A 124,378-nucleotide genomic window follows, 5' to 3' on the forward strand; every position below is an offset into this window, starting at 1 on the left:
TTGGGGGTGATGAGCAATGTTTGAGTTTTTTCCCTTCCATTATTTTCTATGGTCTATAATTTAAGAATATCTTAACTTTTTCATCAATATGAAAGTCATACATATTCATCCTAGCAAATTAAGACTCTGGCTCTTGGGATTTAGGCATTTCATGGTGTGGGGAGGATTAGATACATTTATTAAAAACCCAGGCTGAAAAATGAAGGTCTTGTCCATCTGGAGATCTTATATTTATTTGAAAACCAAGTTCTGTGAAAGAGCACACTAAATAGTCATATATCTTCTCTTCAACCAAAGACTTGGAGACAAGGTTCTTCAGGTCAGCGCAGAGGCAACAATACATGCATTGAATAGCAGTTCTCAGCACGAATTTCCTCATAAGCATTTCCAATATGAGCCTGAACAATCTTCTTCAGATAAGCAAATGAGATCCTGGGAAAGGGAAGAGAGAACAGTAGTAGCTAGGGTCATTCTTAATTTCAAGACATTATTTTTTTCCTCTTTTACTACTAACTGTTGAAATCTAAAACTAGGCCCCAACCATGCCTCTGCAGTCCTACTATACCAGTTTGTGCCAAGACAGACTATGGTTTCCAAACTCCTAATGGACTGAATATTTTACCCTTTTGAAAACTAACAAGATTCCACTTTCTAGCTATAAACCTCTAAGCCATTCTGTGGTTAACTGCCTTGAAAGCTGTAATCAAGCGTTTTCTATAAGGTACTGCCAAAGGCTTGAAGGGAGCTAATGTAAGTCACCTCAATTCTCCTACAGACTGAGTGATTGTGATAGCCTACACTGTCTTGTGCTGGTTGGGTAAAGCCAAAGAAACCATCAAGGCTGAAAGATAATTTTCAAAAGTAAGTTTAGAAAACAGGAAGGTTAGTATAAATCTCCCTATATCTTAGGTCCAAATTAATAGTCTTCCTGAGGTATAAATATATTTTCCTACTAATGGCAGGTTTTGCCTTAATATTTATCTGAGATTTCTGCAAAGCTTTCCTTAATTGCTAGTCAGTATCTAACACGCAGCATGCTAGATTTGCAACCAGAACTTTAAATATAACAAATGACAATGTCCTAATTTTTTTTTTTTTTTTTGAGACGGAGTTTTGCTCTTGTTACCCAGGCTGGAGTGCAATGGCGCGATCTTGGCTCACCACAACCTCCGCCTCCTGGGCTCAGGCAATTCTCCTGCCTCAGCCTCCTGAGTAGCTGGGATTACAGGCACGTGCCACCATGCCCAGCTAATTTTTTGTATTTTTAGTAGAGACGGGGTTTCACCATGTTGACCAGGTTGGTCTCGATCTCTCGACCTTGTGATCCACCCGCCTCGGCCTCCCAAAGTGCTGGGATTACAGGCTTGAGCCACCGCGCCCGGCAATTTTCTTTAACAAGTAAAATGAATTGGCTGTGCGTGGTGGCTTACGCTTGTAATCCCAGCACTTTGGAAGGCTGAGGCGGGTGGATCACCTGAGGTCGGGAGTTCAAGACCAACCTGACCAACATGGAGAAACCTGTCTCTACTAAAATGCAAAATTAGCTGGGCATGGTAGCACATGCTTGTAATCCCAGAGAATCACTTGAACCCGGGAGGCAGAGGTTGCAAATGAGCAGAGATTGCACTATTGCACGCCAGGCTGGGCAACAAGAGTGAAATTCTGTCTAAAGAAAAAAAAAATAGAATGAATTAATAGTTGTCTGAACAAGTGTTTGTGCTTGGGTGGAATTAGGATACATTGATTATGTCTCACAATGTCTTCAAATATGTGATGAACACTCAAAAGAAAATGGGGAAACGAAGAATGCCAATTTCATGAAATTATATTACTCCAATCTTTCCCATCTAAAGACTCCCTTTCAACACTGTTAAGATGCTGATATAGTAAATAATCTTTTTCAAATGGACACAGCCTTGTGGTTAGTCTAACTAACTTCAAAGTCCCTATAAACACCATGTCTTATACACAGTAGAGATTCAATAGGACCATAGAATAAATGAACGTTAAAGCTTCTAGTGCCAAAAATATTGCCAAAGGAGACGGGGAGACAGAAAGATCAGTGAGAAGCCTGTATTTGTGCTACTCACAAGTGTTACCTATGGGCCAGTGTCGGTCCACAGCTATAACTGATCGACAACAAGGAGCTTACATCAGAATGTAAATCAACTCTATCACTAAGCAAACTGTAGTTCAGCTGACATTTTGGGGAAGACTTTCTTGACGAAAGAAGCATTGAGCAGATTGACATTCTGAGGTAAGCTTCCTATCTCCTTATGGACCTATAAAAACAGTCTACAGACCAGCCACTTCGAATAATATTAGTAGAGTGCTAAGAGTATAGAGTCGAAAAGGAAAGAAAAAGGAATTTGTGGTTATATATGTGGAAAAAGATTGAATGAGGAGGAAGTTTTAATACTGTTTAGGCAAATAAGGATTAAAGACAAAAGGAAAGAAAAAAGTGAGATGATGTCCTTGCAAAAAACATTTGTGAAGTACTGACAAAGAAGTTTCCCTTCATAATTTTGTTGCACACACACCTCTGGTCCTTAATCATCAATATACTCAAATGGTTCTGGGGGTTCTGGCTCTTGTTCCTCCTCCTCGATTTTTGGGCCATGTGCTGCCACAGGTTCCACCAGCTCCTCAATGTCTTCACTAGTATCCTTCAGAATGATGATGCCTCCAATAGAGAGCTAAAAACACACAGAGAGACGTGCAGAAGCATAAGCTCCACTCAAATTTCAAGCGTGCTCCACAAACTAGAGTACATATTTGTTAAACAGTACTTTAAAACTACTTAAATGATTTGGAAGTGGAAAACTAGAGAATTCTACTGGGATAAAGACAACTGATCTATAAGAAGTATTTGCGGCCGGGCGTGGTGGCTCAAGCCTGTAATCCCAGCACTTTGGGAGGCCGAGGCAGGTGGATCACGAGGTCGAGAGATTGAGACCATCCTGGTCAACATGGTGAAACCCCGTCTCTACTAAAAATACAAAAAATTAGCTGGGCATGGTGGCGCGTGCCTGTAATCCCAGCTACTCAGGAGGCTGAGGCAGGAGAATTGCCTGAACCCAGGAGGCGGAGGTTGCGGTGAGCCGAGATCGCGCCATTGCACTCCAGCCTGGGTAACAAGAGTGAAACTCCGTCTCAAAAAAAAAAAAAAAAAAAAGAAGAAGAAGAAAGAAGTATTTGCTAACTGAATCCAGTGGCTCTAGATGGTCTAACATGTGATGCTGTTCTACTTAGATGATGCATCCCAGTTTAAGAATAGTTATTTCCCAGCCATGGCCTTGACTACCAGCCTCAATTTCACTGCAGGGAGAATGTTTACTTCCCAATTACAGTATCCTAATTCCTTCCTACTCAAGATGTGGTCCTGGACGGGTAGCATCATTATCACCTGGAGCTTGTCAAAAATGCAGAAAAGCTGGCCCCACCCTGGATCTGCAGAATCTGCATTCTAACAAGATCCTAGTCAATCTGTATGCAAACTAAAGTTTGAGAAACGCTCCAGTCTGATGTTTACTGTATTATTTGTGAGATAATAATCACTCTGAACACAAGAAAGTGTATAAATTAAATGCCAATTATTCTCCAGCAATTTCAGAATGGAGAGAATAACACAAATATCCCAGATACCTGAGGGTTCTTCACTTTAATCTATAAATCCATGTGATACAAGCCAATGAAAAAATATATGGGAAACAAAGGGGAAGTACACTGCTGCAGCAATTCTATTAAGCCCTCTCACAAACATATTACAGAAGGTAAATTCAAACACTAAACTATTCACCCCTCTCTGGTGTGCTAATCTTATTCTATTTGCTTGCCTGTGTCAAAGGAAATGGAAAGCTGCTCTATGTAATTAAATCAGTCAACAGTGGCAGGGCACATCTGGAAAAAGCATATTTCTACCAAAGCACATTACTGGGAAGGAAAAGAAGCATGAGTACATCAGTCAAATGATTCACATATGTATAAGCATCCCTGCAGTTCAACCTAATCCGATTTTTACTCATCAGAATTCTGCCCTGCCATGCTATAAAACTGGTGTGCCTTCATGAACTCCAAACTATTTCCCTTCTGCCAACATACACATATCTATACATTTTTCTACAATCCTTTCCCTTAAAAAGTTTGCTTTCCTTGAAGAGGATACATTTTATAAATGGACCCTGCCTTTACTGCCAATACTCCAAGAATGGAGTATAGGGCCACTGTCCTAATCCTCCATAGCCCGAATGTTTACTTGAACCTAATGGACCAAATGGAGATGAATCTCCTACCAAGCAGAAGAAAATACCCATGTTCACAAGAGGACTTTCTATGTTTTGGAAACATGTGGCTCCAGGTTATGCTATTTCATGCTTAAATGGAATGAGATAATCCAACTTAATCAAAGGAGGCCTCACTGTTACAAAAACAACAAAAAACCCCAAAACCAATAATACAACTCAAATCCTGCAATATAATCAACACATGGAAAGGGATGTTTATAGCTATACATGATCTAGGTTTGTTAATGCTTTATATGTTGGTGAGAAAGTTCATACCCTCTATGCATAAGACACATGATTTTCTGTTCTCTGGGGAGGCTAATTACAACTGTAGATACAGGCAATAAAACACTTCCTCCTGCCAAGTGCTCTACCCTTGCTTCATGGTGGACAGGAAACAGGGTAGGAATGTTACTTGTTTCCAAAACTACAGCTGTCTCTTTCAACCGCAGTGTCTGAGGAAGGGTCCTATGACCTTGCCACTGAGGGTAGGGGACTGAGTCACTGGGCACCCCTTTCTTCACTGCACATAAACAGAGGCAGTGTTTTTTTTCTTAAAATGAGATATATTAACATAAAATTCAGTCTCTTAAAGTACACACTTTATATAAGACTACATTCACAAACTTGTGCAGCTATTATTACTTCTGCTATCTATTTCAAAAATGTCTGTAACGACCTAAAGAAACCGTGCACCCATTAGCAGCCACTCTCCATTCTCCCCTTCCCCTGTTCTTGGTAACCACCAAACTAACTTTCGTCTCTATAGAGTTGCCTTTTCTGAATGTTTCACATAAAGGGACCACATGCAGTCTTTTGTGTCTGGCTTCTTTTACTTAATGTTTTCAAGGTTCATATACACTGTAGCATATATCAGTAAGTCTTTCCTTTTAATGATCAAATAATATTCCATTATTATTTCACATTATTCATTCATCAGTTGATAAGACATTTAAGTTGTTTCTGTTTCACGGCTATTATACGAATCATGCCGATATGTGCGTTAGTGTGTAAAATTTTGTGTAAAGTTTTCATTTCTCTTAGGTATGGAATGGAATTGCTGGGTCATATAAGACTACATTTAACTTTTTGAGCAACTACCAAACTCTTTTTTTCTACTGTGGCTATAAGTTTACTTTCCCACTAGTACTCTATAAGGGTTCCAATTTCTGCATATTCTTGTCAATGATTATTATTATGTATCTTTTTGATTATAGCCATCCTGGTGGGTAGATGTGGTATCTTCTTATGGTTTTGTGTTTCTTCTTAAATTAAAGGGATTAGGTTATGCTATGATGCCCAGGCTGGTGTCCGGTGGCTGCTCACAGGCACAATCATATTGCACTATAGCTTCTAGCTACTGGGCTCAAGCAATCCTCCTGCCTCAGTCTCCTGTATAGCTGGGACAATAAGTGGGCACCACTGCACCTGCTATGGTTTTGATTTGCATTTTCCTAACGAATAATGATGTTGAGCATCTTTTCATGTACTTATTTTGTCCATTTGTACATCTTTTTTTTTTGAGAAATGTCTATTTATTCAAATCATTTGCCTGTTTTAAAATTAGGTTATTCGTCTTTTTATTGTTGAGTTGGAGGAGCTCTTTATGTGTTCTAGATATAACTGTCTTATCAGATAAATGATCTAAAGATATTTTCTCCAGGCCGGGTGCGGTGGCTCACGCCTGTAATCCCAGCACTTTGGGAGGCTGAGGCGGGTGGATCATGAGGTCAAGAGATCGAGACCATCCTGGTCAACATAGTGAAACCCCGTCTCTACTAAAAATACAAAAAATTAGCTGGGCATGATGGCGCATGCCTGTAATCCCAGCTACTCAGGAGGCTGAGGCAGGAGAATCGCCTGAACCCAGGAGGCGGAGGTTGTGGTGAGCCAAGACCGCACCATTGCACTCCAGCCTGGGTAACAAGAGCGAAACTCCGTCTCAAAAAAAAAAAAAAAAAAAAAAAAAAAAAATATATATATATATATATATATTTTTTTTTTTTTCTTTTCTTTTTTCTCCTATTCTGTGGGTTGTCTTTTTACCTTCTTGATAGTGTACTTACAACACAGAATCTTTTCCTTGCTGCTTTTGCTTTAGGTATCATATATTAGAAAACATTGCTTAGTCCAAGGTTATGAAAATTTACACATATGCTTTCTTCTACGAGTAATAGTTTTTGCTCTTATATTTAAGCCTTTGATTCATTTTCAGTTAATTTTGCATACGACATGAGGTAGGGATCCACCTTCATTCTTTTGCAGGTGGAGATACAATAGTCCCAGCACTATTCCTTGAAAAGGCTACTTACTCTTCATTGAATGGTCTTAGTGACACTGTAAAAAATAAATTGACCATAGGTGTATGGGCTTATTTCTGGACTTTCAATATAATTTCATTGATCTATATATTTATCCTTATGTCAATACTACACAGTCTTAATTACTGTACCTTTGTATTAACTTTTAAGTGTGATTCTTCCAATTTTGCTTTTTATTTTACAGTTGTCTGGCTATTCTGGGTCCCTTGCATTTCCATACTAATTTTAGGATCAGCTTGTCCATTTCTCCAAAAAAGGTAGCAGAGATTAGGATATACTGAATCTATAGATTGAACTGGGGAGCACTGCCATCTGAAAATATTAAGTCTTCTAATTCACGAATATGACTTACTGGTCGCTAGTTTTCTTATACTGTGGTGTCTTTGTCTGGTTTTACTATCAGGGCAATACAGGCCTTAAGAGAATGAGTTGGGAGTGTTTCCATCTCTTATTATTATTATTATTATTATTTTTTGGGACGGAGTTTCGCTCTTGTTACCCAGGCTGGAGTGCAATGGCGCGATCTCGGCTCACCGCAACCTCCGCCTCCTGGGTTCAAGCAATTCTCCTGCCTCAGCCTCCTGAGTGGCTGGGATTACGGGCACGTGCCACCATGCCCAGCTAATTTTTTTTTGTATTTTTAGTAGAGACGGGGTTTCACCATGTTGACCAGGATGGTCTCGATCTCTCGACCTCATGATCCACCCACCTCGGCCTCCCAAAGTGCTGGGATTACAGGCTTGAGCCACCGCGCCCGGCTTTCCATCTCTTATTTTTTAGTATAGTTTGTGAAGGATTAGTGCTCATTTTTTCTTTCAATGTTTGGATAGAATATACCAGCAAAGCAATCTGCCCTTGAGTTTTTCTTTGTAGAAGGCTTTCCAATTATTATTATTTTTTGAGACAGAGTCTTGATCTGTCACCCAGGCTGGAGTGCAGTGGCATGATCTCAGCTCACTGCAACCTCCACCTTCCAGGTTCAAGTGATTCTCCTGCCTTAGCCTCCTGAGTTGCTGGGATTACAGGTGCACGCCACCATGCCTGGGTAACTTTTGTATTTTTAGTCAAGATGGGGTTTTACTATGTTGGTCAGGTTGGTCTTGAACTCCTGACCTTGTGATCCGCTTGCCTTGGCCTCCCAAAGTGCTGGGATTACAGGTGTGACCACTGCCCCTGGCAGGATTTCCAATTATTATTATTATTATTATTATTTTTTTTTTTTTGAGATGGAGTTTCGCTCTTGTTACCCAGGCTGGAGTGCAATGGCGCGATCTTGGCTCATCGCAACCTCCGCCTCCTGGGCTCAGGCAATTCTCCTGCCTCAGCCTCCTGAGTAGCTGGGATTACAGGCATGCGCCACCACGCCCAGCTAGTTTTTTGTATTTTTAGTAGAGACGGGGTTTCACCACGTTGACCAGGATGGTCTCGATCTCTCGACCTCGTGATCCACCCGCCTCGGCCTCCCAAAGTGCTGGGATTACAGGCTTGAGCCACCGCGCCTGGCAGGATTTCCAATTATTAATGCAATTTCCTTATGCAGGTCGATTTGGATTTTCTTTCTTCTTGAGTCAGTTTTGGTAGTTTATGTCTTTCTAGGAATTTGTTCATTTCATGTTATCTAATTCATTGGCATAAAATTGCTCATAGTAGTCCCTTATAATTTTTTTTCTTCTGTAACATTGGTAGTAATGTTTGTTCCCTTTTTCTTTCCTGATTTCTTTTTTTGTTGTTGTTGTTGTTTGTTTTGAGACAGGGTCTCATGAGCTCTGTTGCTCATCCTGGAGTTCAGTGGTGAGATCTCGGCTCACTGCAACCTTGGCCTCCTGGGCTCAAGCAATCCTCCCACCTTAGGCTCCCAAGTGGCTGGGACTACAGGCATGTACCACCATGTTTGGCTAATTTTTAAATTTTTTGTAGTGATGAGGACTCACTATATTGCCCAACCTGGTCTTGAACTTCTGGGCTCAAGTGATCCTCCTGCCTTGCCTCCTAAAGTGTTTAGATTACAGGTGTGAGCCGCCATGCTCGGGGCCTCTTTGATTTTATTGAGTCTTCTTTTTCTCTTGATCAATCTAGCTAAAGGTTCATCAATTACGTTAATCTGTGGAAAGAAACGACTTTTGGTTTTGTTAATTTTCTCTATTTTATTTCTATTTCATTACTTTCTGCTCTAATACTTGTCACTTCCTTCCTTCTGCTTGATTTTAGTTTAGTTTGTACTTCTTTTTGCTAGTTTCTTAAAGTAGATGAGTAGGTTATTAATTGAGATCTTATTTTTTAAGACAGGCATTTACAGCTATACATTTTCCCTGTAAGCACTACTTTCACTGAATCCTGTTAAGTATTGGCCATTTTCCTTTTAATTTCTCTCCAAGTATTTTCTAGTTTTCCATGTGTTTTTCTTTGATTTATTGCTTGTTTAGAAGTACATTGTTTGATTTACACGTATCTATGATTTTCTCAAATATCCTTTTGTTATTGATTTCTATTTTCATTCAACTGTGGGCAGAGAACATATTTTGTATTATTTCAACCCTTTTAAATTTATTGACACTTGATTTATGGCCTAAGATGTGGTCTATCCTGGAGAATGCTCTATATGTACTTGAGAAGAATGTGTACTCGGCTGTTGTTGGATAGACTGTTTTATAGATGTATTAGGTCTTCTGGCTTATAATGTTATTTAAATCTTCTGCCTAGTTGTTCCACCTGTTATTCGAAGTGGGGGTCTGGGCATGGTGGCTCATGCCTGTAATCCCAGCACTTTGGGAAGCTGAGTAGATCACCTGAGGTCAGGAGTTCAAAACCAGCCTGGCCAACATGGTGGGACCCCATCTCTACTAAAAATACAAAAATTCGCTGAGCGTGGTGGTGCACACTTGTAATCCTGGTTACTCAGGAGACTGAGGCAGAAGGATCGCTTGAACCCAGGAGGCAGAGGTTGCAGTGAGCCAAGATCATGCCACTGCACTCTAGCCTAGGCAACACAGCGAGACTCTTTAATGCTGACATGTCTATTTCTCATTTCAGTTCTATCAGGTTTTTTTTTTTTGAGACAGAGTCTCACTTTGTCACCCAGGCTGGAGTGCTATGGTACGATCTTGGCTCACTGCAACCTACACCTTCTGGATTCAAGTGATTCTCCTGTCTCAGCCTCTCAAGTAGGTGGGACTACAGGCACATGCCACCATGCCTGGCTAATTTTTGCATTTTTAGTAGAGATGGAGTTTCACCATGTTGGCCAGGCTGGTCTCAAACTCCTGACCTCAGGTGATCCACCTGCCTCGGCCTGCCAAAGCGCTGGGATTACAGGTGTGAGCCACTGGGCCCAGAAAATTCTATCCATTTTTGCTTTATGTATTTTGGGACTCTGCTATTAAGTACATAAGTTTATAATAGTTTTATTCTCCTGACTGATCAACCCTTATGTTTTCTCTTTGTATCTGGCAACATTTCTGTCTACCGTCTATTTTGTCTAATATTTTGTCTAGAGCTAACAGTTCTAGCTCTCTTTTGGTTAGTTTACATGAAATATCTTTTCCCATCCTTTGCTTTCTATTTGTGTTTCTGAATTTAACCATGTCTAATCTAGAGAGCACAAAGTTTGATCATTCAAAAAAATCAATTTGGTTTCAGATGCATATGCTAAAAAAAATCAGTCTGGCTAATCTTTGCCTTTTAAGTGGAGTATTTAACCCATTTACATTTTATGTAATTACTGATGAGGTATGATCTATGCCTGCCATTTTGCTATTTATTTTCTGTTTTACATCTCCCTGCCATCCACTCCTTTTTTAGACATGGGGTTTAGCTATGTTGCTCAGGATGGCTTCATGCAATTCTCCTGCCTCAACTTTCTGAGTAGTCTATGTCTTGCATCTTTTTGGTCTGTTATTATATCATTGCTGGCTTCCTTGGTATTAAATATATATTTTCTGGTGTATTACTTTAATTCCCTTGTTTCTTTTATTTGTTTTTTATTTTTTTGAGTTACTTTCTTAGCATATGCCTTCAGATTACAATTAACATTTTAAGAACTTACTTTGACTAATACCAATTTAATTTCAATCATATACAAGAACTATGCTCCTAGATAGCTGTGTTCCCCCACTCTTTTGTGCTGTTGTGATAATACTAATTATATCCTTATACATTATGTGCACATCATTATCAATTTGTAATTATTATTTTATGCAGATGTCTTTTAAATAAGATACAAAAAAAGGTACATCCATCATGTAATGGTAAGCACTCTGGACTCTGACAAAAAGTTACAAAATCTTATTGTATAAAAAACACATGTATACTATCTTTTATATTTACTTAGATAGTTGCACTCATCAGTACTCTATTTTTTTCATGCAGATTCAAATTACTGTCTAGAGTCCTTTCATTTCAGCCTGAAGAGTATCCTTTAAGAAAAGTCTGCTAACAATGAACTGTTGTTTTTATCTAGGAATATCTTAATTTCTTCTTTATTTTTGAAGAATAGTTTTACTAGATATAGACTTTGTGGTTGAGATTCTTTTACTTTCAGCACTTTAAACATGTCATAAAACTGCTTTCTGGCCTCCATGGCTCCTGACAAAAAAGAAATCACCAGTTGATCTTACTGAGGATATTTTGTACTTGATGGGTTGCTTCTCTCTTGCTACTTTCAAGATTTCTTCTTTATTTTCAACAGATTGATTGTAATATGTCTAGGTGTAGATCTCTTGAGTTTATCCTTCATGAAATTCATTGAGCTTCCTGAATGTGCAGATTAATGTTTTTCATCAAAATTGGGATGTCTGGCTATTAGTTCTTCAAATAATCTTCTGTCCTTTTTGGACTCCAAATTATGCATATGTTAGTATGCTTTATAATGTTCCACAGGTCTCTGAAGCTCTCTGTTCATTCCACTTCATTGCTTTTGGTCATTCTTCAGGTGAATAATCTCAATTAATTTATCTTCAAGTTTGCTCATTCTTTCTTCTGCCTCCTCAAACATGCCATAGAGCATCTAGTGAATTTTTTATTTTAGTTATAATACTTTTCAACTACAGAATTTCTATTTATTCCTCATGATTTATATCTCTTTATGGATATTCATTATTTAATGAATCACCATTCTTACGCTCTCTTTTAGTTCTTTGAACATATTTAAAATAGTTTATTTATTCTGCCTATAACTCCAGTATTTAGGCTTCCTGAAGGACAGTTTCTACTCACTGCCATTACTGGACCATACTTTGTTTCTTTACATGTCTCACAAATTTTTGTTAAAAACTAGACATTTAAAATAGGCTGGGCGTGGTGACTCTCACCTGTAATCCCAGCACATTGGGAGGCCCAGGCAGGTGTATCACTTGAAGACAGGTATCTGAGACCAGCCTGGCTAACATGGTGAAACCCCATCTTTACTAAAAATACAAAAATTAGCCAAGTATGGTGGCACAAGCCTATAATCCCAGCTACTCGGGAGGCTGAGGCATGAGAATTGTTTGAACCTGGGAGGTGGAGGTTGCAGTCAGCTGAGATTGTGCCACATAGTGTGACCCTGTCTGAAAACAAAAAACAAAAGCCACAATGTGCCAGGTGCTGAGACTCATGCCTGTAATCTCAGTACTTTAGGACGCGGATAAGGGTGGATCATCTGCGGTCAAGAGTTCGAGACCAGCCTGGCCAACATGGTGAAACACTGTCTCTACTAAAAATACAAAAAGCTGAGGCATGAGAATTGCTTGAACCCAGGAGGCAGAGGTTGCAGTGAGCTGAGATTGTGCCAATGCACTCTAGCCTGGGTGACAAAGTGAGACTTTCTTAAAAATAAAAAATAAGGCCGGGCACGGTGGCTCAAGCCTGTAATCCCAGCACTTTGGGAGGCCGAGGCGAGTGGATCACGAAGTCGAGAGATCGAGACCATCCTGGTCAACATGGTGAAACCCCGTCTCTACTAAAAATACAAAAATTAGCTGGGCATGGTGGCGCGTGCCTGTAATCCCAGCTACTCAGGAGGCTGAGGCAGGAGAATTGCCTGAGCCCAGGAGGTGGAGGTTGCGGTGAGCCGAGATCGCGCCATTGCACTCCAGCCTGGGTAACAAGAGCGAAACTCTGTCTCAAAAAAAAAAAAAAAAAATGAACTATTTTTATAAAGTTACGTATTTCCCTGATTTGCATGGCCCTAAAGTCAATGCTCAATTAACTTAGTAGTCAGCTAACAACTGGACAGGAATTTCCTTAAACACCTTGGAACACAAAGTCTCCCACTCTTTGAAGGGGTGTGTGTGTGTGTGTGTGTGTGTGAGAGAGAGAGAGAGAGAGAGAGAGAGACATACACACAGACAGTGTGAGAGAGAGAGAGAGTGTGTGTGTGTGTGTGTGTGTGTGTATGTGTGTGTAGGGCTATACTTTCAACAGCCAGCCAGGCAGTTGAAAATTCTTCTGGATTCCTCATTCTTCCTTGCACAGATATAGGTAGTCTTAATTCATAGATGGATCAACTATTATAGCTATCTCGGACTTAATTTGAACAAAGGCTGAGCAATCATTCAGTTTCCTACTGTGGTGTACCAGTGTGCTCTCATGGCCTTATGGTATTGAGCATATGCCCCACTGTCTTAGGTCATAATTGTCAAAAACACTAGTTATTTCACGTGCTAGAGTATGCACTAGTTGTGTCCTAATACATTTGCTGTTTTGGATTCCCATGCTACTGGCAAGAGAAGTTTATAGCCATAGTGAGAATACGTCCTCTGTAAAACGCCACTGAGTTGAACCAGGTTGCAGATCAGGCAGTGACCGCATTAAATGGACTAATGATTCTGTCCATTCATTTAACACTACAGAGCAACTACTAAAGATCAGGCAATGCTACAGATTAGCATTTACCATTGTTTTAGGTGCTTTACATGTAACAACCTATTTAATCTTCAAAACATCAATAGGAGGTAAGTAACATTAGCATATCAATTTTATAGATGAGGAAACTGAAAAACAAAGGTTAAATGACCCGTTTTAGTCACACAGCTAACAGGGGAAATAAAAACCCAGTTATGCCAAATTCCAGCTCTAAACCACTACATTCACTATCTTACATCCCTTGCCTTTGTCTCCTCTAGCTGATAATCTAGTCAGGTAAAACCTTGGCTCACAATTATAGGTAGAAATTGCCTTTGATCCACCATCAGGTTGATAAGAATAAGTTTACTTTTGTATAAGGTTAAGGATCTAGAAATCTAATCTCTTAACATTTTAGACAGATCTAGCATCCGAATGTCTTGGATGGGTTTACAGATGGTTCCCTTGTTTTCTAGATATAAAAACCTGGAAGATAAAGGCAGTATCATGCTCATATTTCTGATAAACATTTGTTTCTAACAGGAAACACTGTCTTGGAATAAGTTAAATTAAGATACTTTTCTAACTAAAATGCAATGCATTTATGACAACAGTGTAATTACTGTAATAATCATATAGAGCAGGCCTAAGTCTTGTTCTCAGTGATTGTGTATTAACTTGTTCAATCAGTGCCACATTTCTGAGTTAGGGATGGTAATCTCTATTTTATACTAAAGAAAATCGAGGCAGAGAGAGATTTGGTACCTGGCCCAAGGCCACTTAGCCTGAGCGGTAGACTCAAGATTCAAATCCTGTATGCTTGGCTGTAGAGTACTACATTCCTAATCACAATGCTGTCTTAGGAACTCTTACGTCGTTTGTCTGTGGTAGAGGAGGGGAGTTTGTAGGGTTACACAGAAAAAGAAAAAAATTCTTCCACATCTATATGAAATGGAAAAGAACATTCTCTCTTTTGCTTAATAATTTCTTAGAACTAGTGATTTTGCTCCAATGCTTTGGAGATTTACCATTCTCTATCAATATTCTATTGTCATTTGGATTAATATTCTACTGGTACAATAGCTAAGAGTCACTGGTAACTTACTGGTTTGAAAGGCTGGTATCTACAGGTCTCTGGCATGGTTAGGACCTTGAGCTGGGCAGGCATAACTCGGGCTGGGTTATCCAGTAACTGGAAGTTTGGCTCAGGTTCTTTTTTCTTCTCTTTTTCTTCCTTTTTCTCTGCCTCATCCTACAAAATAAAATTTTATAAAAGCTCAATAGAAGTTCATTTTTGTATCACAGAACTGAGTAACATCTGAAAAGTTTACTGAGCAGCTATAAGGTACAAAAGGTAGTGGTAGGTAGTAATGGAAGTACAACTAAAGTGCTATCAGACTCCGAAGAGGGAAAAATAACTCTGCTTAGGAATGGGAATGATAACTGACTCAGTTTTAAAGGCTAAGAAGGTTTTTCTATAGCAGAGATCAGAAAAAGAAGGTCTACCTAAAGAACATGATAATCCCTTTCATGGAAAGGGCCTTTCTTTCTCTTACCCTCATGATCTCATCTGTGAAAATCCTATTTTGCCCTTCAAAACCTATTTTAGTTGTCATTTCCTCCAGGAACTTTTTCCTAATTTGTATCCTTCTATTCCTTCCACAAATGGATATGATTTCTAGAGTCTCTTTCAAGTACAATTGTATGATTCTAAATGCTGAGAACAGGATGATTATTTGAAGGAAGCTAAGAGCAAGGTAGAATAATATTCAACTAAGGAATAATCTCGACCATGACAACAGAGATACTTCAATCCATCTGACCACCAAATCATACCTACCACTTCCATTTTCTCCTCCTCCTTTTTTTCCTTTTCTTTTTCCTTCTTTTTAGCCTTGGCAGTTATAGATAACACAGCAGTAGAAACCTAGGGAAAACAAACAGGATAAACTGTTATAATCCCTTACTGACATACAAACATGCAAGCCCTGGAGAACTCAGTCCTATAACACTATTCCATTTCCTAGCAGTAAGTATTACAAAGAAAAAATAATTAGAGAATAAACGGGAAAACTTAGCAGGACATTTATTAAAATAATTTACTACTCTTGTCATCAGGTGAATCTTTAGTTTTTGGAGGCTTGTGTCCAATACAACTCTTTTCTTTTTTTGATCTGTAGCCTACCCTGGATATGAATTTGCTATCATGTACTTCTTATTGAGATTTGGGTGCTAGAGCCTTTTCTGCTTTACTGGGAAAGCAATGGAAAACAACAATTTCCTTTAGCGCTGGTTGTAGAGATATTCTCACTGGACTACATTCTTAAAATGCTAATATACAGTGGGTGAGTGGTTAGCCTATAAGCATCCTCCTTCATGGGTCTCACTGAAAACAAAGGTGAAAAGCTGGGTAATACTTGTATCAGACCCAAAGGAGGGTCTGAAACACAACTGATGAAACAAGATGCTGTCAAAGATATTCCTTAGCTGCCACCCTCAAATTTGGTTAATTATCCTTACTTATACAAAAAATTTACAGCAAATAATCGACAACTGGCCAATATGAAAATTATGTGAGAAAGAGCCATTTTCCTATATATATAAGGTATCAAAAATGTAGAATTTTGCTGAGTAAAACTTTACAGGCAAGTACAACTCTTTAATGTGTTATTCTTTAATACTTGAGTGTCCTCACACACAGTTGGTAGGAGTATAAAGTGATTATGTCCATTTTGAAAGGCAAATTAGTTGATAAATATGAACATAATGTGCATTACTTTTGATCAAGTAACCTCACATCCAGGATTCTAATCTACAGATACACTTACACAGCGCATAAATACATGTGCATAAAGACTTTCAATTCCAAGCTCACTTGTGTAGGGGTGACAAATGAGAAATAACCTTAAATGAGTATCAAAGAAGAAACTGGTAAAACAAACAGTACTACACACAGTAAAGGCACTGTTTTACAGCTCTGGGAAAAAATGAGATCTGTATACACTGAGATTTTAAAAATAAAAAAATATATATATAGTTAAAGTGAAAACAACAAGATGCAGAAAAGTATGTAGAGAATAATTCTATTTGTGGCATAAAAAATATTGACATGTGCAGAGAAAATCGTCAGAGGGATTCAGAAGTTGTAACTCCTGTGACATGAGACTTGGATGACCAAGAGACAAAAAGGACTTTTACTTCATATTCTTGTGTAATGAAGACTTCTTATGCTAACATTTGACACTTTTAAAACATAAAACATATTTAAAGACAAAGTAAAATACTCAGTGTCCCCTATATATAAGTACAAATGCAGCTAAAAGGAACAAAGAACTTACCTTTTCCTTTTCTTTTTCTTTCGGTACTTCCAGAGGGGCAGGATATGCAAATGTGGATGGTTTACAGTTTGATTTATACTGAACTTTCGGCATCTGAAGAAATTCCATTAAAATAACATTGGCTTTAAGTATTCTGTGCTCTCCACAAGCATACAGATACAAAAGGAGACCAACAGTTTTAATGCAGGCTATATGTTCAACTATGTTATTATTCTTCTCTGAAAGGCATGTCTTCTTTTACTGATTCAGTTTTTATATTCTACAGAATTACCTGCAGTTCTCTATACTTTTCCTAACCTCTGTGCCTTTGAATGGGCATCCCTTTATATCATCTTTATAAACAAACCAATCTGCTTCAATGGGTAATGGTGTGAGCATAAGATCAACTGTTCACTCCTTTATAATAAAGCATTCAATGGTCTATCCTGCACACAAACTGCCATGTTCCTTCTTTGTACCATACTAGTAACTTACACTAGCCTGTATACAGTTTCCACACCATATATAATCATGCCTTATAAGAGTCTAACATGAGCCTAAGAGAAAGTCAGTTTTATATTAACTAGTGAGCAGTTTCAAAGTACTTTGGTCTGAATTTTTCTCTTTCCTTTTTTTTTTTTTCCCTTTTGAGACAGAGTGTCACTCTGTTGCCCAGATTGGAGAGCAGTGGTGCAATCTCGGCTCCCTGCAACCTCTGCTTCTTGGGTTCAAGTGATTCTCCTGCCTCAGTATCTCAAGTAGCTGGGACTACAAGTGTGCACAAACCACACCCGGCCTGAATTTTTCTCTATTTAGCCAATTTGCATTGATGGAGAATGATAATAAACACCATAAGGACAAGGAACCTTATCTTCTCCATTCCATTTTCATTACAAAGTGTAAAAACAGCAATCATAAAATTGTTTGGCAGAGAATAAAATAGGTTATACAGGATGTTTAATTACAATCTTAAAAGTTAGGGATTAGGAAACCAAAGGATTTTTGTTCTGACAATAAAGCTGCTCAATATTTACAAATGTGAGCAGTTTTAATACCGAAACACTTAACAAAGGATAACTGGCTATACAGCTATACCGAAAAATCAATACAAAGAAATACTCTATTTTTACCAGTCAGTATTAAGCCTAAAAATTTTCTACTCTGAAAATTTAGTGGAACATTTAAACAGTGATGACCAGATGTAAGAGTTATTTAAAGGTCAAAAAGCCTTTTGACTTTTAAAAAAGAAGAAGAAGAAGAAGAAGATGAATCATCAAGTCACAGGACTAAGACCTAAGCACAAACCCCATTAAAAAAATATGACTACAAATGTGATGACAGGGCATGCAGTGCCTTAAATTTTTGACTTAAGTGAGCAATTTCATTTCATCAGAATCCCTAGCTCCTCCCTGTTGGTCTTGATTTCTGCTTCTACCAAAGAGTCATCCTCCTATTTTGCTTCTTCCCTTTAGTAATAATTCTTTTTTTTTTTTTTTTTTGAGATGGGGTTTCGCTCTTGTTACCCAGGCTGGAGTGCAATGGCGCGATCTCGGCTCACCGCAACCTCCGCCTCCTGGGTTCAGGCAATTCTCCTGCCTCAGCCTCCTGAGTAGCTGGGATTACAGGCACGCGCCACAATGCCCAGCTAATTTTTTGTATTTTTAGTAGAGACAGGGTTTCACCATGTTGACCAGGATGGTCTCAATCTCTTGACCTCGTGATCCACCCGCCTCGGCCTCCCAAAGTGCTGGGATTACAGGCTTGAGCCACCGCGCCCGGCCAGTAATAATTCTTTCTTCCATCAACCACTCTAGTAACAGAGAACTCTGAAAAACTAAATCTGAAAGATTTACTTTAGGTTTGCATTCTTCCTTGCTCAAATTACTGCAATAGCATTGTAATGACTTTCCATTGATACCAGAAAGATTTTTCTAAATGGAAATCTCAAGTTCATTTATCATTTGAAAACTTTCAACAGCTCCCAGCCTTTAGTATTAAATAAAATTAATCAGAGTGGAATATAGTCTCTTCATATCTTTATATTTAGCCCCCTCTCTCACCATTCCTTCTCAACTAATTTACTTGAGGTTACACAGCTAGTAAGGAGATATGATTTTCAAAACTTTCAATGACACACTCCACTCAAAAAAGTGATGATTCATTTTAAAGGGAAAATGTTATTGATGAGATGTTAACTCATTTTTAAAATTTCATGGAAATCCTTGCAAGTGAATGGTAAATACGAATTAAGATATAGTGAACAGGAAATACTACAAAGTTGAGGTCTCACAGACATACCTTTAAGTCCTTGTTAAGGCCAATGACACAGGTAGGGGTATAAGCCAATGACAGGAAGTGTGAAAGAGGAAACCAGAACCAGAACTGGGTAAATACAAGGACGCCAACCACAGAAGGCATATGAGTGTGCCCAGTCCTGGACTGTAAGGAGATTGTGACATTATGACCACCTGTAGAAAAAGAGAGAAACCATGAACAATAGTATTGTCCGATTATTACAGTAGGACAATAATAAAGATATCTTTTTTTTTTTTTTTTTTTGAGATGAAGTTTTGCTCTTGTTGCCCATGCTGGAGTGCAATGGCACCATCTTGGCTCATTGCAACCTCCCCTTCTTGGGTTCAAGCAATTCTCCTGCCTCAACCTCCCAAGTAGCTGGGATTACAGGCACCCGCCACCATGCCCAGCTAATTTCTGTATTTTTAGTAGAGATGGGGGTTTTACCATTTTGGTCAGGCTGGTCTCAAACTCTTGACCTTCAGGTGATCCACCCACCTCAGTCTCCCAGCGCTAGGATTATAGGCATGAGCCACCACACCTGGCCACCCTTTCTTTTATTTTTTCTTCTTTTTTTAAAGGTGACAGAGTAAAACACTATACTCAAGTGCAGCAGCATGATCATGACTCACTGCAGCCTCAACTTCCTGACCTCATGGGATCTTCCTGCTTTGGCCTCCTGAGTAGCTGGGACTACAAGTGTGTGCCACCACACCTGGCTAACTCTTAAATTTTTTGTAGAGATGGGGGTCTCACTATGTTGCCCAGGCTAGTCTCAAATTCCCAGCCTCACATGATCCTCTTGCCTCAGCCTCCCAAAGTGTTGGGATTACAGGCGTGTGAGCCAGCACACCCAGGCAATAGTAAATTTGTAAGTGCTGCAGTAGGGAAGCATCTGGTGATGATTCTAAAAGTACAGTTCATATGTGCAGTCTAATATGCAGTTCTTGGAATTATCCAGGCTCGCCAAATTTGTAAGTGCTGTAATTTTAACTGGATTCAGCACACATCTAGACTTACTTTCTCTATAGGAAGGCATTTTTTAAAAACTATACCTGAAGGGTATCAAAACTACGATGCTAAATTAAATATTAATCTATATTATATATTGGGTTTTCATGTGCTAATAAAAAGCAAAGTTTTAGAATATACTTTTTGCAAACAACAGCAGAGGCAAGCATAGATACTGTTTGCTTAGTTTACTCTTTCTGCTTCAATCATATGTCTGAATGCAGACAAATACATATTTATAATATACTCACACATTTATAAAAATTTATATAAAACTGGCGGGGCGTAGTGGCTCATGCCTGTAATCCAAGCACTCTGGAGGCCAAGGCGGGTGGATCACCTGAGGTTGGGAGTTCAAGACCAGCCTGACCAACATGGTGAAACCCCGTCTTAAAAAAAAAAAAAAAGGCCGGGCGCGGTGGCTCAAGCCTGTAACCAGCACTTTGGGAGGCCGAGGTGGGTGGATCACGAGGTCAAGAGATCGAGACCATTCTGGTCAACATGGTGAAATCCCGTCTCTACTAAAAATACAAAAAATTAGCTGGGCATGGTGGCGTGTGCCCGTAATCCCAGCTACTCAGGAGGCTGAGGCAGGAGAATTGCCTGAACCCAGGAGGTGGAGGTTGCAGTGAGCCGAGATCGCGCCATTGTACTCCAGCCTGGGTAACAAGAGTGAAACTCCATCTCAAAAAAAAAAAAAAAAAAAAAAAAAAAATATATATATATATATATATAAATTAAAAAAAATAAAAAATTTCCATAAAACAGTAAATATGTTCTGACTCTTGGTTTTTTATGTGCTAAGCAGCATAAAAATTGTTAGACTTTTGAGAAATATCCTTTACAAATTATGAAGATTAATATGCAGCTATATAAAAATCTAAGAAAGCACTGAGCATTACCCTGCGAATATTAAACCACTTAAGTTGGTTGGAGGAGCTCTGACATTAACTAGCCTTGTAACCACAGACAAAACACTTTATTTCTAAGAGTCTTTTTTTCCCATTGGCAAAATGAGGGGGTTGAATTTCAGCACTTGAACTAGCACTACCACTTACAAAAGAAAACTTTTTTAACTTCTAACCTTTGACTCAATTGAAGGTTTCCTAAGGAGACACAATATGTAAAAGAATAAAATCAGAGCTGCTTCTGCTTAATCAGGAGTTTGGACTGCTGGGAGAATATATGGCCTGGAACCAGGGGTCCCCAAATCCCGGGGCTACAGACTGGTAACTGTCCATGGCCTGTTAGGAACCAGGCCGCTCCACAGGAGGTGAGCAGCAGGCAAGTGGGCATTACCACCTGAACTCCGCCTCCTGTCACATCAGCAGTGGCATTAGATTCTCATGGGAGTGTGAACCTTACTGTGAACTTTGCATGTGAGGAATCAATGCTGAACGCTCCTTATAAGAATCTAATGCCTGATGATCTGAGGTGGAAAAGTTTCATCCTGAAACCACCCCTCCCGACTTGTGAAAAAAATTGTCTTCCACGAAACCTGTCCCTGGTGTCAAAAAAGTTGAGGACTCACTCAGGAGGCTGAGGCAGGAGAATTGCCTGAACCCAGGAGGCGGAGGTTGCGGTGAGTCGAGATCGCGCCATTGCACTCCAGCCTGGGTAACAAGAGCGAAACTCCGTCTCAAAAAAAAAAAAAAAAAAAAAAGTTGAGGACTGCTGCCCTAGACTATTCCTCTACAGAGTGCAGAGAAAGTTTGAAAGCCAGTGAACTAGAGCTAAGATCCAAGCCATCAGTTGGAGAGCTGGATCTTTACTGAGCCCTTGTAAGGCTGAGATTCTAGGAGGCTATGAGGGATTACAAACTCAAATGCCTTTAGGAATGAGTCAAGTAAACAAATGAGGAATAAGCAGGCTGGGAGCAGTGGGGATTGAAGCAAACTGGAAAGTACATATCCTTATTTAAAGGGAGCTTGTTACCAGGGGTGTAGGTCCAGGGTTACTAGGTCATTTTGTTTTTAAAATTGAAGCAAACTGAAAAGTTACATGTCCTGTTTAAAGGGAACATCTTAATAGACTGTAGGTCCAGGGTCACTAGGTCATTTTGTTTTTAAAAGACTCTGGATTTTGTCCAAAATCTTGCAAATTTTGTTAGGCAGGCAAAACAAAATACATCATTGTCAGACTGGCACATGTGTTAGATGGTAACAATGTTAGTGCTGGATCACAGAACTCTGAAATGCAAATATCTTCATTTACATAACATATCCTATAAAAACAGGGCTTGTCTATGCCTAATCGGGGTCTTAATTTGAATTCCAGTGCTGGATTCCTGTTGCTCACATTTCTTTTCTCTTGATCCAGTATTTCACATTTTGCTTCACATTTTACATGGAGTCAAGAACCAAACACTGACTTGACTTTACTAAACCAAACAGCATTTTAATTTTTCTAAGAATCAGGGTTTTACTGTTAAACCAAATAACCTAGATTTTCTTAATACTTCACTATAGGTATTTAAAATTTTGATCTAAAAAAAGGCCAGATATACTTTAATTTTGTTTTCCCAATACAAATAAATTATACACATTTATTGTCTACTTATACTCTTCCCTGTGCTAACCCCCATTCACTGCATGCTTACTATATACTGAGGATTGAAAACAACATACGAGAAAAGATCGTAAGGAGGCTCCAGTCTCACAAAGGAGACAGATAATTAGGTAATTAAAATAAGACATGAAAATATTATGGTAACTATAAACTGGGTGCTATGGGAACACTAACCTGGGATGGGGGCTGGGAAGGGGAGAAGACAGGAAAAGGATGCCTAGCTAATGTGCTATTTGTCTAACTTGGAAGCTGAATTTCCTTTTAGTTCAATGAAATCTATATTCTTCGGACTTAGAAACTAAATAAGCCTTTTGTTCTAACGTTCTGAGATTTAATAAACAAGGTAGAGTTTATCATATTGATAATTTGCAGTTTAACAAATTTCAATCATCTTCTTTATCTTCAGCTTTTCTCCCCGAAGAGACTGAATCACTGAGTTCTCAAAAACTTTATTCCTTCCCTTGAAGTTGCCCTCTCTAGATTTTTTCTACTATCACTAATTTTCTTTTTTCTTTTTGAGACGGAGTCTCATTCTGTCACCCGGGATGCAGTGCAGTAGCGCAATTTTGGCTCACTGCAACCTCCACCTCTCAGGTTCAAGCAATTCTTGGGCCTCAGCCTCCCGAGTAGCTGGGAATACAGGCATGCGCCACCATGCCTGGCTAAATTTTGTATTTTTAGTAGCGATGGGGTCTCACCATTTTGACCACGCTGGTCTCAAACTCCTGACCTCAAATGATCCACCTGCCTCGGCCTTCCAAAGTGCTGGGATTACAGGTGTGAGCCACCAAGCCCGGCCTACTACTACTAATTTTACTGATAGGAGATCAAGATTACAAATTTTTTGAATACAGTTGCCCCACAGTGTTGTATGAGGATAGAATATTAAAGAGTGAAAAAGGACATGAGATTAATTTTATGCTCACAACTGAACACTACAGTACGGAACTTTTATGCAATAAATGTTTAAAGCAAAAATTGTTATAAATAAAGAGAAATGGAAAGAAGTGCCAAAACTTGATTGGTCCACAAGACACACAGAAAGTAAAAACAAACAAACAAACAAAAACTCCAAATAAAAAAAGAAAAAAAAAGACAAACAGAGACTAAAAGAGGAAAGAAGGAGAACACAGTGAGATGACTTGTAGTAAACATGGCAGAGAAGAGGTGAAACAGAATTATCCTCCCCAATTCTTTTTCTCTTACTATATAATTTCGTTTTTATATTTTTAATTAAATTTTTTTTCTTTTTTTTTGTGTTGCTCCTTGCAGAGAGGGCTTTCCTAAAGGTGTGTGCCCAGAGCAGTCTCCTCCATTCTTAACAAGTAACCCTAATGTAGTAAAAACCAGCAAAAAACTGTCGTAGTGCTGAACAAACAAGTGAAGAGGTGCAGTGTAAAATCATAAACTTTAAAAAGTGGCAGCTAAAAGAAGAAAAAAAGATTACAGAGCAGTAAAATGTTATTCCTAAATCTTGTTTTAAATACCACCAAAGAAGTAATCTGAAAAGGATATATACTGTATGATTAAACTAAAAGTGTGGAGACGGTTTAATTAGGATGAGTAGTAAGTTCAGGAGATCTACAGTACAGCATGACTACAGTTAATAATAATGTACTGTATATTTGAAAAATGTTTAAAGATATCTTAAATTTTCTCACAACAAAAAAATGATAAGCATGTAAGGTAACGGCTATGTTAATTAGCTTGCTTTAACCATTTTACTATATGTATCAAAGCATCATGTACACTGTATATACAATTTCTATTTGTCAACCCTACCTTAATAAAATAGATAAAAACAAATTTTTAAAAAAGAAAAAGAATGAACAAAGGAATATCACTACAGATTCCACAGACATTGGAAAAATAAGAAGATATTATGAAAAACTTTCAATACATTTGAAACTTTATTTATTAAAACAAAACTACGGTTATAGTAAAAAGGTCAGGGGCTTGTGGGGGAGGGCAAGGAGGGATGAACAGGTTAAGCACAGGGAATTTTTAGGGTAGTGAAACTATTCTGTATGATACTGTTATGGCAGATATCTGGCATTAAACATTTGTCAAAGCTTATAAAATGTACAATACAAAGAGTGAACTCTAACGTAAACTAAGGACTTTAGTTAGTAATAATGTGTCAATATTGGCTCATCAATTGTAAGCAAATATACCACACTAACACAAGATGCCAATAACAGGAGAAATGGGAGGGGCAAAGGGGACATACGGAAACTCTGCATATCTTGCTCATTTTTTTTCTGTAAATCTAAAAATTTTTAAAAGTCCAATTAAAAAAATTACTGATAAAAATCCAGTCAATTAAGTGTCTAGACTTAGTAGAGATAACCTAAGAATTAAAAAGCTGCAATAAAAGAAATGGTGGTGAGCAATGAATCCATTTAAATATGAAACTAAGACCATACAGTTGTGAGAATTATGATTTCTGAAGACAATGTAAACATCACAAATCATTGACAACATAAACATAATACTAAAATATTGGAAGGTAGTGAAGAATGAGAAGGGAGAAACTATGGATGTTCACATATGCAGCTTGTAAATGGTAGGGAATCAGTACCATATAGAATTGAAATGGTTTATTTTACCTAAAATATTTATAGAATATTTTCCTTATCTATAAATAGTTACAAGGAAGTACTTTTTAAATTAAAAAGAAAGAGAAAAGTAAACTATGCCTCAACACTAAAACTTTAAGCAGAAAAATCTCAACTTCTTAGAAAATGAAAACCAACCAAACAAAAAACCCTATTAGACAAATAGGTTAAAGAGAGGAACTTTACCTCAAAATTTAGAAAAGAACACCAAAGTTATAAAACAGCAAATAATAAAGATCAAAAATAATTTACAAAAAAAGAACAGAATAAGTACATAAACAGAGAAATTACTGGCAAATCTAATAAAGAAAAAAGATTAATCAAATTAGGAAGGAAATGTGGATTATTTTTTTAAAAAGAAAGAGGCCATATGAGGGAGAGTATCGAAAACTATAAAAGACTCTGAAAACTTTGGTATGATTAAAACACTCATAGCAAGTAGAAAACCCAAAAAGATAAATAAAAATTTACGACAGTTATCAAAAATGGCAGCTTCTTTTCCTGATCTCCTTCATTACAAATATACATACATTCCTAGTTGACTGAGGAAACAATGACTGCAACAAATAAGGCAGTGTTTTCCTTAGAATACAAATGACTAATAAAAGTGAAAAAAAAAATTCTCCCTTATTAATAGGACTGCTATAAAAATCCTGAGATGTTATTCCTCACCTTTCAAGTGAGCAAAAATAAAAAGGATTATATTCCACCTGAATAGGGCACCTTAAGAAAAAGAATCACATAGTTGAACAATGAAGCATGTATATGCTCTTCTCTTATCCTATTGAGAGGTCACCAGTAATGTTGAGGAATATACCAAATGAACTCCAAGTCTAAGAAACTAAAGCATACCACTCTATCTTTTGAAACAGACTATGGTGTTATGGTGAAGACTGAGAATTCTGGAGCCAGATGGCACAGTGTGGTATGTATGCATTGTTTAGGTAATATCTTATTTCATAAGTGATTTAGCGCCCAGAATTTGTTTAAAATATGTTTTCTTCAAAAATGTTTCAATGTCAACTTGTTTAAAATGCATGTAATACTAAGAAAACTAAAGGAAAAATAAATTGGCTGGGCACAGTGGTTCACATCTATAATCCCAGTACTTTGGAAGGTCGAGGTGGGAAGACTGCTCCAGTCCAGAGTTCAAGACAAGCCTGGGCAACATAGTGAGAGGCTTAGTGAGATCCTATCTCTACAAAAATTTATACAATTAGGTGGGTGTGGTGACATCTACCTGTAATCTCAGTTACTTGGGAGGCTGAGGCAAGAGATTGTTTGAGCCTGGGAGGTTAGAGTAAACTACCCTTCACCATGTCTGTGCCACTGCACTCCGGCCAGGGTGACAGAGTGAGGCACTGTCTTAAATTAAAAAGCAAAACAAAACAAAAAAACCAACCAACAGTAACTTTACTTAGTGATAGGCATTATTCTAATTGCTTTGCATGTATTTTAATTTTTTTTTGTTTTTGAGGCAGAGTCTCACTCCATCACCCAGGTTGCAGTGCAGTGGAACAATCTCAGTTCACTGCAACCTTGCCTCCTGGGTTCAAATGATTCTCCTGCCTTAGCCTCCTGAGTAGCTGGGATGAGAGGCACATACCACCATGCCCGGCTAACTTTTTTCGATTTTTAGTAGAGATGGGGTTTCACCATGTTGGCCAGGCTAGTCCTGAACTCAGGAGTTCTGGTCCTCACTTGATCCTCAGGTGATCCACCTGCCTTGGCCTCCCAAGTATTGGGATTACAGGGGTGAGCCACTGCGCTGGGTGGCTTTGCATGTCTTTTAAATCTTCCCAACACTACGAGGTAGACTTACAAGAGTGGAAAATCACTTCGCAAGGTCACACAGCTTACACTGCAAAGGGACTAGAATTCAAATCGTAACAGTCTGTACTCTTTCTTTTTTGGAGAAGGAGTTTCACTCTTGTCCCCCAGGCTGTAGTGCAGTGGGTGTGATCTTGGTTCACTGCAACTTCCATCTCCTGGGTTCAAGCAATTCTCCTGCCTCAGCCTCCTGAGTAGCTGGAATTACAGGCATCTGTCACCATGCCCAGCTAATTTGGGTATTTGTAGTAGAGAAAGGGTTTCACCATGTTGGCCAGGCTGGTCTCAAACTCCTGACCTTAAGTGATCCACCTGGCTAGGTCTTCCAAAGTGCTGGAATTACGGGCATGAGCCACTGCGCCTGGCCAACAGCCTGTATTCTTAAATGTACATGATCTCTATGAACTGCAGGCTCCAAATTTTCTCCAGGAATAATTTGCCTCAGATTCAATTTCCATTATGTCATACAGGTAGAGCAGATAGTTACTTTATTAGATTTAGTTTAAATAAATATATCTTGAAGACTTAAAACATTTACCTGCATCTAGTATGCCCTGGGCCAGAATAGCGCCAAACTTGGCCATGACATCATCGTGCTTATCATTGATGACTTTGGAATACAGCTGTCTGAACTGATTCACCTGAAGAAGCAAGAGAAAGACTTTACATTTGTGGTACCATTTTAGAACAGGGAATATATTGTTCCAATGATAATGAGACTTAGTTCTGAGTTTCATAAAGCTCAAGAGAGAGATAAGGACCAGACTTGAAGGCAGAGCAGTTCCGTGGTTGAAATCATGGTGTTATGATTTTTTTTAGTGTGGGAGCACCAGCTCTGTCTTCAATCCTCATTCCACATTGTATGTTTTAAGGTCAAAGGAATGTTGAATGTGATTTCATACATTACCACTGTTAGTCAGCAGGCCTAAAGAGTCCAAGCAAACACTAAGGCTTTCATTGCACTTTGAGTTATAGCTATTCTGTTCACCACCAACCTTGCAGGTTTCCTAAAAAGCAGAGTATATCAGTTCCACCTTAAAGTAAACTACCCTTCACCAAAGCTGTGTGAGGTATATTTTGGATTAAGTATATTCACGTAAAGATTTTCTGGGGACTTGTCAGAATCTCTACTCTTACCAAAAGGAGCATATCAAAATGGAAAATCTCACTTAGGGTGGGATTACTGATAATTCTTTTTTTTTTTTAAATTGACACGGAGTTTCACTTTGTTGCACCGGCTGGAGTGCAGTGGCTTGATCTTGGCTCACTGCAACCTGTGCAGCCCGGGTTCAAGCGATTCTCTTGCCTCAGCCTCCCGAGAAGCTGAGACTACAGGCGTCCGCCACCATATACGGCTAATTTTTGTATTTTTAGTAGAGATGGAATTTCACCATGTTGGCCAGGCTGGTCTCAAATTCCTGACCTCAAGTGATCTGCCCGCCTCTGCCTCCCAAAGTGCTGGGATTACAGGCGTGAGCCACCACACCTGGCCACTGGTAATTCTTTATCCTTTCTGCATTTTCTAAAATTAGTATGTATTACTTTTATGATTAGAAAATATATTTATAAAATATATTCTGTATGAATAAAGAGAGTGATTCCTTTAAATCTGTTTGGGTGACAATAAGTAAACTACTTTATGCTTCTTCTATGTCTTACACTTCTCTGTTTTCCCAACAGTGCTTTTCAAATGGTAGGCACCCAGGAAGAAGTCGGCTTGTTCAAGAAGCACATAATCATGGAGCTCCCCAAATCTGCCAAAAGCAGAAAATATCAAATTTGAGTTTCCTAATATAATGACTTTATCTGCATTACATATTCTTTCAGAATCTTTTACCCCTTTTCATTTGTATTGGTCTGGGAGGCCACAATGTGATATAGTGGCAGAATAATAGAATTATACAACCCTGGCTTATTAGCTGTTTGGGTAAGTTACTACCTTTTATGAGCCTCAGTATCATCATCTCTACAGAGATGTTAGCACCTACCTTACATGGCTATTAAAGGATTATATGAGGTCACATTTATGTAGTGTAATGTATAAGGGTCATCTCACAGTTCAAAAAGCATGACTGTCTCACCATACAGGGGAAGAATCCTACCAATTCCTCCTATTATCTCTGCAATCTAAATGCTACTAACAAAATAATATTCCTTGAACATGGTTCTCATTTTTTATTCACAGGCAGCAATAGAATATAGTGGGGAAACAAGGAACAAACTCTGCCACTACCTAGCACACAACCACTAAAGTCACTTACTTCTCTAGGATTTATCTCTTTAACTATAAAACCTAGCATAATTAAATCATCACTAAATTCCCCTCTACTTTAAAAAATTCTCATGTGGCCGGGTGTGGTGGCTCATGCCTGTAATCCCAGCACTTTGGGAGGTTAAGGTGGGACGATCTCCTAAGGCCAGGAGTTCAGGAGTTTGAGACCAGCCTGCCCAACATGGTGAAACCCTGTCTCTACTAAAAATACAAAAAATTAGCTGTCATGGTGGCAGGCACCTGTAATCCCAGCTACTTGGGAGGCTGAGGCAGGAGAATCACTTGAGCCCAGCAAGCGGAGGTTGCAGTGAGCCGAGATCGCGCCACTGCACTCCTGCCTGGGCAATAAGAGTGAAACTCCGTCTCAAAAAAAAAAAAAAAAAAAAAAAATCTCCCGTTTGACACTTTTATTCTGGTTCGACAGATCAAGTTCCTTTGATTCTGAACATGTTTTAGATCAACACTTACATTACCTCATATAGGATGGAAATTTTACGTGGTAAAGGTTCAATTTTATCAGCATTAATTTGCTTATGGTAGTTTTTGTGGCCTTTTTCATTACCACTGACACTGTAAGACTGCAAGTCCCTATCTTAAGACAACAGTATGGTAATAGAGATAGACTACTACTCACAAATATGTTATGCTATAAAATATCATATATACCGTGATTTATTTTAGAACTGTAGGAGCTTAATTCTATTTCCAAAGAGGGTACTTGTCAATGATGGGAGAAGCTTTCCTGTACCAGGCCTCAGACCAAATAATATTGCTAATAGGAGCTCCAGATTCTATACTTACAATGCAATATTTTGATGTGGTTTTATATATGATACCTAATATTTACATGTTCAAGTAACTGTTAATGGTGAATTTTTTTGTTTGTTTGTTTGTTTGTTTTTTAGAGACAGGGTCTTTTGACATTGTTCAGTCTGGCCTCCTAGACACAAGCGATCCTCCTGCCTCAGCCACTGTGCCCATCTTAATGGTGGATTTCATTTAACAAGAAAAACAAAAGATATATTAATAAAGAGCAGAGTTGGGTTCTTAGAGCAAAATAGTTCCAAGGACCTAAAAAAGAACATTACCCTTGTTAAATGTGAACCTTTGATCCAGGGATATGTACATGTTCCTGGGTTTATGTTGTGAGCATGAGACAGCAAGAGCTAGCTACTGAGAGAAGCAAAGCAAAGATGTACTGGAGATACTTCAACTAAGAGGGCAATGTGTGGAGCTACGTGTTAGGGATGTGACATATATTAATGGTTACATAAAACATTTCCTTTGGAAATTTCCATTGTGAATTTCACAAAATATCTGAGAAATTTCTCTTCTGAATTCCTTTGAAAGGGGTTTATAATTCTTGATGAAATTCACATTTGATCTTTGTTTTTGAGCCATTCCCACTTTATTTCATGGACTGGTTTTGCAACCTTGCAACTAAGACTCTCTGTAGCCTTGAGAAGCTACTCTTCTTCAGAGTTTCTCAACAAATTTTTCTTTTTGACAACACGCTGTATACCATCCCCAAAATGTCAATTTTGTCTTGTTGGCAATTATCAGATAAAGGAAAGATGATATAAACTGTAGTCTATGAAATTTTTTACCACTTGCTTAATAACAGAAAACAATGAAATTAAGAATTCTTGCCGGGCGCGGTGGCTCAAGCCTGTAATCCCAGCACTTTGGGAGGCCGAGGCGGGTGGATCACGAGGTCAAGAGATCAAGACCATCCTGGTCAACATGGTGAAACCCCGTCTCTACTAAAAATACAAAAAAATTAGCTGGGCATGGTGGCACGTGCCTGTAATCCCAGCTACTCAGGAGGCTGAGGCAGGAGAATTGCCTGAACCCAGGAGGCGGAGGTTGCGGTGAGCCGAGATCGCGCCATTGCACTCCAGCCTGGGTAACAAGAGCAAAACTCCGTCTCAAAAAAAAAAAAAAAAAGAATTCTTATGCTGAGTAACAACTTTGCTATAAAGAGTAGTGTTTCCTGTTTTGAGTTTCATACTGTCAATTTTGCTTTTTTAGTCAGTGGTATATACATTTACATTTATCTACCCAGTTTATATTAATGGCAAAGGCTACTAGCTGTGACTTCATTTTGACATTTTAATCAGTGTCTAAGATTCTGATATAACCGGAAGATGGGAGTGTGCCCCATGTATTTGTACTAGCTAAGACTTGGTTCAACAACAGTTCCTGCAACGATTATCCAACTCCTGAAGGACTCTGCTGTTTTTGGAACACAGATTATAATTGTAAAATCAATGAAATCCTACAGCAGAGGATGGGAAGACAGAACATTTGTCTTGCTGATAATACAATTAACATGAAAGTAACATTATGAGATCAAAGTGAATAAATATGTATGTATTACTGTTAGAAGAGGTGCATTCCATGCCCTAAATTTGTTTCTTTAATGATACTACTCAGTTGGATAACCTCTAAATGTTCAGTTGAAGATCAAAAGCAGAAATAAGAGATATAAATATGATAGCTGTTGTATTTAAAAACAAAAAGAAATGTGGTATGTTTGGAAAGATGTTTTCTTCTAGAAGATGTAATATATTAAGTAACATGTTATAAAAACAGGATGAGAAGTCAGATTCTATCTTTGTAATAATACAGTTTTTAAAGTCCTGAAAACAATTCTGAGATAGAAAAAGCAGCACTAAATAAATGAAGCAAAAATGATAGCAAATGTTTAGAACTTGAAATTTATTAACAAAGCTTCATAAAATTAGAATGAATAATCAATGAGTTCTGGAAATGTTTCTTTTCTCTACCTCAAGTCTACTTTCCTGAAAATAAGGGTGGTGTTCTATATTTGCTCGGTGAGGCAGAAGACAGAATGCCAAGTTTTTTCTGTTGTCAATTTTTTGCCTACTTCCCATATGTGAGCAGAATTAATACATGGATACCGAAGTCCCTAGCTTTAAGAATTATAAGATCTGAAACTGTTGTGTAATCTATACATGTCTATTTAGTATATCAAGTGTGCTAATTTTGGTACATGTATTAAAAGTAAGGTACATGCATTTTTTTAGTAGAATGAGAAGTTTTGGATGAAGTGACAAGACACATTAGATATCAAACACTAACAACCTGAGGATTGAGAGATTATCATGAGAGATTTTTATTTTATTTTTTGAGACAGGGTCTTGCTCTGTCACCCTATGGCTCAATACAACCTCGGCCTCCTGGGCTTAAGTGATCCTCCCACCTCAGTCTCCCAAATAGCTGGGACCACAGGTGCAAGCCACCATGCCTAGCTAATTCCTTTTTAATTCTCTGTAGCAATGGGGCCTCTCTATGTTGCCCAGGCTAGTCTTGAACTCCTGGCTCAAGTGATCCACCCACCTCAGCCTCCCAAAGTACTGGCATTACAGGAATGAACCACCGTGCTTGGCTCATGAGTGAATTTTAAAACAGGTGTCTGAAATCTATTATGGAGTCACCCACAGGGTGGGTATGGATTGTGGAGGATATATCAAGAGGATCTCTGGGGCAAGCTGGGTTGTGAGTCTTTCCCCCTCACTCCAAGTTTACAGAAAGGGGCTTCAGAGGGTCCACTTGGCGTGCACAATATGATCAGGAGCTGCTGTATACTGAGGCACTAGCTATCAGCTGAGGTATTAGAACTGACAGCCTATTATATTCCTATCCAGAAGCGCTAAATGTGCCAAGGGTGTTTCTGAGGGGCAGATGTGGGTCAAGTAGAAAAAAAAGCTGCCTTGGAGCCATTTGAAACTCCACCCAAAAAGCCTGCCCAGGAGGGCAATGACATTCCTAAAGAGAATATGGATGTACTCATTTCTAAACTAAGATTGTATGTACGATACAAAGGGACTGCAGACTTTTTTTTTATTACCTTAAAAAGATCAAAAAAGTCATGGACTGGTTAATTTTGCATCCTGTATTATCAGAGGAAAAAGTTATCCCACTGAATACATTTTAAAAGGACAGTGAAAGGCCAAAAAAGTTGATTTTAACAACCCAAGAGTTCTAATTTTTCAAGTACAGTTATACACTTAATTAACAAAGGGACCATTAAGTCTGTAAAAAATACATTTAAAGTGCATTACATATTAAAAGTTTCCCCATTCCCTTATACTCCAAATGCTCTTTACTTTTACTTTCTGTGACTTCAGTGTTCACCATATGTGAAGTAAAATAATGTCCTGAAAAGAAGGTAAGTTACTTAAGAAAGGGCCAAACCATCTCTCTTCCAGGGAATTCCTTTGTTTGCTCACCTTTGGACAAGTGATTTCAGTCTGCTGGATCATGATGAGAGCTGAAGCTATAAGTGCCCCTTGCCTCACGTAGTTCACAGGGTCATTTGTCATTGGTTCTAGCAAATTAATGGCTTCCTGAAAGAATTAAAAAAAAAAAAAAAAAAAAAACGCACACACACACCTTTTAAATAAAGTTGATATGGCTGAATTTTCATTTTATAGTCATATGCCACATAACAACATTCTGGGCAATGACAGACTGCACATATAACGGTAGTCCCATAAGATTATAAGGGAGTTGAAAAATTCCTATTGCCTAAGTGACTTCTTGATGATGTTGGCCCTGTGCAGGCCTAGTCTAAGTGCGTGTCTTAGTTTTTAACAAGAAAGTTTTAAAAATAAAAATAAATCATTTTGAAAACAGAAAAAAAAACTTACCAAATATAAAGAAAAAATATTTTTGTACAGCTGTACAACAGGTTTGTGTTTTAAACTAAGTGTTATTACAAGAGTCAAAAAATTAAAAATAATTAAAAACATAAAAAAGGTAAGCTAAGATCAATTATTGAAGAAAGTATTTACACATTTAGTAGCTGAAGCGTACAGTGTTTTTAACAGTGACAACAGTGTCCTTGGCCCTCATTCACTCAACACTCACTCACTGACTCACCCTGAGCAAGTTCTAGTCTTGTAAGTTCCATTCACATTTAAGTGCCCTATATAGTTGTATGATTTTTATCTTTTATACTGCATTTTTACTGTACCTTTTCTATGTTTAGATATACCAATAGCACACTGTGTTATAACTGCCTGGTATTCAGTATAGTAACTTGATGTACAGGTTTGTATCCTGGAAGCAACAGACCATCACCATCTATGTTTGTGTAAGTATACCCTATGATGTTTGTACAATTACGAAAATTGCCGAATGAAGCATTTCTCAGGACATATCTCTGTTCTTAAATGATGCACGACTACAGCTACTGTCACTCTAAGTCAGTATTTTCATCCAACAGCATAGTAAGAAATTAATTAACAACTACGTAAATGTAATAGTTTAGAACTGGTTATGCTTTACGTAAATTTCAGTATAACTGAGGGTAAGTGAAAAGGAAGCTTTAGAATCTGAGAGCTCCTGTCTTGAGGTGAGAGGTCATAAAAAATTAAGAGAAAATGGGGATTAACATTTGATAAGCACCTATTACTTTTCAGATACAGTACTAGGTATTTTACATATTATTCGATATAACTCTCTTACTCCTAAAACAAAAAAACAGCACAAAACAATCTTTATAAACAAAGAAACTGAGAGTTACAAAGGTTAAACAACTTGTTCAAAGTCAAGTAAGTACTGATAGCAAACCCAGGCCAGTCTGAATCCAAAATTTGTATTATAATTCAACCTCAATCAGGCTGGGCATGGTGGCTCATGCCTGTGATCCCAGCACTTTGGGAGGCCAAGCTGGGCAGATTAATTGAGGCCAGGAGTTTGAGAACAGCCTGGCCAACACAGTAAAACCCCATCTCTACTAAAAATAAAAAAAATCAGCTGTGTGTGGTGGTGCATGCCTGTAATGCCAGCACTTTGGGCGGCAGGCAGATTATCTGAGGTCAGGAGTTCATGACTAGCCTGGCCAACATGGTGAAATCCTGTTTGTACTAAAAATACCATAAAAATTAGCCAGGCTTGGTGGTGAGTGCCTGTAGTCCCAGCTACTTGGGAGGCTGAGGCGGTAGAATTGTTTGAACCCAGGAGATGGAAGTTGCAGTGAGCTGGGATCATGCCATTATACTCCAGCCTTGGCAACAAGAGCAAAACTCCACCTCAAAACAAAAACAAAAACAAAAATAAAAACAAAAAAAACCCTCTTACAAATGTTAGGGTAAGATTGGGTGCAATGGCTCACGCCTGTAATCCCAACACTCTGAGAGGCAAGGTGGGAGGATCGCTCGATTGCTTCATCCCCAGGAGTTCAAGATCAGCCTGGGCAACATAGTTGACCCTGTCTCTAACATAAGAAAGAAAAAAGAAAAATAGTAATAAACAAATATTACAGTAAGGTAATATCTCAGATGATTTTATAAGACCTAATTAAAAAAATTAAATCAAGACAAAAACCCCCAAAACTTTCCAAACAAAAGATTTTACTAGCAGGCCGGGTGCAGTGGCTCATGCCTGTAATCCCAGCACTTTGGAAGGCTGAGGTGGGCGGATCACCTGACATTGGGAGTTCGAGACCAGCCTGACCAACATGGAGAAACCCTGTCTCTACTAAAAATACAAAATTAGCTAGGTGTGGTAACGCATGCCTGTAATGCCAGCTTCTCAAGAAGCTGAGGCAGGAGGATCACTTGAACCCACGAGGTGGAGGTTGCAGTGAGCCGAGATTGTGCCATTGCACTCCAGCCTGAGCAACATGAGCAAAACTCCATCTCAAAAAAAAAAAAAAAAAAAAAAAAAAAAGATTTTATTAGCATCTAACTAGTAGAATAGCAAAACAAATGAAATAATAGACTAGAATTGATTTCATGATCGCACTTCCTAAGACCACAAGCGATGAGATTTTCCAAAATATTTATGAAGTGTAAGCCACCGCACCCGATCTTTTTATTTTTTTGAGATGGCTCACTGCAACCTCCACCTCCTGGGTTCAGGCAATTCTCCTGCCTCAGTCTCCTGAGTAGTTGGTATTATAGGCAAGTGCCACCGTGCCCAGCTAATTTTTCTATTTTTAGAAGAGACAGAGTTTTGCCATGTTGCCCAGGCTTGTCTCAACTGAGCCACTGTGCCTGGCCAAAAATAGCTATTTTTATTCCCAGCCTCAATAATGTTTTATGTGATTAGAAAAACTTACACAATACCAATATTCTTTATTGGAAAAAAAGTCAAGCAAATTAATTTTTTTTTTTAGATTCCTGGAATCAATCCATAAACTTAGAACTATGTTTTGTTTTGAGTTTGAACAGATGATAAAAAGTAACTCCTTTCTCTGATGAAAAGGCACTGGGAGTATAGCTATGCTCTCAGTTTTTTTTTTTAATGGCATTTCACTCTTGTTGCCCACTCTGGAGTGCAGTGGTGTGATAAGTGCTAGAATTAAAGGCGTGAGCCGCCCTGCCTGGCCATGGCACTGGGAGCATAGCCATGCTCTCAGTCTTATGCACACACACTGTTAAAAAGTTCACTTCTGGGATGTGGCCAAGATTTGTGCATATGTGCTATGAGAGGCAAAGTGTCATGAATATGTTATTGCTGTGAATTATGAATACTTGTTATTTAAACAATAGCACATTTCTTTATGAATCTCATGATGAATTATGTTTTCTAATCATCATCTTGCCTTATTCAGTTCTTTTTTTGTAACATTTTAGGGCTTAACAAATACCAGGTTACCTATTAAGGTTAGATATGAGAAAATAGGTAAATAGCACATCAGATTTGCTTAAAACAGAAATGTTATCAAATCAGCTGATTTTCAGGGCTTCAGAAGAGAAACTTGTTTTTCAGAATACTAATTATACAAATTAAACATATAAAATAATCATATAAAATAACCGAAATAGTTCTTTAACAACAACAATAACAAAAACTACTTTCTTTTCTTTTTTTTTTTTTTGAGACGGAGTTTCGCTCTTGTTACCCAGGCTGGAGTGCAATGGCGCGATCTTGGCTCACCGCAACCTCCGCCTCCTGGGTTCAGGCCAATTCTCCTGCCTCAGCCTCCTGAGTAGGTGGGATTACAGGTAGACTTTTTGTATTTTTAGTAGAGACGGGGTTTCACCATGTTGACCAGGATGGTCTTGATCTCTTGACCTCGTGATCTACCCGCCTCGGCCTCCCAAAGTGCTGGGATTACAGGCTTGAGCCACCGCGCCCGGCCCTACTTTATTTTCTTTATGTTTTGTTCTTCTTTTTATTCTTTTAAAGAAATCAATGGGTCAGGTGCAGTGGCTCATGCCAGTAATCTCAGCACTTTGGGAGGCTGAGGCAGGAGGATCGCTTGATCCCAAGGGTTTGGGACCAGCCTGGGCAACATAGCGAGACCCCTTTCCTTCTCTATGAAAAATAAAAATTAGCCGGGCGCGGTGGCTCAAGCCTGTAATCCCAGCACTTTGGGAGGCCAAGGCGGGTGGATCACGAGGTCGAGAGATCAAGACCATCCTGGTCAACATGGTGAAACCCCGTCTCTACCAAAAATACAAAAAATTAGCTGGGCATGGTGGCGCGTGCCTGTAATCCCAGCTACTCAGGAGGCTGAGGCATGAGAATTGCCTGAACCCAGGAGGCGGAGGTTGCGGTGAGCCGAGATCGTGCCATGGCACTCCAGCCTGGGTAACAAGAGCGAAACTCCGTCTCAAAAAAAAAAATAAATAAATAAATAAAAAAAAATTAGCCGAGTGTGTTGGCATATGCCTGTAGTCCCAGCTACTCAGTGGGCTGAGGTCAGAGCATCACTTGAGCCCAGAAGTTCGAGGCTGCAGTGGGCAGTGTTCCTGCCACTGCATTTTGGCCCAAGCAACAGAGCAAGACTCAAGCAAACCAAAAAAAGAAAAAAAAAAAAAAAAAAGACCAGGAGCAGTGGCTCATGCCTGTAATCCCAATGCTTTGGGAGGCTGAGGCAAGGGGATCACCTGAGGTCAGCGGTTCAAGACCAGCCTGGCCAACATGGTGAGACTTCACCACTGCACTCCAGCCTGGGTGACAGAGCGAAACTCCACCTCAAAAACAACCACCACCACCCCCCGCCCCAAAATCAATGATTTAAAAAAAAAAATTCAAAAGCATTGTTTCAGCTATAGCTATCCATGTAATGTGATGATTTATTCTTAAGCAGCTTTGGGCAATCCAGCATTGCAGAATGAGGGAGTACTGGGAAGCTCTGTATGGCAAGTTCAGTCTTACAGATCATACTGCACTTGTATTTTTATAGTTGTTACATAAACTCTTCGGGGAGGAAAAACAGTCTGGCGCCAAAAAAGAACTGACCCCATTGGCTTTGGGCTTTACCTTGTTTCCTGTACCAGCACAGCAGATCCCCAAGGCCATTGCAGCTCCATAGCGCACATGAGGGTTGTAACTCTCTGACAACAAAGAGACAACACTTGGGCACTGTTCAGGGGTCCTGATAAAAACAGGAAGTGAAGCCAGTGTTATAGGTAACATATTTTAAGTTAAGACAGAAGAGTTTTAACCAAGTTATTGTTTTTGACAAAGTTATAGGAAACAATAAGCACTTAAAACATAAATTGCAGAATTAAAAATCTTTCACAGAGTTCTAATTACTGACAGAAGAAATCTGATCTTCAATATTCAGAGAATACATGTACAGAAAAAGGACTCCTTTCTGAGTATAAGTGAGTCCTCAACCACAGGTCTGGATTCCAGGTATTCTCTGGTGCCTCCTCCATAGCAGGGGACAGCCATGTGAGGGGCAGCACACTGCTCTACATCTATTTTTCTATTTCTCGGTCACTTTGCATTTTTTTTCCAGAAGACAAAAGTCATTTATAGAGACTCCTGGATATTTCCTAAGTTACACGAAAGATTTAAATCCCCCAGTGGGGGGGATTTAAAAAGATTTTTTTTTTGCAGCCATAAAGAATGAAATCATGTTTTTCTGCAGCAACATGGATGCAGTAGGAGGCCATTATTCTAAGTGAATTAAGGCAGGAACAGAAAACCAAATACTGTATGTTCTCACTTGTAAGTGAGAGCTAAACACTAGGTATTCATGGACATAAAGAAGGCAACAAAAAACACTGGGAACTGGAGGGAGGAGGAAAGGGTGCCTGGATTGAAAAACTATTGGGTACTATGCTTAATACTTGGGTGACAGTATCAATTGTCCCACAAACTCGAGCATTATACCATATGCCCATGTAACAAACCATTACATGTATCCCCTGAATCTAAGATAAAAGTTGAAATTAAAAAAGGAAGAAAAAAGAAACTAGGCTCTTTGCTAGACTTCGAAGCTGCATATACAGTTCTAGATTTTTCACTGTCATCAAGCATTTACTGAGACAAAACCAACACACATAGAATGTGTATTAAAGGTTGGTGTGGTGGCTCACGTCTGTAATCCTAGCACTTTGGGAGGCCGAGGTAGGGCAGATCACTTGAGGTCAGAAGTTCAAGACCAGCGGGCCAACCTGGTAAAACCCCCTCTCTGCTAAAAATACAAAAATTAGCTGGGCGTGGTGGTGCATGCCTGTAATCTCAGCTACTCAGGAGGCTGAGGCACGAGAATCACTTGAACCCCGGAGGCGGAGGTTGCAGTGAGCTGACATCGCACCACTGCACTCCAGTCTAAGTGACAGAGCAAAACTCCATCTCAAAAAAAAAAAAAAAAAAAAAAATGTATTAATATGGCGAAGTGGCATAAACTACCTACCAAATACCAAATAAATGCTAAGGACAAAAATTACCACAGAAAGAGGTAACAGTGGTCAGAAGACAAATTCATAGAGAATGCAGACATCAAGTGAGTTTGAATGTATTGGAAGAACTGGACAAATGATGAAGAAGAATATAGGCATTAGGGTAAAGAAAGCAAGTCCACAAAGGTCTAGAGATTGGAATTCACCAGGCTTGTCTAATTTGAATACAATCAGTGTCTCTGTAACACATGTAATAGAAAATAAAAGTGGAAAGGCAATTAAGATCAAAATGATAGTGTCTTGACTGTCAGGTTTAGCAATTTCCGTTTTATTTTGCTATAGATAAATGGAATGATGATTTAGAAAGATTAAGGAGATACCTGCGAACAAGACAGGTTAAAAGCATGAAGGGTGAAAACCCAGCAAAAAGTGATTTCGGTAATTCAAACCAATAAAATAAAATTCATACTCTATTGGCTCAAGGATAATCCTGCCTGCAGCAGAATTTATTTGGCCTACGTACTTAAAAAAAAAAAACCTCAAAATAAGTTATTAGCATTTAAGATGGGAATATTTCACATTAAAACCCAAATTTCCAACTTCTCCAGATAGGCTGTTTCAAGACCTTCACAGTCCCTAGGGCCTAGGCACTGAGTTCAGAGGTCCTATTAAAAATACTAAAGTGAACTGAAATCCCGCACTAAATATGACTTATATATAACTGTATAGAAGTTGATTTGCATTTAATTAGTTGACATTTTAGGTTTTTCAGATTAAAACATTTATTTATTAAAAGGCATTTTAAAAAAGGCTATCCTGTTATGAATGAAAGCAGTTATTACCACAAACCAATTCAAATCTATAATTCTATGTTGGAAGTATCCTTTAGTCTCAAACTCCAGAAAGTTGTAAATTCAAATTTCAAATGGAATAGAATGAAGTTTATGAAAATTGTATCTCTTAAAGTGAAATTTTGCAGAAGGGAAGGTTAGATTATTTTTCCCTGCAATAGAGTCCATCACTCTTTCTTGAAAATGTTCTCAGTTTGCCTAAATTTCCTTATATGAATAATTTGGAAAAAATACTAATCGTCACTAGTATTATTAGAAACAATATGGAAAAACAGTATAGTGTTGTTAAAAAAGCAATGTACTAGAAAACAGAAGATCTGGGTTCTAGTTCTAGTTTTGCTGATTTGTTAGTTATGTGACATTAGGCAAATTACTTAGGTTTTTTCCTTTATAATTAGAGAGAGATTTTTCTTCACTATTTTTCAGGAATAACAAAAACCAGATGAGCAGATAACTGAAAATACAGAAATAACATACATGCTATCAGTTAATATATACTGAGAAAAATAACAATAAGTTATATAAGAGGAAACTATGAAGTCTAAAACTCATATTCTAATTCCTGTTCTGTCTCTAAATAGTTGGGACAATTTAGACAATGTTCAATTAACCAAACATTCCAGGATCCTTTACTCATCTGAAAAGAGGAAGAATGGGACTAGAAGTTCTGTAAGTCTGTTCCAACTTTACAATTAGACAGCATTTAAAAATGAACCAATGATCATAGGTCTAAATCAATGCCCATTATTATAGGACAACTTTTCTTCAATGAGTAACATTCCAATGAAATAAAAATAAAATTTATAGTGATATTAAATATGGTGATAAAGAGGTTTTTGAAGTTAATCTCAATTTGTAGTTGAAACTACCAACACTTAACTTTTACTTTCACTCCTATGAGGCTAAGAACTTGAAGCTCTTTCCATAATTTGACACCCAAATTGTCTAACAAACTCACTGAAATGTTTTGTCACCTAATTAATTACCAATAAAACCACTCTAGACTGCACAAAGGCTGAGACTATATTTTTCTAGCTACCATGGCTTATTAGCACAGTGCCAAGTACTATAGGTAAAATAATTTTTATTACTTAATAAGAGACAAAGAGAGTTAAACTAAATTTATATTTAGAGACTTAGACAAGTATATTCTACTAAGTTCAAGGCCTAATGGTTAAGCACTAGAAAATATACCAAGCCCTTTTCTGTTCTACTTTTTCTTTCTCCCTTAAATTTAAAATTCAGCAAGATAATCAAAACAAGGGAAAATTGACGTACCTGTGAGTATTACTTTCTGAAGCTAACTGAATCTTGAATGGGCATGATTCTGAGAGCAAAGGGATAAATGTTGTGGGCAAAGGAACGAATACTGGAATGCTAGAAACAAGCTTGAGGAAAAGTAGGTAGAAGAGCCATACTGATTTTGTGTAGAGGAATAACAAAGATGATACTAGAAATAAAAAATCAGGACTACTAGCGTAATAACCACTTAGGGGCATGGCAGGAATCAGAGCTTTCTGAAGAGCCTGCTCTATCTTTCTTAAGACCTGGTGGCTGGGTCTAGTCAGTCATATTTATTGAGTGCTTACTATACATGACACAGTGGGTTTAGACAATAACAAACATTTAGAAAAACTGGGTCTTGGTTTAGATTCCCTCAAGACTTAGTTATGTGACTATCTGCCAATTGTCTGATACAGTGGTTTTAAATCTTTTTTGGATCAGAGTCTCCTTCCTCCTGCCCTCTGAACACAAAGATAACACGTAATTTTGGGAGTCAAACCTTTAAATGTAAAATGAGGGAATACATTCCAAGGCTTTAAAATCTAGTTTATATAATTATCATGTAAAGAAAATGAAAAAACAACTTTGTTGCTCTTTAGTATTACTACACTTGTGGTTCATCATAAGGTATATGATAATAGGCAACAGTAAGTAAACACACTGCTTTAATTATAAGTACGTAATTCAGTTTTTAATGAAAAACAAAAAAGGAGCTGTAATTTTCTGCTTTAAAAAATGAAACACACACCAATTAAGGTAACTACATTATAATTTGTTGTTGCAATAAAATTTCTTGGCTTGTAGCTAACAGTCATCTTGCCAGTATTACTATTTGTTCAAACCTTTCACAGAGCAGAAACCGAGCAAGGGCATATGCATAAGTCACTGCCATATCACTGGACCATAAACTGCACATACGAATTCCTTTCTTTCAACACACTGGCTTTTAAGTACTGTTTCTTTATTGAATCTTCTGTGCAACCTCAACATTAAATCATTAATAAATTAAAATGTTTTCAAGACTGTGGTGTCTTTCTTTCCCCCCTCTAATCCATGTTTACTAAAGCAGGAAAAACACAGTAATATACATAGATAGGCAGAAAAACTATTCTAAACGGGGCTATCATAGAGGGAACTCCCCTCCCCTCCCAGGGAACTACCTGAAAGTAGTCCTCCAATACCATAAATTATGCAATCAAATCTTTCACATTTAGGCACATCAAGGAGGTCAGTATATTCAATGCAATGGACAAACTGTGCCCCGTGAAAACTACCTTTTTGACTACGTGCCCATAATGCTAGGTAAGTATTCAGAAGGAATTTTTGAGGCTATAAGCCTCAAGATAGTCCCTTAGTAGAACTATGAATTTATAATTTTCCTTAGTAAGTACCATGGTGTTAGAGGATTAACTCAATACACATGAATTAAGAATTTATCTGTCCCTGTTGCTTGAGTCCAGGAGTTTGAAACCAGCCTGGCTAACACAGTGAAACCCCGTGTCTATAAAAACTAGCCAAGTGTGGTTGCACGCATCTGTGGTCTTAGCAGCTGAGGAGGCTGAAGTGGGCTTGAGTCCAGAAGGTGGAGGTTGCAGTGAGCTATGATCACGCCACTGCATTCCAGCCTGGGCGACAGAGTGAGACACTGTCTCAAAAAAAGAATGTATCTGTCCCTGTTTAATTCCCTTATACTCTCTAACAACAGATTTCAAATAATCTGAGTAGTAACCTGAAATTCTAAGTGCCTACTGGATATCTTTTCCAAATATACCACAAACACCTGAATCAACATATAAAAACATACAGAGGATGGATGCAGTGGCTCATGCCTGTAATCCCAGCACTTCGGGAGGCCGAGGCGGGTGCATCATGAGGTTAAGAGATCAAAATCATACTGGCCGACATGGTGAAACCCTGTCTCTATTAAAAAAAAAAAAAATAGCTGAGTGTGATGGTGCATGCCTGTAGTCCCAGCTACTTGGGAGGCTGAGGCAGGAGAATCACTTGAACCCAGGAGGCAGAGGTTGCAGTGAGCTGAGATTGTGCCACTGCACTTCAGCCTGGTGACAAAGCGAAGAAACAAACAAACAAACAAACCCCACAAAGAAAGGAATAAAAAAAGGGTATCCCTCTTGAAGTTGCTTCTTTTCCCACCATGATCATTCATTGACATATCTAGAAAACTCATACCTTTAATAATTCTATTCCCTCACTCTTCACATATAATCTGACATCAAGTCAACAGAAACCCTTAAATCTTATTTCTGTTTCCAATTGCCTTATTTCAGTCCCTGATCATCTCTCACGGGAAAAATAAAATGATTCCTTACATGACCTCTTTTCTTGTCCTCTCTTCAATTTGTTGTGGTAGAGAGAACAAAGGCTTAGTATCAGAAAGACCTGGATTCCAATTCTAGTTTTGCAATTTATTAGCAGGGTGACAATCACTAAATTTCTCTGAGCCTTAATTGCCTTATCCATAAAACAGTATCTGTTCCTCCTGTATGTTGGGGAGAGTTGGTAGAGTTGTAGAGTAAAATACTAAACTATCATTACTGAAATCTAGATGTATAACCAGAAATTGGTTTTGGATCAGAACCAGAAATCTGGATACTAATACTTGATGTCAAGGGTTTATTATATAAAATAAGCTGAATATTAAACCTAGAAAGCTGGTTTTATTTTATTTTATTTTATTTATTTATTTTTTTTTGAGACAGAGTTTCGCTCTTGTTACCCAGGCTGGAGTGCAATGGCGCGATCTCGGTTCACCGCAACCTCCGCCTCCTGGGCTCAGGCAATTCTCCTGCCTCAGCCTCCTGAGTAGCTGGGATTACAGGCATGCGCCACCACGTCCAGCTAGTTTTTTGTATTTTTGGTAGAGACGGGGTTTCACCATGTGGACCAGGATGGTCTCGATCTCTCGACCTCGTGATCCACCCGCCTCGGCCTCCCAAAGTGCTGGGATTACAGGCTTGAGCCACCGCGCCCGGCGAAAGCTGGTTTTATTTAGGGTTCAGACCTCCAGAATTTCCTCATCAACTGTTAGGGAACTAAAGGCATGCAGAATACTTATCAACTTGCCCCATGGCTGCAAGGGCAGAATATTCCAGGGAAAACTGACTCACAGGAAAGAGCTTATCTTAAAATCTGTCTTAACATTTCATTTATTTTGTGGTATTTTACTTGTTATAAAAAATATTATACTTAAGAGTAAATAAAAGATATCATATATACCATTCTTAAACCAACCACAAAACTCAAGTTCTTTTCTTTAGTAGAAAAGTCTTCCGAAAGAGGACAGAAATTAGACTTAAGTTTTGTTTCCTAAAAGGTACTAACAACTTCATGTGGTTTAGAAGAAATTTGCCTGAGAACATAAATACCAAGAGCCTAATGCAGAACTTTACCTAATTGATTGCAATAAAGACTGAAATAGACTGTGAAGGCTATAAACTCTAAAGCATATAAAAAACCTGACAGTGTTTCAATCCAACAACAGTTCCAACTCTGACACATTCTTTAGAAAAAACAAGTGTTAAGACAAGGAATGATTCTTTATTAAATTAGTTTAGACATTCAATCTTTTCAAGAGTACAGTAAAACCATAATATTCTTATATGTTTACTTTAATGTTTCAGCAGGCAACTCTAAAAGGACAAAAAAACTTTCTAAGTAATGATTGGAATGCAAACATTCACTGAAAGCAAAACTCCTGCACATTAATCTTTATATAATACACAGAGAGATATATGATATAAACTTTTAAAGGAACAGTTAATAAATAAATAATTCTATCACCATTTTGTAACGTATAATGAACTAACAGATTGCAGCATGATTATCAACGACCGGTAACATCATGAAAATGGAAACAATTGTGTGTACTGCCAGCTCCCCTCTAAAAAAAAATCTGAATGTGATCAAGCTTCTAGAGTCAATTATCAATTTACAGGAAATATGAAGGACCAAACAACACATTAAACTACACATAAAGATGCAATCAGCAAAATTCATACCATGGGAAACAAAACAGAAGTAACAACCTGTTTCTTCAACAAATAAACTGTAAGGAGAAAGAAAAGAAAGAAAAAGAAGGCAAGGCAAGAGATGGACAGAGAACCTACAGGTTAAAAGAAAATATATTAAGTCTTTAATAACAGTCCATTAGTCTTTCTTTCAGTTGTTTACAATAATTCTGACACTCCCTAAATCTTTCTTCAGTATAAACATTTACCTCCTAGATAACATCATGAAATAATCCCTCCAGTTTGTTGTAACACCTTGAATCAGCATTTATAATAAAGTATTTAAATGACTAATCCTTGATCAGCAATAAAGCTTATTTCTATGTCTCCATAAACATATACAGAAAAATTGGCCAAGCAAGGTGGTTCACATCTATAATCCCAGTACTTAGGGAGGTCGAGGCAGGAGGACTGCTTGAGCCCTGGAGTTCAAGACCAGCCTGGGCACCATCAAGAAACCCCCTTTCTACAAAAAATAAAAAAAAAAAATTAGCCGGGGATGGAGGTGCATGCCTGTAGTCCCAGCTACTCAGGAGGATCACTTGAGCCCAGGAGGTTGAGGCTGCAGTGAGCTGAGATCATACCACTGTACTACAGCCTGGGTGACAGAGTGATGCCCTGGCTCAAAAAACAAAATAAAACAAAACAAAGTATTTAGAAAAATAAATGTTGAGAAATGGTCAATTCACAGGAAAAACAGTGTATTTTATTTTAGTAAAGGGCAGTAGAGAGAAAATAAATTGATACCTGGTAAACCACTTTATTAGCATAGAATGTGTTACCTATAACTTGCTTAGCTCTTTCACATGTTTTGATATGTTATTTAAAAGTGTATCTCCTCAGACAATTATAAATTTGCCAGCTGCATGGGTACTCAACAACAGAGCTACACATGTTGTGGAACTTTGAGCAACTTTTCTTGTTCTCCTTTATTTTATCCTTTGGCTAGTTTATAAAACTTGTAATAATAATTTTAAAAAGTGCCATTACAGGTAAAAAACAAAAAAGTAGGAGGAAGATATTATGCTTTGTTGAATTTTGTGGCACAAAACATTTTCAGGGAAAAAACTGTGAAATAAAAGAATTTTCTTTCCCAAACATACGTTTGTTCCACGTAACTCCACATTCTAAGCTACTGCTATCTGTAGCTTTTAACTGTATCGGTTTAGCATATACTGAACATTTACTACATACAAAGTACCACAAGGAAAAGCAAAAAACAAAACCACACATATAGTGCCAAAAACATTACAAATTTAGTGAAAGAAAACTTATTTTTTATTATCTTCCTAGACTTCAGAAAACTAAAAATTAGTATAGTTTTAGGCAAGCTTTTGGTACATTTCCAAAAAGATTAATTCTTTTCAGGTGCTGCAAAAATGAGAGACAGAGGGAATGAATTTCAAAGATGTAAGAAGAAAAGTAGATTCACAAATTTTATACAAAGAAATTGCTGTGTCATCATAATAAATAGAGCTCTTAAAAATCTCAGATTGCAACAAAATTAAAAAAAAAAAAAGGAAAGAAAAAAAAATCTCAGATTGCATTCCTGGACCTAGAGAAATCTGTAATATTCAAAGTTACAGCATTATTAGCATACTTGTTTCCATTTCTAATCAGCACATCAAGAAAAGTCTTACCGTATGAGTGAGTTGCCATCAACTTATTGCTGTTTATTGAGAACTTAATTGGTATTTCTTTGATTTTATAATAATGAACATAAACATACTTTGATTCTCAGAAAGTTTAATTCACTTCTGATATTTCAACAAGTATTCTAATGACAAATGTCTATTCCTAATAGCTGATTATTGTGATTACTGAGGACACACAGGGTTGTGCAAATCTACTCCAAAAGATATTTGAGTTCTTTATCATCATCAACTGTAATTCCAGGTGTAGCAGTCTTTTGCTTAAAGGACACTACCACTTCACGACATCAGGTTGTACTCTAGAGTTTCAATGACAAAAAAATCTTATTCTTTTGTTCTGGACAAAAGCAGATATGGTATGAGCAGCTCTCTGGCAGTAACAACCTGGCAAAACTAGCCTAGATCAACTTTTCACAGGAATTAGTAAAAAACTTAAGCAGGGGAGAGCTTAAAGAAGTTGCTGTATTGTGCTAAGAGAGCATTGTGGCATTTTAAACTGCCTGCCCATCACCCCCGCACTCCTAGACTAGCAGTGATAGTAGAGATGGCAGCCTATTACACTCTTGATATAGGCTGCTAATAATGCATAGAAAGCAACACAGACTTTGGATTCCTGCAGAATTGCAGTTGTTTTGACCTCCAGCACAACAGCTTGCCTTTGTTCCAAGGACAGGAGCAGATTCTCAGGAGGCATTTGCTGAAAACATTTTAAGGTAAAAGTACTGGCCACAGCAGCCTGAAGCAAGAAATAATAGGACAAAGACTGAAAAGCCTGAGAAGGAAGAGGGTGAGAAAGAGTTATGTGGAATAATAAGGGCTTTAAAAAGCTCTTGTCTATTCCAGCAAAATTAAGAAGACCACACATGTGGCCAGGGTTGGAGGCATTATCAGGGAAGGTCTGAGAAACGCTAAACTTTTACCTTGGGCTTTGTACAAGCAGGAGGTGAAGGCTAAGGCAGAGTGGTAAATGACCTGGCATGATTTGAAGGAATACTCCAACACAGAGCCAATCTGCAAAAACTGGGAGAGTATTTTTTCTTTTCTTCTTCTTTTTTTTTTCTTGGTCCCCGATATTTAAGGAAATGCTGTCAAAGTATCAGCAGCTGACCACTAAGCTAATAGAACACAGACTTCAGTGGCCACACACACAAAAAAAACAGACACTAGTCAAACAACAATCACTAATTAAACAACAATCTACAACAGCAATAACAAATTCCTGGAAATAGGGAAAATCTGATTTCCTGAATTGCTACATTATAATAATAAAAATGTCCAGTTTTTGACAAAAAATTATGAAGCCTGCAAAGAAATAAGAAAGTGTAGCCCATTACAGGAAAAAAGGAAATTAACAGAAACTGTTCCTGAGGAAGGCTAGGCATTGGATTTAAATAAACTCTTAAATACATACAAAGAGCTAAAGGAAACCATAGGCAAATAACTAAAGGAAATGGGAGAACAATGTCTTACCAAATAAAGAATCATCAATAAAAAGAAACTGAATAGAAATTCTGGAACTTAAAAGTAAAACTGAAATGAATAATTCACTAGAGGGGGTTCAACAGTAAAGTTGAGCAGGCAGGAGAAACAAGCAGTGAACCTGAAGATAGGTCAACTGCGGTAATTCAGTCTGAGGAACAAAAAAAGAAAAGGAAGAAAAATGAATAGAGTTAAAGAGACATGTGGGACACTATTAAGCAAACCAATATGCTAAATGACTGACTCAGAGGGAGAAGAAAGAGGGGAACAGAAAGACCATCTGAAAAAACAATGGCCAAAGACTTCCCAAACGCTGATGAAAGACAAGATGATCAACACATTCTAAGCAGGATAAACTCAAAAAGATCAGTGATTTAAAAAAAAGGCAAAGGCTACATCCTAGCAGTAAACATTTAATAATAAATATGATAAATGTATAAATGATCAATTAAGTAAAGAAGTGAAGTACTAAGAAGAAAAAAAAAACAGGAGATCAGAGTAAGGGGTACTGAAAGAGCCAGGAGAGGAGGGCATATTGCAGTTTTAATTATGGTGGTCAGGATATGCTTCAATGAGAAGCTGATATTTACAGAAAGACAAGGAAGGCTGTGAGGAAGCAAGCCAAGTGGCTATCCAGAGGAGTGTGCTAGGTACACAAAACAACTCACGAAAAGGCCCTGCAGTGGAACAATGCCTGGCATGTTTGAAAATTAGCAAGGAGGCCAATGGTTTGAGTGTAGTGAAAAAGGTGGAGAGCAACTGAAGACAGAGTCAGAAAGGTAATGGCGGGTCAGATCGTGTAGGGCTTTATAGGTTATTATAGGAACTTTGATTTTCACCATGAGTGAAATGAAAAGCCATCACAGGATTCAGAGCAAAGTAATGATATGATCAGACCTGGGTCATTTTGGTTATCATTTTTGCAAATTTTGAGTTTGAGATGTTTTACAGACAACAGAAATTAATAATTAGGTAATTGAACATAAGAAACTGGAGTTTGAAGGAAAAGCTAGCATTAGGAGTTTCCATAAAGAGATAGTATTTAAAGCCATAAAAGTGTATGAAATCACCAACTGTAGACAGATGAGAAAAGAGATCCAAAAATGAGTTAAAATGGTGCCTCAACATTAAGACGTTGAAGAGATGAAGCACAACAAGCAAAGGAGACTAAAAAGGAACAGCCAGAGAAGAGAAAGAAAAAATGATCTACTGGGTCAAATACTGCTGTGAATCAGACAGAGCAGGATACATCATCTTCTTTTTACAGAAACAGAGATTAAAGCTCAGATAAATCAATAAAGTTTGTCTTAGGTACGAAGCTTGTCTCATTTCATGACCACAGACTCACAGCCATTTGGCTGGAAACAGAGTTGCAGGAGATTCTTTTTTTTCAACAAGCCAGTGAAAACTAAGAATGAATGGAGAGAAAAAATGAAGAGGAAGATTAAGTCAACAGAGGATAACTGGGGAGAATATGCATATTAAGGGAGAGTAATAAGAGTCAGAAGAGATTCTATAGCAAAGATAATCCAGATGGGGTGTCTTTAAAGACAAGAGAAGACTGGTTTAATGTATCTCCATGAGTATATGGCACTTAGTAAATACTTCATAAATGAAGATGTAACGTATACAATCCCTATCATGTTAAACATTCCTTAATGGTTACAGTTTAACAGGTATTATTACTGAGAGATAAAAAAATTTTCTTGGCTGATATTTAAGCTGTTTTCCTAGGCCTGTAAGGGATATTAGGCTGCCCTTTTTGGTCAAAGATAGAATCTGTTCAATAAATTTAAAAGACATCAGGGAGAAAATTCAATTATCTTAGAAAAAATGTGCCAATTAGGTTTTTTGTTGGTTATTGCTGGATTAAAGGCTGAGTTTAACCTTGAAGTTACTTCAGTAAAAGTTACTTTATCAGAAGTTTTTGGGAAAGGAAATACCTGAAGTTTCCAGATATTAGAAACCTCACTCTACCATAAAGAATCATACTTTTATATTTATTATTTGCATAGAAATCTTTAAAAAATTCATGTCACATTTATTGGCATCTAAAACATAGGGTGAATGAATAATGATCTAGTCTTTTCTTAAGTACATAGAAATCACCACGATGCTATCCATCATTATGCCACATAAAAAGCTGTGGAAGGAGGTCGGGTGCGGTGGCTCACGCCTATAATACCAGCACTTGGGAGGCCAAGGCAGGCGATCACTTGAGGTCAAGAGTTTGAGACCAGCCTGGCCAACATGGCAAAACCCTGTCTCTACTAAAAACATAAAAATTAGCTGGGCATGGTGGCAGGTGGCTGTAATCCCAGCTGCTGGAGAGGCTGAGGCAGGAGAAATGCTTGAATTTGGGAGGCAGAAGTTGCAGAAATTGTGCCAATGTGCTCCAGCCTGGGCGAGACAGCGAGAGACTGTCTTTAAAAAAAAGAAAAGGAAAAAAAAAAGAAAAGAGCTACAAGTTTCTACTTTGAGTAGACCTACATGTTTATACATTTAAATTATTGTTTTTTGTTTGTTTCAGTTGACCCTACTTGCTATTACCAAAGTGCTTGTCTACCTTTTAACTTGTTACTCAAATCTGGAGTAGGCAGAAAAACATGTTTATTAAAATTATCTCAAGTGAATTTATCATTCAACATTGTTTTGTATTATCTACATTTATCACCATAAGGTTATTTTCATGAAAGAACGGGGTGAGTCGAAGTTTTGTGTGTGTTTAAACGTCTCTCTGTTGTGTGTGTGTGTGTGTGTGCATGCGTGTATGTATGTGGAAAGCAAAAATATATGAAGTGGGGACTTAGAGGCTACTTTCTACTTAGAGTGTTTAGTGTTTTAGAGTACTGGTTCAGTTATTTGCTGAGACTCAATTATCCTTCTATATAATCATTTATTACTATTATTATTTTGAGATCAAGTTTCGCTCTTTTTGCCCAGGTTGGAATGCAGTGGTGTGAACTTGGCTCACCGCAACCTCTCCCTCCCAGGTTCAAGCGATTATCCCGCCTCAGCCTCCTGAGTAGCTCGGATTACAGGCATGTGCCACCACGCCTGGCTCATTTTGTATTTTCAGTACAGACGGCATTTCTCTATGTTTGTCAGGCTGGTCTCGAACTCCTGACTTCAGGTGATCTGCCTGCCTTGGCCTCCTTAAGTGTTGGGATTACAGATGTGAGCCACTGCGCCTGGCCTATTTATTATCATCCTGCTTTCTTCTTGACTCTCAGCTAGCTTCACATAACCTGAGATTGACAAACAAGTAGCTGTTCTAACTAGTTATGTTCCTTAGTCATTAAAACAACTTAGCCATTAAACAGATTTAAAAATGCCAAAAAAAAAAAAAAAAAAAAATCCAAGTACCAATCTTACTTTTATAAATTGAGGGGAAAAAAATGAGTGAATGTGAAAGGATTTGGCAGAGTACAATAGTGATTGCATTTTTATAATATACTTAATATTTAAAAAATTTTAGCTACAAACAAATCAATAAAGGCTTATTTTACACAAGTCTTTTCACTGGATATAATGGTGCTGCTATTTGCAATCTGACATTACTTGTTTTGCAAACCCCACCTCCCTTCATAAGCACAGATGTCAAAGTGTAACTCAGAACTAAGCAGTATTTTTAAATACTTTCTTTTCTTTCTTTCTTTCTTTTTTTTTTTTTTTGGGAGACAGGGTTTCATTCTTTCAGCTCAAGCTGGAGCACAGTGGTGCAATCTTGATGCACTGTAGCCTTGACCTCCCCCAGGTTCAAGCAATCCTCCCACCTCAGGTCTCCCCCTACCCTCGACCCTTCTGCTGCTGCCCAGTAGCTAGGACTACAGGCGTGCACCACCATGCCCTGCTAATTTTTGTGTTTTTTGTAGAGACAGGGTTTTGCCATGTTGCCCAAGCTGGATTCTAACTCCTAGACTCAAGGAATCCACCTGTCTTTGTCTCCCAAAGTGCTGGGATTACAAGCATGAGCCACCAAACCTTGCCTTAAAAGATTTTCATATTCCTGACTAGAAATTCTGGTACATTAGAAAACATCTGATTTCTCTTGAATATAATTTCATTTCTTTTCATCTAGAATTCTTTACAAATATTTTTCCTAATATAGTAAATTTTGAGTTTCAAAAAAAGCAAATACTGAGTAAAATCTGAAGTGCTCAGTAGAGCTAAAATGAACTAAGTATTTTCCAATAACATTTAACAAGAGCAAAGTAATACAAATTTGAGACAAGAAAAGGGCACAAATGCCATCACTGATTTATAAGTAATTAATTTAAAAAGTCATCTACAATGATCTTTTAAAAGGAAACCTTGAGAATGCTGAAGTTCTAATACTAAGCTAGTCTTACTATTTAGAGAAAACTTAAATAGTGTAACTTTTTTTTTTATTTTAAAGATGGGGTTTCACCATGATGGCCAGGCTGGTCTTGAACTCCTGACCTCAGGTGATCCACCCACCTTGGCTTCCCAAAGTGCTAGGATTATAGGCACGAGCCACCACACCTGGCTAAAATAGCGTAACTGTTAAGATCTAAACACCAATTTTCTGAAATAAGGCAAAACTGTATTTTCAATACTTACATTTTCTCCAATGTAAAATCTACGGGGGAAAAAAAGCTGTGAATCACTCCTAAATCCAGATCTTCTGTTTAAAAATAAGCAGTAAAAAAGTTTCTGCTAAAACCTATGTATACATGTAGAATTCAGGCCTTTCTGTGCTCTTCTATATAAGGTTGCAACCAGAGCAAATTAATGGTGTTCCACAGCAAAGGCAGAAAAGCTAGATAAGAACCTTGTTTCACTGTTACAAATTACAACTATAGAAATCACTATAGGCTAAAAGACCAGAATCTTCATAGAATGAAACATCTAGAATAGATAGATTATATCTTATTTTTTCTTAAATGGGAAAAACAGCTCAGGTGCAATCCCAAAAAAACTATCTTAAGCTAAAATGATCGAGTTTATTACAGTCCCTCTAAATATTAAAGAGAGCTCTTAAAAATGTAACTTGAATAAGGGTCATGAACTGGTTTAACACACTTAACAGTGGTTTTATGCATCACAATGAATGCTGCTACTCTCTAAAAATGAATGTATCAAAAGAGGAAATAACTTCCTTGGCATGCTCGCAGCTATACAACGTTATTTGCTTCACTGCTTTCAACTGCCTGTGCTGGAGGCTCAGAGTAAGTCCATGGGAGGAGGACTTCAGGCACAGCAGCCAGCAAGTCTACTGAACGGATAAGATGACATGCTCGGGAAGGTAACAACAAAACCAGAGGTAAGTATTTAACAAATACATACGGAATTAATCTAAAGGTCTTTAGTTTCCTTTTTCTTAAGTTTCAAGAACGCTGGTATCATAATCTTTCATTTCTATTCAGTGGTTTAAAAATCAAAATGAAAAATTTACTAATGCTAAGGGAGAGTTTTTAAAAACGTGATTTGTACATTTGATGAATAAATAAATGGTTTAATCTTCCTTTTGGTTTCCCTTTCTTCTCAAGGCAAATGGGAAGGTTAAAGAAAAAAAAAAAACAAAACACTACTTATAAGGAAAAAAGAGTTCGTTTGAATTTGGCAAATTTAGTGATTAAATCTAGAACAAATTTGTTGCAAAAACATACCATGAGAGATGAAATTACTAAGAACAATTATTTGAATCCCAGTAATGCCTATTTTTTTCCTTCTCTCAAACTAAAGGAAATCTAAAATGGCATTTATATTAGTACTCACAAACCTGATCAGACAAAGCCAATTACATATAAGGATTCCTAGCTGGTAAATTGTTTATTTAGACCATTGTTGGGCTTGGAGTGTTTCTAGGTGGGTGGCCAGTGCATACAGAAAGTTCTATTCTGAACTATTGTGTTTCGACTTTTCTATTCTGTAAATAAAGGTAAAAAGACATTCAAGAGTAAGGAAACACTTTTTTATTATAACCATTGAAAAATTTAATGTGTCTTCTGTTTTATTAACTGAGGAACATCAGAAATATAGTATTTTTGGAGAATTGGCTGCAGTGACACAAATGCACAACAGACTTACTAAGAAGGGAAGGGCTATCAAGTGTTTTTACCACTTTCAGAAATGAATAAAATACTGCAATCTGTGTATTTTGTATCTAGGGGAACCTCTCTGGCATGCAAGTTCAAACACGTCTCTACAACTATGGCAGAAAAAGAGAGAAACTTAAATAAAAAAAACAAACTCCTATTTTTTTTCATAGCTATCAGTTTCTTTCAGAGCCTTCCAAAATTTAAGCCTCCAGAAAATATTAAATACTTGGAGATCTTACCTATACACATGGACAGATATGTTCACGTGCTCATTTTTAAAGGAAGGTGTCATCTTTGGTTTTGAGTGTTTGTCTGGGTACTATGTTTAAAAACAGATGACCAGCTTAGCTACTGACCATGCTGACCACTGTTTGGAACGACACTGAATCACAGAAAAACAGCAAATGGCTCTCTCTTATAGAGTGTCTGAACTTCAAAGCACAATTCCTGAGCACATTTTGCAGAGCACCTTTGTTCACTTTATCTCTTCTAACTGGTCTGGATTACAGACAGAATCAATACCAGAAGAAATGAAACAGATTGTTGAGGAACAGGGAAATAAACTGCACTGGGCAGCTCTTCTGATACTCATGGTGATAATACCCACAATTGGTGGAAATACCCTTGTTATTCTGGCTGTTTCACTGGAGAAAAAGCTGCAGTATGCTACTAATTACTTTCTAATGTCCTTGGCGGTGGCTGATTTGCTGGTTGGATTGTTTGTGATGCCAATTGCCCTCTTGACAATAATGTTTGGTAAGTATTTCACTTGTTTGTGCCATCAAACCACAGAACTATGATATGCTATTAGAGAACTGGACACTCATTGAATCTTTATTTTTCTTGAAATAAAAGATGAACTTGGACTATTTAAAGATACGGCAAGTAAACAGTCACTTGTTTTACATCATTTTCTATGGTTGATCATCAGTTTTTTTTTTTTTTTTTTTTTTTTGAGACGGAGTTTCGCTCTTGTTACCCAGGCTGGAGTGCAATGGCGCGATCTCGGCTCACCGCAACCTCCGCCTCCTGGGTTCAGGCAATTCTCCTGCCTCGGCCTCCTGAGTAGCTGGGATTACAGGCACACGCCACCATGCCCAGCTGATTTTTTGTATTTTTAGTAGAGACGGGGTTTCACCATGTTGACCAGGATGGTCTCGATCTCTTGACCTCGTGATCCACCCGCCTCGGTCTCCCAAAGTGCTGGGATTACAGGCTTGAGCCACCGCGCCCGGCCTGATCATCAGTTTTAAAGGACAAAAAAATAGTTTTTTGCAAACAATTTTACTCCCTCCTAAGCCATCTAATAAAATCATTTAAAAAGTCATTCAAGTTAGTAATATTTATGGATTCTGAATGTATTATCTACAAATTATAGTGAATGGGCCTATACTTTAACTTTCTACATTGATAACTTTTCCTTAAAGCAGTAACTAGGACACTTCTGGGACAGATATGTGCTGGGTTAATGATAAGGTCTTTGAATCACTAAATAAACACTTAAACCCAATTTAAATCACTAAGCCCCAGTTTAAAATTGGAATTGTTAAAAAACTCTTGTTATATCTCTTAATGTTTGTGTATTATAAACTTGAATACAATTCCTACTTATGTGTCATGTTAAGAAAAATTATGTTTAGTTGCTAAAGAAAATGGTTTGGCTCAGAGTGTCCAAAGAGATGACTCATCTATTTAACTTTTTTTATTATATATGGCCATCTGTGTTCGTGATAGACCTCTAAGTAAGTGGATTAAAACCTAGTTATTGCGATAATAAAAAATATAGTTTGACACTGAAATCTTAGTTTGTTATAATAAAAAAGAATAATAAAATAAATATAAGTAGTTTCAGATTTATGCATATCATCTCTAGTTATAAAATTTGGCTAAACACAAATAGTTCTGCTGATGAATTATGAGGGCTTCTAGACCCTTGGAATCAGCATTAAGAGGATATGTAACTTATTCAATGCTTGATGTAAACTGATATTCATTCATAAACTGCCTAAAAAAATGATTATTTGTGGCAGATACGGTTTCTTAGATTTACTTATATGAAGATGAAAATATTTTAAATTATAGAAATAAAATTTATTAAACTACAATCCATATTAGAAGGTAGAAAAATCCCTGCTATTCCAACTATTATACCCAGGTCTTATATATTACAATTTTATAAGTAATAACAGAAGGATATCTAAAATTATCATCAGATGGTACCAGGTTTAAACCTTCCATTTTAACTCAACATTTACCTGGGCTTTAAAATAAATCAAGAAAAATATGTGGCAGAACTAGCAGTAATGAGTAAGGTTCTACTGCTTTAATTAGACTTTCCAATCATTAACAGTTTTTCTATATCCCTCTCTTTTATAAATTTGTAATCTTTTGAGTAATCTAATGCTAAATGAAACCATGGAGAATAATTAAGAAATCTTACTATATATAACTCTATCAAGACAGTTGCAGTTGGGCAAAAAAAAAAAAAAAAAAAAAAAAAAAAAAAAAAAAAAAAAGAAATCTTGCTATAATAGAGAACATAAAGAACCTTAATTCTGAATAAAGCTTAAAAGAACTATGTAGAAATATATGTGCATATTTGATAGATTGTACACGCATATGATTCCAGCCCTCATCTCCACATACATTAATAGTAGCTTAAGATGTAAAATCATACTCTTTAAATTGTGCTTTGCTTGTCATAAAGAAAATGTCAAAATGCTTATTTCAGACTACCATAAAATTTAATGTTGTTGAATACATGAAATTGAAAGAATTATGAAGAAGTGAATTTTAGCTTTAAAATCTTTGAGCCCATAAATATCAAACATCTATTATATGCAAAGTACTATTGTTAAGTACTTAAATTATCAGAAAAAGTTAAGGAATCTTAAAAGGCAAAGTTCCATAGTATTAAAGTGAGTTAACAATATACCAAAACAGATAACAAAGATAATTTTATGTATTCTATAGAAAAATGGGTATCCAGCAGCCGAAAATTTTAAATGTATATTTAAAATGTTGGTACCCCAAGATATTCTTAACAATACAACTAGTAGAAAACCCAACCTATGTTAACATAAAATACGTAAAATGTCTTCATATTTATGTCTTAATTGATATACACTTTAATAGTATTTCACTCTTCCAAATGTTTGTTAATTTTTAAATTTATTTTTATTTATTTTAATAGAGATGGGGTCTTGCTATGTTGCCTGGGCTAGCCTCAAACTCCTTGGGTTCAAGCTATCATCTGGCCTCAGCCTCTCAAGTAGCTAGGATTATAGGCACATGCCACTATGCCTGGCTCATGTTCATTAATTTCTAATTACAAAATAAAATCTTTTATATCCCCAAACATTTTTACTATCAGAATTAAGTTGTATAGTAGGGTTTGTAGATTTGTCAAAAATGAACAAATCTGGGAACCACTATCTAATACATTATTGCATTATTTATCTAAAGCATAATTCAATTTCTATGAAAAAAAAAGTAGGAAAAAAACACATGTGGCTCTCTAACAAGCTTCAAAGGATGAATTCATAAATTGGGAACTACATGTATTACAAATGGAAACCTGACTTCAAATACTAAGATATTTTTTATAATCTTAAACTTTTTACAAATCAATGAACACTAAGATATTTCTAAACAAATGCATTTATAAGAACATCTGATAACTTTAAGAGGCAGAATTAGACTTGATTTCACTCTTATTGTAGTGGTAGTCTTCAGGACTTCTAAAGTTTGTACAAACAAGTATTCTGGGTTTTATCATAAAAGATTATCACTATGAGAAATAATTTTAGCCATCTCAAGGAAATTCAATGAAAGCAACACAAAAATTTTATACTAGCTAGTATTCTAAGAAAATGAAATTTTATTTTTTTATATATTTTTTTAGAAAACAAAATTTTAAAAACAAGAGCAGTAAAATGTAATAGTGGCTCCTGTGCCCTTATACTGAGAGAGATTTTATTCAACCACTGATCTGTATAATATTTAATAATACATTGTTTGAATTCCTATTTTGCCAAGATTATGACAACTCAGGCACAACATTGTCTTTCAAATGAGTTGTGCTAGGTCAATTTTTTCTGCCATTTCCTCCTATCTGGGAGCACTGGCCTTGATGATCTTTACTGTTCTAGTTTTTTATTGTCTTGTCCATAATTCAGAAATCCATGATCATAAGTCAACAGATTATAATATAAGGATTAAAGATACCTGTTAGAAATACTTGAGCAAGAAAACAACATCTTAATGCTGATATAAAAAAGACACGATGTTCACCATTTAAGAGCTTCTCTGAACCTTTCTTTCTTTCATTTTATAAGTAATTTAAAAAGTAACAAGGGAGGCCAGGCTGGGCACAGTGGCTCACCTGAGGTCAGGAGTCAAGACCAGCCTGGCCAACATGGCAAAAACCTGTCTTTACTAAAAATACAAAAATTAGCCAGGTGTAGTGGCACACACCTCTAGTCCCAGCTACTTGGGAGGCTGAGGCAGGAGAATCACTTGAACTGGGAGGCGGAGGCTGCAGTGAGCTGAGATCGTGCCACTGCACTCCAGCCTGGGTAACAGAGCAAGACTCCATCTCAAAAACAAAACAAAACGAAACAAAAACCAGAAAGTAGTAGGGGAAAATATGGCATCTGGTAATCCACTGGGCATTACTGGTTTATTTATAATTTTTTTGTTTTTGAAATGCAGTCTCGCTCTGTTGCCCAGACTGTAGGGATGGCTATGATCTTGGCTAACTGCAACCGCCGCCTTCCAAGTTCAAGCGATTCTCCTGCCTTAGCCTCTTGAGTAGCTTGGACTACAGGCATACACAACCACGCCCGGCTAAGTTTTGTATTTTTAGTAGAGATGGGGTTTTGCCACATTGGCCAGGATTGTCTCAAACTCCTGACCTCAGGTGATCTACATGCCTTGGCTTCCCAAAGTGTTAAGACTACAGGTGTGACCCACTGCACTGGGCTATAACTTATGTTTTAATTGATGCCTCATGATCTATAAGTTGAAACAGTATCTGTGGTATAAGTGACAGAGAGTATATATAATGACTGCAAGACTGCTGTTTGGAGCAAGACACCCCAGGGTTTGAATCTTGGTTCTCCTGTATTTTATCAAGCAAGTCACTTGCTATCTTAGAGTTCAATCACCTTATCAAGCAGGGCCTAGCATTTTATAAACACCAATAGTAATTGGTAGAGTGCTGCATGCAAATTAAATGTGATTTAGTTGAGATGTAAGTCTAATCAGAGATGAAACAAATGTATAGCAGTAAGAGAAAAAAGGCAGTTATTCACATATGCAGTAAAATGTTAAGTCTACCGAATTCTGAAATGGTGGGAAAAAGCAATTAATTAAAGGTGCTTCTTGTTGTAAAGAGGAAATTAAAAAAACCAGAAAAAAACTGTGTATTAAGTTGCTTGAAACATTTAAAACACTATCATATTAGATATAGAACCCCCAGATAACTCATATGCTCAAATGTAGTAAAAAAAAGACGGAAAAAACAAAACAAACTTTTAAACAGTAATTTGAACTGAACTATGTCTTTCTTTTCTGGAAGATAAAGACAGAAGCATTAGAATTTCTGAGATAAATGTATATTTGAAAATTAAGTTTTTTTTGGACATAAGAACTATTTATGATTCATCCTGCTGCATTAAGTTCATGAACTGAGTATCTCTGTAAACTCTATAGGCACAGCCCTCTTGGAATGCCTTTAAAAACAGTCTTTTCCATACTCCAAAGGAAATTATTTTATATCCTAGATTTATGGATTGATGCTAGTTATTTTCTGGACAAATGGTGTAACTTGACTTTCCAAACTAAAAAGTTCCCTGAAGGAAACTTTAAGCAGGTTTCAGATAAAATAAGTCTACCTACCAAGACATGGAGTTTCTGGTAAAAATCCTCAGGTTTTTGTTTTGTTTTGTTTTACAAATTTGAAAGAAAGCAAAAACCACCAAGAAAATACCAAAACCAAACAAAAAATCCAGGCATGGCACAACTGCAATGCATACAGGTTATTTTCCTGTGCCATATATAAAACAAACAGCAGTTAAATTCAACGTTAGTAAAAAACACACTTTTATGACAAATTTAATCCAAAGTTAAATAGAGTTAAACATGTTCTCAGCCCATCCTCCTACACTCCTTGAAAATACAGCTTAAAGTTTTAAGCTGAATCAGATGCATGCACTTTTGCTACAGTAGGGAGAAAGACAAACACAATAATTTTATACTGATGATTTGGCTTATTGTTTCTATGCAGGAGTATTTTCATGGTTGTTAGTTCGCTAGTTTCTGTTAAACAATAGTAATAAGCATTAACATTTGAGTGTTTTCTTTTTGCCAGGAACTGTTCTAAACACTTCACATGTATTTAACTGTCATCCATAAAAACCCTAATAAAGCAATCCTATAAAACAGGTACTATTATCCTCATTTTACAGAGGACAGAGAAATAAAGTGATAAGTAATCTGTTCAAGATTACAAAGTAATTGGCAGAGACATGATTTAAACCCAGGAGGACTGATTCTAGAATTCACACTCTTAACCTCTATTACTCTGCTTTCTCAAATGCCAATGAGAAAGTTGACCAGCCAAAACTGTCATATTTGGCATACTGAACTAACATTATATCTTAAATAACCCCATGTAACTGTTAAGAGGACACAGAATATTTTTTCCCCCTGAGGACACAGCAGAACTCAGTATTCTTTTCAGTTAAACTTGTATTTCATATTAAGTGGAAAGGAATACTTAAGAGTCAACCTACACTTGTACAAATCCTTCAGATGACCACAAGATCTCTTTTCTGTGGAAGATATTAGACCTAGTCCCACACTTATGAAGTTGCTGAACCTTGTCTGGGAGACAAATAAAAATTTATATAACTGGATAACAATTCCCACTATCACTTATGTATGGCAATATTTAAAGTGTAGTCTTAATTTTAAACAATAAAATATTGTGCTATGTATATTTAGATAATTAAACAATTGTCTATAAGCCAAGATCCACCTAGGACTTGTTTTGTTGCCTTAATATTCAGTCTGTAATTATTTCAGGCATTCATAGAAATGCCATTATTCTTTCTTAATTTTAACGAGTCTAATTTAGAGCCCTAGAAGAACAGTAATTAATTCAGTTCAAGAACCTGGTAACTTATTTCCCTCAGACTGACTCTTAAATACACATTTCTTTCTTTCTTCTTTCTATTTAAATATGTTCACTTGGTTATTTCAAACTTTAAATGTCTTGAGTCATTGTGAAAATATATTGGACAGAATACACTATAACAAATAAATGTAATTATAAATTCTTAAAGCCAAAACTCCTAATAAAAACATAAAAGTTTTGAAATAAAGTATTTCACCATACCAACTTAACCTTTAATTGTTATTCTAAATAGAAAGAAACTTTTCTGATTTTGAGCTAACCAAACTAATACTAAGTTTTAGAATGAGTCTCTACATTAGAAAAAGTATAAAACAAGCGTGTCTAGAACTGTTTTTAATGTCTATAAATTCTTAGATTACCCAAATCTATTAGGCATTTGCAAAAGCCTTTTTTTTCTTTTTTGCATTGTATATAGGGTTTCTATTAATTTAATGCAGTTTTTTTCTTTTATGTTAGTTTCATAAAAACTATGCACCAGTGGTTCATGAAACTTGAAATCAGAAAGGCTTGGAATTGTAAAGATTCATCTCTTAATCTTTAATTTCAGTCTCATTCTTTCTTAAAGAAAATTCTCTATCACATCTCAGTATTTCTGTTAACAATAAAGCACTGACTGTAATAAAATTTTAAGTGAGAATGAGTTTATAAATTCTTTCTGTTTAAAGTGAGGCTAACCGGGCTTGATAGGCTTACTTAAATCAGCAGCAAAAAAGCTTTAGCCCACAATTGGAGTATATGGATCAGATGATCAAATTCCAAAGACAGGTACTTTTTATATAAGAGTTTTCTTATGACTTACTGCTTATGGCTACTAGATTTATGACTAAAATTTTCCAAGCCTTAATCTTCAGAAGTACAATCCATAATTAGAATAGCTAAATAGACAGGTTTAAATAGTTGGCAAACTATTTTAAGATGTTACAGAGAGAGCATGGACTTAAAGGAAGGAAACCTAAGATACAACACAGTAATTACCTGCCTTTTAAACCTAAGATACAACAAAGTAATTATCTGCCTTTTAAATCTTTAATCCTTAAGATACAACACAAGAATTACCTGCCTTTTAAATCCTCAGTACCTCTGATTATAGCTCTAGACGAGAATTTTTCTACCACCCTACTTACAGTCCTAAATCTAGAACTTCGGGTCAGTTTAGAATGTACTATCACTTTAGTTTCCACTGCAAACTCTATGATGATTCTTTTCACTCAGACTGTTAGTTTGCTTTAAAGTTGCCTGTGTCCAAGGTCCTTTTCCACTAAATGACAGAAAATCTGAATGCTACAGCTAAGAGGGAGAAAATCCAGTTGATTAGATTTTCTCCAAACACCAGTTTCTCTGCCTTCGTTTATTCTGAGAGGCCCCCCATTAGTTCCTTTATACGAGACATTCCGAGTGCCCATAACACTACAACAGCAAACTTAGGTGCATCTTTTAAGACTCAGACACAACCCTTCCTAGAAAGTCTTCCAAAGCACTGCTTCTCAAATGTTAATTTACATACAAATCACCTAGAAACCTTGTTTAACTGCAGAGTCTGATACAGTAGGTCTGAGATGAGACCCAAGAGCCTGCATATCTTAGAAGTACCCAGGTAATGCCAATCCTCATTCTCAATCTTAAGAGCAAACTCTGAGCGGCAGTTCTAAAGAATACTTTAAAATAATATTAAAATTTTGATTAATAAATGCCTCCCCTCCTTACCCTTATATTCAGACTTAATTATACCTGAATTTACTCATCTGCAAGATCAACAATACTCTTTAATGTTCCTTCCAGTTCAATAAATCTGTAATTTACCACCTCTATCCCTTTTACCCCCAATTCAACAAGCAGGCGAAGTTTCTTCACAGCAATTTACTGAAGAGTATGAATGACCCCTTCCACCTGATGCTTTAATTCCTTTTTAAGAAGCTGCTGAACATGGAACTAAGCCCCATTTATTCTTTTTGAGTAAAAGTTTGTGCTGATTTTGTTAGTTTGTTCCTAGAAAGAAATATTTTAATATTCCTATTCAGAATGCCACCTACCAACTATGGAAACAGAAAGCACCAAAAAGTGGATGTATCAGCTTTGATACCTTTTGGACACTTTGTGAAGTGCCCAAATATTTTTCACTGAAATCCTACCTGACTTAAAAAAAATCTCCCACTTGACGCTTGAAAATAATACAGCCAAGTCTATTTAAAAACTCTGCCCTTAAATTATGGTATTTTTTTGCTCTAAGATTTTAATCTCTCTCCACCCCCAGGCTCCTTAAATTTAAACAGTTCATAAGAGAAGAGTCTCTTGATGTTCTGCAATCCTGAGATGATTATCCTGGTTTTCCTTCAATTATGACAATCACTTTATACCTGCCAAAGTCAGATATACTTACAACAGCCAGAAGAAAAGTAGATTATATTTTATCAGTGGACATATAACAATCTAATCCTAAAAGAGACTTAGATAATCTCACATGCACGATATTTGTTCTCTACGAGAGTTAAATTTGACTCTAATGGAAATATTCTCAGGGGAATTATAAAATTTTAGTTGTTTTGAAACTGTAAACATGTAAGTGGTGGGTGTATATATAATGTATAACATATTAAATTCACATATGTATGAACATCTATGTAAGCAAATTTATTAGAAAATTATGAAGAACATTCAGCATCACATCCAAACCTGAGAATTTTTTAAGGTTAATGTTTCTGAAGTGCTTAAGACTGTATGAGGTACACAGGGTTTTGTAAGACTTTGTTAAATAAATTAAGTACTATGTCTGACCCTGAGATTTTCTTTTTAAACAAAAAGTCTGTACTAATTATTACATCTCCAGTTCTTGGAGCGAATGACAGAGTATGAAAGGGGAAACAATCTACTTTTCTTCAAGATAATCTGAAGCCATTCCTTTTGCAATCTTTATTTGAAAACCATTTCTGCCAAAAATCATTCCACTATTTCACCAAACTAGAGTATGCTATAAACAAGGATCTTGCTGCTAGTCATTGCTAGAAGTGAGCCTAAAACCCAGGCGCCACAGAGACTCCCATTCTAATATGCTTTTTGTCATACTACTTCCTCTATATGGTAAAATGTTTTCTTTTTATACAATAGCAACTTAATAAATTTTATTTAAATATCAAAGTTAAGTTCTAGTCACAATACTACATAAATTTCAAAAAGATCACAAATGAAATGGACAAAAGAGCAAACAGTCAAAAAAATGCTAAAAATGTTAAACTGCTGCTTAGAAAAAGGGTGTAATTATACAAAATAGAAAATGTATTTAAGAGTTACCATCCACAGAAATATTGTATTTAATGTTGTCTCCATTATCCAAAGTTAAGCATCATCTTATGGAGGTTAAGTTATAAATTTCAGATGAGTAACAAAAAAGACAAAAGATATATCACCTGAAAAACTGTAGACTGAAGGTTGCCATTTTATAGGAGAAAATGCTTGTCTTGTTTTTGTTTCTTTCAGAGGCTATGTGGCCCCTCCCACTTGTTCTATGTCCTGCCTGGTTATTTCTTGACGTTCTCTTTTCAACTGCATCCATCATGCATCTCTGTGCCATTTCAGTGGATCGTTACATAGCCATCAAAAAGCCAATCCAGGCCAATCAATGTAACTCACGGGCTACTGCATTCATCAAGATTACAGTGGTGTGGTTAATTTCAATAGGTACGTAGAGAATGCTAGAGTGTGGGTGGCATACAAAGTCTTTGGTTCTACTTGGCTAGAATACCAGGTCTGGTAGGCAACGAAACTCAGAATGAGAGGTCAAGGCAGCCTACTGATGTATTAACATAAGCTCCTTATGTCACTGCATTTATCATACGGCTTCTAAACCATACTACTGGTAAAAAGTGTGAAAAGTAACAAAACTCATGTCCTCAGAAAGAACCATCTGCACAGTGTTTATTGAGATTTCTTTCTGCTTGGATTTCTATACGCAGAAAGACTAAGTTTGAGAACAGTTTTCATACTTGCCAACAGATAATTATGGTCTAGCTAGTATTTGGAATCCTTTAACTACATTAAAATAACAAGAAATGAAATGTACCTTAAGTCACATTTTAAAAGATTAAGAAAAAAAAACAAAATAACAAAAATACAAAAATAACAACTGAAACATTTTGTAGGCAGCTATCAAAGAACACAAATTCATCTTGGAAGCCAACATTTCAGTACATATGTGTACAGATGAAAGGCAGTTAAATATCTGCTTAAGTGGTTTTTTTGGTTCCTTTTTTGGAGACAGGGTCTCACTTTGTCACCCAGGCTAGAGTGCAGTGGCACAATCATGGTTCACTGCAGCCTTGACTTCCTGGGCTCAAGTGATCATCCTCCCTCAGCCTCCCAAATAGCTGGGACTACAGGCGCATATCACTACGCCTGGCTAATTTATGTATTTTCGGTAGAGATGGGGTTTTGTCATGTTGCCCAGACTGGTCTCAAACTCCTGAGCTCTGGTGATCTGCCGCCCCAACCTCCCAAAGTGCTGGGATTATAGGCATGAGCCACAGCATGTGTTTTGAATATGTTTAATTGAAAGTTTTAAGAGAGATGCAAAGAAAACATGGTATACTGTTGTTCAGAGGTGATTTATAAAAAGAAATCCTTTTTCTTCTAAATAGTCTTATAGCCCTGTACTCATCTATAATATTCAAAGCTGTACTTATCATGAAGTATGCATAAATCATTCAAAGCTCTTACATGTTAGTATCAGAAAAACAAACAGATTTGCAAAAATCACAATAATCTGACCATCAGATTCACTTCTTCCTTCTAAAAATATTTCAAAGAGGCAAAAAGTTAAGAGACCTGGAATACTTAAATTACTTCTCCCTAATCTGAGTTGGAGCACTGGGGCAAAAACAGCAAGAAAGCAAAACAATGAAATTGACCTTTATATTTCTAAAATGATGACATAAGGGCTGAACCTCTGAAAAAGTTTGGAGGTAAAAGCAAGCTGTGTTACTCCTCTGGTGTGGGAAGAAAGCAGGGTCAATAAAAAGTCTATTCAGAATGAAGAGATATGAAAACAGCAGAAAAGCCTAGTTTAGTGGGCAGAGGCCGACAGAGTAGAACCAGTCCTCCAAAAGCAACTCCAGAAAGGGAACATTTAATTGTCACAATGGGTGACAATTAAAATTTGAAGTGGAGAGGAGGAAAACTATAATTCATTTATGCCAAATGACTCACATTTGGTAAGCTCACTGCAACAAGGGAGAGGGAAAGGGAGAGTGTGAGGTATGTGTATATTGGGGTGGGGTAGGAGAGTAGGACAGAGAAAGGGGGAAAAAAAATCAAAGACACGGATCCTTAAGAAGAATTAAAATATTTGAAACTGTGAAATATGATCAAGCTAATAAGGTAAGCAGCCTGCTGGTATAAATGGTATCTAAATTAAGGTGGGATACCATCAATTTATAAATTGACCAAATTTTTATTGAGTGTTTATAATGTGCTAGGTACTAAGAATACACAGATGATCAAGAAAAAACAATCTTTGCACTCAAGAAAGGCAGATATATAAACAAATTACACGAATACAAAGTGATGAGTGGTGCAGGAGAAAAAAGGAATCAAAGGAAGACTCATAATATATAGATTTAGAAATCCACTTCTTCCTTTTATAGGTAAGAAAAAAGAAACCTAGAGGTTTTAATTGATTGGCTTAAGAACTTACAGCTTTTTAGCACCAAGGCCAAGATCAATGCTCTTTGCACTTTGTCTTGTAGAACCAATCACAAATTAGGACTTTGAAAAAATGAAAATGCAGATGACAATAAGTTCGGTTTTGAAATTCTACACAGTGCTGAAGAGAGCTCACTCTCTTCTTTTGGATTTACAGTTATCCTAGCTAATACTGGGCAACAGAAACTATAATAATATAACAGGGTAAGGGCATAAAAAATACCAGTGAAAACTTCTACAGTTATTGACTAGCAAGCTGGATAGGAAGGTAATGTGAGCCTTGATGGGAAGAAATTAATAGAATGTGAAAGTTGAGATGAATGAATGAATTAGAGGTAAAAATAACAGTAAACAGAAGTTCTCTAGGAGTGAAGGGTAGCAGGACAAGGAAGGGAAGTATTACAGTTCATAATCTTAGATATGGGATTATTTTAAGTAGATCTGTGGATGGCTTTAGTGCAAATAAGAGTGAAAGAGTTCAAGAAATATAAAATTAAGGTCTTAGTCATTAATGGGATGAAGTTGTGGAAGACGTTGGCACTGGAGTAGTAGAGAGAAGACTACAGCAGGTACTGAAGCCACTAATAAAGATGAACAAACGTGTGGAGGTTAATAGAAGAGCAGGATGGAGAAGAGAGTATAAGTAGATAAAATAAACTTCAAAACCAAGTGTTTTGGGGGAGAAAGAAACAGTGGGATGATGATCTGAAAGTAACAGGGTAAAGCAGGGGTCAGCAAACTTCTTCTATGAAGGGTAAGACAGGAAATATTTTGGGCTTGCAGGGCATACATGGTTTCTATCACAGCTTCTCCAGTCTGCTGCGGTAGAACAAAAGTAGCCACAGACAATACCTTATTAACAAATGGGAGTGGCAGTGTGCCAATAAAACTTTTACAAAAATACAATGTGGGCCAACGACTGTCAAACTGTAGTATAATGACCCCTGGTGCAGAACAAGCATACAGAATCCTCTTTCTGGTGGTGTACATGAGGAAAAGTAGAGAAAGTAATGACCTCTGTTAGGAAGGGTTTGAGAAACATATTCTTGTCAATGGATCTTCAGCTACCATAAAAAGGGTGTGTAGATGAGGGGTGCTCTTTGATTCATAAAACAACACAAGGATTCCAGAGGTTTCTAAAGATCAATTAATTCAGACATTTAAAAATTATCTGCCATTTCAGGCCGGGCGCAGTGGCTCAAGCCTGTAATCCCAGCACTTTGGGGGGGCCGAGGCGGGTGGATCACGAGATCAAGAGATCGAGACCATCCTGGTCAACATGGTGAAACCCCGTCTCTACTAAAAATACAAAAAATTAGCTGGGCATGGTGGTGCATGCCTGTAATCCCAGCTACTCAGGAGGCTGAGGCAGGAGAATTGCCTGAACCCAGGAGGCGGAGGTTGCAGTGAGCCGAGATCGCGCCATTGCACTCCAGCCTGGGTAACGAGAGCGAAACTCTGTCTCAAAAAAAAAAAAAAAAAATTATCTGCTGTTTCAAAGGAAAAAGATTCAAGTTAACCCTTGTATTATTTGTCTTTCTAATAAACTACTTCACTAAGCAACATTATATTTAGATACTTCACGCTATTTAAAGATCAGAAAATTAACATGATGTTTATTTCTTTCCTATGTCCTAGAAGAATTCTTTTTTTTTTTTTTGAGACAGTCTCACTCTGTTGCTAAGCGTGGAGGACAGTCGTGTGATCTCAGCTCACTGCAACCTTGTCCTCCCGGGTTCCAGTGATTTTCACCTTAACCTCCCAAGTAGCTGGGACTACAGGCATGTGCCACCACGCCTGGCTAATTTTCGTTGTATTTTTAGTAGAGATGGAGTTTCGCCATGTTATCCACGCTAGTCTCAAACTCCTGACCTCAAGGGATCCACCCTCCACGGCCTCCCAAAGTGCTGAGATTACAGGCGTGAGCCACTGGGCCCAGGCTTCAACATCACAATTCACACACACTCAAATTTTTAAGTAGTACTTTAAATAAATTTTAGTTTTCCCTAAGAAGTTAGATGAAAGGATTAAAAGACATTCACACAATCAAAAGGTAAAACTGTTAAATGAAACCGTAACCTCAAAGATAAAACAAAGATACTGAATAAATGTACTCAAGTCCCTCCAGATCAACTACACTGCATATTAAGAAAAAAGAGGTTTCTCTTCTGAATTTCTCTTCCTTAATCTGAGATAGCTTAAAAAACAAAAATAGATTATGAGAAATGTAGAATAAATGAAGACATTCGCCACTATATCATGGATACACTACAGCTTTGTGGCGGGGGAGGGGGGGGCTTAGGTTCTGTTTGTGAAATCTTCACTGATGAATGCTTTGACAAATCCCGCATTGTGGGTCCCATGTATTATAATGCACTAACAAGTATAAAGTTATAAGGATATGAATCTAAAAGGATCTAATCTAAGAGTTACATACAGGTCATAAAAATGACTCTGTTTATCCTGTTTTCCTCTTCCTTAGGCATTGCTATTCCTGTCCCTGTTAAAGGGATAGAGACTGATGTGGATAACCCAAACAATATCACTTGTGTGCTGACAAAGGAACGTTTTGGCAATTTCATGCTCTTTGGCTCACTGGCTGCCTTCTTTACACCTCTTGCGATTATGATTGTCACCTACTTTCTCACTATCCATGCTTTACAGAAGAAGGCTTACTTGGTCAAAACCAAGCCACCTCAACGCCTAACATGGTTGACCGTGTCTACAGTTTTCCAAAGGGATGAAACACCTTGCTCATCACCTGAAAAGGTGGCAATGCTGGATGGTTCTCGGAAGGACAAGGCTCTGCCCAACTCAAGTAATGAAACACTTATGCGAAGAATGTCTACAATTGGAAAAAAGTCAGTGCAGACCATTTCCAATGAACAGAGAGCCTCAAAAGTCCTAGGAATTGTGTTTTTCCTCTTTTTGCTTATGTGGTGTCCCTTCTTTATTACAAATATAACTTTAGTTTTATGTGATTCCTGTAACCAAACTACTCTCCAAATGCTCCTGGAGATATTTGTGTGGATAGGCTATGTTTCCTCAGGAGTGAATCCTTTGGTCTACACCCTCTTCAACAAGACATTTCGGGATGCATTTGGCCGATATATCACCTGCAATTACCGGGCCACAAAATCAGTAAAAACTCTTAGAAAACACTCTGGTAAAATCTACTTCCGGAATCCAATGGCAGAGAACTCTAAATTTTTTAAGAAACATGGAATTCGAAATGGAATTAATCCTGCCTTGTACCAGAGTCCAATGAGGCTCCGAAGTTCAACCATTCAGTCTTCATCAATCATACTACTAGACACACTTCTCCTCACTGAAAATGAAGGTGACAAAACTGAAGAGCAAGTTAGTTACGTATAGTAGAACTGGCACAGTTGTCATCAAACACGATGAGTAAGATGATGAATGAGATGTAAATGCACCAATAATATATTATATAAAGAATTTTATGTCATATATCAAATCATCTCTTTAACCTAAGAGTTAAGTATTAAGAATATCCAGTTTTAAGGCCGGGCGCGGTGGCTCAAGCCTGTAATCCCAGCACTTTGGGAGGCCGAGGCGGGTGGATCACAAGGTCGAGAGATCGAGACCATCCTGGTCAACATGGTGAAACCCCGTCTCTACTAAAAATACAAAAAAATTAGCTGGGCATTGTGGCTCGTGCCTGTAATCCCAGCTACTCAGGAGGCTGAGGCAGGAGAATTGCCTGAGCCCAGGAGGCGGAGGTTGCGGTGAGCCGAGATCGCGCCATTGCACTCCAGCCTGGGTAACAAGAGCGAAACTCCGTCTCAAAAAAAAAAAAAAAAAAAAAAAAAAAGAATATCCACTTTTCCTCATTTGGACAAGATTATTCCATGAGGAAAATAATTTTGTATAGCTACGAATGAAAACAAACCAACACTCTGGTTAAATGTTAAGGTATTCAAATGAAATAAAATCAAATTAATAAATTACAGGCTTTAAAAAAAAAAAACACTGTCATCATAAAATTTATTCAGTTCCTAATTATATGCAAAGTTGTGCTAAGAATGAAATAAAACAAAACATTAGCCTTTCCTTCCAGGCCTTAAAAGCGTAAAGCATGATACAGAACAAGAGGAACACAGAGCTAAAAATAAGTGCACAAAACAGTGATCACATCAGGAGGTGAGTTAAGATTGCCATTTATAGTCTGATTTAGTTGAATGTAGTCATAATTTTCCTTTGATCAGGAAACTGTCTTGATGGAAGGGATAGAGAGGGCAGTAGCTGGATATCACACAAAATAAAAGGAACTTGGAACTGTTAAATGGCTGATACCGGGCATCTACTCAGCACAGGTAGGTCTACTGGAGAAGGAAGAAAAAGCAAATAAAATAGCTCTTGGGTACCTGAATCATATTAGCTTCCTTAAAGATATTAATTAACATGCGCAAGCATGAGACCTTAATCAGGGATACAAACTGTAAGTAAGATCATGCCTGTGCATCCATGCTTGTTCAGTGACTCAAGTGAACTTCCAGCACAAAATTTTTTATTCACCCTTTCGGTATTTATTTTGCAGTTAGATCTGAGAATCAGTTCAACCTGTGCCACTTACCAGACAGCTGATTACATTTAGGAAAAATACTTAATTTCTTCAAGCCCCAGTATTCTCATCTACATTTTATACAATACTTATGAGGATGAATACATAGTAGGCACTAAATAAACGGTATAAAATTCAATCTACTTTTGATATATATTTTAATGCTCCTGCTGTAAGTGCAAATTTAGGCTACAGGGTCTGCAGTGAAGACAGTTCATACCTTAGCTATTCCTTTTCAGGTTCACCAAAACTTGTGCCTCAACCTATGACTCTATTGCTGTCTTTCTGCAGGCAACTCATTTTAGGATAATTACCTCAATAAATGTATTGGCTACGAAGAATCTTAGAGTAAGTGAACAAGGCATACATTCTTACAGCAGCAGAATCCTTAGCTAGAATATGGCTCTAATACATAAGTCTTGATCTGTTATGATTCCTTACTGGCTATATATAATCTGCCCAGAAGAGTACATCATGCAAATTTAATTCCTAAACCACCAAAGCTTTAGGTACGTTTCTTTATTAGTGTAAGATTTTTCAGCAATATAGGGGTGGTTATCTCACATAAGAGGCAAAATAATTTACATTCCTTAAAAAAATCATTTTCTATTTTGGTTTTTGGTTCTGATCTCTAATATGAGAGATTTGGCATATGTTAAGATTTATAGTCTTCCCAAGGTATGTGAGATTAAGTTTTCAGTTATCACAATGATGGTATTCCAAATTCTGTATTTTATGCATCTGAAGGCATACGTAATTGTTTCAGGAAATCTGTATACCAGAGTTGACAGGCACTCACATTGCCAAAGCTCTACCTATAGACAACAATCTGGATCAAAAGAATTATCTTCCCACATGCTTTGTACTGCCTCCAAATTTGTGTGCCTAAACGTATGCATACCTACAGAATTAGCCCAATACCTATAAACTATTTAGTGTCAAATCCTTAAGAAAAATTTCCTTGTTTACAATTTTTTTTTTTTTTTTTGAGATGGAAGTCTCACTCTGTTACCCAGGCTGGAGTGCAGTGGCGTGATCTTGGCTCACTGCAACCTCCACCTCCTGGTTTCAAGCTATTCTCATGCCTCAGCCTCCCAATTAGCTACGATTACAGGCACCTGTCACCATACCTGGCTAATTTTTCTATTTTTAGTAGAGACTGGGTTCGCCATGTTGGTCAGCCTGGTCTCCAACTCCTGGCCTCAAGCTAACTGCCTGTCTTGGCCTCCCAAAGTGCTGGGATTACAGGTGTGAGTCACTACACCTAGCTCTTGCTTACAATTAACTCAGAGATCTTTCTATAGTTAACAAGACCGTGCTACTATTTCCAGAATATTCTAGAAAGTGAAACACAACTCCACTATCGACTATTTTTGAAAAGTACAACGCCACAAAGATACAGAACTGGTATTTTCATTTTATGAATAAAGAGACGTATCATTTGAAAGCAAATCTCAGCAGTTGAATACACTTATGTAACGAAAGAACTCTAGTTAATATTATTACCTCAGAAGAAAGGAAACAGATTATAGGTACTTAGAATAATTTTGGAAAAAAAAAAAGACTTTTATTCAATTCCATGTTACTGCCAATTAATGGAAAGAAGAAAACAAAGATGTAGAAAAAAAATGAAAATGACAAAAATAAAGTGAAGAAAAGTCACAGCATCCAGAGAGAAACACAAAGATACTGGGGTAAAAACAGAGAATACCATACAGAAAATATGTATCAAATTGATATAGAATTGTGAATGGAGATGTTGTAAAGATGATCATGCATTTAGTGGTAATTGGCTGACTAGGGGGATTTCTTCAAATTATAAGGATCAGTGATGATTTAACATTTTTATACTCAAGGTATCACTTTGTGTGGTCTAAAGAATAGCTGCACCGGCCAGGCATGGTGGCTCACGCCTATAATCCCAGCACTTTGGGAGGCTGAGGCAGGTGGATCACAAGGTCAAGAGACTGAGACCATCCCGGTCAACATGGTGAAATCGTCTATACTAAAAATACAAAAATTAGCTGGGCATGTGGCGTGCGTCTGTAGTCCCAGCTACTCGGGAGGCTGAGGCAGGAGAATTGCTTGAACCCAGGAGGTGGAGGTTGCGGTGAGCCAAGATCACACCATTGCACTCCAGCCTGGGTAACGAGAGCAAAACTCTGTCTAAAAAAAAGAAAAGAAAAAAAAAAAAAAAAAAAAAAAAAGAATAGCTGCACCAAGAATCTGTTGTTCATCTTGCAAGATCCCTATCTAAAATCATATGAATATATACACTGAGAAACATTTAATTTCATATTATAACAGCTTAACTGATAGCAACTTCCAATGGACCACCAAGACTAATTTTAAGAAATGTCCATATCAGATTATCAATTTGTTCATTACAGCAACTTAATTTCAAGGTATATAAAGACTAATTTTTTTGACTTTCTTCATTTTACTTTCCAGTGTCAAGTTAAAATTCAGATTCTACTCACTTCCAAATGGGTTTTCAGAAGTCAATACCATGAACAGCACTGTACAGAGTTATTATAATAATAAAATCTGCCAACGAAAGTACTAACAATGGGCCCAACAATCACTTATTAGATGTTCCACTAGAGAACATTTATTTAGATAAAAAATTAATGTACTATGTTCATTTCAATTAAGCAAGAATAGTTATCAAATTACTTTTATTATAAGCATTATGAACAAATGACAATCCACCAATATCAGAAGGAGGAAATAAAATACTGTAATGCCCTGGACTGTCCTACGAATAAAGGAGATTATATACATAATAATTTTACACAAAGACAATTTTATCTTAGTTGCTGAAGTACAAATATGTGTTTACTAACATCTTTTTAGTATTTATATCTAATAAGTATACCTAAAAAGATGTTTTTAAAAATTATGAAGAAATAAACCTTTAAAACATGGTACAAGACCAAATGTCCACAAATTCATTTTAAAAGGGAAATCAAAGTGGAGAAAAAAGATGGAGAGCATGCTAAGACAGTAAATGATATCACTTCAGAAAACATGTACTAGTCTTAGGAGATAGTACAGACACTTTTCAAATATTAAAGTTAATGAGGAAATTTGAGAATAAAGCTGTTCTATCAGAGTCACTCAGAAAGACGGTGCTCTGACTGGAGGCACAGTGGAGAAAGCACTGGTCTATCATGAGACCTGTTTAGCATCTCAGTTCTATCATTTTAGCTTTATGACAGTGGGAAATTTTGTTAAACATTTTGGAATTCAATTTCCTTATCTTAAAAAAAATGAGAACATTGGTTTCTTCTACTTAAAAAAATTCTCTCTCTAGGGAAATGGCAGTAAACTAAGACTTAGAGAACTTACAAAGGATTTTAACTCTGGCTCCTTAAATAAGTCAATTAATTTTCATTTATAAAATAAATTTTATACAAAATGTAGACAATTTTTTTCCAGTTTCTACTTCTTAAAGATTCATTTTATGAAAAGAGAACTAAGAATGGTCACTTAGAAGTAGCAAACACATAAATAACTCACGAGTTGGATCTGACTATCCTATATTGTAAAGAGTTCAGCAAAACCTAAACAGCTCATGGGAGACATCTGCTGCTGAAACTGGGAACCTAACGTGTGTGAGCTACAGGAAATAAAATGGCAGATGTGAATTTTGTTAGACAGCAACGCATGGTCAGGTTAAAAATGGAAGAAAAACAGTTTTATATGCCCATCAATTTCCTATGTGGCAGAATATAAACACTAAGCCACTGATTTATATTGTTATAAAATATAAAGTCACTGACAATAAGAAAAATTAACAACTGACAATTAAGAAACAAAACAACGTAAGTCAAACGTGAGTAGGATGCTTTATATAACCCAAGAGATACTAAGGGTATACCTTTCCATACTAAAACTATCTAGCTCTCTAGTAAGAATTCACAAAAAGAACCCACTCTGGATGGCCATAACAAACCATTTTTTCATTTTTCAATCGTGTCTAAACTCTAGAGCTTAGAACAGGAAAAGGTTAGGGTCGCAGCTTGGCTACATGATAAGATGACAGGAAGGAAATAGAACTAATTAAATTTTATTTGGCTCCCATCTTTTCTCTCAGGGAGAATAATATTTAGAAAGAAAGACAAAAAGACTGATTAAAATGCAAAACAGATAAAGAGTCTAGTTGCCTTAGACGAGTTCCAGTCTCAAAGCAAAATGAATCACCTCCTAGAAATAGAACAAATTTGTGTAATTACAGAAACCAAATTTTTGAAGAAAAACAGAAAATGGCAAAGTACAAAAAGAATGACAAAGTATTTCAATATTTAAAATTAAATATTGGAATTTAATTAAATTTAATTTTCATTTATAAAAGGACATTTATAAAATAAATGAAAATTAAATATTAAAATATTAAATTCTAATATTTTAAAAGAGAAGAGATAGAGTTCAAGAAGTTAAAAATGTGGAGTCTGTGGCAGATCTTTTGAAAAAATGCAGAATAGCTTCATACACACAAGGTTTTGTCAGATCTCAGAAGAGGCCTCAAAGAACACCTGGCACTTCTATGAAAAGTGTAACATAAGAAACAATCATACCCAGTAAGTCACATAACCTGTTTAGAGGCACCAGACTTGATGTGGGTAAATATTATGTCACTAGGATTTAGTGAAAATTGTCTAGTGTGTTTACAAAAAAGTTAGTGAAACGAGAGAGGATAACACAGTGAAGACCAGTATTTGATTAACAATTGTATTCAAGAAAACTGGTGTAAGAAGAAATACCATGCTATATGGGTCTGTGTTTTGTTCTGTTTTATTCAACATTTCCATCCAAAATAGGAAAAAAAAATTTTACAGTTTGTAGTAAATGGATGACTTCCTATCTGGGATATTATGGAGAAGACCCTGCACCTAGTTCATAATGGATGTTCAAGAAATTATCTGTTGGATTTCCATACAATTTTTATAACAAAGCTTCACTCCCAGGGAACCAGGGGTAGAAAATCTCTTCTAAAGATTAGAAGGACATGAGGTATGACTCATCTAACATGCACTTTAGGAATTCAGTGTGTAATTTCTTATTTTTTTTGGTTTTTGTTGTTTTTTTGAGATGGAGTTTCACTCTTGTTGCCCAAGCTGGAGTGCAATGGCGCGATCTTGGCTCACTGCAACCTCCGCATCCTGGGTTCAGGCAATTCTCCTGCCTCAGCCTCTCAAGTAGCTGGGATTACAGGCGCGCTCCACCACGCCTGGCTAATTTTTTGTATTTTTAGTAGAAATGGGGCTTCACCATGTTAGCCAGGCTGGTCTTGAACTGACCTCAGGTGATCCACATGCCTCAGCCTCCCAAAGTGCTGGGATTATAGGCATGAGCCACTGCGCCCAGCCTTTCTTTACTGTGTAATTTCATGACAAATAAGCTTTAACAGGCAGTATCTGCATAGTAGTGAGCCTTGAACAACATGGGCTTGAACTGTGTGGGCCCACTAATATGAAAATTTTTTTTCACGAAAAAATTACAGAGTGTACCTACCTCTCCTGTCTCCCCTTCTACCTCCTCTACCTCTGCCACCATGGAGACTGCAAGACCAACCTCCTCTTCCTCTTCCGCCAACCCAATGTGAAGACAACGGAGTAAAGACCTTCTGATGATCCACTTGCACTTAATAGTAAAGACAGGTGCTTTCTCTTCCTTACCATTTGTGTGTCCACTGGAGTAGCACTGTTAATTTCCTCAAAAAGTTTTTCTCTGCATTCACAATTTGGCTATCTGTGTGATGCAAGAGACCTTTGGCCTATCTCGGCTTTTGACATGTCTTCTCTAAGCTTTATTATTTTTAGTTTTTGATTTAAAGTGAGACATGTAGGACTCTTTCTTTCACTTGAGCACTCAGAGGCCACTGGGGTTATTAATTGGCCTAATTTCAAAATTGCTGTGTCTCAGGGAATAGGGAGTCCCAAGGAGAGGGAGAGAGATGGGGGAATGGCAGGTGTGTGGAGCAGTCAGAACACACACATTTATCCATTGAGTTTGCTGTTTTATATGGTGTGGTTCGTGGTGTCCCAAAACAACTACAATGGTAACATCAAAGATCACTGATGACAAATTACCATAACAGATACAAAGAAAAAGTCTGGAATATTGTGAGGATTACCAATATGTGACACAGAGACATGAAGTGAGCACACACTGTTAGAAAAATGATTTTGATACACTTGCTTGGCGCAAGAGTGTCACAAACCTTTGGTTTTTAAACAAATGCAGTATCTGCAATGCTTAATAAAGCAAGGTGTAGTAAAACAAGGTATGCTTGTATCTTAGCTAAGAGAAACACCGATAACTGAGATTGAATCTAAGTAGACAGCAATGAACTACTGGAAGAACTACTACTACATTTATTAATACTACCACCAACTCAACAGCTACAACTACTACAATTACCATATTAATACACATTTAGTGCTTACTAGTGCCAGACATTGCTCTAAGGGCATCAGATATATTAATTCACTTGTCAAAAACATCTTCTCAGATGGGTATTATGATTATACTCATTTTAAAGATGAAGAAACTGAGGTTGAGTAACTTGCTGAAAGTCATTCAGCTAGTAAGAAGCTGAGTCAGGAGTCAACTCAAGCAGATGAGTTTAGAGTGTGACTTCTTAAACACAACTGTACCATACTGCCAAGAACATCTCCATGACTACAAGTAAAAAATAATGTTTAAAAATTTTCACTCTGGCATTTAAATAAAACCTATTACCTTTTACTTTCATTAAAGACCTTCAAAAACTCTACAAATCTGAGATAATGTCCATTTGAACTACCAATACACACAAAGAGGAGTACTGGATGTATTATTTGAATTTAAAAAGTTAAATGAATAAGCAGAATGCTACCAAAAAATGAACAAAAACAATTAAATCATTTCACTACTTCTCAAAGAGGTTCTCAGAATCCCATGATATATTTTGTTCTTTTTCAGATGAACAGTACTAATCTTACTATTAAATGGTCCTCACTCTGAACCCAGATACAATCCTCAGGTATTTAGTTTTTCTTTAGTTAATGACTAATGTTTGTAGTTTCAGTAGTGACAACTACATTTCCAAAAAATGGAATATAAATAGAATAAGTAGTTAGAAGTTATTACCTGAATAGAATGAACCCAAGTGATTCTACTGCTGCCCTCCTGACATCATCATTAACATCACTTACCTAGGGGAAAAAGTTTAAGATTATATTATACCATGCAGTCTATCACTAGACCAAACTGATATGAGAGGCCAGCATCATTCAAATCTAAATTAGACTTCAGTAATATATTATTATTTTATCAGTGCCCTTCTCCTCACTATTGATAGGTATATTAAAACATTACATTGCACATTTTTAAACATATATAATAAATGGACACATTCAAAAAATAAAGACAAGTGTATTTTTATTTTTATAGAGACAGGGTCTCCTTATGTTGCCCCAGCCTGATCTCAAACTTCTGAGGCTCAAGAGATCCTCCCTCCTTGGCTTCACGAAGTGTTGGGATTATAGGCGTAAGCCACTGTACCTGGCCACATAAATTTCTGAAGCATAAACTTCTGTCCCCACTTTAGAAAAAGTTATGGAAAATTTCAATTTAGGGGCTTAGAAGTCTTCAGAGCTTGGTAAAATTTAAGATGCAGGGTTACTTCTCTCTCTCTCTCTCTCTTTTTTTTTTTTTTTTGAGACAGGATTTCTCTCTGTCAGCCAGGCTGGAGTTCAGTGGCACGATACCGGCTCACTACAACCTCCGCCTCCTGGGTTCAAGCGATTCTCCTGCCTCAGCCTCCCAAGTAGCTGGGACTACAGGTGTGTGCCACCATGCTTGGATAATTTTTGTATTTTTTTGTGGAGATGGGGTTTCACCATGTTGGCCAGGCTGGTGTCGAATTCCTAACCTCAGGTGATCTGCCTGCCTCTATCTCCCAAAGTGTTGGGATTACAGGCATGAGCCACCACGCCTGGCCCCAGGGCTACTTCTTAAGAGTATTTCAACTGGCCAGACACAATGGCTCACGCCTGTAATCCCAGCACTTTGAAAGGTCAAAACAGGAGTTCGAGATCCACTCAGGCAACATAGCGAGACCCTGTCTCCACAAAAATTTAAAAAATTAAGCAGGCATGGTGGTGTATGCCTGTAGTTCTAGCTACTTAGGAAGCTGAGGTAGAAAGAGGATCACTTGAGTCCAGTAGGCTGTGGCTGCAATGAGCTGTGATTGTGCCACTGCACCCCAGGCTGGGTGACAGAGTGAAACCTGTCTCTAAGTCTCTAAAAAGAAAAAAGACTATTTCAGCTGCATTATAGCTTTTGCAAAATATAGAACATACTACATACTGCACTGCTAAAAAAATTTATTAATTACTAATAAATATGGTGGAAAATATCACCTCTGGGCAAAAGGAGTTAATAATAGTTCTAAGTCTTTCTGCATAGAAAGGTGCCCTTGACATTTTCCCAGCACCAAGATGATAAAAACCTATTGAGTTGAGACATGTGGAATGTCCACTGTGTGACCAGGCAATATTACTTACTGCTGATAACTACATTTGGATTAGGAGAACTAAGAGTGGAGAAAGCCAGTTGGAAAACATGGGTATTGGCTTGCCTGTATAGCACATCTCTTGTAATAGACCATGTTCCTTAGGGGTCCTGGGGTGTAGGAGTGGTGGGCTGTTTGTTTTTTAGAGATGGGATCTTGCCCTGTTGCCCAGACTAGAGTTGGTGGCATAATTATAGCTCGCTGACCACTTCACTTTCCAGAGTAGCTGGGATTACAGGAATGAGCCACTGCACCCATTAGGGGTATGCGGCAGCTAACTTCACTAAATAGAAAAAAATGGTTCCTGTTCTTCACTGGATTTCTCTATCCTAGGGTGGCCACACATACTCACAAGGTCTCTTACAAATGAGGGTGCCCCTTGCAGTAGGGTTTTAGAAGTTGCACCTCAATGGCTTTAAGGACTTCCATTTAAATTGTCATCCTGTCTCATATCCTTCTGAAAAGCTAAGTGAATCTAGTGCTAGGTTATGGCCTGTTGTGTCCAGTAAATGAGAATCTCAACCTAAGGCACCGGTGGTGGTCATGTGCTATGGATGCTGGAGGCACTTAGACACTCACTTCCCATCTGCAAGCTTTTCCGTCCACCCTATTCCCAAGAAAGGTCAGAGTACTTACAGCAACATGTAGCAGGCGTCGAATTGCTTTGTTGTTACCAGAGCCACAATAAGCCATGGCTACAGTATACATTCCAGACCTTCGAAGAATTGGGTCCTAAGAAAAATAAATTTAACATTAATTATCAACTTACCATTTCAAACAGTAACTTCTACAGTCTGCCTAACAGGTATAGTGGCATCCACCAACTAAGCTGGTCTTAGGTGGGAAATGATGAGCTCAAGAACTCCTCTGTGGTTGGTAGTTTTTGAAATAAATGGGGCAATAAAAGATATGAATACAGAAGGAGGTAGCTGCTCTTAATTCCCAATATTCTATGCAATATGCCTGCCCTGCTTCATACTTTCTAGGAAGAATAAACTCAAGTCAATAACAACAGCCACTGCCCTATGGCAGTCAACTTCCTTTTATGAAATAAGCAAGGAAGTTGGCTTCTAATTCTGTATTTTTACCTTATTTAAAGTCCCCAGTGCTGAGTGGAAGAAAGATGGAGCCTGACAATTGAACAAATTAATTAATAATATCAATAAGCTATAGAAGTGGTTCTTTTTATCAGATTATAGAGGACAGTATTACCTGCCACTAACTACCCACCATATACAACACCATTATAAAAACAAAACAGAAGGCAATGGAAAAAACCTCACCCAAATAAACAAGTATAGAGATTGGTACTGTTTTCTGATAAAAGAATAATGAAGTAAACTTTGTATCTTATTAAATGGCTATCAAATCATTCCCAAAATATTATTTTTCTTTTTTCGAGATGGAGTCTCGCTCTGTCACCCAGGGAGATCCCAGCTGCGATCCCGGCTCGATGCAATCTCTGTCTCCTGGGCTCAAGTGATTCTCGTGCCTCAGCCTCCCAGGTAGCTGGGATTACAAGTGCTTGCCACAATGCCCTGCTAATTTTTGTTTTGTATGTTTAGTAGAGACAAGGTTTCACCATGTTGGCCGGGCTGGTTTTGAACTCCTGACCTCAAGTGACCCACATGCCTCAGCCTCCCAAAATGCTAGGATTACAGGTGTGAGCCAACACGCCTGGCCCAAAAGTATAATTTCTGAAAGACATCAACTTGTGAATTCCTAAAGAACTATACTGAATCTGCTTATGAGTTTCACTGATCTGAAGCTATGGCAAAATTTAAAATCCTCAAATTACTCCCATGTACCTTTTCTAATCAGTGTTTTTATTTCTTAAATTCTATTAGGCATTATGTACGTTGCAAGAAGTTTTATGAACAAATGTACCTACATGTTCTGATGGGAAAAAAGTTAATTTCCAGTAAACATAAGTGTTTTTCTTATCTTGCTGGAGATAAATGGACAGAGAGGGATGTATGTGATCTTACCTTGTCACGACAGAGAGACTCAATGAGAGCATCAGCCTCTTCCATCCTCCCATACATTACTAATGCAATGCCAACTGCAAGACCACGCAGAATCTTCTCATGTTGAGTTTCTTGCGCATAACCAACCATGTCCTCAATAGCCTGGGCATTTTTAGAGCCCAGCATAACCAAACCTAGGGCCAGGCCAGCTGCTTCCCCTAGCAAGTAAAGAGTAAAATGTTAACAAATGAAGAGTTATGTTTCTAAAGTCAATAAAACATCCAACTGAAAACAGCACTTTTTTATATAAACTATCAAAAAACTATTAGCTTCTGATAGCATTTTTAAAAACCATCTGACAAAAAGGATACTTTATATTGAAGCACATTCACACATTTAGGATTGTTTTTCTTTTAAACGTTGACAGAATGTACCATCAAATTCTACAGTGATTTCAAAGGAGATATTTAGATAATATTTTTTTGACATTACCACCAAGCAGTATGGAGCAAATAGATCACTTTAATAAATACCTATTTGCAAAAGTCAGTTACGCAAGTGGACACACTCCTAATATGACATATTAGAAAGCCTATGTATCACAAAGCTTCTTTTTAAAAGATAACTTTGACAAATAGAGCAAAATTCACTTCCTCTTCAAGTAGAGAAATCCATCAGAATTTTAAGAGGCCACAAAATATAGGTAGAAACTAATGTAATTACAGAAACATTAATTAATACTTTTTTATTAGCATTAGAAAGAAATGCTTACCTGTCACCGCATCATCCTGATAAAGGTTTGTTTTTAGCAAATCATAAACATCTTGACGTGCAGTTCCCATGGCTGCCAAACCAAGGCCCAGACTGCCACCGTGTCTAACGATCTAGGGAAAAAACAGACTCCACTGATTTGGTACACTGTACTTAACATCCAAGAGATTATCCTAATTTCAAAATATAGTTTCACATTAAATATGCAGAGATTGGCTCAGTAAGAATGATCAAAGGATTTGGTAACCAAAAGGTCAGTGGTAGCCTCAGTAATCTCAGTTTTTGAGATCGAGTTTTGCTCCTGTCGCCGGGGTTGCAGTGCAATGGCGTGATCTTGGCTCACTGCAACCTCTACCTCCTGGGTTCAAGCGATTCTCCTGCCTCAGCCTCGTGAGTAGCTGAGATTACAGATGGCCACCACCATGCCCAGCTAATTTTTGTTTTTTTTTTTAGTACAGATGGGGTTTCACCATGTTGGCCAGGCTGGTCTGGAACTCCTGACCTCAGGTGATCTGCCCTCCTTGGCCTCTAAAAGTTCTGAGATTACAGGTGTGAGCCACTGTGCCCAGCCCAGCAATTTCAGTTTTAATAGAATGGTATTTGCTGATGCAAAAAAATAGTGAGCTGAGGATGTGATTGGTGGCTCATGCTTGTAATCCCAGCACTTTAGGAAGCTGAAGTGGGAAGATCACTTGAGCCCAGAAATTGAAGACCAGCCTGGGCAACACAAGACTTGGTCTATACAAAAAAATAAAAATAAATTAACTGAGCATGGTGGTGCACACCTGTGATCCCAGCTACTCAGGAGGCTGAGGTGGGAGAATTGCTTGAGCCCAGGAAGTTGAGGCTGCAGTGAGCCATGATCATGCCACTGCACTCCAGCCTGGGCAACAGAGCGAGAAACTGTCTCAAAAAATAATGATAATAAATTAAAAGTCGTGAGTTGCAAAATTAATGTGAGAAAACGAAGTGGACAGAGAGAGGACAACTCTCTTTCATTAAGTTTACATGAGAAGGGGAGGAAAAAGACTTGACAACAACTAAGAGGGAGATGTAAGTGTCAAGAAAGTAAGTTTTTTTTAGGATAGATGAGCCCTGAGTATGCTCATGGATTGAGGGAAAGGAGGCAGTACAGATTGAGACGCTAAAGATAGAGGAGAAAAAGGTATCTAATGGAAGTTGGTTGTTAAGAAAGTGATTGAAAATGAGGTCAGAGTACATCTGAAATATATACATTTGAAAAAAAAAAAACTTTAGTGGTCATCTGTCATTTCTGAATACACAGCATCCTTCTACTGGTGACAGCATTCCAACATTCCTTTGGTAATACTCCTCCCCTACTGGTTAGAGTCTTGGTGGGACTGTCATTTAAGAAGCTCCCATCTTCCCCTAGCCAAAGTGTGACCCAAGCCAGAACAATACAATACTCCTTCTCTGGAATTTTCATCTTTCTTAAGTGGAATAATCCAATGACCAAAAATGTTTCAAGTTCCTTCATCCTGACAGTAGGGTCCTGAAAAGACTATTTCATTAGTTCCTGTTACCTGGCACCTGTGGTGTTGCTCTGGCTCTTTAACCTTTGTGAGAACTGATTCATCAGTTTTTCTATTAATTATATAAGCTACTTCCAATAAACTTCTTGTTCAAGTTAGTTAGAAATGGTTTCTAATGGCTATTGCTGTTTTTTTTTGTAACCATAAACCCTATCTCATAAGAAAGTTTTAACCTGAGACCACAGGAAATAAGGTAAAGATGTGTGTACTTGCACACATGATTTGTGGCTAAGGGGCTTATTAATTGAGACAGATCATCCTATTTTCTTCAATGTTTTCACTTATGCATGAGGACAAGGCTTTATGGCTCACTTAACTACTTTCCTGATGGCCCTCACTCCAATATAGAAGTTAGTCTAAAATTGTATTTTAAGGTTCCTTAAAAGAACAGGGCTACTTAGTAAGCTTTTCCAAAATATTTACATTTTAAATTATCAAAGATCAAAACAAGCAAGCATTCTAACTTTTGAGAGACTGCAGTTTGAGGCCTTAATTTCTGGTAAAATGTTAGGGCCTAGATTAGATGATAACTAAGGTAACCTGTAGTTGTAACATTTCAAGATGAAAGTGTGGGAATACATGTTTTACAAATACATACAGGGTTTAAAGGAATGAGAAACACAATTTTAGCTTATCAAGAAGGAAATGAAATTATCTTTAAAAAAATCCAAGATAATAGTTGTTTTGGGTATTCCCAAATCCTACAAAAATCTCCAGTCACTAAAATGATTTGGTAAATATGTTATTCTAGATTCTTGAGTTTTGGAGACTTAGTTTTCCATTTTAATACTTACATCATTGCTGGCATTCTTAAGCTGATTAAGCAGATAGTCAATTATATCACCACCATGATTGGCATGAATAAGACCCAATGCATAGAGACCTCCACCTTCCTGATAGGCTGATCCTGGAGAAGTGTCCTTGGGAAGGTATGTTGCCATTAACTGTAATGCTTCTTTCTCATGACCCTGTAAAGGTAAGCCATGACAAAGATGTCAAAAAGAAAAAAGAGAAAGTGAGAAGAAAAAAGACAAAATGTTTTCTATGATTACTGCCTTTCCCCCAAAATGTTCACTTGCTAAAAGAAAAGGAGGTAGTGGGGCTCTCTCCCATTTAACTGTATCACTCAAACAAGAGGACAAGCCTTTAAGAGACTCAGTTACACTCTGGTTACAAAAAAAATATCACAAATGCTTCAATTTTTTCCCTTTGTTTTATAACATTTGCCCAAATCCATCTCAGACTGCAAATAACATTTCAATTCATCCTTTCAATAATTTATAGTTTTTATAGGAAACAAATTTCCACTTTTTATTAAAAACACACATATACATATTTTAGTATCTTATTTACTTTTAGTCTTCTCTGCTAGATGACTTTTCTGACTTAACAAAGTGTACTTGTTAATGAATTATAATACACTTTTATTTTTTCTTAACACCAGAAAAATTACTTCTTTTCTGATGCCTGTTTACACTGACCAATATATGTTACCTTATGAATTACACCCAAACTGGCTGTAGCAGTAAATTTTGCCCAGTTAGTGGCTCTGGCCAACCACTCCAAGTTATCTCTGTAAGAATAGAAGATGCAGTCATTTTAGTTAGTATTAAAACAAATGAATTCCTTAAAGCTTTTTAACGCTAGGGCCAAAAGCATTAAAATTTTACCTTGAACCCTTTAAAATCACTTCGTGGATCTCAAGTTACTACTGAATATATTTTACCTCTTAAGTTGTTCTTAGTATTTTAAGGATTTTTTTAATGCATGACATGTAATTCCTCTATAAATAAAAGTAAAATTATATTAAATTTTTAGAGCTTAATATATTTCCTTCAAGAGCCTATAATCAAGCCAAGTAATAAAAGGAATTAATTTTACCTTAAAACTAGTAGGAATAGGCAATAAAAAATACATAAAATAGCAAAAATATAATTTAGAATTAAGGACTGGTTAACAAGGAAAATTCTCAACATCTATATAACAATGTTAACACAATGTCTGTTGAAAAGGATTTTAGGTGGGCACGGTGGCTCACGCCTGTGATCCTAGCACTTTGGGAGGCCAAGGTGGGTGGATCACCTGAGGTCAGGAGTTCGAGACCAGCCTGGCCAACGTGGCAAAACCATGTCTCTACTAAAAATACAAAAATTAGCCGGGCATGGTGGCATGCGCCTGCAATCCCACCTGAACCCGGGAGATGGAGGTTCTAAGTGAGCTGAGATCCCATCACTGCCCTCCAGCTGGAACACAGAGTAAGACTCTGTCTCAAAAAAAAAAAAAAAAAAAGATTTTAAACAAAGCAGAAATCACCAAGCGTATTTACCTAAGAAACTGGTCACTGGTTGTCCCACAGTGCATAAAAGAGTTTGCTATAACGGTTGCTGTATGACATACAGAATTCCGTACTGCATCCTACAACAACAAATATAGAATTGTTTAATCGCTGACAAAGTATTCATATATGTACACCCTCACACACACACAGGTCCGATTTTGCGGTAAAAGTATGAACAAATTGAACTGAAATTTAAAATATTGACCTTGAGTATTTCTTTTATAAAGACTAAATAGCTAGTTTATAAAAGCAAGCAAGTCAAAGTTTTATTTGCAGTTTTAACAGAGCTCAATGGCAGACTTTAGGTGGGATTTTAGATAGCAGATTTTCTATTATTTGGTTTGAGTAATTAAACCTGCTATTTCTCTTCTGCATCTTGCCCAAGATCTCAAAGGTATTGGGATAACCTGAGGAGCACTGTTGTACTTCTGAAAGTTACCAAATTATTTTGTCTATTTTTTATTTTTTGAGACAGTGTTGCTCAGTTGCCCAGGCTGGAGTGCAGTGGCGTGATCTCAGCTCACTGCAGCCTCTACCTCCTGGGTTCAAGTGATTCTCCTGCCTCAGTCTCCCAGTAGCTGGGACTACAAGCATGACCACTTCCCCCGGCTAATTTTTGTATTTTTTTTTTTTTGCAACTCTTTCAAGGAAGGTAATATTTGTATTTTAAGTAGAGATTGGGTTTCACTATATTGGCCGAGCTGGTCTTGAACTCCTGATCTCAGCTGATCTGCCTGCCTTGGCCTCCCAGAGTGCTGGGATTACAGGTGTAAGCCATCGTACCCGGCCAAATTTTGTTTGTTTTTAATGAGACTATGTTATAAAGACTAGCTTCAAATTGTCATGAATGGAGACTATGTGATTCTGTATCTTTTTTGCGATTGCAAAAACTGTATTAAAAGTTTCAAAGCAAAAAGAACAAAGCGGGAGGCATCACACTACCGGACTTCAAACTATACTACAAGGCTACAGTAATCAAAACAGCATGGTACTGGTACCAAAACAGAGATATAGACCAATGGAACAGAACAGAGGCCTCACAGGAAATACAACATACCCACAACCATCTGATCTTTGACAAACCTGACAAAAACAAGCAATGGGGAAAGGACTCCCTGTTTAATAAATGGTGTTGGGAAAACTGGCTAGCCATGTGCAGAAAGCAGAAACAGGACCCCTTCCTGACACCTTACACCAAAATTAACTCCAGATGGATTAAAGACTTAAACATCAGACCTAATACCATAAAAACCTTAGAAGAAAATCTAGGCAAAACCATTCAGGACATAGGTGTAGGCAAGGACTTCATGACCAAAACGCCAAAAGCAATGGCAACAAAAGCCAAAATAGACAAATGGGACCTAATCAAACTCCACAGCTTCTGCACGGCAAAAGAAACAGTCAGTAGAGTGAATCGGCAACCAACAGAATGGGAAAAAATTTTTGCAGTCTACCCATCTGACAAGGGGCTGATATCCAGAATTTACAAAGAACTAAAGCAGATCTACAAGAAAAAAACAAACAAGCCCATTCAAAAATGGGCAAAGGATATGAACAGATACTTTACAAAAGAAGACATAAAGGAGGCCAACAAACATATGAAAAAATGCTCATCATCACTGGTCATCAGAGAAATGCAAATGAAAACCACATTGAGATACCATCTCACACCAGTTAGAATGGCGATCATTAAAAAATCGGGAAACAACAGATGCTGGAGAGGATGTGGAGAAATAGGAACACTTTTACACTGTTGGTGGGAATGTAAATTAATTCAACCATTGTGGAAGACAGTGTGGCGATTCCTCAAGGACCTAAAAATAGAAATCCCATTTGACCCAGCAATCCCATTACTGGGTATATATCCAAAGGATTATAAATCATTCTACTACAAGGACACGTGCACACGAATGTTCATTGCAGCACTGTTTACAATAGCAAAGACCTGGAACCAACCCAAATGCCCAACGATGATAGACTGGATAGGGAAAATGTGGTACATATACACCATGGAATATTATGCAGCCATCAAAAACGATGAGTTCACGTCCTTTATAGGGACATGGATGAACCTGGAAACCATCATTCTCAGCAAACTGACACAAGAGCAGAAAATCAAACACCGTATATTCTCGCTCATAGGCGGGTGTTGAACAATGAGAACACATGGACACAGGGAGGGGAGCACCACACACTGGGGTCTGTTGGGGGGAAATGGGGGAGGGGCGGGGGGTGGGGAGGTGGGAAGAGATAGCATGGGGAGAAAAGACAGATACAGGTGAGGGGACGGAAGGCAGCAAAGCACACTGCCATGTGTGTACCTATGCAACAATCTTGCATGTTCATCACATGTACCCCAAAACCTAAAATGCAATAAAAAAAAAAAAAAAAAAAAAAAAAAAAAAAAAAAGTTTCAAAAAGCATTATTACACAGGCTTCAAATAACTGTTTAATCATTCAATAATACATGGCTATAAAAAATGAAAAGGGCTATTGGGTAAATAAGAGGGAAAGAAGATTTTTCATGTTATACATCTTTTTATATTAAAATATTTTTGAATCAAATATATTACTTGCTAAAAAAATTAGTATCAATAATTGTTAAGATCAGTATCTCAATGAAGGTTGCAATGAGGGAAGAATTGCTGCTCTCAAGATCACAGTTCAGTGGGAAATACGGACACATAAACAAACTATATAATTTTTTTTTGTAACAAAAGACAAGCACAGGTTTATTGAAATGAAAGTACACTCCACAGAGTTGAAGCAGGCTGAAGCAAGTGGCTCAAGAGCCCATATTAATATTCTGATTATGCTATTTGTCTAACTGCTCCATGTATATATTAAAAATGAAAATAGAGTTAACGAAGCTTCCCAATAAGAGACGAGCTTAATCATTACTAATTTTTCTCCTTTCCAACAACTGGAAGAGGATCACTGATCGTTGTTTTTTCAAAACTTAAATACTTTTTCCTTAATTGGAAATAAAATACAAAAAAGTATTCAACAAGAAATAATTATACATTCAACAAAGAAATATTTTTAAATTCTCTATTAGAGATGATTTCTTACCTTTGTGTTTTTTAGAATCATGAGGTCTGTATTATTGTTTCGTATTAAGAACTGCAGATGCAACTCAATAGCCATTTCACCACTTAAAATTTTAATCATTTTCAAAGTCTGGTCCTTGGGCTCTGGACTCTGCCAAAACAAACAAACAAAAAAATGAAAACTCATAAACAATATTACTTTAATCCACTAACCCAATTTTATTTCATTAGCCCTAAACCAATGAAACTCAAGCAGTCCACTTTAAGGGGAAGAATAATTTCTTTCTTTCTTTATTAAATACTACTAAGATATGATACTAGCTTGATGGAAGAACACAATTCATCCCCAGCTAGCTTTCAATATAAAATATTTTAATATTTAAAAAAAAACTGGGAAAGAATAATTACTGATGATATGCAGGAAAATCATTATATGAGTCAGTTATATTTTAATTGAGGAATCTCCTATTTGAAACTGAGAAAACTGAAAATATCTTTAATCAGCATATATATGATCTTTTTTTTTTTTTTTTTTTTTTTTTTGAGGCAGAGTTTCTCTCTGTTGCCCTTGTTGGAATGCAGTGGCATGATCTTAGCTCACTGCAACCTCCACCTCCCAAGCTCAAGTAGCCAGGATTACAGGTGCACGCCACCATGCTCAGCTAATTTTTGTATTCTTAAGAGATGGGGTTTTGCCATGTTGGCCAGGCTAGTTTTGAACTCCTGACCTCATATGATCCACCCACCTCGCCTCTCAAAGTGCTGGGATTACATGTGCAAGCCACCGTGCCCAACCTTGATCTTATGAACTACCAGGCCACCAACACAACTTTCCATCCAGGTGAAGAAAGCTGAACTTTACACACCTGAGCATCAGAAACCAAAAGTCCTGATGCAGGAAGCATTTACATCCAACAGACCACTGCTTCCCTTCCAATACACCACAAACATTAAAAACAACAAAAACTAACCTACCCCCTATATATGTTGCTATTTGCTAGAGACCATATCTTTTTCTCATCCTGTGACAAGTAATTTGAAGTTATTTCAGACAGAAATAACTTCTGCCTGAAGCAAGGATCTAAGGATTTGATTCCTTCTAAATGTTTGTTTTGGACCAATTTTTAAAACTTTAACCTTTACAGAAAATCCATTTTTATAAAATGACTTTGGTATCAAACTTAACAGTAAACTTTCATAAAAGCAGGTATTTAACATGTACTTGGAAGAATTTACAATATACTGTGGAAATACATATTAAGTAACAATCTCAACTTCAAAAAGCACACTCTCGGGACACAGTGGCTCGCACCTGTAATCCCAACACTCTGGGAGGCCAAGGCAAATGGATTGCTTTATTTCAGGAGTTTTTGACCAGCCTGGGCAACACAGCAAACCCCATCTCTACAAAAAATACAAAAATTAGCCAGGTGTGGTGGTACACACCTGCAGTCCCAGCTACTTACTTGGGAGGCTAAGGTAGGAGGACAGCTTGAGCCTGGGAGGCAGAGGTTGTAATGAGCCAAGACCGTGCCACTGCACTATAACCTGGGTGACAGATCAAGACCTTGTCTTGAAAGAAAAAAAAAAAAGCATACTCACTGCTTCTGGTGTCTTTCCTACAAGTGCACTGCCTGTCTTTTCTTCTGTTTCCATTGAGTCACTGAAATGAAAAGAACAATCAATAATCCTGTCTGAATAGAAGTAAAAGTTGTTTATATCACAGATCTGAACCATATCCAAATCAAATATTTTGGAAGAAAATAATGTTTACTTAAGTATTACCACTAAGGAATTAGAAAAAATTCTACATATCTCTAAGATGCAGGCAATCCAGTTATTATATTTCCTCCAAATAATAAAAACATACAAAGCAACTAGGTTAGCAAAACCATGGAAAACAAATACAACAAGAATATGTGGCAAAATATCTCCTTCATTCACAAAACACAGTCAGATGGAGCAAAACCACCACCAGCTACAAAGTGGGCTTGAAAGGAATGAGTTGGGACCCCAACTACTCAGCCAAAACTCCCTTGTAGCAATAGTGAACAAAAAATGCTGGGCAGAGAATCTAAATTAAAAAGGCAGGAACAACAACCCCTATCTCCACAAAAAAATTAAAATAATGAACCAGGGCTAGTGGTGAGTGCCTGCATTCCCAGCTACACTGGAGGTTGAAGTGGGAGGACTGCTTGAGCCTAGGAGTTCAAGGTTGCAGTAAGCTATGATCACACCACTTGCACTCTAGTCTGGGCAAAATAGTGGCTATTCTGCGTAACACTCTGCAAATGCAACAGAAGAGGAAGTTCTAAAGGACAGTAAAATTAGAAAACCTATCCTAAACAAGCCTCCCTTTGGAAAAACCTGCAGAAAAAAATAATTTCAGTAAAATTAAGCAACAGAAAAGGATCAAAGTAAAACTCATAAAAGAAAAAAGTTATTTCAAAACAGTTAAGAGAAATTAGAAAAATTATCTAAAATATACAAGAACATTACATATTAGAATTACAAAAACTCAGAAATTAACATGATAAAATTAGGGAATATCAGAAATCAAAGAGAAAAAAATCATTTCAGAAATGAAGACTACCTCACAACAAACTTGTGAGCAAATAAACATAACATGTAAGTCTTTTTTTTTTTTTTTTTTGAGACAGAGTTTCGCTCTTGTTACCCAGGCTGGAGTGCAATGGTGCGATCTTGGCTCATTGCAACCTCCACCTCCTGGGTTCAGGCAATTCTCCTGCCTCAGCCTCCTGAGTAGCTGGGATTACAGGCATGCGCCACCATGCCCAGCTAATTTTTTTTTGTATTTTTAGTAGAGACGGGGTTTCACCATGTTGACCAGGATGGTCTCGATCTCTTGACCTCATGATCCACTCGCCTCGGCCTCCCAAAGTGCTAGGATTACAGGCTTGAGCCACCGCGCCCGGCCAACATATAAGTCTTAAGGAAAGGAGAAGGTAAGAAGAAAGAAAACTCGTTAAATCAAAAATAAATAAATAGGCCAGGTGTGGTAGCTCATACCTACAATCCCAGGGCTTTGGGAGGCTGAGACAAGAGGATCACCTGAGGTCAGGAGTTCGAGATCAGCCTGGCTAACATGGTAAAACTGTCTCTACTAAAAATACAAAAATTAGCTGGGTGTGGTGGCCTGCACCTGTAGTCCCACCTACTCAGGAGGCTGAGGCAGGAGAACTACTTGAACCCAGAAGGTGGAGGATGCAGTGAGCTGAGATCGTACCACTGTACTCCAGCCTGGGTGACAGACTGTGACTTTGTCTCAAAAATAAATAAATAAACAAATAAATGCTACTCCCCTAAGACTGAGAAAAAAAGTAAGGATGCCACCTCTTATCACTTCTATAATATATTGGGAATCCTAGCCAATATAGTAAAAAAGACAGGGAAAAGGTATAAAGATTAGAAAGGAAGGAGTAAAATAGTCTCTAATTGCAGTTGACAAAGATGCCAATAAAGAAAATTCTATACAAGTATCTACTTTAAAAAATTCACTAAAGCTACAAATGATTTTATCAAGGTTATAGGATTCAATGTTAGTATATAAAAATCAATTACATTTCAATATACTACCAACAAAAAAATAGAAATTTAAAATTACTATCACTTCACAACAGCAACAAAAAACAAATTATACTTAGTAATTTAAGAAAATTAAGAAAAGATGTGTAAAACCTCTGCACAGAAACCTACGAAACACTACTGAGAAAAATAAAAATAAGAAAACCTAAGTGAATGAAGAAAATCACCATATTCCTAGATTATGAGATTCAATATTCAGGATTTCAATGTACCCCAAGTTGAAGATATTCAAGACAATCCCAACCAGAACACTCACAAACTTATAAAATGCATAAAACTACAATAGCCCAAAGAATCTTGAAAAAGAAAAAAGAATCAAAGTTGTAGGTCTTATAATATTTGATTGCAAGACTTGTCACAATTTTAGTAATAAGGAAAGAGGTAGTGATGTAAAGAGAAACAAATACAGGCACAACTTTGTTTTACTGCCTGTCAAGCAAGCCTCTTGGAGCCACTTTTCCAACAGCATGTGATCACTTTGTACTTGTGTTACATTTTAGTTATCTTTGCAATATCTAAAACATTTAAATATTTTTTTAACTAATTTTTTTAAATTGTACTTTGGGTTCTGGGGTACACATGTGTAGATCATGCAGAACTATTGCATAGGTACACATATGGCAATGTGGTTTGTTGCCTCCATCCCCCCATCACCTACATCTGGTATTTCTCCCCATGTTGTCCCTCCTCGACCTCCCCACCCCCCCACTGTCCCTCCCTTGGCACCCCCACAACAGATCCCAGTGTGTGATGCTCCCCTCCCTGTGTCCCTGTGTTCTCATCAGCCTATGAGTGAGAACGTAAGGTGTTTGATTTTCTGTTCTTGCGTCAGTTTGCTGAGAATAATGGTTTCCAGATTCATCTATGTCCCTATGAAGGACACGAACTCATCATTTTTTAAGGCTACATAGTATTCTATGGTATATATGTGCCACATTTTCCTTGTCCAGTCTATCGTCGATGGGCATTTGGGTTGGTTCCAGGTCTTTGCTATTGTAAATAGTGTTGCTATGAACATATGTGTGCATGTGTCCACAGTAGAACGATTTATAATCCTTTGGGTATATACCCAGTAATGGGATTGCTGGGTCAAATGGAATTTCTGTTTCTAGGTCCTTGAGGAAAACTTTTAAATTATCACATTTTGGTAATCCTCACAATATTCTAGACTTTTTCATTATCATTATATCTGTTATGGTAATCTGTCATCAGTGACTGTAGTTGTTTTGGGACACCACCAATCACACCCGTATAAAACAGCAAACTCCATAAACGTGTGTGTTCTGACTGCTCCACACACCGGCCATTCCCCCATCTCTCTCCCTTTCCTTGGAACTCCCTATTCCCTGAAACACAACAGTATTCAAATTAGGCCAATTAGTAACCCTCCAATGGCCTCTGAATGCCTTCGTGTAAGAAAGAGTCCCATGTTTCTCACTTTAAATAAAAAACTAAAAATGACAAAGCTTAATGAATAAGACACATTAAAAGCTGAGATAGGCCAAAGGTAGGCTTCTTGCATCACACAGATAGCCAAGTTGTAAATGCAAAGAATAAGTTTTTGGAGAAAATTAACAGTGCTACTCCAGTGGATACGCAAATGATAAGAAAGTGAAACAGCCTTATTACTGATAAGGAAAAAATTTTAGAGCTCTGGAGAGATCAAAGCAGCCACAACCTTCCGTTAAGCCAAAGCCTAACTCAGAGCAACACCTTAACTCTTCAGTTCTGCAAAGGCTGAGAGGTGAGGAAGCTGCAGAAGAACAGTTTGAAGCTAGCAGAGAACTGGGTTCATGAAGTCTGAGGAAATAAGCCGTCTCCGTAACATGGAGGTGCAAGGACAGGCAGCAAGTGCTGATGTAGAAGCTGCAGCAAGTTACCCAGAAGATCTAGTTAAGACCATTGATGAAGGTGGCTACACTAAACCGCAGATTTTCCGTTTAGACAAAATAGCCTTCTATTTGAAGAAGATGCCATCTAGGACTTTCACAGATAGAGAGGAGAAGTCGATGCCTGGTTTCACAGCTTCAAAGGACAGGCTGTTCTTGTCAGAAGCTAATACAGTGGGTGACTTTAAGTTGAAGCCAATGTTCATGTATCATTCTGAAAATCCTAGGGCCCATATTTCAGAACTATGCTAAAGCTATTCTATGTGCTCTATAAATGAAATAACAAAGCCTGGATGACAGCATGTCTGTTTACAATGTGGCATACTTGTTATCTGAAGCCCACTCTTGAGAATAAAAGGTTCCTTTCAAAATATTACTGCTCATAGACAATGACCTGGTTCCCCATGGGTTCTGATAAGAGTTCTACAAGGAGATTAATGTTATTTTTGTGCCTGCTAACACAACATCCATTCTGCAGCCCATGGATCGAGAAGTAATTTTTACTTCCAAGTCATATTATAAGTCATTTCTTAAGACTATAGCTGCCATAGAAAGTGATTCCTCTGATGGATCCAGGCAAAGCAAATTGAAAACCTTCTGGGAAGGATTCACCATTCCAGATGCCATTAAGAACATTCATGGCTCACAGGCAGGGCGCAGTGGCTTACACCTGTGGAAGGCTGAGGTTGGGGATTACCTAAGGTCAGGTTTGAGACCAGCCTGGTCTCAAAACTCTCTCTACTAAAAGTACAAAAATTAGCCAGGTGTGGTGGCACACTCCTGTAATCCCAGCTCAGTAGGTTACGGCACGAGGAGGCAGATGTTGCAGTAAGCCAGGAGCTGAGATCGCACCACTGTACTCTAGCCTGGGTGACAAAGTGTGACTGCCTCAAAAAAAAAAAAAACAAAAAAAAAACAAAAAAAACATTCACAGTTCACAGAGGAGGTAAAAATATCAACATTAATAGGAGTCTAGAAGAAGTTGATTCCATCCCTTATGGATGACTTTGAGGGGTTCAAGGCTAATGGAGGAAGGAATTGCAAATGTGGTGAAAACAGCAAGAGAACCAGAATTGAAGTGAAGTCTGAAGATGTGCTTGAACTGCTGCAATCTCATGATAAAACATCAATGAGGAGTTGTTTCTTAGGGATGAGCAAAGAAAGTGGTTTCTTGAGACGGAATCTATTCCTAAAGATGCTGTCAGCACTGTTGAAATGACAACATTTGCATGTGGAATAGTCTGTGTGTAGCAGTAGAGTTAGAGGGAATTGACTCCACTTTTGAAAGAAGTTCTACTGTGGGTTGAATGCCATCAAACAGCATTTCACGCTACAGAGGAATCTTTTGTCACAGGAAGAGTTAATCAATATAACAAACTTTATTGTCTTAAGAAATTATCTGCAGTGAGCTATGATCTCACTACTGCACTCTAGCCTGGGAAAAAGAACGAGACTTTGTCTCTAAAAAATAAAAAAGAATAAATTAAGTAATTAAATAATAATTAAAAAAAGAAATCATCATAGCATCCCCAGTTTTCAGCAACCACCATCCTGATCAATCAGCAGCCTCGGCATCAAGACCTTCCATGAGCAAAAAGATTAAGGCATACCCAAGGCTCAGATGATCATTAGTGTTTTTTGGCAATGAAGTATTTTAAAATTAAGATATATACATTATTTTTTATACATAATGCTCACGTACACTTAACAGACCACCACAAAGTGTAAATGTAACTTTTATCTGCACTGGGAAGCCAAAAAATTTGCATGACTTGCTTTATTGTGTTATTTGCTTTATTGTGGTACTCTGGAATCTCTACTATCTCCATGGTATGTATGTAGATGAATGGAAAAGAATTTTAAAAAATCTATGAACACTGATTTTTGTCAGTAAAGACTGTCTTTTAAAGAAAAGGCGGTGAAACAACCAGATATCCATAAAGGGCAAAAAAACCCCTGCATTCCTGTCTCATAACATACACAAGTTAAACGGAGATGTCCCATAGAACTAAATATAACACCTAACACCATATAGTTTTTAGAAGAAAGCACAGCAGAATATTTTTGCAACCCTAAGGATGGCAAAGAATTTCTTAGTGGAATCCCTGATTAATTGGATTAATCAAAAATAAAAGCCTATGTTCATAAAAAGACACCACTAAGAAAATGAAAAGACGGCCGGGCATGGTGGCTCATGCCTGTAATCCCAGCACTTTGGGAGGCCAAGGCAAGTGGATCATCTGAGGTCAGGAGTTCGAGACCAGCTTGACAAACACGGAGAGAGAAACTCTGTATCTACTAAAAATACAAAAAATTAACTGGGTGTGGTGGCACAGGCCTGCAATCCCAGCTACTAGGGAGGCTGAGGCAGGAGAATCACTTGAACCTGGGAGGCAGAGGTTGCGGTGAGCCAAGATCGCACCATTGCACTCCAGCCTGGGTAACGAGCAAGATTCTGACTCAAAAAAAAAAAAAAAGAAGAAAGAAAATGAAAAGCCAAGCCAAAGACTAGGGAAAAAAAAATCATTACACATATATCTGACAAATGACTTCTATTAAAATCACAATGAAAGCTGGCTGTAGTGGCATGCACCCCTAGTCCCTGCTACTTGGGAGGCTGAGGCAGGATAATCACTTTTGAGTTCAGGGGTTCAAGGCTGCAGTGCATTATGACAGAACTCATGAATAGCCTCTGCACTCTAGCCTGGGCAACATAGCAAGATCCTCATGTCTAAAACACAAAAGAAAAAAAAGAAAAAATCACTACAGAAGAAGTGCCACTAAAAACATGGATAACATCAGAGACCACTACTGGAAGGAGTAATACTAAAAATGTGGATACTATCAAATGTTGGGAAAGATGCAGAACGACTGGAATGATCAGACTTGTTGGTGAGAGAGTGAAATGGTATCATAATAATGAAAAAGTCTGGTATTTCTTACCAAGTTAAACATACCCTTTAACTTCTCCTAGGTTTTTACCCAGAGAAATAAAACATCTGTCTACAAAAAGCTTTGTATAAGAGTTCATAGCAGCCTTGTTCTCCAAAGCCAGTAAGCAGATTCAATCCAAATATCCAACAGAATAGATACATAAACAGAGACACATTCATACAATAAAATGCTACTCAGTAACAGAAAGGAATCAGTTATTGAGTCACCCAAAATCACAGATTTTTTTTTTAACCACAGATTTTTTTCTTTTTTTCCTGAGACAGGATTTCGTTCTATTACCTAGGCTGGAATTCAGTGGTAAAATCATAATTCATTATGGTTCTAATGTCCTGGGCTCTAGTGATCCTCCCACATCAGCCTCCCAAGTAGCTGGGACCACAGGTATGCACAACCATGCCCAGCTAGTTTTTGTATTTTTGGCAGAGATGGGGTTTCACCATGTTCCCAGGCTGGTTTCGAACTCTTAGGCCTCCTGAAAGTGCTAGGACACCACCACACCCAGCCACAAATCTTATTCTGAGTGAGAAATACCAAAACCAAAAGAATATATGCTCTATAATCCCATTTTTATGAAGTTCAAGAATTGGCAAAACTAATCTGTGGTGACTGGCAAAACTAATCTACAGTAATCAAAATAGTGGTAGCCTTGGGGGCCAAAGGCTGACTACAAAGGGCACAAAGGAAGTTTATGGGATGATAACAGAGGTGTTGTTTACATGAGTGTTTATATTATCAAAACTCATTTAACTGTGTACTTAGGATATGTATATTTTAATTATTACTCAATTAAAAGAAAAAATGTTGAAGTAGGAAAAGATTCAGAAAAATGTGACAAATACAGAAGATGGGTAAAGAATATCTTGCATTCCTGTAACAGGAAGTTCCCAAAGAAGAAAAATATTTAAGGGAATAAAATGAATAATAAAAACTAAAATTCAAGAAATCTTAAAGACAGGAATATTTTCAGTGGGCAACAAGAGCGAGATTCTTTTTTTTTTTTTTTTTTCTTTGAGATGGAGTTTGTTACCCAGGCTGGAGTGCAATGGCGCGATCTCGGCTCACCGCAACCTCCGCCTCCTGGGTTCAGGCAATTCTCCTGCCTCAGCTTCCTGAGTAGCTGGGATTACTGGCACGCGCCACCATGACCAGCTACTTTTTTGTATTTTTAGTGGAGACAGGGTTTCACCATGTTGACCATGATGGTCTCGATCTCTTGACCTCGTGATCCACCCGCTTCGGCCTCCCAAAGTGCTGGGATTACAGGCTTGAGCCACCGCGCCCGGCCCTAAGAGTGAGATTCTTGAGGACGAGCAAGAAGACCAGTGAATTTGAAGGCAGCAAGTCAGGAAGAAAGAGATGAAGTAAGAGGTATAGAGAGACCAGATCATGTACAGCTTCCTGGGCTACTTTCAGGACTTAAATACATTTTATGTGAAATGTATTATATTTAGAAGGTATTGGAGGTTGAGAGGGAAGTGATATCTCATTTAGGTTTCAGAAGAGTGACTCTTAGTGCTTAGACAATTTAAGAAGGAAAATAAACAGGCATAATTAAGATACACAAATGTTTTTAGTTAAGTAATCTAAATGTGGAAAATACAGAAAATAAAATATTGTATCAATTTGTACAGAATGCAAATTTCTAATACTATAGAAATTTGTGTATTTAGTTCTAATAAAAGCACAAAAAGGTGAGAATGTTCTTTACTTTCCAAATATCTAATCAGATATATCTAACCCAAATATCTAAAAGGTAGCCCCCACATAACCTACCTGAATTTTAAAATTTACTTGATTACATAGTACACATGCTGTCTGGTAGGCCTTCCCTAACAGATAATCACTTTTATTTCCTTTCAGAAGGGTCAATTTCTTCCATTTTCCTTACTACACCCAGCACAGTACAAAACAGAGCAATAGCCTAATAAGACTTTACAATCTATGAAAGCTAGTGGTAAAATTTATTTATTCTTAGACTATGCTCCCTATAAATATTCTACCTGTCGCCAAAATGAAATGAAGATTATTCAATTAGTTTTCATGCAGAAAAAGATATTCATACCTGTCTTTCTCTGATCCTGGAACAGTACCGGTATTGGTGGATCCAGGCACAGAAGCAATAGGAGTGCCAACAGTTCGAAGATTCTGGATTACAGATGACAAAAACTGCTGGCTAGCACTTTCATACAAATCAAAACAAATCTGATATGCCATCAGGAGGTTGTCTTCCTTTACCAGTTTCTCTAAGATATCACTCACAGCCTGAGGATCATCTAAGAAAATTAAGCACTGAAATGGAGATAAAGTACAATTATATCATAATTAAAAACTTTATTTACAAGGTACTTAAGGAGACAAAGTCAACATTATAGAAAACCTTACAACATAAGCACAGGTAATCTAGCACTCTACTTCTAAAATCAGCACTAGATGAAATTTTTCTGAACATGGCATCCGTCTTCCATAAAAAATTCATACAAATTATATTTATAGATCTTAATGTTGTACTTGGTAATCGGCAGTGTTCAAAATCAGTTGCTGAATGTCTTGAATGTCTTGGCTTCTTTAAATCTTATCTATAACTTATACCTAAGTGCTCCTTAATTTGTATTTTCTGCCTTATCATATGTTATGGAAGTTACTCATTCATTTAACATATATTGTGTTGTGTTGGGCCACGACAAGACATTAAAATTACCATTTTGAAGCATTTCTCTTACTACTCTTATGACCTTTATCTAATAAAGTTAGAATTTTTATTTTAGAAACTCAATTTAAATTTTCTTGTTCCCTTAGGCAACAAGTGACTCGACTTCAAAATAAACACATTAATCAAAGTTATTACAAATTAAGAGCAGGAGGCTGGGCGCAGTGGCTCACGCCTGTAATCCCAGCACTTTGGGAGGCAAAGATGGTGGATCATAAGGTTAAGAGATCGAAACCATCCTGGCCAACATGGTGAAACCCCGTCTCTACCAAAAATACAAAAATTAGCTGGGCATGGTGGTGCACACTTGTAGTCCCAGTTACTTGGGAGGCTGAGGCAGGAGAATCTCTTGAACCTAGAAGGTGGAGGTTGCAGTGAGCTGAGATTGCACCACTTCTGTCCAGTCTGGATGAAAGACAGACTCCATCTCAAAAAAAAAAAAAAAAAATTAAGAACAGGAAATAATAGAAACAAAATAAGTGGTCAACAATAGGAGAATGATTAAGTATGGCAAAGTACACATTAAATGACTATAATAATCAAGAAAGAGAAGAAGAGTCTATGAAGAGTCAGAACATGGAAAAATGTTAAAGGGTATATATAATTGATATTGTTTATCTGCAGAGAAGGGAACTTGGTAGCTGAAGCAAAATAATAGGAAGGCTTCATTGTATACCCCATAATTCTTTTTAAATTTTAAATCACATGAATATATGATCTGCTCAAAAAGATAGTCTTTTAAAAATGAATAAAGTTTTCAAAAATAATTAAAAAGGAATAAAATGGTTGAAAGAAATAAAATTTCCTCTAAGGAATAAAACTAAAATATAGACAGGAAGAGGGTAGGGAACTATTTTTCATGTGAGTTTTTAAAAAAACTATAAAAAATATTTAGAAACAACAAAACTCCAAAAACCTATGTAGAGAAAACTGTAAGGAAATACACTATTAAATACTAAATTGACTCTTGGTGATGTAAAAAATCAAGTTAAAATAGTAAGTTGACTTTGGGTGATTTAAACATGGATATTTTTTCTTCTAGTATTTTCTGTTTCAAACTTGCTTTAGAAGGCATTGTAAAAAACTGTTTTCATCTAAATTTTTAAAGTCTCAAGGATGAAAATATATAGGAGCACATTATAGTGAGGAAACAGAATGTGCAATAAAATGCTACGCCATAAGCAGAATACAAAAATGTATATAGTACAGCAATTGTTAAAAAGTAAACTCATGCATACCTCCAGTGAATAAAATACAACATAATCATTAAAGAATGAAATATATCTATATGTGTGAATAAGTAGGGACAAACACCTATGCCTTACTTTTGGGGAAAAGCTCAAGTGATGGGAAAGGGAAGACTAACTTTTCATTTTATATATTTTCTGTACCATCTGAATTTTTTTTTAATGGGCAAGCAAATTCATATATAGAGATAAAGAAAAGATACCCAAATGTTTTGATGTGTATGGCTAATAAAACCACATATAATTTATACACTTTGAATTCTCTTTAGAACGACACAGTATAGCATAGGTACTGTTTTAATCTTTTCTTCTAGCTTTTTAAAAACTGTTCTTTATTTCTAAAAATTTCCTTAAATGATTGATTTTCAAAATGAAAAAAAGAATACACAGAAAGAAGGTGTTACAACAAAATAGCTTTTTAGTGTTGTAAGATTTAGTTTCTTATTAATGAAAAGGAATATAAAGCATGTACCTTATCTTCACGGGGCAAGATCAATTGAGATACATGTATAAAGCCGTTATAGTAATATAAACTAATAGAACAGTAAGTGGTATAACACAGCACAGCACAGCACAGGGTGGAGCAGTGTGATGAAACATAATGTAATGTCATTACCTGACAAACATTGATGAAATCAGGTTTCTCCAAGTTCATGTAGATTTTAACTAGAACTCTTAGTACTTTATTCCGAAACTGTTTATTCTGCATTAAAGACATGCAGAGCTTAAGGCTATAAGCTAACATTCCTGGGACATCATTCTGAAAGAGATAATTTAAAGATATAATGTTATCTGGTTATTGGAACATTACGTTTACTTAGAAATTGTATTATTTTAATCTAGCTTCCTTAGTCAATCTAGGAAGGCAATTATTTAAACCTCTTAAACAATTAAAAACTTAGGAATTTTAAATAATTTTAGATGAAACTCTTAAAAGAAGAATTATGTATTTCCACATCATCATAAAAAATGGATTAAAAACATCATTTAGTGATACTTAGACTCACCATTATATGAACATAGTATACTATAATAAAGTGATGCTGTTAATTATTATAAAAAGATATACAACTGTCCATAAACTGAGTAGCTGTGTTTTCAAATTGTGTCTGCTGAAGTCTTTCTGTCTCTTACCTTGCTACTAGACTCCCTCATGACTTACTGCTGACACTCACTTGCTGGACAAGAAACACAACACTGCTCTGAGTGACTCAAGCGTTGACTGCTGTTACATCTGTCTGGTGCTCTCCCTATGAGAAAACTTTGATTCAGGCAATATGTGTTTACCTGTTGATTCTTTTTTTTTTTTTTTTTTGAGACAGAGTTTCACTCATTACCCAGGCTGGAGTGCAATGGCGCGATCTCGGCTCACGGCAACCTCCGCCTCCTGGGTTCAGGCAATTCTCCTGCCTCAGCCTCCTGAGTAGCTGGGATTACAGGCACGCACAACCATGCCCAGCTAATTTTTTGTATTTTTAGTAGAGACGGGGTTTCACCATGTTGACCAGGATGGTCTTGATCTCTTGACCTCGTGATCCACCCGCCTCGGCCTCCCAGAGTGTTGGGATTACAGGCTTGCGCCACCGTGCCCGGTCTACCTGTTGATTCTTAAAAGTACCCCTAACACTTGAGACTTCACCCTGTAAAAGCCCTTCAACATAAATTAGCACACTGAAAGCTACAGGAGTACTTCCTAAACAGTGAGTTATGACTTCCAACTGTGTAATAAAATCAATTTAATAAAATGTGATTAGCAAATTAAAAAAATTAAAAATACAATTTAAAAATAGAGTTATATCACAAGTAGTAAGGGGAGGTATTGGTTTCATAAAGCTTAAATTACATCTATAGATGTGCAGTGGGATGCAAAGTAAGATGCATTTCTTACTCTGCTTTATTTTTTAAAAAACATTTATCATTCCTTTATTTTACATATTTGTTTGACTGCTTGTTTCCTTCTAGATTTGCCAATGAACTGCTTGCTTTGGGCAGGAACTTTGTTGGTCTTGTTTGCTACTACAGCAGTGCTCCTTTATCTGAGGGGAGTATGTTTCACCCCCAGTGGATGCCTGAAACCACAAATAGTACCAAACCCTATATAAATTATACAGAAATTTTTGTTTTTTGTTCACAATTTTATGGATGGAAGACTCCTTCTTACATATACCTTAGCAGGCTAAGTATATGATTTTTTTTTCTTTCCTTATTAAGTTGGGAACTTGCACTTTTTCAATTAAAGGAAGCAGTTTAAGGCTTCTTTTCAGCATATCTGAATGGCCAAAATCACTATTATTGTGCTTTGAGGCCATTCTGAGTAGAATAAGGATTATCTGAACACAAGGACTGTGATACTGTGACAGTCAATCTGATAAGCAAGGTGGCTGCTAAAGTGACTAATGGGCAGGCAGTGTATACAGCACGGATCTACTGGGATGATTTACATCCCATTCGGGATAGAAGGAGATGGTGAGAGATTTCATTGTGCTAGCCAGAATGGTGCACAGTTTAAGACTTATGAATTGTTTATTTCTGGATTTTTCTATTTAATATTTTCAGTCTGTAGTTGACTACAGGTAACTGAAACCATAGAGAGCAAAACCGTGGATGAGTAAGGACACTGCACATCTTCAATGCCTAGAAGAATATCTGGCAAACAGTGAGCATTCAAAAAATATTTGCTGAATAAATGAAAGCAAGAATTTAAATCTTATACACATGAAGACAAGGATGGGCTACAACGGCACAAAAATGAAATTGAGAGGGAAATAAGGGTCATTACATCACTTTAGGCCATTCATTTATTCACTCATTTAAACCAATTGTATAATTGATGCTAAGCACTGACTTAGGTTTTGGGGATACAGTGGTAAAAAAGGCACAAATACTTTTTCTGATATAGTTTATGATCTGGTGGGAAAGACAGCTATTAACTATCTAATAATACAATTATCAAGGGATAAACACCATGAAAAAGTATACAGGGCTCCATAAGATTAACAACAGACTGGACCTAGCCTTTGCTATAGGGGTTGAAGAGAACATTGGTATTAAAATTATAGTTCTGCAAACAAGTCATAGTTGAGCTAAGATCTGAATTGTGAGCAGAAATAAAGCAGGCAAAGAAAGGAATGGAAGCCGGGTGTGGTGGCTCATGCCTGTAATCCCAGCACTTTGGGAGGCTCAGGTGGCTGGATCACTTGAGGTCACTTGAGGTTCAAGACCAGCCTGATCAACATGGTGAAATCCCATCCCTATTAAAAATATAAAAACGAGCTGGGTGTGGTGGCATATGCCAGTAATTCCAGCTATCGAGAGGCTGAGATGGGAGGACTGCTTGAACCCCAAAGGCAGAAGTCGCAGTGACCTAAGATTGCACCACTCCACTCCAATCTGGGTGACAGAGCAACACTCTATCTCAAAAAAGAAAAAAGAAATGTTAAAGATATTTTTAGAAGGGGGAATGAAGAAGGGTTCATCTAGATAAGACACCAAAATGGCTAGAGTACAGACAGCTCGCTCAGCGAGAGAAACAGTTGGTGAGGCAAAGTGCACCTACAGATCAATGTCATTTAACTCAGCTTTGTACCTTTCTAACCACTTCGGTTGGTGACTTAAATTGTCTTCATTATTGCGTACACCACAAACCAGGAATCTAGCTGGTAGTTTTAACCCTGATAAATACATTAAAATAGTAGTTCATTGTCTTCTAAAAAGGGCAGAATAGTTAATACAACTTCCCATGCAAGACTTCAAAGGATTATGTGGTAAGATAAAAGCAGACATTCCATGGACACAAAACACAACCAAGGTTCATACATAAGTAAGAAAATAAAATATTTGGCAAAAGAGCACCTTGTTTCTAAACTAGATTTTCTTTTCACTGCCTATGAGAGTTCCGGTTTGAACACCTTGCTTTGCTGATTCCCTATGAACAATAATCTCTAAAATGACATCATCTACCTACCGACTCCAGTATGGTCTTCTCAAAGACATCTAGTCTTCGTGTCTCCAGAGCGATGCCAATAGCCTGTTTATACTTGTGATCATCTAGACATCGCTGAAACATTTTATTCACAATGCCTTCCAATCTCTGGTCAATTGGTTTTTTTTCTCCTTCAGGCAAATCTGCATTTTCCACACATTGTTTGGTGTAGTGATCAATGCATTTTGCTGTTGAAGAAATGAAACAACTGATTATCTTGTAAGTTGGGCTAAACTATTAGAAAGGACAAGGTCTACATTTATAATTATATATACTTATGGGATGATGATAAAGCAATAGGCAAATTTTGAAATGTTAGAACTTATACATTTGAATATTGTACTCCTCATAATATTTACACTGGAGAACTATACACTAATTCCAATCCAGCTGACATTAGTCAAAACGTTTCTATCTGCCAGGTATGGTGGTGCTCACCCACAGTCTCAGCTACCTGGGAGGCTGAGGCAAGAGGATCACATGAGCCCAGGAGTTCGAGGCCAGACTAAGCAACACAATGGGACCTTGTTTCTTATTTATTTATTTATTTTTAAAATTTCTACCTGTTACTTCATTTTGATCAAAATTCTGTTACTCTACCCGATTAAACCGCTTATTCAAAATAGTTGGCTACAAATAGCTGCTGTTTCACTTTCAAAAAACAAACATTTGTCATTGTTAAAGATATTTTAAAAGGCCTATTATAGCAATTATCATACAGTAGTATATCAGACATCTTCCCACGAATGAAACTATTAGCAACCTGAGAGTAAGAACTATGTCTGAATTGTCTCTGTAGAGTAATAGTGAAATGACCTGAAATGTACCACAGGTTTAAAAGGCAATTCAAGATTTCCAAAAACTTTTCCAGCAATTGCAGCAGATCAAAACACTCCTGTGTCGCTTAACGACAATAATACATTCCGGAAAATACATCTTTAGGTGATTTCATCATTGCGCAGACATCATGGAGTGAACTCACACAAACCTAGATGGTATATAACCTACTACATGCCTAGGCTATGTAGGTATGGCCTATTGCTTCTAGGCCGTAAACCTGTATAGCATTTTGCTGTACTGAACACTACAGGCAATAGTATTTGTGTCTAAGCACAGAAAAGGTACAGTGAAAAATATGGTATTGTACTATTATGGGATATCTGTTGTCCATGTAGTCTGTTATTATGTGGTTCCTGACTCTATTTATTGTCTCAATGTGAGGTAAGTGAAACCTATTTCTCCTAAGAAGGTATCTGAAAATTCATGTAAAAGTGTGTACAATTTAGCTTCCATATTTCATGATTTGGGTGCATGGAGGGGAGGGTGTGACCTACTGAAGGATATCAATAGTACACCTGATGAGAAACATTTGTTTGCAATTTAGTTATATTTCTTTGCAATCACACCTTAAACTTTCTAGGTATAACCAAAAGAAGGACATTTCCCTAAGTCTTTCACCTTCATAAGGAAGACAAAATAGTCACCGAAGAGGAATGACATATACATTAGTTATCCTATCCATAATTCATCGGCTTTTCTCTTTCAAATAGAAGTAAGGGAATGAGGGCAAGATTTATTAGTTACAAACTACAGCCCCAAGAAATAAAAATAATTTGAACTAGCATAAATGATTGTTGGCCTACTAGATGACCCAGGTTAAATGTCTATGTTTTGAAGGAAGCAGAGGACTTTCATAAATTGCAATATACTACATTCAAGATTCAGGAAGAACTATGAAGGTTCAGTATAGTTAGTAAGAACACAGTGGGCTGGGTTGGTGGCTCATCCCTGTAATCCCGGCACCTTGGGAAGCCAAGGCAGTTGGATCACTTGAGGCCAGGAGTTCAAGACCGGCCTGGTCAACATGGCAAAACCCCATCTCTACTAAAAATACAACAATTAGCTGGCTGTGGTGGAGTGCACCTGTCATCCCAGTTACTTGGGAGGCTGAGGCATAAGAATTGCTTGAACCAGGGAGGTGGAGGTTACAGCGAGCTGAGATCATGCCACTGTACTCCAGCCTGGAAAACAGAGAAAAATTCTACCAGAAATAAAACAAAACAAAACAAAACAAAAACCCACAGTGGAAGTTATAGTACAAAACAGACCTTAAACAATTTCAGTTGTACAAAATGTCCATCAGGCCCTAATGTGAGCTTTTTGAACCAATTGTAGTTAAGAGAGGAAATATTAGCCCTAATTTGGAGAGGAACCTCAAAATTAGAACATTTGGAGAATTTTCCTTAGATTATATAACTGAGGGGAAAAGAATGTACATCCCAGGTTTCAAATGCGATTCATGTTCTCATTCACCAGGTTTGCATTTATGTCACAAACATATCCCAGGTTTATGTTATAACTAAAACTCAGTCTCATTTCCTGCTAAAGTCTTGTCATAACCTGAAGATTTACAGGTCCTGGATTTTCTGGAGGTACTGTTTATGATATTCATTAAGATCCTAGGAAGCCTTTTCCAAATTCTGTTTTGTATACCCGCTCACAAATCTCACTGACATCTTTAAAAATGTGCCCTACAAAACTAGGGGAAGGATGAACCTCATTTTAAATAAACAAATGCAGACAAAACTGGTCTACTGATCAAAAATCACCTTCCAAAGGTAAAATGAAATAGTGTTTAGAAACAGGGAAGGCATCTACCATGCCATAGCACTTCACACCAACAGTCCAGTTTAAAATCACTATTTGTACAACGGTGGCACTGTAAGCATTTGTAAAGCACTGTTGTAAAAAGTATAAACTTTCATTAACAAAAATGAAAAAAAAAGGATGGGCATGGTGGCTTGCGCCTGCAATTCCAACACTTTGGGAGGCTAAGGCAGGAGGACTGCTTGAGGCCAGGAGTTTAGACTGCCCTGGTTAACACAGTGAGATCCTGCCTCTATTAAAAAAAAAAAAATCCATCAAATAAAAAAGATAAGTGTATTATACCCCCCATTTCCAGCTTAAAGTGAAGAAAGTACTCTAGTTTCAAATAATACTGTCTATCCTTTTAAGCCACCAGTTCTTCCCACTGGATTCACAGATGATGACAGCCCAGTTCAATGAGCCTCTAACAAGAATACAGTAACTTGCAAAATGTTCATATCATCACAGCAAAAACTTTAAAAACATGAACACAGAATCCCAGGAACAGTTGAAGGTACCTCTATTAACTCTCTTGTACACCATTTCCCAATTTCTGAAACAGAATACCAACTTCCTCCTTGTAAGTGTTCAAGTGAATAATATAGATCTTCTATCGATCAGCTATGTGAATATCTACACTGTACATTCCTGACAAAACATGCCCTTCAGCACTCTGTACTACGAATCCAAGTTTGATAAAGACAGTCTGAGGGTATGCAGTCCCTTCTTTCATTTACTATATCAGTTTTCAAGCATTTTTTTTTACACTACAAAATCTTTGTATAAAATCTTACATAATTACTTAAATTTAAAACTCTGATTGAAATATGTGTCAGAGAATTCAAAGCCTTGCCTGTGTTACCCTCTCCCTTCAAAAATAAGAAAACAAAGGTTACAAGTAGCTAGTATGGGTTTTGGAGTGAGTAAACCCAGGTTTTCAATTTTAACCTCCTATTTAATAACCATGTCTCTGTCATCTCAAAACCCAAGTTGTCTCATTTGCAAAATGGCTAGCACCTTCCTTATGGGGTAGCTGGGGAATAAACCATGGTATGCAGAGTGACTAGCATGGTTCCTAGCACAATGCAGATACTCAATAATGGTTTCTTGTATTCGAAAAAACTACATAAACTGGTACCATTTGTTACTCATAATAATCTGATTTAATCTCTTCATCTAACAGTCTGTTCATTGGACTGGTGATAATCATAACCGCTGAGAACCAGCACTCAGTTGGAGGGCAGATCTAAAAATTCAGCCTGCATAAAATTATCATAGAAAGATTATGAACTTCAAATTAAAATGAAATTTGGCAACATCGAATTCTGGAAAAAAACTGCTGTGTGCACTACAGCGAGAAAGAAGCCGACAAGATAAAGCCTTACCAGACAGCTGATAATTACCTATAATAGTCTCCACATATTCAGAGTTATCATTGACATTGAAGAGGTCCCCTGCTCCAAGAGCATAATTCAGAGACTCCTCAAAAGCCCCCAGGTGATAAAATACTTTAGATGCCACTAAGGCTGCAAACTGTCGACTCCGGAAACCTTCATCTTCGTATAAAACCTCTCTGAAAGAAATTAGGAGGTACAGGTCTAGTTCAAACTGTGGTTTTCCCTAAAAATCCCAACTCTAAATATTCAAGCCACAATTCAGTTAGCAGCAAATTTCTAAATCAATCAATAAGCCACAAGACCCACATTCACAATTACATTTGATCCACCTTATTTTGATTTATAAAAATAATTTCTTACATTTTGTCTACAGATTCGGAAATTTCTGCCCAGAAGTCATTAACAACTGCATTCAATTTGTGTAGTGCAAATTCCTGTAAAAGATAAAACCAAAATCCCATTTTAAGATAGAATTATTACACTTCCTTAAAAATGTTTTTCAACAAATCAATGGTCGAATCCTCAGTAATATTTACTCAAATTTTCACTCTATAACAAATACAAAAATTTACCAACTTATACTTTTTCTTGAGTTTACACATTTCCTTTCTGTTTTAAATCATCAAACATTTTTCTTCTTTGAATATAAAAATTAACTACCAGTTGCTGGTTTAGATGTAAAGGAATCAAGTATCTAAAGCCACTACAAGTACATTCCAAATAAAAAAACTTTAAATATGTGAACAGAAGAAACAACTTTTTGTGCTTTCTGTTGATAAAGAAACTGGAGCAGAGGGAGGGGCAGGTGTGGTGGCTCAAATCCATAATCCCAGTACTTTGGGAGGTCAAGGTGATGGGATTGCTTGAACCCAGGAGCAGCAGTTTGAGATCAGCGTGGACAACATAGTGAGATGTCATCACAACAAAAATTGAAAAGTTAGCTCAGTGTGGTGGTGCATGCCTATGGTCCTAGCTACTTGGGAGGCTAAGGTGGGAGGATTGTTTTGAGTCCAGGAGGTTAAGGCTGCAATGAACTGTGATCATACCACTGCACTCCAGCCTGGGTGACCAAGTGAGACTCTGTCTCAAAAAAAGAAAAAAGAGCCTGGTGTGGTGGCTCATGCCTGTAATCCTAGCACTTTGGGAGGTATAGGTGAGCCGACTACCTGAGGTCAGGAGTTTGAGACTAGCTGGCCAACATGAAAAAACCCTGTCTCTACTAAAAAAAAAAAAACATAAAAATTAGCCAGGTGTGGTGGTGCGTGCCTAGAGTCCCAGATACTTGGGAGGCTGAGGCAGGAGAATTGCTTGAACCCGGAAGGTGGAGGCTGCAGTGAGTCGAGATCACATCACTGCACTCCAGCCTGGGTGACAGAGCAAGACTCTGTCTTAAATAAATAAATAAGGAAATAAATAAAGGAAAGAAATTAGGGGATTATTCAAGTGCTGTAATGAGGTTTATTTGTCTTAGTTTTGTTAAACTCAAGGAAAAGCAACTGCTGTTGCCAAAATACCATCCTCTGTGTCTAGGTCACAATAACTGGGTACAAGCCAGGTAGGATAGTGACTTTAAATGATGGAAGATTTACAGATACCACTAAATTCAAAAGGCTTCACAGTATTCACACTAAGCCTAGTTACTTTTTCTTTAATTCATACCTTAAGCTGTGGTTCATCTTCATCCAGAAGAGAAATAATTCCAGCTATGAGAGAAGAGATGTAACATGATTATGAAACATTCTCACTAAGGTAGAAATTTTAACACTTGGTCAAAAATATATGATAGTTGAAAAAAAAATGTTTTTGAGGGGTAACTTCTCTAGGAGAATAATTATTTTTCTTTGAAAGTGTAAAGGTTTATATTTCAAGTTTAAGACTTATTATCAAACCCTCATGGCACCACATATATCACATCATTTGCCTAATTCAATGGTTTTCAAAGTGTGGTCCCTGGGCTAACAGCATTAGCACTGCCTGGGAACCTATTAGACATAAAATTTCTTGGCCCCACTCCAGATCTACTGAATCAGAAATTAAGGGGATGGGGCCCAGTACTGTGATTCTTTTGCTCAATATAGATTGAGAACCATTGGCCTAATTTACTGATTAAAATGGGAAACCTTTCTGTACAATTTTAGAATAAAATTATTCATACAAAATACATCAACAGTTATAAGATTATTTACAAAACTGGGAGCATTTAGTCATCAACTCAACAGGGTAAAATACTTCAATTATTTCAAGGTGTGTATATTATGGCACCTCTTTCCCATCACAAGTAACCTGGGTTTTATTAAATGATGAACAAGTATACTCATGCTGAATTCAATTACCCAAGTACAGCATTCCCCATGTGCCTTCTCTTAGCCTCACGGTATTACTACTAACATAGGAGAGTAAAAGAAATAATTGTCCACTCCAAAAGAACACACCTTCAAATACAGGTCAAAGGGATTACTGGAAAAATGATATGGGAAATTATTGTGTTTAGACCACCAAGGAAACCACACTGTCTCTCAAATGTTTTCCATGTGGGTTTTAAAATCACTCCAGAACACTGAGTTGAAACTGTGATTTGATTAAAAAGTGTCAAGGCAACTTAGTTGAATGTGGCCATTTCTGACAAGTATAGGTTTGCCAAATAGCTTAAGCGGTCTTTAGGGAGCCATACAGGAAAAGATACAAAATTTATCAAGCAAAACTAAAGTATACTCCTATTCCAAAAGCATAAAAGCAAACACAAAGAACCTCTTGGTACTCTAGGTTGGTAGGACAAGTCCAGAACTGAGATTCTGAATTGAAAGCATACAGAACAGATAAATTTCAAAATTCATTCAGTGAAAAAGAAAAAATTGCAAACTAGTGATATGGAGTAAGATGACAGGTCAGAATGCTTTAAATGTAGCACAGATCTTACATAACAGAACACTTATTACTAAAACTGCTACCTACCTATCCTCAATCAATGTTGTATTTGAATGGCTTTTACCAAAAAAGAAGATGCCTTTTTATATTCTCTGGTTTGGTTTCACTTATAACTAACTAGTTACATGGGTGTCCTGGCTTAGAAACTCAGCCTCTGGCCAAGGACCAGAACTAAATAAAATAATTTATACTCCATACATTAATATTTCCCATCTTAAAAACAAAACAGAACTCTCTTCTGGAGAGGCAAGAGGATGGGAAAGGCCTGAGGATGCTAAAAGCCATTATAGGAACGGAGCAGCTACTCATCTAAAACTGTTGAATCAATTGACAGATATATTTGGATGTTATTTATAAATATGGACGTATGTTCCTAGGAAGACACAGCTTAAAAGTTGGGAACAGTTGCCTCTGGGGATCAGGATAGGGAGCATGAGGTAGGGGACTATTGTTTTAAAGCTTTTTAGCACAACTTTCCTTTATGTGTCAGTATTTAAAAAACAAAAACAAAAACAAAAAAACCTCACTCAATTTCACATCTCCCGCCAGTAAGCCCTGATCTCTATCTCTCCACTCCCTTGCATAGTCAAACCTCTTGAATAGAACATGTTGACCTCTTACTCACCACTGTATGCTAGTGCCTAGCAAGTGCCTTGTCAATAAATGAATGAACAAACTGCCTAATCCATACCAGAACCAAGACACTGGCCTGTTTAGCACCTGGGACAAATTCTAAATCAACATGAGCCACAGAAGAGAAAACAAAGTGACAAAAGACTTGGAGCAGAAGTTGACAAGTAATCCAATAAACTTAAATTTGTCATAAATATACACTATACGATCATCACAGAATCCAGGATACGACCTCAAAAATTATTAGTTTTGCCATCCTAAAGAGGCTTAGTCTACTGTATTGTCACCAAGTGCTTTTTCAACCTCTACATAAAAAACTCAAGGGACTGATTAACCGCTGATTGGCTGACTGAGCTCTTCAGTCAAGACATACTTTTGAATTTCTGCCATGTTCTCAGCAGTGTTCTAAGAATTGTGAAAACAAACTTGCTGTTCAAAATTCTACCAGGAAGAGAAAGAGAGTAATCAGGCAAATAAACAAACAAGGCAATTACAGAGCTGTGATGGAGCTCTGTATTTTAATAGAGAGCAGCTTATTTTAATAGAGTGATCAGGGAAGAATAACATTTGAGTTGATACTAAAGATTGAGACGCTAAGGGAAAACCTGAGGAAGAGAAGACTAGAAAGGAACAGAATGTGCCAGGATCCCGAGATAGGACAGAAACTGACATAACGAAGGAACAAAAAGGCCAGTGTGATTAGGACGTATTGAGGGAAGAAGACAGTACTACAAGACAAGGCAGGAATCAGATCTTGGGGGTCCTTGGTGAAGAATCTGGATTTTACTCTATGCCAGGGGTGTCCAACCTTTTGGCTTCCCTGGGCCACAATGGAAGAATTGTCTTGGGCCACACATAAAATACACTGACACTAATGATAGCTAATGAGCTAAGAAAAAAGAAAAAGGTTTGTGTATAATTTTCATATACACCACCACAGATAAGAAGAAAAGTCCTCGAACTCAAAGGGTCGGACACGGCTGCTCTAAACACAATGGAAGCACTGGTGGATTTTAAGCAAAGAAGTATTACGTGATTAAAGTTTTTAAAAGCACATTCCACAAGAAAAACGGACCGTATGAAGGTTAATTGCCGAAAAACAAAGCCTTAAGGCTGACACAGTAACCCAGACAAGAGATGAATGAAGGTGGTTTGGGCCAAGTTAGAAGAAACGGTGGTAACAGATGGATGTGAAACAGAATGAGGCCTAGAGGTGGCAAGAAACTGAGAGTTTATTTGATCTTTACAAAGCTCTGACTGGAAAAACTTCCCAATACTTAACTAAAATTCATCTCGCGATCACTTGTTTCCCTTGGGGACAAAAAGTCTTATTCCAGGTACAAATCACATGTTTGAAATAACTACTATGTTATTTCAAAGGTTTGAAAATAACTACTATGTCTCCCACTAATTTCCTTAACCAATCCCCATAAAAACAAAGTTTTGATCACCTTATCACACAGATACGGTCTTCTGCTCACCAGTTTGTTTACAACAAAAAGCTTTTTTTGTGGGTTAAGCAGAGCAAGAAAATAAGATAAAAGGGTATGTAAGCCAGGCAAGGGAAAAAAGCTCTGGACAGCTACATGCAAGTCCACCTTACGTCTCCAAATGAAACTTGATCTCCGTAACTGACTCCATTGCAAATGTCACTACGAGAATCCACCTATGCAAGGGTTTGCGTCTACGAAACCTGCTCCGCAGACCCATCCGTTCCTTCCTGAATGTAAAATCAATCAACTGAGCACATCACCTCGAAAGGGTAAGGAGGCTGGCAGTCTAAAGGTATCCCTAAGACATCGTCAGGGTCTTCATCGAACACAAGAGTTCTCTGGGTGCTTTGAATGAATACCCTTGGATCAGATCCAGAGATGACCCACCTCAAAGCCAATTTCAGGTTTCGTTCTAAGGAGAATGGAGCTCGGCCACGTCCAGAGGCACTGACGCAGCAGTGAGGCTGCCCAGCCCGGGGGCTGTCCTGCTGTTCAACGGCACAGGGCCCCATCCCACCCCGACCCCCTACGGGGAATGACTAGGGCCGGACAACCTCACATGGCCCAGGATGGGAGGCAGAGAAAAAAGGGAAACCCTTTTGGGGTCGGGGGAAGGGCCAGGAACCCCTGGGGTCCCGGCACGGGGGTGCGGTTGGGGAAGGATGCCGAGGCGGTCGACTTGGCTCATGCCCTCAAGCCAGAGGAGCACGCCATGGCCTGACCAGACTCCCAGCCCCTGGCCCGGGGATGGGCCTCGGCCAGTGAGGAGCTGCACAGGCCGGCGCTCCGCCGGGAGGCGCCCAGTCACCGGCCCTGACTCAGCTAAAAGCCGGCGCGGCGGCGGCTCCTCCCTCCTGGCGCTTGCTCGGGGCCGCACTCACCGGCCGAGGTGATCATGGCTGCGCCCCTCACTCGCCGGTCGGCTCGCCTGCAGTTCCAGCCGCGCCGTGTATCTGTCAGCTCAGGGCCCACTCACTCCGCCGCGCCTCCTCGCTCCCCGGGTGCGCTGCTCAGTCAGTCGCCTCCTCAGGCCGCCGGCTCGCTTCTCGTCAGGACCCCGCCCGCCCCGGGGCTGCCCGCCACCCCGCCTGCCGCCCGGCGCGAATTCTCCCCTGGCTTGCGTCTTCTGAACCGCGGTCTCCTCCCGAGTCCTCGCGGAAGGGTACACGGAGAACATCGTTGTTTTCTTCAACCCTCCTAGAGGTCGGGGCTCTCGCGCGGTGGGAACACTGGTCTGCACCTGAGGTCAGGCATTAGAATAGCCACCCCTATAAAGAGAGGGCCCTACCATCACCCGCCATTGCTGAGAGAAAGGGTGTTGAGGGGAGGTGCGAGCAGTGCGCGCAGTGTCACCTGCTGGTGGGAGGTCTCGCTGCAGCACATCTCTCACCAGCCAATACCTGTGGAATTGGGGCTGCCACAAACTGCGTTTTCTTAGAAAGGTGGTTTTCAATTGTTTTCTAAAGCAATGCCTAACTTCAAAAAAATTTTAAAACCTCATAGAAGTGCTTTATTATTATAATAAATTCCCAAGTAATCATTTGTTTGTTATAAAGCTGAACAATGAAAGTTTTTAATTACTTTTGGAATAATGTCCAGTGTTATCAAGGTACTAAAATGTGCAGTAGTTACATGGTGAAAGCCTTTCCAAGGGAGAAAAAATGTCTTCCATGCTCATTTTTTCCTTCCATCTGCCCGGGCCCTCTTTCCCCTGATGGCAGTGGGTTCTTCATTTATAATACATCTTCAGAAATTTGAAAGGGCAGTTGCAATGGCCATTTGCAGTTTTTTTTTTTTTTTTTTTTTTTGGTGAGACGGAGTTTCGCTCTTGTTACCCAGGCTGGAGTGCAATGGCGCGATCTCGGCTCACCGCAACCTCCGCCTCCTGGGCTCAGGCAATTCTGCTGCCTCAGCCTCCTGAGTAGCTGGGATTACAGGCATGTGCCACCACGCCCAGCTAATTTTTTGTATTTTTAGTAGAGACGGGGTTTCACCATGTTGACCAGGATGGTCTCGATCTCTTGACCTCGTGATCCACCCGCCTCAGCCTCCCAAAGTGCTGGGATTACAGGCTTGAGCCACCGCGCCCGGCTCCATTTGCAGTCTTATAATAGCTTCAGTGGCCAATTTATTTCAAGAGTCAGTACTGACAAAGTCTTGACAAAGAATAGTGGCAAACGGTAGCATTTGTTAAAGCCACTGGCCTTGCACTATCAAGCTAAACTCTTCAACTGGACAGCCATGGCAAGTTCATTTCTATGGCCTTCTACCTAACCTAGGGGCACAATTAATGCCTTGTGGTTGCCAGTGAATTAAATGTGCTTGATAACATATTTCGTTTTATGTGTGAGTTTTTTTGAAAATTAGAATTCTTGGCTGGGTGTGGGGAGGCCGAGGCAGGCAGATCACCGGGTCAGGAGTTTGAGACTAGTCTGGCCAACATAGTGAAACCCCATCTCTACTAAAAATTCAAAAAATTAGCCAGGTGTGGTGGTGTGCACCTGTAATCCCAGGAGAATCGTGTGAACTTGGGAGGGGGGAGGTTGCAGTGAGCTGAGATTGTGCCACTGCACTCCAGCCTGGGTGACATTGCGAGACTCCAACTCAAAAAAAAAAAAAAAAAAAAAAGAAAAGAAAAGAAAGAAGGAAAAATAAAATTATTGAACTGTGGTTGTTTAAAATATGCAAAATACAATGACTGAAGAGCCCGTGGTTCAGATTGAAGGGCAAGGCTCGAGTAGATGTGCATGAAAATAAGCAGATGGTTTTGGGGTGTCGTTCTCTGGGGCGCTTGTGTGCCCGCACCCTAGAGGAGTCACAAACAAACGCCAGCAGGTAATGAAAATGAGGAAAGCAGGCCCAGCGAAAGAAAATACCAACTCCGTGGGATGGTGAAAGACAACTAACAGCGTCAAGGAGGCACTGGGGGTGGTGGGGACTGTGATAAAGAGGGAGTGCCCCATCCAAAGAGAGCAATGCCACTCACTTCCTGCCAAGAATGCAGGGTGACCGTTGGAAGACCTGGGCTTTTTCTGAGAGAAGCCAGGAATCAGAATTCCATGCAATATCTCCAGAATTTTAAATGTTGGCTACTAATTCGACGTGTTTGAAAACAGAGGTGGACAGTGTGCCACCTCTGCTCTTCAAGGAGAAGGCGTTCTGTGAAGAGAGGACAGTCCTCTCTTCCACTTGGATGTGTGTGTCATTGCCACAGCCCCGTGTGAGCCTCGCGTGAACCTGTGAGATGGGCAAAAGGTAAGTAGCGTGGACACAGACACCAGGCTCCTCCCCGTGGGGGACTCTTGTCTTCCCTCCTGGGTGACTGTCCCATGCCTGTGACTTCTCCCTCTCCAGTCCATTCTGCATTCTTTTGCCAGAGCAATCTTTTCGAAACTCAACTCTGATCACTTCTGCTCCTTAAAACCTTCGATCCCCATCTTGGACTCTATTTTTATGCTTCTTTCTTCTGTGTTTCTGTCCATAGCCTTCTTCTCACTCCCCGGGCCCCCTGTAAGAGTGAAATGCCATTGGCTTATATGCACAAGGTGGTGGCAGATAACACATGTCTCTGCTACCTGTCCTCTCTCCTGAGCACAGACTCACACACCTCCCGGGCATCTTTGTTTGGTGGATTCACAGGCTTCTTCAACTCAGTGACCTGCACGTTGCGCACACCGTTGTGGCCCCACGGTTGAAGTGTGCTTCCTTCCTCGATCTCAGTGTGGGCGAAGGGCATCCATCAGCCACTGCAGCAGAAACCTGAGTCTGCTCTTCCCCAGCAGCAGTCAGCACCAGATCTCTCATCTCTCACACTGGCCATCTCTCATCCTCACTCTGTTACACAACAGCTGTATCCCCCTCTTCTTTCTAGGCTACGACAGCCTCCCACAGGCTTGGCTTCCTGCTTAGGGTCCCAGAAGCCTCCGGTCCACTCTTCACAGCCAGCCAGAAGCATGATCAGAACCAACAGGAGCATGGCTTTCTCCTCCAGGATGGTGGGACCGTCTTTGTGTGGCTCGCATGTGGCTCTGGCGTGCCACACTCCAGCCATCCTGAACCCCTGAAGGTCCCAGAGTGGCCACGTGGCCATGTACCTTGTGGCTGACCTTTGTACCTGCTCATGCCTCTGCCGCCAAGGCCCTCTCCCCACGCTCCAGGCTGACATCACCTGTTTTGAGTCTCAGTCAAGTGGCACCTCCTCCAGGAAGCCTTTCCTGGACCAGCCCACCAGGTGCTCCCTTAAAGCCTTTACCCGACACAGCTGTCATCACATCTTGCCCGAGTCCCAACTGGAGCAAGACCACATCTTGGGTAGTTCACCTCACTGTCCCCTCGAGTAATTAGCACAGTATTGGACACATAATAGGTGCTCAATAAATGTTTCTTGGATGATCAGTTGAACTGATCAGTTAGTTATTGGCACAGGGCTAGAACTCCGACCGACGGCTCCGAAACCCCTGGCCTGTCCAAGACTCTCAAATGAGCTCTATTTTTTAGGACATAGTGAGATCACGGAGAAAATTCTCAGGATGTGCTCGGTTTAGAAACGACCTCCCTCCAAAGTTGAGTGATGCAAAACTTCTCGAAGCCCAACGGAGATCAGCTGGGGCCTCACCCAGGTACCGGCTGGGCCGGGGGCGCCTCGTCAGGGCGGAGGAAGGAAACCGCGGCGGTGCCTGGCCCTGGGTTAGGCGCCCTCTTGGTTTCCAGCTGCCCGGCGCCTGTGTCCGCGGCGCCCGCTAGGGGGCGCCATGCCGCCTGGGTGAAGCCGTGACCGCCCGTAGCGCCCCGCGCAGCCTGCGGACCTTCAAATCCCCGGGTTTTAGACCGGCTCGGTTCTCCCCTCCAGAATCGAGCGCCACTGCCTTTTGAGCTGCACGGAGATAAGGTGGAAAGGGCTGGCCCGTGAAGCCCGGGACGTCGGGAATCAAATCCCTGCTCTGCCCCTTCGCAGCGCCGCGCTGTGGCCGCGGGCGTCCCCGGAGCCCGGCCTCTCCCGCAGAAGGAAAAGGGCTGCTGGGCCCACGTGCCTGGCAGGGCCGCCGCGCCGCGCTCAGTGCCCACGGATCTCGCGGCCACTCAGCACAAGGCTGGCGGCTGTTTCACGTACGACGCCCGCCACATGTTTTGAGAGTAAAAGCATATGTTCATGGGAGCAGAGATGCGAAACGCAGCCAGGTGACACTGGCCTCCCATGGGTGGGTGCTTGGTCAGAGGGAAACGCCTCACCAAGGCTGGCATTGGTCTGGGTGCACTGAGTCACGAGAGGATCGGTGAAGCTATCAGAGGAACTGGGTTCTCTTTCAAGGATGGTGTCCAGGAGGGCGCATATTTTGGGCAATTGGAAGGCTGCCTGCACTGCACAAGCCGACTGCTGGAAGCTGCTGTCCTGCCTTGCCCATAGGTCAGGATGACCAGCCAGCTCTGGGTGACAGGGGAGGCAACCGCCGCAGAAATCACAATGAACCCCCGAGACAGGCCGTTTTTCTTTTCTTTTCTTTCCAGCTGGAGTCTCTCTCTGTTGCCCAGGCTGGAGTGCAGTGGCGTGATCCCTGTTCACTGCAACCTCTGCCTCCCAGGTTCAAGCGATTCTCCTGCCTCAGCCTCCCGAGTAGCTGGGGCTACAGGTGCGTGGCACCACAGCCCGCTGATTTTTGTATTTTCAGTAGGGGTGGGGTTGCAGCATGTTGGTCAGGATGGTCTCCATCTCCTGACCTCGTGATCTGCCTGCCTCGGCCTCCCAAAGTGCTGGGATTACAGGCTGAGCCACTGCGCCCGCCTGTTTCCCCTGTTCCTGAGGGGTGCTGTCCAATACGGTAGCCACCAGCCATAGGTGCCATTGAGCAGCTGAAATGTGGGTACTGCAACTGAGGAAGTGCATTCTTGATTAATGAAAATTTAAAAATAGATATTAATTCCATAACTGTAAAACCTTTGAGTACATCTGAAACAATTTGAGGATGTGAATGTTTATGACTGTACATATAATGAAATCTAAATACAGATCAAGTTTTTCTGATGAAAATGTACTGTCTGAATTGGGCTATAAGTGTAAACTTCTCATAGGATTCAAAGAGAATTTGCAAAACAGACTGCAAAATGTTTCGATGTGCCGGGCGCGGTGGCTCACACCTGTAATCCTAGCACTTTGGGAGGCTGAGGCGGGCAGATCATGAGGCCAGGAGATCGAGACCAGCTTGGCCAACATGGTGAAACCCCGTCTCTATGAAAAATACAAAAAAAATAGCCAGGCATGGTGGTACATGTCTGTAGTCCGAGCTACTCAGGAGGCTGAGGCAGGAGAATCACTTGAACCCAGGAGACAGGGGTTGCAGTGAGCTGAGATTGTGCCACTGCACTCTAGCCTGGGCGACAAGAGCAGGACGCCATCTCAAAAAAAAAAAAGTCTTGATAATTTACAGTCGAAATAATATTTTAGATATTTTGGGCTAAACGAAATGTATTATTAAAATTAATTTTACCTGCCTATGTGCTTGTGTTAGATTCCTCTTAGACAGGGCTGGCTTAGACCCTCTCCTGGGCCTTCATCCCTCTAACCTCCCATTCCGGCCTGGCCCTTTGGTCTTGCTTCAGGGTCTTGTCTGCTCTTTGGAGCTGCCATGTGCTGGGTCAGACCACAGCCAGGGGCAGAGGCTAAAGGTGAGACCCACTCCCTTCCAGGAGCAAGGGGCTGGGGGCAGGGGCTACCCTGGCAGCCAGAGTTCTGGAGCCAGTGACATACCTGGCACTGTGGTGGTTAGGGTGAGCTTAGGCTGGGCTTGGGGTAATGATTCAAGATAATACCCTGCTGTGAGATACTGTTAACTGGTGAGGAAGAGGAGGAACTCAGGGCTACAAGACAGAGCAAGTTTCTGCAACCAAGACTTCAAAGTCGGCATCGTCACAGGACTAAACAAGACACTTAATTACTCTAAGTGCGGACTCGGACAGCAACAAGCTTTCCTTGAGGGTGTGTGAATTTCACCGGTCAAGGGGCAGGCAGTCCTCCGCCTGCATTTGTGGCAGGAGCCCCAGCTGGCGTTGGGGAGCCCAGGGAGGGCACCAGAGAGGTTTCTCACCCTTGCCAAAGCCACCAGCCCCACAGTGGCCTCAGCGCCCAGCCCTGCTTTGGACCTGAGCTACCCCACATCCCCTACTACGGTGCAAACCATGGTATGGCCCAGTAGGGCCGTCTCTGCCTCCAGTCCCAATCAGGCTGCCCCAAATATAAGGGACCCAGAGGGCTCTGGCTCAGGCCAAAGGCATCTGAAGGGTCCCTGCGGGATCCTGGCTCTCCACCCTGCTCTGTACCCCATTTCTTCCTGAGCTCCAGGGTTACACAGTGGCAGACTGCCCAGGCCAACTTCCACGTCTGTCCCAATCCTCGATCCACTCACACATGAAACCAGCTCAGAAGCAGTTATGCAGCCCTTGGATAGAAAGAGCCAGCCTCCTCCACTCACCCCTGGGCTGGCTGTGTTTGCCATACAAACAGGACAAAGTCCAGACCTCCTAACCCCAGGGAGTAAATCCTGCAGCTTCGCTCTGCCACACTTTAAAGTACAGGCTGCTTTGAAGTTAACTCGGCAGTCGTTCACCTTCTCCAGCAAGGCCGAATCCACGGTTCTCTGCCAGGGTGAGGGGCGCTCATTCAGATCAAAGGTTTGCGGCCTCAGCTCCTGGCCCCTTTGCAGGCTTGTCTCAGGTTTTTGATTTGACAACTAAGGGACTCTTGTGCACTAAGTTTTGGAGACAAACACTTTGAGAGGAGAAAAAATGTGACCTAAATAGTACAAAGCATTCTCTGAGACTCAGCTGAGGTTGTTTTAGCTCCGGTTAAACATGCATGTGTGTGCTCACACGCTCA

General features: G+C 38.3%; 2 protein-coding genes across 5 annotated transcripts; one reads left to right on the forward strand and one right to left on the reverse strand.

Annotated features, from left to right (window-relative positions):
* Positions 1-206: 206 nt before the first annotated feature.
* Positions 207-117,568, reverse strand: PSMD1 (proteasome 26S subunit, non-ATPase 1). The gene is made up of 25 exons (XM_039469633.2): positions 117,393-117,568; positions 113,120-113,163; positions 111,821-111,894; positions 111,467-111,636; positions 107,400-107,605; positions 104,052-104,195; positions 101,544-101,770; positions 92,634-92,694; positions 91,054-91,182; positions 87,970-88,058; positions 87,138-87,216; positions 86,438-86,611; positions 84,092-84,203; positions 83,341-83,537; positions 81,989-82,084; positions 79,927-79,991; positions 38,581-38,695; positions 33,591-33,707; positions 27,601-27,703; positions 19,039-19,208; positions 16,762-16,854; positions 15,264-15,350; positions 14,529-14,675; positions 2,541-2,696; positions 207-432 (listed from the first exon to the last, which is right to left on the reverse strand). The coding sequence occupies exons 1-24, from the start codon at positions 117,406-117,408 to the stop codon at positions 2,550-2,552; spliced, it is 2,862 nt and encodes a 953-aa protein (XP_039325567.1). The 5' UTR covers positions 117,409-117,568; the 3' UTR covers positions 207-432; positions 2,541-2,549.
* Positions 54,344-73,801, forward strand: HTR2B (5-hydroxytryptamine receptor 2B). 4 transcript variants are annotated; one of them, XM_010341154.3, is made up of 4 exons: positions 54,344-54,534; positions 55,382-56,068; positions 65,985-66,185; positions 70,687-73,779. In XM_010341154.3, the coding sequence occupies exons 2-4, from the start codon at positions 55,717-55,719 to the stop codon at positions 71,577-71,579; spliced, it is 1,446 nt and encodes a 481-aa protein (XP_010339456.1). In that variant the 5' UTR covers positions 54,344-54,534; positions 55,382-55,716; the 3' UTR covers positions 71,580-73,779. The 4 variants fall into 4 exon arrangements, with proteins under 4 accessions (XP_010339456.1, XP_010339457.1, XP_074254965.1 ...); XM_010341155.3 differs by having other exon boundaries at positions 54,345-54,534; positions 55,822-56,068; positions 70,687-73,776; XM_074398863.1 differs by lacking the exon at positions 54,344-54,534 and having other exon boundaries at positions 55,096-56,068.
* Positions 117,569-124,378: the final 6,810 nt, after the last annotated feature.

The sequence above is a fragment of the Saimiri boliviensis genome, chromosome 5 (genome assembly GCF_048565385.1).
Source record: "Saimiri boliviensis isolate mSaiBol1 chromosome 5, mSaiBol1.pri, whole genome shotgun sequence".
NCBI classification, from domain to species: Eukaryota; Metazoa; Chordata; class Mammalia; order Primates; family Cebidae; genus Saimiri; species Saimiri boliviensis.

Excerpts from the sequence above, each read along its gene's own strand:
- HTR2B (XM_010341154.3), top strand. The coding sequence starts at position 55,717 with ATGGCTCTCTCTTATAGAGTGTCTGAACTTCAAAGCACAATTCCTGAG. Across the intron at positions 56,069-65,984 it reads CCTCTTGACAATAATGTTTG|AGGCTATGTGGCCCCTCCCA; the intron begins GTAAGTATTTCA and ends TGTTTCTTTCAG. Across the intron at positions 66,186-70,686 it reads GGTGTGGTTAATTTCAATAG|GCATTGCTATTCCTGTCCCT; the intron begins GTACGTAGAGAA and ends CCTCTTCCTTAG.
- PSMD1 (XM_039469633.2), bottom strand. Across the intron at positions 87,217-87,969 it reads ACCAGTGACCAGTTTCTTAG|AGATAACTTGGAGTGGTTGG; the intron begins GTAAATACGCTT and ends CTATTCTTACAG. Across the intron at positions 83,538-84,091 it reads TCAGGATGATGCGGTGACAG|GGGAAGCAGCTGGCCTGGCC; the intron begins GTAAGCATTTCT and ends TTTACTTGCTAG.